The sequence below is a fragment of the Marmota flaviventris genome, chromosome 20 (assembly GCF_047511675.1).
Source record: "Marmota flaviventris isolate mMarFla1 chromosome 20, mMarFla1.hap1, whole genome shotgun sequence".
NCBI lineage: Eukaryota > Metazoa > Chordata > Mammalia > Rodentia > Sciuridae > Marmota > Marmota flaviventris.
Genome location: NC_092517.1, coordinates 10,726,256 through 10,870,434, shown reverse-complemented (window position 1 = coordinate 10,870,434; position 144,179 = coordinate 10,726,256). Strand labels below are relative to the sequence as shown.

The 144,179-nt window shown below is 39.4% G+C and overlaps 1 non-coding gene across 1 annotated transcript; it reads left to right on the top strand.

Annotated features, from left to right (window-relative positions):
• Positions 1-12,805: 12,805 nt before the first annotated feature.
• LOC114089992 (U6 spliceosomal RNA) lies at positions 12,806-12,912 on the top strand. The gene has a single exon (XR_003582289.2). It is a non-coding gene; the product is annotated as a U6 spliceosomal RNA (small nuclear RNA).
• Positions 12,913-144,179: the final 131,267 nt, after the last annotated feature.

Below are 144,179 nucleotides of genomic sequence, written 5' to 3'. Positions count from 1 at the left end.
CAAAACTTAGGCACAAAGAACTTAAGTAACTTCTTAAAGTCATGGAGCTAGCATGTAACAGACCCAGGATTCACACCCACTGTGTGAAGTTCATGGCTTTAAATGCTGAACTATGTTGCATTACAAAAGGCACAAGAAATGGCAGCATGGGACTTAAAATCAAACTACAGTACTCTAACTTTCTGCCACCCCACAGAGCACTGAGAAGATAGAGCCCATGCAGTCCAAAAGGGGATAAAGGATTATTCTAGTTCCCTTTCTCTGGTTCGTGCATTTTGGACACATCTCCAACTTCTTCTGGTCTTAGGCTTCTGCACATTCTTCTTATTTCACTTAGGGCTCAGGGTCCTCACAAGAACCATTGAGTCTGCTGCATAGACTACAGTTTCTTCATGTTAACCAATACCTTTCCTCAGAGGACCCCACAATCAAGCAGGAGCACCATCTGAGGACCAATTCTGTCTATGACAATGCAAATATGGTCTTATTATTCCATTTTTGGAATAAGACCATGAAACACTGCAATCCCCTAATGTGGTTCCCTACCTTAGATTGACTGACTGCCTGACCTATTTATTTTTCTTCCTTCTCCTTGACTTCCATATTCAATCACTAATCCCTGATTCTCATTTGCATCCCAAGTGACCCTATTCCAGTGGCTCTACACCAACCCAGGTCTCCAACTCATTCCTGTACCGTTAGAAGGACTGCCCTATCAGCCACTCTCCCTCCAATCTCTACATTTCTTCATCATCACAGTTTCATCCATTTACTCACAAAAAGTCTCCCTACTACCCTTAGCAGTGGATGATTAACTTCTCTGGCATCATCAAAGGCCTCCCCAAACTTGGGTCCAACCTAACTTGCCAGCTACATTTCTCACTACTCACTCCATGCACTCATAAACAAAATAACTCAAGAGTCAGCAAACACCACTTCCCAGCACTCTCCTCCAGTGCCTGGACTGTTCATACCACCATCATCACATAACCAGAGCACTGAAAACAGGGGCTGTGTTTTATAGTACTTTATAATGACAAAAACCATGTCTCACACAATTAGATATACATCAATTTCCGTCCCAGGAGTTTGGGGTCAGATGCAAGGACGTCTCCATTATTCAGACAAATGTTGCCCTCAAAAATTGTATGGCTACAACATCTTACAGAGAAGATGGAGTCTTTCAATTCAAATAGAACATTATATCCACCCTGGTAGGCATTTTCCAATAATCCTACAGAGAAAGGCCATTTATAAGAACTCTGGCTGTCTCTGCCCCTGAATTTGTCAGTCACCAAGAAAGCAGCATCCCTGGGCAGAGAGAGGGATTGTAGTTAGATCCATGCTAACTAACATGTGGACTATGGTTTTCTACAAAATGACTTTCAACACCCTTTACAGATAATACATGAATGTCAACTTCCCCCTCCCCAAACAGTGGCCTTCATAGGCACAGAATATTCTTCTCGAACTCGACAAGTTTCTAGAAGTAGACTAAAATAGTTCTGGAAACCATGTCTCTGTATACCAATATAGTAATGTTATAAATTAGATGAGTGCCTGGTAATTACAGTAAAGTTATCTGCAAGTTTCTAAGGCAGTAATCAAATATAGATTCAGTTCAGATTAAGCAATAGTTCTATTCTTTTTTGCCAACCAAGATTAATAAGGAATAGAAATATTAACCTGGCAGCCCAGACTCCAACTGAAGTCACTAGGTCTGGAAGAAGAAAACAAAGATGGGGTTCTGTGTTTTCCAGGTTTCAAATATGGTGAAGGCTGTGGTTTTGCATACTGACATCTAACCATAGAGGCTTGCAGCAGCTAACAAGTACTTGTAAAAGATAAACCACAGTTGCAGAAGCAGGTAACAAAGTAACAGCGACAGAACAATCCCCCTTTAGGTTTAGTGCAGTAAAAGTACCTAAGCTGTATGAACTCAGAGTCCCTAGGCTATTGACAAGCTTGCACCCATATAGGGAATGTAGAAAGCTCCCTCCAATAAAATTGCACCAACTTTGTTGTCTTGATGCACCCAAAACTTGCTGACATATAAAAGTAAAAGCCCTACCATGCTCAGGGCTCAGACTTTGGGAATTATCCCTCTGAGCCATGGTGCCACTAATAAAATATTGCTTCCAGAGCTCAGTGTCCTGACCCTCATTGCCCACTATACAAATACTTAGTCTATTGAGTCCACAAAGATGTATCTGAGCTTATGCTGACTTGAATATTCAATTGAGGTGATATTTTACTGGAGTCATCATTGATACTTTGCCTCCCCCAACCCAAGACACACAGATTTTGCTGAGAAAACTGAGAATGCTCAATGTTTGCTATCAAACCCATGGATATAAAAAATATTTTGAAAATAAGTGTCTGCCATAGAAATCCTTGCTATTTGTGGATTCACAGTCTCGTGTGACACCATAGGTTTTCTGAAATAGAATAGGAAGTAGATGAAAAGGCGTTGGAAATATTAATGCATGAAGTGCTGTGCATTCTCTGAGATTTCTCAACCTTGGTTTTGGAATAAAAGCAGTTGACATCTCCAATTTTATTCTGGGCTTCAACACTCCTCATCTCTCTGCTCCTAACAGCATCGTGCATGACTATGAAAATATGTGAAGGACTCACCTTTCAGGTAAATAAGGTTTCCAGGGAAACTGCCTACCTCCCATCCCAGTATGCCTACCTGTATGTAGTAGGCATGCATGCCTCTTTTGCCCATGACAAAATAAAGCTGAAAAACCACCCTGAACATTTTTATAGTTGCCAAGTCTATACAGAAGATGGGGGGGTCTTAAAAATCCATACAGAACATTATATGTATCCTGCTAGGCTTTTACCCAGAATCCTACACAGCAGCTAGCATCTGCAAAGTGGGAGAGAGGGGAAAGAAACATGAACGTCACAGACTAGCTAATTCTAAGAGCCCACCATCCTCTGGGACATGGAAGTCGCCTGGCCTGTTCCCTACCTGGTATTTTAACTCATCTATGCAACCAGATGGAGTCAGAAGCAATCCTTTGAGAGCAATGAGCAGGACAGGAAGTTCTCTTCTCTTTGCTCCCTGTGGATAATAATCTTAATATGGAATAAATGTTTCTTTGGTGCTGTTTTATGAAAGGGCTGCAAATAGATTAGAGACACCCAAAGATAATTATTACTTTCCAAACATCCGGACTCACTTCCATCATTCAGATCGATTTTCAGGATGATGGAAATCTGTTCCAGTAAGTTTCCACCACACATGCCTGCTTTTCCTGTTTGATATGGGAGAGCTCTGGAACAATTAAGCAACAACAAAAATTACAGCAAGAGCACTTAAGCTTGAACCCCAGATTTGATACTGACTTAACTCTGGATAGAAGACAATCATTCTCACTTGCTCTCACTCCGCTTAACTGTAAAATGAGGACATCTATAGTAGTTTCAGATGGTAGGTGCATATGAGACCATGTGAACATTTATATGTGATCTCTTCAGATATGAGCATTCTTTTTTTTAATAGGGCCTATCAATTTTTGTATTTGTAAAGTAGGAGATAAGCCCATTGGAATGGGTATTCAAGGAAAAGTTGGAGGTTCACATTGAGTCCATAGTAGTGAAGCCCATGAAAAATTTTAGAAACTTTTAATAAGTCATTTATGCATTACAAGGTCAAACGAATGAGAGACAGAACCAGTATCTTGACAAATAATTTATATCATTCTCTTTAATGATATTTACAACTTTCATTATTCCTATTTCACAGATTAAGAAAATAAAGACTCTAGAAGTTAAATACCTACACCTTAAGTAATGCAACTAATAAATAGAAGAATAAGGGTTTGAACTCAGGTCTATTTCATGTTAAGGCTATCTATTGTTTGTATTCTTTCCTAAAAGAAAGAAATACTAAATGGGTTTAAAACAATAACAATAAGATTATGGCATCAGCCAGACTGACAGGTAAGAAAACGGATCCATTGGAAATCTATAATGGCAAATGACAGAAAGCAGAAACTTCATGGGCTGAGTGGAAAGAGAAATTATCAGCTTCTATAACTGAAAATCCACAGTGAGATCTACTTCAGGTACCACGAGACATGCAGGATCCAGTGATGCTCCTAGGACCATTTATCCTTCTCCTCCTCATTTTCCTTTGAGGTAGCTCCATTGTTAAGCAGAATTTTCTCTTGCAGTAGGAAGATGGCTTACCCAACTACATTCCCTACATTTCCTCACCTTAAAAGACAAAGAGAAACTGACCGTGGTGGTATAAGCCTGTAATCTCAGTGGCTCAGGAGGTCTGAGGCAGGAGGATCGCAAGTTCAAAGCCAGCCTCAGCGACTTAGTGAGGCCCCAAACAACTCAGTGAGACCCTGTCTCTAAATAAAATATTAAAAAAGGGCTGGGGATGTTGCTCAGTGGTTAAGCACCCTGGGTTCAATCCCTAGTACAAAAACACAAAGAGAAGAGCCAGCTTATCACCCTGAACTCCTAGCAAAGTTTCCAATAGGCGATTGCTGTAAAAGAAATACCAAAGACCAGATGGCTTACACAAGAAAGATTTATTTCTCACAGTTCTTGGAGCCTGAAAAATCAAGACTGAGATGCTGGCATATTCCAAGTCTGGTGAGAGCACCAATTGGCCTCTTCTTGCTGTGTCCTCACATGGAATAGAGGGAGTGTCATGGATTCTATGTCTCCTACTTTCGTATTCATGTTGGTGTAGGAGATTGAACACAAGGCATTTTGCATGCTAAGCATGCCCTCTGCCATTGAGCTACACCCCCACAACCATTCTCCTCCTCTTTTTAAGGACACCAATTCCATTAGAGTTCTTCCATCATGATCTAATTACCTCAACTTCCAAATTTGGAAGTCAGGATTTTATCATATGAATCTGGGATGGAGGGGGGGGGGGGGAACCAACGTTGAGTCCATAGTAGTGAAGCCCATGAAAAATTTTAGAAACTTTTAATAAGTCATTTATGCATTACAAATAAGCAAACCACGCTGGTTATGTTATAGTGGAGAGGCACAAAATTATAAGACATTTATTTAAAAGAACTGAGCAGCCAGGAGTGGTGGCACTTGCAGGTAATCCCAGTGGCTCAGAAGGCTGAGACAGGAGGATCCCAAGTTCAAAGCCATCCTCAGTAACTTAGCAAGGCCCTAAGCAACTCATTGAGCTCTTGTTTCCAAATAAAATGACAAAAAGGGGTGGGGATGTGGTTCAGTGGTTAAGTGCCCCTGAGTTCAATCCATGCTACCAAAAGTAACATAAAAGAACTGAACAAATGACTTACATGTTCAAATTGTTCTTTCTTGAGCCATGAAAACACCTGGAACTCATCAACAAACAACAGCCAATATTTTTAGAGTCACATCTCTAGTCCACATTAGTTTTATCACTAGGACTAGTAATCAAAACCAAAAGAGAAAAAGGCTTAGTTCATCCTCTTTAGCTCATTCCAGAAGGGAGAAAATGCAAACTGGAGCTGAGGTATGAAATCCCAGACATTTTCACATTCTGAGGGAAAGGACCTTGCTTAGAATGAATCAGCACTAAGAGTCTCTCCTGGCTTTCTATACTTGTCAATTTCTGGAATTTAATTTTGTTCCTTTCTTTCTTTCTTTTTTTTTTTAATCCTTACTATCTCCTCCCTTCAACTCTTCTTCATATAAAAGTCTACCAATTCTATTTTGAGAACTTTAGGGTTTGGTCGAGAAATAAGACAGAACTGTGTCAGGTACAGTGGCCCACACCTGTAATCCCAGCTACTAGGGAAGCTGAGGCAGGAGGATCCAAGTTCAAGGCCGCCCTGGTCAACCTAGCAAGACTTTGTCTCAAAATGAAAAATAAGAAGGGTTAGGGATGGAGCTCAGTCATAGAGCACCCCTGGGTTCAATCCGTAATATCAAAACACAAACAAACAAACAAAACTCTGATAACTACTTGGAGGCAGAAAACAAAACTTTTACAGTGACTGTTTCTTACCACCCAGAATCCCCCTCTAAAGCTAATGCCATTCCCTGGGGATGATCTTCAAGATTACAGGAGAACACCACCTAAGATGAAGCCTATAACCCTCATCCCAGGAGCCAGAGCAGGAGCCAGCTCACCAACTGCACCATCTGAGCTTCCTGCCTTCCCTCCCTGACAGAGAAATATGCCCTGCTGCAAAGTGCTCCATTAGTAGCAGTGTCTCCATTTAAACAGCCCTGGCCTACCTTGGGGACAAGAGTGATTTGCTGGGATTCTGTGTCTGTATAGTGTTAGTACCCCAGACGGTAGAAATGCTTTAAATGCTGTAGTATTTGTTGTAACTAAGTGTGTGTGTGTGTGTACTTCCAAGCAGACACTCAGCTCAAGATAAAAATCTCAGATGAGTGGTCCACAGTACTGCCTCAAGAGAAAGAAGCTCAATCATTTTGAAAGCCCCACACCTCTTTGAGAAGTTTTTGAAAGCTAAGGCCCCTTCTGAGAAAAAAATCAAATGCATAAAACATTTTTAGATAATTTCTAAAAATGATCTTAATTGTATTATTTGTGTTTCCTGGTTAGCAAATCCAGATGGCTTGGACTTCAGATGAAACACTGTTCTAGCCTGGAACCTAGCGCCCCCTGTAGCTGAGGAGGACTGATGACAGCCTGGTAGGGGGAGAAAATGTGTATCTCCAATGAGGATGATTCACTCCCCAGGGGACAATGGGCCATGTCTGGAGACAAGTTTTGCCATCAGAGCTACTAGCATTTAATGGAAGAGGCCAGGGATACTGCTAATCATCCTGTAAAACACAAGACATAATTAACTGTCCTAACATATCAATGGTACAGAGGTGGAGAAACTCAGTCAAAAACAAATGGAATAAATAGAAAAACAGATGAGTATCAATTGCTTTAGAAAAGCCACGCTAGGACTTGATCTTGGCTATGGTAAGAATTACTGAAGGGGAGCGTGTACTCCTGGTCTGGGTGAGATTTTGGAAATCTTTCCCTTGTTATGATTGTTCCTAAGGGAGGCTCAGCAGCTCAGCAGCTCAGCATTCACCACTGGTCCCAACATCAAAATCTCTACCAATCCACTAGTCCTGCCAAAGATCCATCTACTTGTAGCCAAATTTGCATTTTAATAAAATCCACTTGCTAGCTAGAGAGGGAAAGAGAAAAGAAACTGGGCCAGTGCGGCGGCGGGCAGGAGGTGGGTACTCATGAAAATCAAAGGGAGATGCATAGAGTAGAGAAAAGAGATCAAGGGGAGCAAGGAGAGGAAGAAAAGGGGAAATACTAGGGAATGATACTGGACTGTTACTGTGTGTGCATGTACAAATACATAACAACAAATCCCACCACTGCTGGATTGGCACTGATGGAAAAAAAAATCCCACTTGCTACAAGTCTTAAGAAGAGTTGTTCATTTCTAGATACTATAGTTCACCATTTCTGGGAGATTTTATGTAAATTATTATACTTTTATGTCTTAGTTTCTATGTTTCCATCATCTGGATTATAATCCTTACTGCATTAGCAACGGGAGCCTGGGAAAACTGATGGGGAGCATGGACACTTCTATCTGAAATCCCAGCTCTTCCAATGACTAGCTGTGTGGCCTCTGGCACAATGTTCAGCCTCTCTGGGCCTCAGGCTCTTCATCTTGAAGAAGATAAAAAGTAGCTATAAATATTAGTGCTTAATTTGTGGTGGTATTAGGTTTAAAGAAATATTATATTGTCAGACACTTAGATTATGATGGGAAATGTCAACTATCTTTATGTCTATGGTCATTATTATCCTCTCAGGTACACAGGGAGGATTACATGAGACTTGCAAGACATTGCATAATATAAAATTAGATTTGTTTATTAGCTATTTGCCATGCAAAGGGTAAGGTAACCACTTTTAAATACATGGGAGCGTTTTTAATCTAAATTTGAATCAAACATATGCTTGCTAATTATCCTCTTTTATGTTTGCAGAAAGCTAGCTCATATGTCAATATTATTTTAGAAGTAAAGCTCCTTCTGTTCACTCTAAACTTGGGGGGAGAGGGAAATTAAAGGACTCCATTAAAATGCCAAAGTAGCAAAATAGCATAATGGTATTTGTTCAGAAAGGTTTGAAGGAATAAAAGTGATTCCCAACCTTGTCTTTACTGATTTGGTATTTTACTCTTGAAATAGTCTCCTGTTTTCTTGCTGCCCACAGCAGAACATTCGCAAACTTGGGTCCAGCATTCTATCACCTGTCCACTTGCTGGACAACTATGTCAACCACTAGCCCCTCCCCCGTTCAAAACTGAGTTTCTTGTCCAGCTCTAAATGAATCACTTACCTCCCCTCAGCTATTACATTCAATCTAAATGTACCCATATCCCTACCTTGCCGAAGTGATCAACCTTCCTGTCTGCTGTCACTTGGATCTGGGATGCCTCCAAAGGGCCCTGTGTTGAAGAACTGGTCCCAGCTTGACACCATTGGAAATGGCAGAACCTTCAAGAGGTGGGGCCTGGTGGGAGGTCTGAGGTCACTGGGAGTGCTCCCTTGAAGGGGACTGAGGAACCCTGTTGTCTTCTTCCCCTTGTCCCAGCCATGAGGTTTATGTCTTTGTTCCACCCCATGCTGCCGCCATGATACATGATCCCCAACCAGAACTGAAAGCAATACATGCACCAAATCATGAACCAAAACTTCTAAAATTTTGAACCAAAATAAGCCTTTTCTCTAAGTATTTGCTTATCTCCGGAATTTGCTACAGCGATAGAAAGCTGACTGACGTGTTGTCAACTGCCACTAATGTCATGAAGATTCTCGGAGTATTCCACCTTCCCCTTCCAAATGGAACACCATCCTTCCTCCTCCGAGTTTCTACAATCTTTGATTTACACCTTGCAGGTGTTTCTACACCACTGACTCTGACAACGCTGGGCAGGGTATCAGAGACAGATATTTCCATCCGAGCTGGGGAAAATGATTCCTGTAATTCCTCCACTGTTCTATGGTACAGAACTTGGAAGAATAAGAAATCAATTCTGAATTGGTAATCTGAGACTGGGGAGTCAAAGCAATTCTCTCTGGTTTAATCAATGGCTGAATTACCTTGTTCATTTCAGAAATGAAGCACACAAGTCCTGTCCTCTTGAAATCACAAAGAGTCCAAGGAAAATTGTGCTGGCAGCTTCGGACTCATGGAATCAAAGTCCCAGCAGGCTTAGAATACCATCAAGTCCCCTCAATTATTTACACTAAATGTCATGATTTGCAGACCTGGGATCTTTTTACCTTCGAGCAAGGTAAATGTCAGCACCAAGACAGTATCCCTTCACCGTTTATTTCTACTTTTTGCTAGACCTTCTCGAGTCGGCATCATTAACCATTCTGTCCTTCATTTCTCCCATTACTCAGCTTAAATATGAGTTGCTCTGAAAGATCATTGGTAATTCTCATGAAATATAGTCCTGCTACTTTTCCTTTTCTCTAAAAGGAGCATGATAATTGCAAACTGCAACAAACGGAGCTGAAAATAACTCCCCAGGCAGTTGTGCATTAGGAATTAGATTAAAATGAGCCCAATTTATTTTTAAATGACCTGGTAATTTGTAGAAAAGATTTAAGCTACTTAAATTTTCATCAGTGGAAATCTAGGAGGTTCATGAAAATCAACCAATGGTCACTGTGGTGGGAGAATAGACCCTTTTCCCAGAAACCAGAGAGGTGTGCTGAGGGATTCCTGATTATACACTGACATTTGAACAGCAACAAGGGAGTAGAAAGACCTGAGTTAACATGAATTTAATCAGCTTTTAAAAGTCTAAAATATAGCCAGTTCAATGGCAGCTCACAGCTATGAGTGACAAAAATCTGTACTTGGAATTAGTTTTCTGATTACAGTTTGAAATCAAAAGTCCTAGGAACATTTTAAGGAACTCCTCGGCTTGCCTTTGTAGCATTGAAGGATTCAGTCTTCAGTCCAGGGAAGGAGTGACAGCAAACTGTTCCTGCACTTGCTAAAACCTGGAGACAGGGTTGGGAGATGGACTCTGCAGAGTCAAACACATTCCCACAGCTCAGTACTGCGGACTGCAGGAGCACAGTTAGAGGCAATTCCCACAGGATGCCTTCCTAAAACAAACATTTCTGCTATTCCCTATCTCCCAAAGTTTAAACAACAATTTACATTGGTAATGCTACATAAGCACTGAAAGTAACTGGCAGAATCTGATGACTTCTGGTACAAATGTTACTAAAAATTATTAATTGAAATTAACTTGCTTCTCCTTGGAAGAGACCATTAGAATTATGTGTGTGTGTGTATGTGTTCCTTCAAATGAGCCATCTATTAGCATCATTCTTGATATATATGACTACTAATCTTTCTCCTCATATTTAACATCAGCCATTTCTGAGTCTTAATCACTGTTACAGGTAGATCAATAAAGAGATTTCCATATACATATATAAATTATATAAATTCATGTGTGTGTGTGTGTGTGTATATATATATATATATATATATATATATATATATATATATACACACACACACACACACACATATTTGCAATAGACATACGCATATTCCATAAGCCGAATCAAAAGAGGACTGAATCCAGGGGTGCCTAACCACTGAGCAACATCCCCAGCCCTATTTTTTTTTTTTTTAGAGCAGGATCTTGATAAGTTACTAGAACCTCTTTAAGTTGATGAGGCTGGCTTTGAACTTGTGCTCCTCACGCTTTAGCCTCCCAAACTGGTGGGATTACAGCCATGCACCACTGTGTCCAGCAACATTCAAGTCTTTGAAGCAAGAACTTCAGGGAGAAAAAGGTTAATATAAATAATTATTTCAAAAGAAAGGGGGGAACCTCTCTCATGGTTTCATTGATCCTGAAATTAAAGGATAAAATATGTAAATATATATCTCCTCAAATATTTCCTGGTACCAAAAACAGGCCCTGCTTAACCAAGGCATATAAAAATTTTAAAACACTGGCAAAGTGCTGTGCCAGATGTTACTCTGTTTTCTACTCCACACACTCTTTCCTCAACCCTGCTCTCTGTCCATGAAAGGCTCTATATATCAGTGGAATCCAAGGCTCTGGCTTCCCATTGTGTTTGGCCAGGGGAAGCCTCAGCAGTAAAACAAAGGGAAGGAGAAGTTCCCACACCACTGGGTTCACTCTCTGTGAGGCCACCCTGGATGTACCCATCCCTCAACAGATCCCCAGACCTTCTAGGGCTGCCTGATTATGTGACTACAAACTAAGCCCAAAAATATAAAAAAGGGAACTAATAAAGATCAGAATAGAAATAAATGAAACAGAGACTGTAAAAAACACAGAAAAGATAATGAAAGTTAGAATTCATTTTTTTAAAAATTGACAAATCTTTAGCCAAATTAATAAAAAAAGGAAGAACTAAGTAAAAATCAGCCATGAAAGAGGAGAGACTACAACTGATACCACAGAAATGCAAAGGATCTAAAGAAACTACTATGAACAAGTATATACCCCACATTTTGATAACCCCTTAAAAAAATGGACAAATCCCCAGAAACATAAAACCTACCAAAACTGAAAATACAAAATCTCTACAGCTGAATGGTGAGTAAGGGAACTGAACTGTAATCAGAATGTCCCAACAAAGAAAAGACCAAGTCCAGGGCCAGATGGCTGCATGGGTGAGTGCCACTAAGCAGTTCAAGAATTAACACCTGTCCTCACACTCCTCCATAAAGTTGAAGAGAAGGGAGCTCTTCTAAATTTATTTTATGAGGTCAGCACTGTTCTATACCAAAACAAAAAATATGTCCTTCAGAAAAAGAAAACTATAGGCCAATGTCCCTGATAAACACTAGCAAACTAAATTCAACAGCACATTGAAGGAATCACGCCTCGTAATCAACTTGGACTGATCCCTGGCATTCATGTGAACCTATATGACTCAGAAAATGAGACAGAACACATTAACAGAATGAAGGACAAAATCATATATTCACCTCCACATATGAAAGTGAAATATCTGACAAATCAGCACCCTTTCAACAAAGAGGTATAGGAGGAATGTGCCTCAACATCGGGCATTGTATGATAAGCCCACAGCTAACATCACAGCCAATAAGGAAAGCTAAACAATTTTTCTCCGATGTCAAGTTTAAATCAAAAATTCCCATTCTCAATTTGTATTCTATATAGTAATGGAAGTCCTAGCCAGAAAAAGTAGACAAGAAAAAGAAATGAAAGGCCTTTGAATTAGAAAGGAAAAGTTAAGACTGTTTGTTTGCAGATAACAGGATCTTATTTAGAAAACCCCTTAAAGATTCCATAAAAATACTGGTGGAGCTAATAAACAAATTCAGCCAAGTTACAAATAATTAAATCTACACATAATCATTTATTATGTATACTGACAACAATATAGGAAATAAATTAAGAAAACCATCCCATTTACAATAGTATTAAAAAATAATGACACTTAGAAATTCAGCCAAGGAGGCAGAAGATGAAAATTAAGACACATTGATGACGGAAATTGAAGGCACAAACAAATAAATGGAAAGGTAGCCTATATTCATTGATTGCAAGAATTTATACTGTTAAAACATCAACATCACTAACAATAATGTTTAATGAACTCTTTGTAAAAATTCCAATAACATTTTTTCTCATAAATAGAAAAAAATACTAAAATTTGCATGGAAACGTGAAAAACTCCAAATATCAAAAAAAAAAAAAAAAACTGGAAAAAGGAAAAAAACTGAAGGCATCACCCTGCCTGATTTCAAAGGTAATATGAAGTACAATATAAAACTACAGTAGCGCTCGCTTCAGTAGCACATATACTAAAATCGAAATGGTGCAGAGAAGATTAGCATGGCCCCTGGGCAAGGATGACACTCAAATTCCTGAAGCATTCCATATTTTTATAAACTTAACGAAAGAGGTGAAAGACCTCTACAACAAAAACTACAGAATGCTAAAGAAAGAAGTTAAAGAAGACCTTAGAAGATGGAAAGATCTACCTTGCTCTTGGATAGGCAGAATTAGTATTGTCAAAATGACCATACTACCAAAAAGCACTATACAGATTCAATCTGATCCAAAAATCAAAATCCCAATGACATTCCTCATAGAAATAGAAAAAACAATCATGAAATTCATCTGGAAAAATAAGAGACCCAGAATAGCCAAAGCAATCCTTAACAAAAAGAATGAAGTTTATGGCATTACTATTCCAGACCTTATACTACAGAGCAATGGTAACAAAAACAGCATGGTATTGGCACCAAAATAGACCTGTAGACCAATGGTACAGAATAGAGGACACAGAAAACAACCCACATAATTATAGTTATCTCATATTAGACAAAGGCACCAAAAACATATATTGGAGAAAAGATAGCCTCTTCAACAAATAGTGCTGGGAAAACTGGAAATGCACATGTAACAAAATGAAATTAAACCTCTATCTCTCACCATGCACAAAACTTAACTCAAAGAGGGATCAAGGAGCCAGGAACAAAACCAGAGACCTTGCACCTAACAGAAGAAAAAGTAGGTCCCAATCTCCATCATGTTGGAATTGGCCCCAAGTTCCTTAAAAAGACTCCTATAGCACAAGAATTAAAACCAAGAATCAAGATATGGGATGTGTTCAAACTAAAAAGCTTCTTCTCAGCAAAAGAAACAATCAGTGAGGTGAATAGAGAACCTACAGAATGGGAGCAAATCTTTACCACAAGCACATCAGAAAAAGCACTAATTTCTAGGAATATATAAAGCACTCAAAAACCTTAACATGAAAAAAAACAAATAACACAATCAATAAATGGGTCAAGGACTTGAACAGATACTTCTCAGAAAATGATATACAGTCAATCAACAAATATATGAAAAAATGTTCAACATCTCTAGCAATCAGAGAAATGCAAATCACAACTACTCTAAGATTTCATCTCACTCAGGTGAGAATGACAGCTATCAAGAATACAAACAACAGTAAGTGTTGGCAAGGATGTGGGGGGAAAAGGCACACTCATACATTGCTGGTGGGACTGCAAATTGGTACAGTCAACATGGAAAGCAGTATGGAGAATCCTTAGAAATCTGGGAATGAAACCACCATTTGACCCAGGTATCCCACTCAGCGGTTTATACCCAGGATTTAAAAACAGCATACTATAGTGATGCAGCCACATTAATGTTTATAGCAGCACAATTCACAATAGCTAAATTGTGGAACCAACCCAGATGCCCTTCAGTAGATCAATGGTTAAGGAAACTATGGTATATATACACAATGGAATATTACTCAGCATTAAAAGAGAATAAAATCATGCCATTTGCAGATAAATGGAAGAAGTTGGAAAGTATAATGCTAAGTGAAGTAAGCTAATCCCCAAAAGCCAAAAGCCAAATCTTTTCTTTGATAATATGAGGATTCTGACTCATAATGGCCATGGGTGGGGAGCATGGGAGGAATGGAGGAACTTTAGATAGGACAAAGGGACGGGGTGGGGGAGAGAGGGTACAAGGGGGTAGAAAGACCATGGAATGAGTTAGTCATCATTACCCTAAGTACATGTAAGAAGACATGAATGGTGTGAAAATACTTTGTTTACAACCAGTGATTTGAAAAATTGTGCTCTTATGTGTAATATGAAATGAATTGCATTCTGCCATCATATATAACAAATTAGAATAAATAAATAATTTTTAAAAACTACAGTAAACAAAACAATATGGTACCGGCATAAAAATAGAAACACAGACAAATGCAAAAATAGTAGAGATCCCAGGAATAAAACCCACACATACAGGTAGCCAATTTTCACAAAGACACTATGGGTAAAAGACAGTCTCTTTAATCAGTAGATTTGGAAAAAGCATATTTCCAAATGTAAAGGGAAAAAGAAATTGAATCCTTATCTTGCATCAAACACAAAAATCAAATCTAAATAGAATAAGAAATTAAAAGTCAGACTTGAATGCTGGTAGCAGGCCCGCCCTGGCCCCTGGGGACTCAACCCCCAGTTCTTTGTTCTGCATGTCAATGTGGCCAGCTCACAAGGCCGTGACGGGGGCTTGCGGTTTCCTGTTTATCTGCCTGGAGCATATGTGTCTCTCGGGAACATCTTGACCTGTTCGAGCCTCCTGATAGGGGACGGTGACTTGACGGTAACCCAAGGACGCAGTTATTACTCTTCCCTCCTCACTTTTGAGTGATTTCCCCGCAGCTGTTAAAAAGATATATAAGGGGAACAAATTTGGCAATAAAGCGCACGCACGCTTCCTCCTGGATGAAGAACCTTGGTGTCCTGTGTATTTTTAACCCCGCCGTCCCTCGCCGGACTCGGCTCCATTAGCCGGACGCGGCACTTGGAAACCATAAAATCCCTAGGAAAAAATATAGTGGGGGTGTATTAGTCAACTTTTTTGCTGCTATAACTAAAGGACCTGAACAGCACAATTGTAAAGGACAGAAGGTTTATTTGAGGGCTCACAGTTTCAGAGGTCTTAGTCCATAGAAGGCCAGCTCCATTTCTCGGGCTCAAGATAAGGCTGGAGAGGGGGCATAGGGAAGCAGCTCACATGGTGATCAAGAAGCAGAAAGACTCCACTCTCCAGATACAACATACACAGCCCATAGCCACCCTCCCACCCCAATTTCCAGCTCCTCCAGCCACACCCACCACTTTAGTTACTTTAGTTACTTTAGTTACTGCTTCCTGATGACCATGTCCTGAGCTGCTTTCCTCCACCATACTCTTCCGCCATGATATTCTGCCTCACCTTGGGCCCAGAGCAAAGGAGTCACTCAACTACCAACTGAGACCTCTGAAACCATGAGCCCCAAAATAAACTTTTCCTCTTCTACCTTGTTCTTTTCAGGTATTTTGGTCACAGCAGTGAAAAATCTGACTAGAACACCCATAGGAATTCAAATCCATATCCTGACATGATGCATATACTCCCACATTCAGTGCAGTGTCATTCACAGTAGTGAAGATAATGAAAATGTAGAATGCATATGTGTGTGTATGCACACACCTATACACACACGTACATTCAACACACAGATACATAATGAAATTTTATTCAAACCAGAAAAGAAGAAAATCATTCCATTTCAACAACATGCATGAACCTGGAGAACATCATGGAAAGTGAAATAAGCCAGAGACAAAAAGACAAAAATGGCATGAGCTCATTTAAGTAGGGAGTCTAAGCAATGGATTTTGGGAAGTGTAGAGTAGGAGACAGTGACCAGGCACCAAGGGGGTAGGGATTGGAGAGAGGTCAGTAAAAGGACACCAAATTTCAGGTATATTGGAGGAATGTGTTCTAAAGATCTATTGTATAAATGGTGACGACAGTTAATAATAATGAATTCAATACTTGAAAACTACTGAGTAGATTTTAAATGTTCACACACATACGATGGTGGAATGAGATGGGCATCATTCCCATAAATACATGTATGAAGACACGAATGGTGTGGATACACTCTGTCTACTACCAGGGGTATGAAACAATGTGCTCTATATGTGTAATATGAATTGTAATGCATTCTGCTGTCATAGATAATAAATTAGAATAAAAATTAAATTTAAAAAAAGTTTGTTTTGGGTAATACATATATTAATTACTTTGGTTTACATTCTGTAATGTATAGATATTTCAAACCATCATGTTATATGTTAGTGTGTGTGTGTATGTGTGTGTGTAAAACTTTTATTTCTCTAAATAAAGAAGATATAAGAGCATGAGAAATTGCTGGGGGAAAAAAATCTACCAAATTAGACTGTGTCCATGCACAAATATATCACAGTGAATCGTTCTTTTATCCATGATTATAATGCAGTAATTAATAGCAATAACTGAAGAGGGTCAGTAGAAAAAAGCAAGCAGATCAGGGGAGGGAGGAGGAGAGGGAAAGGGAAGGTACTGAAGAATAAGTTTGATCAAATTATTTTATGTGCATACACAGATATGGCATAATGAATCCCACTATTGTGCATAATCATGATGCACCAATTACAAAGACAGAACTCAGACACAAAAAGACAAATTAGCCTGATTATAGTAATCGCTTCACAATGTATATGTATATTAAAGCATCATGCTGTATACAAATTTTACTTGTTAATTATACCAAAGTAAATCTGGGGATGGGATGAACTCTATAGACGGGCCAAGGTTTCCCAAAGCTTATCCACTGGTCAGTCCCTCTATGAGTTTACAATGAATGGCCAAGTGCTAATGGTTTTCTATTTATATCATTAAATAATGTTTTCCTCAAAATGCCTCATTTGTATTTAAACAGTACAGTTATTTGTAGAAGATTAAAGTCTATTATGGCCTGAGATGAAAAAAACCTTATAATTTACTATATACTTCAACAAGCTAAAAGAAAGGATTTTAGAAGATTTTATCTGAAGAAATGATAAATGTTTGAAGAGACAGGTAAATTTAAACATGACACAATGCATAAGTATATCAAACATCACATGGTACCCCATAATATGTATAGTTTTCATATGTTTATGTATCAGTTAAAAATATATTCAACAACCAAACTTGGTGGCATATGCTTTTAATCCCAGTGACTCTGGAGGCTGAGGCAGAAAGATCTCAAGTTAGGGGCCAACCTCAACAACTTAGAGCGGCCCTAAGCAGCTTGGCAAGACTCTATCTCAAAAAATAAAAGGGCTGGGGATGTAGCTCAGTGGTTAAGTGCTGGGAGCCATTAGCCAAGTAGGTATGACAATTTCCTTGCCAGCGTACCCCATGTTGCTGACATGTTGCAGCGACATTGAATGTAGGTGACCTTGCTCAAGGACCAAGGCAGATTAGGGTGTTCCCGGTTTTAAGATAATCCTGTTTAGGGTGTTCCCAGTTTAGGTTCCAGGTTTAAGGTTTAAGATTATTCCTGCTGGGAATAGGGCGTATCCTGCTGCCTGAGTTCCCCTTGAGTTCTCACGGGATTCAGACAGTATATTTTGGAGATAGAAGCCCAGTGGAGGTGGATTTGGGCAGAGAACGTGGATTTGGGCAGAGAACGTGGATTTCCCCAGAACGTGATTGTAGACGGCTGGTGTGAGTTCGGGAATAAAGAGTTGCTGTTTGAATCTACAAGCTGTGTGGTGGCTCGTGATTGTGTGCCCAGCCAGACTGCGGCATTTGTGCCAGCCAGACTGTGGCATTTGGCGGCCCGTGCGGGGAACTTCTGAAGCTTGGAGGTAAGTGAAATTGCTCGCCCCTGAGGAAGAGCGAAAGAATGGGTGACCAACTCAAAAAACAATGTGTTATTGTTTTGATTTATCTTGTTTTTGTTTCAAGCTGCCTATCCCTAGAAATTTCTCAGGCAAACTGGAAAAAATGGTTGACTAAAGGTTTGAAGTTTGTCGGCCCTGAGGAAGACAAAATTGATACAATGATTTTTTATTCCGTTTTTGTTTCATTCAGTTTCGGCTTTGTTTTGTGCTATCTTATTGGGTTGCGTTATCTTTATAGTAGATTAGAAATTAGTAAAAAACAAACCGAAAAGATGTTAAGTAAATTGTTAGAGGTTCAGACCATGGAGAAAGACATTTTAGATCAAGCAAAAGAGAAGGTCTCTCGAGCTAGTCAGACAGAGGAAGAAAATTTAAAGGAAAAGGGGTTGTTAGGAAAAAGGCCACAACAGGAGGCTGTTACTAACTCCGTTTTATCACAAGAGGGCGTAATTCAACCAACAGCCCCACCGATGGAGACAGCTGAGTGGCCCTCAAACCCCGTAGTTGATAAATGGGATCCTGAGACAGGACCTCAAAGATTAGCATGCCCTGTACTTGAACAGGCAGGAAGGCAGCGAATTCACCGTGCATTAGATTTTAAAACAGTGAAGCAGTTAAAGGAGGCTGTAACAACCTATGGTCCCCAAGCTCCCTTCACGGTAAGCATGGTTGAGTCCATTACTAACTTGGACATGACGCCAGCAGATTGGGCTAGCATGTGTAAATCTGTACTAAATGGAGGACAATATTTGTTATGGAAGGTTGCCAATGAGGAATTTTGCACGGAGACAGCTAGGCGAAATGCAGCAGCCGGTTACCCTCAAAGAAATCTAGATATGTTGTTAGGAAAAGGACCTTATGAGGGTCAACGGCAACAAATTGAATATGATCCTGCTATATATGCACAAATTGCTGCAGACGCAGTTAGAGCATGGAAGACTTTACAAGGACATGGAGATTTACAAGGTCAGCTATCCAAGGTAATACAGAGAGCTAATGAACCTTATGCTGACTTTGTAGATAGGCTAATTCAAACGGCTGCCAAAATTTTTGGGGATACAGAACAAGCAATGCCATTAATAAAACAACTGGCTTATGACCAAGCAAATCGTTGCTGCAGAGAAGTTATTAGACCATGGAGACATGAAGATTTAAACACATATATTAAATTATGTAGAGATATTAATGAACAAGGGCAAGTCTTGGCAGCTGCAGTACAACAGGCTTTAGATGCCAGGCCAAAAACATGCTATGATTGTGAACAAACAGGACATTTTAAAAGGAATTGCCCCATAGGAGGAGGGTTTAACAAAAGTAGGTATCAAAGGAATAGAATACCGGGTATTTGCCCACGATGCCGTAGAGGGAGACATTGGGCTAATGAATGCCATTCTCAAACCACCATAGAAGGTACTCCCTTATCAAAAAACGGACAAAGACCAGGTATTTATCCAAGATATCGTGGAGAAAGGCATCAGGCTCCATTGCCAAAAAACGGACAGGGGGGCCCAATGCTCCGGGGCCCACAACCACAAATATACGGGGCAGTGGAGGATCCCAGCAACACCATCAGGGTAGTGCCCAGGACACATTGTCCATTAAATCCCTCATCAGACAAACCCGAGGGAGCGCAGGGTTGGACATCTGCACCTCTGCCAGAGCAGTATTAACTCCAGAGATGGGAGTTCAAATCATTCCCACAGGAGTAAAAGGACCTCTTCCCCAAGGAACAGTAGGCTTATTACTGGGACGTAGTTCATCTACATTAAAAGGACTTATGATAAGTCCTGGGGTAATTGATCCCGATTATGTAGGTGAAATAAAAATTATAGCTAGTTCTCCAAGAGGTATATCAGTAATTTCACCTGGAGATAGAATAGCACAGTTGTTAATAATACCCAGCCTACATAATAAATTTCCTAGTCATAGTGTAGAAAGAGGTTCCAGGGGATTAGGCTCCACAGGTGTAGATTGGGCTATGTTGTCTTTAAATTTAGATTCTCGCCCAATGCTAAAACTAAATATTCAAGGTCATGAGTTTAATGGGCTACTGGACACAGGAGCTGACCTTAGCATCATATCTCGTCAAGAATGGCCAAAACATTGGCCATTACAACAAGCCACTCAAACGCTTCGAGGCCTAGGAGTGGCGACTAATCCCCATAGAAGTTCTATGATATTAGATTGGAAGGATCCTGAAGGATGTGAAGGAACTATACAGCCATATGTACTGGATCATCTTCCTATAAATTTATGGGGACGAGATGTCCTAGATCAATTAGGTTTGACGTTAACAAATAACATCAATCCTAATGCGCCCACTACTAGGGCTAGACAAGGCTTTAGGAAAGAAAAAAGATTAGGAAAACAAGGGCAAGGTATAGCAGCACCAGTACAAATAGATCAAGGAACAGACAGACATGGGTTGGATTTTCAGAAAGGGCCACTGAGACAATCAAAATTACTTGGAAATCAGAAAGACCAGTGTGGGTTCCTCAGTGGCCCCTGACTAAAGAAAAGACACAAGTAGCCCATGATCTGGTCAAACAACAATTAGCGGAAGGACATATACAACCTTCCATATCTCCCCATAATACTCCCATTTTTGTCATCAAAAAGAAGTCTGGTAAATGGAGATTATTGCAAGATTTAAGAGCCATTAATAATGAGATGGTTATTATGGGACCTGCTCAATTAGGGATTCCTCAATTGTCTGCTTTGCCAAAAACCTGGCATGTTTTAGCTATAGATATTAAATATTGTTTTTTTTTCAATTCCAATTCATCCCGAGGATAGTCCACGTTTTGCATTTACTATCCCTGCATTAAATCATGAAGGTCCTGATCAGAGATATGAATGGAAAGTACTCCCTCAAGGGATGGCTAACAGTCCAACTATGTGTCAAATATATGTTAACAAAGCAATCCAGCCACTTAGAAATCAAAATCCTGAACTACAAATATTTCACTATATGGATGATGTATTATTGGCACATAAAGACATTTTTACCACAAGTTAATCTTGGAGTCAATCCTAGAGGACTGATACCTAACCATATTTGGCAGATGGATGTCACACACTTGCCAGAATTTGGAAAATTAAAATATTTACACGTTACAGTTGATACTTCTTCTGGATTTTTGATGGGCTCCCTTCATGCCGGAGAAAAAACTAAAGATGTTATAGCTCATTGCTTACAAAATTTTGCCACTGTGGGCGTTCCTAAACAGTTAAAAACCGATAATGGTCCTGGCTATACCTCTACCTCTTTTAAACAATTTTGCTCATCATTTGGTATTACTCATATAACAGGAATCCCATACAATCCACAGGGACAAGGCATAGTTGAAAGAGCTCATCAAACTATTAAAACATACTTATTAAAGCAAAAAGAGGGAATTGGAAAGGGGTATATATCCCCCAAAGATAAACTTAAAATAACGCTTTTTACTCTAAACTTTTTAAATTTGGATTCATCAGGACTTAGTGCTGCGGAAAGGCATATGTATCCAAAAAATGTACGTAAGCCTAAAGTACTTTGGAAAGATATTCTAACAGGACAATGAAAAGGTCCTGACCCAGTGATTGTCTGGAGTCGGGGGTCTGTTTGTGTTTTTCCACAGGGAGAACAGCAGCCCATTTGGATTCCAGAGAGATTAACTAAAACAGTCTCTACAGATCGAAAAGAAGATGATTTGACTCAAATCCATAACAGCTGATATCCAGAACTCCAGCTTGGCCATTCTTACATCTGTGACAGTGATTAACCAGCTATTTTTTCAATAGCTATTTTATTATTGCATTTTTCCACGTCATAAGGTTCTATTTTTATTTTTTGAGCTCATACAAACCTAGGTTAATGTTTTTCTGATCAGTTTTATTTTTTGACGGTGGAGTTTTTAAACATTGCAATGGAGATTTCACCTAGGTAAAGCTACAAGGCCTTTACTATTTTCTTATGTGTTGTACGTTTGTGTACACTCTTGTGTTTTGTGTTGTATGTCTGTATGTGCGTATGTCCATATTTCTTATATGAGGAGCGCTCATGAAAAAATGGATCCGAATTATTATTATTATTTTTATTCACGTGATTTAAATGGTTTAATTTAAATTAGGTAAACAGCTGTTAAGGATTGTTTTTAAAGGTGGTTAACAGATCTGTTTGTTTACTAGTTTAAATTAGGTAAACAGCTGTTAAGGATTGTTTTTAAAGTAGGTTAACAGATCTGTTTGTTTACTTTCACCTTTCCTTTTCATTATATTTAATAATTCTTTTCAGGATAATGTCTCTTTAGCATCATTGCCAGAATTCCTATCTCCATCCCAGTGCCAGTGAAGAACTCAACAAGTAATGCTCAATCAAAGAGTCAACTTACTTTGGGAGGAAACGGATTTTGGGAGGAAATGGACATATTGATAGATTCCTCTGCTTTGAACTGCTTGCAGAACTTGCCTGGACTATGTAACTATCGTTTGGTGCAGCGAATTGTGGTAATGCTGGCATATCTTTGCTGATGGTGTCACTAGTGATGCAATTTTTATTTCCTTGCCAGCGCACCCCATGTTAATTGTGGTAGTGCTGACATATCTTTGCTGATGGTGTCACCAGTGATGCAATTTTTTCCCAAGGAGCCGTCAATTGGCTTGGTGTGGTGGCATTTCTGTATCCTCCTCCCTTCTGCTAGTGATGGTCTAAAATTTGGGGGCCAATGGCTTATGCTGGACCGGTAGTCAGTGACGGGTATGATTCAATTGCAGTGGTATCAACCTAAGACAGGAGGCTGACGCCTAAAGGTCAGTTTTCCGATGACGGGTAAGAACCATATGTTGAATTGGACAACCTACCAGGCACGGTCCTTAAGCCACATTGCTTGTTGTTTAATTAATCAGAAGGGGGGAGATGCTGGGAGCCATTAGCCAAGTAGGTATGACAATTTCCTTGCCAGCGTACCCCATGTTGCTGACATGTTGCAGCGACATTGAATGTAGGTGACCTTGCTCAAGGACCAAGGCAGATTAGGGTGTTCCCGGTTTTAAGATAATCCTGTTTAGGGCGTTCCCAGTTTAGGTTCCAGGTTTAAGGTTTAAGATTATTCCTGCTGGGAATAGGGCGTATCCTGCTGCCTGAGTTCCCCTTGAGTTCTCACGGGATTCAGACAGTATATTTTGGAGATAGAAGCCCAGTGGAGGTGGATTTGGGCAGAGAACGTGGATTTGGGCAGAGAACGTGGATTTCCCCAGAACGTGATTGTAGACGGCTGGTGTGAGTTCGGGAATAAAGAGTTGCTGTTTGAATCTACAAGCTGTGTGGTGGCTCGTGATTGTGTGCCCAGCCAGACTGCGGCATTTGTGCCAGCCAGACTGTGGCAGTTAAGTGCCCCTGGGTTCAATCCCTGCTACCAAAAAATAAAAATAAAAACAATAATAAAAAACAACTTAGGAAAAAAAACTATAAAGTTTTGGAAGCAGAGAAAAAATAGAGTGGTACAAAATCTTATAATAATATTCTTTTTAAATATTTTTGGTTGTAGATGGACAATATGACTTTATTTGTTTATTTTTTACATGGTGCTGAGGATTGAACCCAGTGCCTCACACATGCTAGGCAAGGGTTCTACCACTGAGTCACAACCCCAGCCCTATAATAATATTCTTTCAAAAGGAGAACTCCATCCATGATAAGGAAAGGGTCTCTCAACTTTCAGTTTGATGATCACAAAGACTCAAGAGGAGGGAAGCAAATTGGTGCAAAGCTGGAATTCTGAAACCAGGTCAGGAGGAACTCCAGACAAAATAAAATCCTCAAGACCTCCAAAACTCAAATGCAAAAGAACGCTAGAAATTCTTGGAATCACCACAAGCCCCTTCCACCCTTAAAGCTCTGCCCTTTTGATTTCTGTACAACTTTGGGAAAGTTCTTCCACCTCTCTGCCTATGAGCGCCTCATCTGTAGAAATGGCCCCAGGGGATGAAGATGGCCCAAAGAAACACCTTCTTGAAAAGATCTGATACACACTAAGTGAGGCATAAAATGTCATTTGTTACCCTCTTACATAGCAGTTAGGCTTTGGTCAAAGGATAATGCAGTTTTGGATTTCGGATAGACATACACCAACTTTGAAGTTTCTCGCTCGACCTGCGTATGACACCAGTACCACAGGCTGCCAGTGAATCAATTAGGGCTCTTGTTCACAAATAGCAGGAAAGAACCCAAGTTAACTAAAATCACGGAAGTATTATAGGGGCCTCAGGACAAAAGTGGAAGCTAGGCACTGTGGTGCACACTTTCAATCGCAGTGGCTCAGGAGACCAAGGCAGGAGGATCGCATGTTCAAAGCCAGCCTCAGCAACTTAGCAAGGTCCTTAGCAATTTAGCGAAACCCAGTTTCTACATAAAATATTAAAAATGGGTTGGGGATGTAGCTCAGTGATTAAGGCCCTCTCGGTTCAAGCCCCAGTACCAAAAAAAAAAAAAAAAAAAAAAAAAGCAGAACACCACCTGGAAAGTATTCCAACATCCCATAATTTTTCAAGTCACTTCTTATATGCACCTGCTTCCATTTTTTACTTCCTCACTCTTTCTCATAAAACAAACTTCCCCTGCTTCTCCAATCCCTGGAATGCATTCTATAGGCCCACAGGAGACACTGGGTCTCCCCCTTTGTTTTGAGTCTAGATTCCCAGGGAAGAACTCTGGTTGGCTTGGCTTGGATGTCAGGCTGACAGGTTGATTCAATCATGTCCAATTGAATGGGACTGACACCCAAGGGCCACCACACAGGCCTGCTTCTTCTTTTTTTTTTTTTTTTTTTTTTTTATATATATAAATTTTTTTTTTTTTTTTATTGTTGGCTGTTCAAAACATTACATAGTTCTTGATATATCATAGCAGAAAGAAGGTGCAGAGTGTTGTCAAGAACTAGGAAGATTGAAAAAGACTCGTTCAACACGGATGCTGTTTTGCATAGAATTCCTGTTGCTTTTACTACTGTCCTGTTACTAGCATTGTTTTATAAGTGAGAACTAGCCCAGAGAAATCCACTATCAAACCAAAAAGCAGGGCTGGCGTTGTAGCTCAGTGGTAGAGCACTTGCCTAGCACATGTGAGACACTGGGTTTGATTCTTAGCACCACATAAAAATAAATAAATAAAATGAAAGTATTGTGTCCCTCTACAACAAAAAAAAATTTTAAGAAAAAAGTATTATGCCTTTGAAGGAGTGCTTTCTCTCAACAAATTTTCTCAAAGGATATAGATTATCATAAGAAAAAGAAACATAAAGGCATTTCTCAAACATTTCCTTCTTGATATACAAACAAAACTTGATAAATACCCAACCATAAAGAATAATTAAGCAGGGCTGGGGTTATAGCTCAGTGGTGAAATGCTTGCCTCACATGTAGGAGACATTGGGTTTGATCCTCAGCACCACATAAAAATATATAAATAAAGATATTGCATCCATCTACAACTAAGAATATTTCTTTAAAAAAAAAGAATAATTAAGCAAATTATGGTATGTCAATCTGCAAGGGAATATTATACAGCCATTTAAAATGACCAAATGGAGACAAGAAAAAATAAAAAATAATTGTGTCTCGCTTTTTTCACTTAACAATTAGCAGTAATCAACCATAAGAACCATCTCAAATACTTTCAAAAACAAAGTACCTTTAAAAAAAGTACCTTATAAATTTCAAAATTAAATTCTAAAATATGAATTCATAAATACTCAAGTGATTTAAGATGAAAAAATAGGCATTTTTGTTAAGAAAATGAATTAAGGGTGGGTTTTTTTCCTTTTTTCTTTCAAAATCTGCTTTATTAATAATAGTGAAAATACTAATAACAACACTGTTCCTTTATAAGACATAGCCTTTATATTAGGTACTATATTGTATGTGTTTACATAACTTATTTATTTTAGTCCTCAGAGCAATTGTGTAAAGTTGGTAGTAAAATTGCAACTCGTAGGTAAGAATTTTGGAGTTTTTATTTTTTTGATACCAAGGATTGAACCCAGAGGTGCTCTACCACTCAACCACATCCTCAACCCTTTTTGTTTTTTGAGACAGGGACTCACTAAGTTGCTGAAGGCCTTGCTAAGTTGCTTAAGCTAGCCTCAAACTTGTGATCCTCCTGCCTCAGCCTCCCAAGCCACTGGGTTTACAGGCATGTGTTAGCACACCCAGCTCAGAATTTAAGGTTTTGATAAGTCAAGGAAACTGCCCATAATGGTGTAGGTTTTAAGCCACACAGTCATTTTGTCATGATCAAACCGTAGGAACTGGACAATTCCCTAACTCGTCCCTGTTTTCAAAAATATGCTCTAACATTGCATAGGTATAGGTGCATGCATGTTTAGATATCTGTATATGTTTGAAAAGATAAGTCAAAATTTCAAATTAAAATAAATAATATATCCAATTTTCACTGACAGCCAGTTGAAACTTTCAAATAATCAGAACAAAGCATTTCAGAGGGGATGGGAGGGGGGGTTCAAAGTGTCAAGCATCCAAATTAGCTTAGTTAACAACATTAATAAACTCCCAAGCACTCAATGTTTATATTCTGTAACTTCCATTCCCTCAATAGTTCTTTAAAAAATAAATCTCCTTTCAGAAACTAATCTTCACCAACTAATTAAGTTGATTCTGGGAGAACTCTTGGTATAATTTATATTTGCTGAGATATTCATGTATCCTTTCCTATCATGATTTTCCCCTCAGGCAAAACAAAGCAAGTACAACACATTTTAAAGTCATTTCACAGATCAAATCACTCAGAGATATGATATAATTAGTCTTATGACAGTACCCATTTAATTAAATTAGGGAGGAACAATTAATTAAATGACAAAAAGATGAAAACACCAAAAATTAATACACCACTGACATTAATATGTCAAGATGAGAATGTCGTTATGGATACTAATATTTAAATTGACAGGATTTTCACGAAGAGAAAAAAAGTTGCTGTTGCAAGCATTCTGGCTGTGGCAGCATCAAGGAACCTTCTAAAGTCCCAGCACAGAACTGAGCATTCCCCATAGTTTCCATGAAACAATTTACAAGGCAAATTTAAGGAGAAAAAGATCTGTAATCTTAACCACAAAAGACTTTCTCAGTACCTCGTTTCTACGAAATTCCTTCCATATTGTGTGTGTGTGTGTGTGTGTGTGTGTGTGTGTGTGTGTGTGTGTGTTCTGGAGACCCCACACTCACTTCTAACATAGATTCCATGTTCTTGGTAACCGCTTTATTTTTTTTTTTTTTTTAATTTTTTATTGTTGGCTGTTCAAAACATTACATAGTTCTTGATATATCATATTTCACAATTTGATTCAAGTGGGTTATGAGCTCCCATTTTTACCCCATATACAGATTGCAGAATCACATCAGTTACACATCCATTGATTTACATATTGCCATACTAGTGTCTGTTGTATTCTGCTGCCTTTCCTATCCTCTACTATCACCCCTCCCCTCCCCTCCCCTCCCCTCTTCTCTCTCTGCCCCCTCTACTGACATTCGTTTGTCCCCCTTGTATTATTTTTCCCCTTCCCCTCACTTCCTCTTGTATGTACTTTTGTATAACTCTGAGGGTCTCCTTCCGTTTCCATGCATTTTCCCTTCTCTCTCCCTTTCCCTCCCACCTCTCATCCCTGTTTAATGTTAATCTTCTTCTCATGCTCTTCGACCCTACTCTGTTCTTAGTTACTCTCCTTATATCAAAGAAGACATTTGGCATTTGTTTTTTAGGGATTGGCTAGCTTCACTTAGCATAATCTGCTCTAATGCCATCCATTTCCCTGTAAATTCTATGATTTTGTCATTTTTTAATGCAGAGTAATACTCCATTGTGTATAAATGCCACATTTTTTTTATCCATTCATCCATTGAAGGGCATCTAGGTTGGTTCCACAGCCTAGCTATTGTGAATTGTGCTGCTATGAACATCGATGTAGCAGTGTCCTTGTAGCATGCTCTTTTTAGGTCTTTAGGGAATAGACCGAGAAGGGGAATAGCTGGGTCAAATGGTGGCTCCATTCCCAGCTTTCCAAGAAATCTCCATACTGCTTTCCAAATTGGCTGCACCAATTTGCAGTCCCACCAGCAATGTACAAGTGTACCCTTTTCCCCACATCCTCGCCAGCACTTGTTGTTGTTTGACTTCATAATGGCTGCCAATCTAACTGGAGTGAGATGGTATCTTAGGGTGGTTTTGATTTGCATTTCTCTGACTGCTAGAGATGGTGAGCATTTTTTCATGTACTTGTTGATTGATTGTATGTCCTCCTCTGAGAAGTGTCTGTTCAGGTCCTTGGCCCATTTGTTGATTGGGTTGTTTGTTCTCTTATTGTCTAATTTTTTGAGTTCTTTGTATACTCTGGATATTAGGGCTCTATCTGAAGTGTGAGGAGTAAAGATTTGTTCCCAGGATGTAGGCTCTCTATTTACCTCTCTTATTGTATCTTTTGCTGAGAAAAAACTTTTTAGTTTGAGTAAGTCCCATTTGTTGATTCTAGTTATTAACTTTTGTGCTATGGGTGTCCTATTGAGGAATTTGGAGCCCGACCCCACAGTATGTAGATCGTAGCCAACTTTTTCTTCTATCAGACGGCGTGTCTCTGATTTGATATCAAGCTCCTTGATCCATTTTGAATTAACTTTTGTGCATGGCGAGAGAAAGGGATTCAGTTTCATTTTGTTGCATATGGATTTCCAGTTTTCCCAGCACCATTTGTTGAAGATGCTATCCTTCCTCCATTGCATGCTTTTAGACCCTTTATCAAATATAAGATAGTTGTAGTTTTGTGGATTGGTTTCTGTGTCCTCTATTCTGTACCATTGGTCCACCCGCCTGTTTTGGTACCAGTACCATGCTGTTTTTGTTACTATTGCTCTGTAATATAGTTTGAAGTCTGGTATCGCTATACCGCCTGATTCACATTTCCTGCTTAGCATTGTTTTTGCTATTCTGGGTCTTTTATTTTTCCATATGAATTTCATGATTGCTTTATCTATTTCTACAAGAAATGCCGTTGGGATTTTGATTGGCATTGCATTAAACCTGTAGAGAACTTTTGGTAATATCGCCATTTTGATGATGTTAGTTCTGCCTATCCATGAACAGGGTATATTTTTCCATCTTCTAAGATCTTCTTCTATTTCTCTCTTTAGGGTTCTGTAGTTTTCATTGTATAAGTCTTTCACCTCTTTTGTTAGGTTGATTCCCAAGTATTTTATTTTTTTTGAAGATATTGTGAATGGAGTGGTTGTCCTCATTTCCATTTCAGAGGATTTGTCGCTGATATACAGGAATGCCTTTGATTTATGCGTGTTGATTTTATATCCTGCCACTTTGCTGAATTCATTTATTAGCTCTAATAGTTTCTTTGTAGACCCTTTTGGGTCTGCTAGGTATAGAATCATGTCATCTGCAAATAGTGATAATTTAAGTTCTTCTTTTCCTATTTTGATGCCTTTAATTTCTTTCGTCTGTCTAATTGCTCTGGCCAGTGTTTCGAGAACTATGTTGAACAGAAGTGGTGAGAGAGGGCATCCCTGTCTTGTTCCAGATTTTAGAGGGAATGCCTTCAGTTTTTCTCCATTCAGAATGATGCTAGCCTGAGGCTTAGCATAGATTGCTTTTACAATATTGAGGTATGTTCCTGTTATCCCTAGTTTTTCTAGAGTTTTGAACATAAAGGGATGCTGTACTTTGTCGAATGCTTTTTCCGCATCTATCGAGATGATCATATGGTTCTTATTTTTAAGTCTATTGATGTGGTGAATAACATTTATTGATTTCCGTATATTGAACCAGCCTTGCATCCCAGGGATGAATCCTACTTGATCATGGTGCACAATTTTTTTGATATGTTTTTGTATCCGATTCGCCAGAATTTTATTGAGGATTTTTGCATCTAGGTTCATTAGAGATATTGGTCTGTAGTTTTCTTTCTTTGAAGTGTCTTTGTCTGGTTTAGGTATCAGGGTGATGTTGGCCTCGTAGAATGAATTTGGAAGTTCTCCCTCTTTTTCTATTTCCCGAAGTAGCTTGAAAAGTATTGGTATTAGTTCCTCTTTAAAGGTTTTGTAAAACTCTGCTGTATACCCATCCGGTCCTGGGCTTTTCTTAGTTGGTAGTCTTTTGATGGTTTCTTCTATTTCCTCAATTGATATTGGTCTGTTTAGGTTGTCTATATCCTCCTGACTCAATCTGGGCAGATCATATGACTTAAGAAATTTATCTATGCCTTCACTATCTTCTAATTTATTGGAGTATAAGGATTCAAAATAATATTTGATTATCTTCTGTATTTCTGAAGTGTCTGTTGTGATATTGCCTCTTTCATCCCGTATGTTAGTGATTTGAGTTCTCTCTCTTCTTCTCTTCGCTAGCATGGCTAAGGGTCTGTCGATTTTGTTTATTTTTTCAAAGAACCAACTTTTAGTTTTGTCAATTTTTTCAATTGTTTCTTTTGTTTCGATTTCATTAATTTCAGCTCTGATTTTAATTATTTCTTGCCTTCTACTTCTTTTGCTGTTGTTTTGCTCTTCTTTTTCTAGGATTTTGAGATGAAGTATGAGATCATTTATTTGTTGGTTTTTTCTTTTTTTAAGGAATGAACTCCAAGCAATGAATTTTCCTCTTAGAACTGCTTTCAATGTGTCCCATAGATTCCGATATGTTGTGTCTGTGTTTTCATTAATCTCTAAGAATTTTTTAATTTCCTCCTTGATGTCTTCTATAACCCATTGATCATTCAGTAACCTATTGTTCATTCTCCAAGTGATGTATTCTTTTTCCTTCCTTCTTTTATCGTTGATTTTCAGTTCCATTCCATTATGATCAGATAGGATGCATGGTATTATCTCTACTCCTTTGTATTGTCTAAGAGTTTCCCTGTGACATAATATATGATCTATTTTTGAGAAGGATCCATGTGCTGCTGAGAAAAAAGTGTAACTGCTTGATGTTGGGTGGTATATTCTATATATGTCAATTAAGTCTAGGTTATTAATTGTGTTATTGAGTTCTATAGCTTCCTTATTCAACTTTTGTTTGGAAGATCTATCCAGTGGTGATAGAGGTGTGTTGAAGTCTCCCATGATTATTGTATGGTGGTCTATTAGACTCTTGAACTTGAGAAGAGTTTGTTTGATGAACATAGCTGCACCATTGTTTGGGGCATATATATTTATGATTGTTATGTCTTGTTGGTGTATGGTTCCCTTGAGCAGTATGTAGTGTCCCTCTTTATCCCTTTTGATTAACTTTGGCTTAAAATCTATTTTATTTGATATGAGTATGGATACTCCTGCTTGTTTCCGAAGTCCATATGAGTGATATGATTTTTCCCAACCTTTCACCTTCAGCCTATGTATGTCTTTTCCTATCAAATGCGTCTCCTGTAGGCAGCATATTGTTGGGTCTTGTTTTGTGATCCATTCTACTAGCCTGTGTCTCTTGATTGGTGAGTTTAAGCCATTAACATTTAGGGTTATTATTGAGATATGGGTTGTTCTTCCAGCCATATTTGTTTATTTATGTTACTAAACATGGTTTGTTTTCCACTTTGATTATTTTCCCCCCTTTAGTGTCCTACCTCCCACTGTTGGTTTTCATTGTTATTTTCCATTTCCTCTTCCTGTAATGTTTTGCCAAGGATGTTTTGAAGAGATGGTTTTCTAGCTGCAAATTCTTTTAACTTTTGTTTATCGTGGAAGGTTTTAATTTCATCTTCCATCCTGAAGCTTAATTTCGCTGGAAACACAATTCTTGGTTGGAACCCATTTTCTTTCAGTGTTTGAAATATGTTATTCCAGGATCTTCTAGCTTTCAGAGTCTGTGTTGAAAGATCAGCTGTTATCCTGATTGGCTTACCCCTAAATGTGATCTGCTTCCTTTCTCTTGTAGCTTTTAAAATTCTCTCCTTATTCTGTATGTTGGGCATCTTCATTATAATGTGTCTAGGTGTGGGTCTCTTATGATTTTGCACATTCGGCGTCCTGTAGGCTTCTAGGATTTGGGGTTCTGTCTCATTCTTCAAGTCTGGGAAGTTTTCTTGAATTATTTCATTGAATAGATTGCTCATTCCTTTGGTTTGAAACTCTGTTCCTTCCTGTATCCCAATGACTCTTAAATTTGGTCTCTTGATGTTATCCCATATTTCTTGGATGTTCTGCTCATGGTTTCTTAACAGTCTTGCTGAGCTGTCTATGTTCTTTTCAAGTTGAAATACTTTATCTTCATTGTCTGATGTTCTGTCTTCTAAGTGTTCTACTCTGCTGGTAGTATTCTCAATTGAGTTTTTAAGTTGGCTTATTGCTTCCTGCATTTCTAGGATTTCTGTTTGTTTGTTTTTTATAACCTCTATTTCCCTGTATAGTTGATCTTTTGCTTCTTGGATTTGTTTATGTAATTCATTGTTGAAGTGATCTTTCATTGTCTGATTTTGCTGTCTGATGTCTTCCTTGAGACTCCAGATCATCTGAAGCATGTATATCCTGAATTCTTTATCTGACATTCCATCAGCTGCAGCTATTACCTCTTCTAACGTTGAGTTGACCTGCAATGCTTGTGGTCCTTTCTTTCCTTGTCTCTTCATACTGTTCGCTTTCCTTTCTTCTTGGTGAAACTGTTGTGCTATTGAATTTTCCCCCTATATGTTTATATTGGTCTTGTATAGTTGCAAAGTCTCCCTCCCAGGCGCGGGCGGCGACTCTGCCCCTCCTCCAATTGGGGCAATGTGCCTACCACGCCGGCAGGCCGCTGGGCCTGCTCTGCCAGTCGGAAGCAGGTCTGCCGACCTTGCAGGCGCAGGCGGCGGCTCTGTCCCTCTGCGGGCCGCTAGGCTTGTTCTGTTGGTGGTCGCAGTTCTGCCTACTTGGCAGGCGCAGGCAGCGGCACTGCCCCTCTGCAGGCCTCTGGGGCTGTACTACCAGTGGGTCGCAGGTCCGCCTACTTTGCAGGCATGGGGGGGGGGCGGCTCTACCCTTCCTCAGGCCACTGGGCCTGTTCTGTCTCTCGGTTGCAGGTCTGACCTGTTCTGATGGTGGTCTCAGTTCCGACTACCTTGCAGGCGCGGGGGGGAGGGGGCGGCTCTGCCTCTCAGCAGGCGGCTGCTCCTCTTCTGCCGGTGGGTCGCAGGCCCGCCTACCTTGCAGGAGTGATTGGAAGCTCTGTCCCGCCGCGGGCCACTGGGCCTTTTCTGTCGGTGGTCACAGTTCCCCTACCTGGCAGGCGCGTGGGGTGGGGGGCAGCTCTGCCCCTCAGCAGGCCGCTAGGCCTGCTCTGTGTTTGGTCCCAGTTCCCTCTACTATGCCGGCGCAGCTGTTAAAATGTGTTTAACTGAGGAGAGCAATTTCTAGTCTTGTTGCCATGGTTTCCAAGTGAGTTGTTACTGCCAAGATCATGCCACCTTGGCCCCTCTGGCCCATCTGCTTCTCACGTTTTGGGGATCTCACTGAGCATCTCCATTTTTGAAAACAGGGAAAAGTCAACTTTTCAAAAATCAGACAGCCAGGGGTAAGGGAGGTTCCCATTCAACCCGCGGGGCGGGCGGGGCCTCCTTGGTTACCGCTTTAGAACTACGAAACCTCGGCTTCTCACGTTGGGTGAATTCATGTCTGTTCTTTTTTTTTTTTTATTGGTTGTTCAAAACATTACAAAGCTCTTGACATATCACATTTCATGCATTAGATTCAAGTGGGTTATGAACTCCCATTTTTACCCCAAATACAGATTGCAGAATCACATCGGTTACACATCCACATTTTTACATAATGCCATATTAGTAACTGTTGTATTCTGCTACCTTTCCTATCCTCTACTATCCCCCCTCCCCTCCCCTCCCATCTTCTCTCTCTACCCCATCTACTGTGATTCATTTCTCTCCTTGTTATTTTTCCCATTCCCCTCATAACCTCTTATATGTAATTTTGTATAACAATGAGGGTCTCCTTCCATTTCCATGCAATTTCCCTTTTTTCTACCTTTCCCTCCCACCTCATGTCTCTGTTTAATGTTAATCTTTTCCTCCTGCTCTTCCTCCCTGCTCTGTTCTTAGTTGCTCTCATTATATCAAAGAAGACATTTGGCATTTGTTTTTTAGGGATTGGCTAGCTTCACTTAGCATAATCTGCTCTAGTGCCATCCATTTCCCTGCAAATTCCATGATTTTGTCATTTTTTAGTGCTGCGTAATACTCCATTGTGTATAAACGCCACATTTTTTTTTATCCATTCATCTATTGAAGGGCATCTGGATTGGTTCCACAGTCTAGCAATTGTGAATTGTGCTGCTATGAACATCAATGTGGCAGTATCCCTGTAGTACGCTCTTTTAAGGTCTTCAGGGAATAGTCCGAGAAGGGCAATAGCTGGGTCAAATGGTGGTTCCATTCCCAGCTTCCCCAGGAATCTCCATACTGCTTTCCAGATTGGCCGCACCAATTTGCAGTCCCACCAGCAATGTACAAGTGTACCCTTTTCCCCACATCCTCGCCAGCACTTGTTGTTGTTTGACTTCATAATGGCTGCCAATCTTACTGGAGTGAGATGGTATCTTAGGGTGGTTTTGATTTGCATTTCTCTGACTGCTAGAGATGGTGAGCATTTTTTCATGTACTTGTTGATTGATTGTATGTCCTCCTCTGAGAAGTGTCTGTTCAGGTCCTTGGCCCATTTGTTGATTGGGTTATTTGTTATCTTATTGTCTAATTTTTTGAGTTCTTTGTATACTCTGGATATTAGGGCTCTATCTGAAGTGTGAGGAGTAAAGATTTGTTCCTAGGATGTAGGCTCCCTATTTACCTCTCTTATTGTTTCTCTTGCTGAGAAAAAAATTTTTAGTTTAAGTAAGTCCCATTTGTTGATTCTTGTTATTAACTCTTGTGTTATGGGTGTCCTATTGAGGAATTTGGAGCCCGACCCCACAATATGTAGATCGGAGCCAACTTTTTCTTCTATCAGATGCAGAGTCTTGTCAGGGCTTTTGGTCACAGTAGCAGAAAAGCTGACCGAAACAGGTAGCGATGACAAGAGTTGTAGGAGGACACTCTATAGACTTTAAGATCTTTTTCCAATGAATCATGGGATTAGGAGGTGGGAACTGATTACAGAGACTAAAGAAAACAGTCTTAGTCCAACAGACACAAGCACTTCCTGACCAGTCAAAAAGTAATCCAAGTTAAAAAGTAAAATATAGGCAAACATATACCAGACAAATCCAAAGAAAAAAAGAAAGGTGGGCGGGGGAAGCCAATACCTGGTTTTACTATTGAAACATAATCCAGGGGCTGGGGCTGGGGCTGGGGCTGGGGCTGGGGCTGGGGCTCAGTGGTAAAGCGCTCGCCTAGCATGTGTAGGGCCCTGGATTCGATCCTCAGCAACACATAAAAATTTAAAAAAATTAAAATTTAAGTATTGTGTCCAACTACAACTAAAAAATAAACATTAAAAAAAGAAATATAATTCAAAGGTATGAACAATCATAAAAATATGACTAAGTTATAATGTAAAAAGGAACAATTTATAATAGAATTTATACCAATTAGGAATATCTATGAACTACAAAGCATAGTAGCACCGTTCATAAAAGAAAGGTGATATACTATAAGAACCAACAGACAAAACACACACTGTATGTGGAATTTAATGAAGTCCTGTTGGTGACACATCAGGTGTTCAGAGAAGAAGAACAATTAATAAACCAGAAATATTTCCTAAATGTCTAATGCTAAATCCTGGAAACTACAAATATGCCTTCATTTCAAATTCTAATGTGATAAATATTAAAACTCACTGTGCTTCCCAGAGGCTTGGGAGGCTGAGGCAGGGGAATCAGGATTTCAAAGAGAGCCTCAGCAACTTAGCAAGTCCCTAAGCAAGTCAGCAAGACCCTGCCTCTAAATAAAAAATAAAAATGGGCTGAGGATGTGGCTCAGTGGCTAAGCACCTCTGGGTTCAACCCCAAGTACAAAAAAAAAACTACAGACTGTTTAGTAGACCACAGAGGACATCATATCAAATTTTGAAAGGCAGAAATAAAACAAACAATATTTCCTCACAACATAGTAAAATTAAAAATTAATAGCATAAAAAATGAAATAAATTGCCCTTTAAAAGCTCTTTGTAAAAGAAGAAATGCAAGCTAACTGTGCAGAGTTTCATTTTAAAGGTAAAAGAACACACTTAAGCAGTTCAGAGGAAAATTCAGACTTAAATGTTTTTAGGATTAAAAAACAGCAAATAAAAATAATATGCTAATAACTGCCTCAAAAAAACTTTCAAAAATATGCAGAAAAACAGAAAGAAAAGTATAAAAAGCAGAATTAATGAGATAAACATCCCCCCAAATTCAAAAAGGTCAATCTTTGAAGACACAGTAAAATAAAGCACTAGTTAGCCTAATAGGACTAGATAAAATTTCATGAAACATGCAAAATAAGTAATAATAAAGGGGATATTGCCTCATAAACAGAATTTTTAAATCATAAAAAGATGATTTTTCCCTAAATCTTCAGAAATATAAACAAGAATCAGTAAGTGGGACAGCATCAAATTTAAAAGCTTTTTCCGCACGGCAAAAGCTGTAAGGAGAAAAAAGTGAAGAGAGACCCTACAGAATGGAAGAAAATTTTTGCCAGCTACTCCTCCAACAGGGAATGAATATCCAGAATATATAAAGGATTCAAAACACTTAACATCAAATAATAATTCAATAAATAAGAGAGCAAAAGAACAAAACATATATTTCTCAAAAGAAGAAACATAAATAGACAACACAAATATTAAAAAATGTTCAACATCCCTAGCAATCAGGGAAATGCAGATCCAAACCCCATTGAGTTTTCATCTCCAGTTAGAATGGTAATCATCAAGAACACAAACAGAAATAAATGCTGGCGAGAATGTGGGGGGAAAGTACACTCATACATTATTGGTGTGACTGCGAATTACTACAACCACCCTGGAAAGCAGATTCCTCAAAAGGCTAGGAATGGAACCACCATATGACCCAGCCATCCCACTCCTTGGTATTTATTCAAAAGAGCTAAAATAAGCATCCTATAGGAATGCAGCCACATCAGTGTCTACAGCAGCACAATTCACAATAGCTGAGCTATGGAACCAGTCCAGATGCCATCAATAGATGAATGGATCAAGAAAATGTGTATATTTACAAAAAGAAGTTTTACTCTTTGTGAAGGAAACGACATTTGCTAGTAAATGGTTGGAACAGGAGAACATCATGCTGCATAAAATAAACCAGATTTAGAAAATTGAAGGTCAAATATTTTCTCTCATATGCATAAACTGAGCAAAATAAGATGGGGAGGTGTCCCATGAAAAGAGCAGAGAGATCAGTGGAGTGGAGGAAGAAGGAAGAGGGATGGGAGAGGGGAGGACTGCCAAAGGAACTTGGCCACATTATGCTGTGTACATACCAAATATCCCACAGTGAAGTCCACATTTATGTACATCTATAAAGCTCCAATTTAAAAATCAATAAATAAATACAAGAAAGACCAGTAGAGTAAAGGGAAGTAAACGGAAGACAGGAGAGGGAAGGAGGAAGTACTGGGGACTGTAGAGGAGCGAATTACCTTCCATGCACATATGATTATACAAAAATGAGCCCCAGTATCACATATAACTGTAATATGATAATAAAACCATTTTTAAAAAGCTGATTTTCTTCAATTTTATCCAAGTAAGGTTGAAAAATAGCTGAAACTGAAAATTTTCTAGCAAAACAAGTTACCAAAATTAAAAGATGTTAAAAATATAGAGATCAATTACCCTGACCAAATAAATTCTGTTTAAATAAACATGTAAAGGTGTCCAATTGCTATATCTGCTTCTTCCCCCCGCCCAAACAAAAATATGAATTTGTGGGAGAATTTAATAAATCCTTAAAATGAGTGTATCTAAATACATTCAAAGAGTAGAAGAAGGTAGGAAAAAAAGAAACTCTTCCAAATTATTTCCATGAAGTAACTATTGGTTTTATGTATCTACACATACATACTACATACTAAACTCACATTATCACCAAAATAAAAATATTCATAAGCTATTTGGAAAAAGAACCCAGCAACACACTAAAATAATACTTGCTTAAAAAAACACTTAATGAAAAGACATTTAACAATATGAAAAACAATAAAAATATAAAAAACAATAGATAAAATACATATAAATTTTTTGAGGGGTGGGGAAGTAACCAGGAATTGAACTCAGGGGTGCTCAACCACTGAGGCACATCCTCAGCCCTCTTTTGTATTCTATTTAGAGACTCAATGAGTTGCTTAGAGATTCGCTATTGCTGACCCTGGCTTTGAACTTGGGATCCTCCTGCCTCAGCCTCCTGAGCTGCTGGGATTACAGGCATGTGCCTGCCCCCAACTGCATGAATTCTAAATATGATAAAATGTATCTCAGGCCCTTAAGCCAGTATCATGCTTAACAGTGAAGTAGTGCAAATCTTCGAAGGTAATTTCAACACAGAACCACTGTACCCACCATCACCACCCTCACCTGACATTCTACCAGTCAATTAAATCAGATGAGAAAAAAATCAGAATAACGGAAGTGATCACTATTTTCAGAAAATATGATTGTGTACCTGGAAGATTCAACCTAACACAAGCAAAATCAAATTCAGTGAGTTAACGGGATATGAAATTTAGAAACCAATTACCTTCATATATAAAGACAACTATTTTTATAATGGAAAAAAATTCCATTCACAATAGCAAAAAAAAAAAAAAAAACCTCAAGAAGAACTATATCAGAGTTACCAGAAGAGAAGTTTTTAATGCTTTACAACATTGATGTGACATCAAACAAGCATTCTCAAATATTCTAGTGGAAGCAGATGGTGATATACAGTTAGGGAGAGAAATCTCCACCCCAATCCAAACTGCAAGTGCACATACCTTTTGAGCCACCAATTTCATTTCTATAAATTTACACCAACGATACACCTGCACATGTATGAAATTCCCTCATTGCATCGTGTTTTCAATGACTGAAGATTAAGAACAACCTGCCCAACAGTAAGAGAATGGTTAATTTAAAACACTTATACAAGGTACTGTTATGCAGCTGTGCAGTGTAAAGTTTCATATATTAACAGGAAAGATCTACAAAATTTAATTTAGATTAAAAGGCAAGATGCAGAAATGTGAATCTCAACATCATGTACATCCACAAGACTGGGATCTTAATTAGAATAATATATAATCTTATGTTTGTATAAACGTGTCAAAATTGACTCTACTGTCATGTATAAGTAAAAAGAATAAATAAAAGAAGAAGAAAAAAAAGATGCAGAAATGTGTGTAGAGTACTCTATCTTTTGTAAGAAAAGGAAACAAGAATATATTTTAACCTAGGGCTTCACACATTCTAGGCAAGTTCTCTGTCACTGAGCTATACTGACAAAAAGTTCATTGAAAAACTTAAGAACACATAAGAAATGAAGGTCAGCGCTGACGTATAGGTGCATCAAGCCTTTGAGAGACAAGGCTAAAGGAGAGTCTTTGTACTGTAAGTGTACAGATGTTATGGTTTAAATGTGAGGTGTCCCCTAAAAGCTCATGTGTGGAACAATGCAAGAAGGTTTAGAGGTGAAACAGTTGGGTTATGAGAGTCTTAATCCAATTGTTGCATTGATGTTCTGATAAGGATTAACTGGGTGGTAATTGCAAGCAGTTGGGGTGTGGCTGGAGGAGGCATGTAATTGGGGTGTACCTTTGAGGTTTATATTATGTGACCTGAGCTTAGGCTCCCTCTCTGCTTCTTGATGTGATGTCCTGAGCGGTTTTTTTCGACCACACCCTTCTGCCATCATGTTCTGCCTCTCCTGGAGCCCAAGGAATGGAGCCGGCTCTCTATGGACTGAGACCCCTGAAACTGTGAGCCCCCAAATAAACATTTTCTCCTCTAATTGCTCTTGTCAGGTCCTTTGGTCACAGTAGCCAAAAAGCTGACTAAACCAACAGATTCCTTTTTAATCAGGTCAATACTCCAAGCTAAATTTAAAAACAAAAATTCTCGTTAGTGACATTGCTTGCTATGGTCTGGGCTGGGGATATAGCTCAGTGGCAGAACGTTTGCCTAGCATTTGTGAGGCCCTGGGTTTGCTCTTCACTACAGGAATAAAAATTGCTGTGATTTGAATGTCCCCTCTAAAGCTCATGTTGAAACTTAACTGCCACTATGATGGTGCTGGGAAGTGAGACCTTTAGGAGATGACCAGGTCACAAGGCCTCCATTCTCATGAATGGGTTTATTACTACTAGCACAGGAGTGGGTTGGGTATTGCAGGAGTGACTTTGTTATAAAAGCAGCCCTCTCTCTCCTGAGCATTTTCTTTTTTAATTTTTAATTTATGTATGACAATGGAATACATTACAATTCTTATTACACATATAGAGCACAAGTTTTCATATCTCTGGTTGTATACACAGTATATTCACATTAATTCCTATTTTCATACCTATACTTTGGATAATAATGTCCATCACATTCCACCATCATTAATAACCCCATGCTCCCTCTCTTTCCCTCCCACCCCTCAGCCCTATCTAGAGTTCATCTATTCCTCCCATGCTCCCCCTCCCTATCCCACTATAAATCAGCCTCCTTATTTCAAAGAAAACATTCAGCATTTGGTTATTTGGGATTAGCTAACTTCACTTGGAATTATCTTCTCTAACTCCAACCATTTACCTGCAAATGCTATAATTTTATTCTTTTATTGATCAGTAATATTCCATTGTGTATATATGCCACATTTTTTTTCTATCCATTCATCTACTGATCTAGGTTGGTTCCACAGTTTAGCTATTGTGAATTGTGCTGCTATAAACATTGATGTGGCTGTGTCCCTATAGTATGCTATAGTATGTAAGTCCTTTGGGTATAGACCGAGGAGAGGGATAGCTGGGTCACATGATGGTTCCATTCCCAATTTTCCAAGAAATCTGAGCATTTTCTTATACCTGCTCTTCTCTCTCTCTCTCTCTCTCTCTCTCTCTCTCTCTCTCTCTCTCTCTCTCGTCCTATTTCCATCTCATACCCTCTGCCATGTTACAGTGCATTAAGGTGACAGCTATAATAAGCTTTGAGTGTGTTCCCCAAAGGTTCCTACGCTGGAAACTCGGTCCTCAGTTTGGTGGTGCTGAAGTGGTGGAATCTTTTTTTTTGGTACCATTGATTGAACTTACAGGCACTCAACCACTGAGCCACCTCCCCAGCCCTATTTTGTATTTTATTAAGAGACAGGGTCTTAGCACCTCGCTTTTGCTGAGGCTGGCTTTGAACTTGTGATTCTCTTGCCTCAGCCTCCCGAGCCTCTGGAATTACAAGAGGGCACCACGACACCCAGCTTTTGAGGTAGTGGAATCTTTAAGAAGGAAGGTGACTAGGTGAGTGGGGTATCACACTCAAAAAAGGTTAATACTGGTCTTATGGAGTAAATTAGTTCTCTCAAGAGTGAGTTGTTTAAAGTGGGACAACCCTATGCACTGGGCCCCTTCTGCCTGCACAGTATTTCTCTAGCATGTTGGGACATGGACAGAGGACCCTCACAGGGCCAAATAAACCTCTTTGTTTTATAAAGTACATAGCCTCAGGTATTTTGTTATAACAACCAAAAATAGATTAAGACAAAGGCCCTCACTGGAGGCAGCCCTTCGATCTTGGGCTTTGTAGCCTCTAGAACTGTGAGAAACAAATTTATTTTCTTTATAAATTACCCAGTCTCTGATTTTTCTGTTATAGCAGCAGAAAATGCACTGCAACATAAATCACACAACCATTATAGTGGTGAAATAAGCTGGGTGGTGCTACAGTACCTAGCCCTAAATTTCAGAAGAGTCATATAACGAGTTTATTCTTCCCTCATAGTCCAGGTCCATCATGGGCAACTGGCCACAGGCTCAGATTGACATAGTTCTTCATCAGTTTCCATGGAGAAGAAAAAGTGCCCTGCAGGGTTTCATGCTTCCCATTAAATCTTCCACTACAGAAATGATACATGTCACTTCGGCTCACAACTCATTAACTAGAACTAGTCACATGGCCCACACAAAGCACAAAGAGGGCTATCAGGAAAGCAGGACCACATTCTGGTGAGCTTCAGTAATAGCTTTCCTAACTATTTTGAAGAATAATTTTACAACGTGCTTTTAAGATACCATTTAAATACCCAAAGTGTCAATGTTAAAAGTCCACCACACTCTGATTCAATAACCATCCTTTGGAAAATATATAAGTGTCTATGGAAATATCCCTTAATGATCATAAATAAACAGGGAAGAATGTTTCATCCCTGAATATAAAACAAACCACACTGAGTGCATGGGTTCTTGGTACATTCTGAGGCGGTACTTGCACCCAACCACCACCACCCCTTAAAAAGCAAGTTGCAAATTGCTGTCAACCTGAAAGCAAGCAAGCCCAGACACAAATATGATGCTTTCCTTTCAATGATGGGAGCACTGATCAGCACTCTTATGCATTCCAATCATAAGATTCAATTTTGAAAGCCCCCTAAAATGAAGTCATATAAGATGTATAGATGAATGGTTCTCCCTCAGGCCCTGGGGTAAGAGCCTTATGGTAATTTTAACACAGGTTCATTTCAATTCCAGAGCAACAAATGTTCTCATTTAGTCAGTTGTTCGCTAACAATGGAAAGCAGATCATTAGAGCAAATGAAAAGATACTTTAGACAAAAAAGTGTGATTTAAATGTAATTAAATGAAATATATATATATATATATATATATATATATATATATATATATATATTCATATTCTTTTAACATAAAGGTCACTTAGCTAATTCAAAGCAAAGTAGTACTTATCATGATAAGTTGTTGTTGTTGTTGTTGTTGTTTTTGTACCGGGGATTGATCCCAGAGGCATTTTATCACTGAACTGTATCCCCAGCACTTTTTAATTTTTTTATTTTGAGACAGGGTATCAGTAAGTTGCTGAGCCTGGCCTTGAACTTACAATCCTCCTGCCTCAGACTCCAAAGTCACTGGTATTATAGGTGTGTACCACTACACCTGATTTACAATGAGTTTTTAGTAGCTTGGATTCAGGCAGGCCTGGGTTTGAATCCTAGTTTTACTTTTAATACCTAAGAGGGCTTAGACAAACAATGTCTCTATATTGCTGTGGTTTTGCCTAAAAAAATAGAGTAGTACTTACACATGTGTCACAAGGTGTTATAAAAATTATATGAGAAAATAGTTGTATAAGGTTTATTGATGGAACCCATGATTAGTGTTCAATAAATGCCAAAGCTTTCCAAGAAATATAACCAATAGAGGGCACAATTTATGTATATATCTCTATATATATGCATACGTCTCTATGTATAGGTACATACACACGTGCATTCATGTATACCTGTCTATCTAGAGAGACATCAGACACCAGTGATTAATTTTAAGGAATTGACATCTTCAATTTTGACAGCTAACAAATCTAAAACCTGCAGGGTAGAGCAGCACAGTGGAGACCAGGGAAGAGGTATGAAATTGATGCTGCAGTTTAAACCTAAAGGCAAGTCTGCTGAAAGAATTCCCTCTTCTTGCAGGGAAGTCCACCTTTTTTAAAAAAGCTTTCAACTGACTGGATACAACTCATATTATGGAGGGAAGTCGGCTTTACTGATTTCTAATTGACTAATTTAAATGATGCTGCAGTTCAAAAAATATCTTCACCTCCAGGCATGTTTGGCTATACCTCTAGGTACCATAGCCCAACCCAAAAACAGTCTGCAAGGTTAGATACCACTGGTTGTATCTGGGTGAAATTTACTAAGTTCTTGTATATACATTTACATTTCACTTACAAAACTTAAGAAAACTCACATGATCTAGATCAGTGAGTACCAATGCTTTTCATTTAAAGGACAAAGACGAGAACAGCGGCAAAGGATACCACAAAGCACAGGTGGCAGCCACTACACTCATTTGCCATTCGCGTGCAACTAGTTCATGAAGGAAAGGATACGCAAGCAGGCCAGGAGGATGGGAAGGTTTCACAGCAAAGAGTTCAAGTGAGCAGGAAGATCACTCCAAGCAGAAGGGCTTGCGTCAGCCTTCACAGAACAATGAATAGTGCAGCTGGGAGGCTGGAGAGGCAAGGTCGGGGAGGAACTGGAGAGGCAAGGCGGGGGCGCGGAGCTATGTTCACTCCCTTAGTTCATCCGCCAGCATTCCTGGTCGTGAAGAGAAGGAAAAAGTGGAAAAGTCAGGACTGTGGTGTGTGTGGACATGTTTGGGTGAAGGAGGGAACAGTAAGGCTGGACTTTTAAAAAATATATAAAATGAAATTTTTCTTGGTGAATAAGCTGATGATGTTTAAAACGATAGTGATGGTTAGCTAGATGATTGACAGACACATAGATAGCATAATAAGCTCCGACTATGTATCAGATCCTGTGCTGAGTGCTTTATATCCTTTTTCTCACTTAACTCTCACACAATTGTAAAAGCTTGTGTTTTTGTCTTTGTTTTCTTTGCACAGGGATGGAACAAAGTTCACAAGAAATTGAACAATAAACCTAATACTTCACAGCAGGGAAAAGCCAAAGCAAGAATCCAAATCTAGCTTGATCTATGCTGGTTCCATTGTTCTTCACTCAACACTGAAGCAAGGAATGAATGGAATACACAAAGATTCCCAGGATCTGTTATAATGGCTCAGGAACCCACAGCCCTTGCTTGTTTGGACCTAACTCTTGTGACTTATATCTACTCCAACCAACCAGGATGGCAAGATACCTCTGTTTTGTCTCTGTATCCCTAAACATGCTGTTGGTCTACATCTATTTACAACTAGTCAGTATTTACTACACAAATATTGACTGACTTCTTCCAATGAGCCAGCCCCATGCTAGACACTACACTTAAAAATAGGAATAATAGAACCCACAAGGATGCAAAAATCACGTAATTGTTTTGGCCAGATTATAGGTTCATGGACATTATTTATCCTATTGCTTCTGTGCATGTTTGCAATGTTCCACAATAAAAAAAAAATAAAATAAAATAAAAAAGTTGAAAAAGAGAGGGAGAATAGAGAGAAAGGATTCCACTGGAAGTTTTTCATCAAGATTCCCATGAGTTGCCTATTGCTAAACTACCCTCATTTTCCTTAGAAACGGTCTCCTTGAACAAGAGAAAATACTTGACAGTGAGCTCATCAGAGAAATAGTAGAAACCGTGAAAGGAAGACTAAGGAACACCCCATACCTGCCGTTTTCCTCCCACCGCTATAGCCGCTGTCTCTCAGGCACTTCCCTTCCCAGGCCTCCTTTGCCTTTTCCCATCCTATCGATTCCTACCAATGTTAGAGTTGCGTTGATCACATTCTTCCCCTTCTTCTCTTCTCCCCTGACTCATTCTTTCCTAAAGATTCTCACCCTTTATCTAGACATCAGTCCTATTCACATGCTCAACCTTCCCAAAGGATAGGACCAGACCAGATCTCTCTCCTGAGCCTCAGTTAGAAATCCACATGCCATGGGGTATAGGTTCTTGCATTTTCCATCATCACCTCCAAGCCAAAATATCACACTACACTCTCTATCTTCCTCCTTATTCAACTTTCTACCTATACAGGTTCTCCTTGCTTTGTTACCTAGCCCCAAAAGGAGAAATATCATGTATGCAAAAGAGTCCACCAACTTAGAGGGCAGCTAGCCCTCTAAGACTCTATTAAATATATTTAGTCATTTCCTCTGTTTAATAAACAATGGAAAGATGAATGGATGGGCTTCAAGACATGTCCTCAAGTGATTCATCCTACAGAACAAAACAAAATATAGAAAGTAATATGAGACTACAAACATTTCATTACATCTCAAACCAACAGAAAATATTATTCTATTAATTGTTGACCAAATAAACACAAATTTAGGTTATCCCTGTGAGAATGTTCCTACTGGCATAGTGCAAAAAAAAGGCATTAAAAATTATGTCTCATATGAACATTTATTCAAAGACTGCTGAATTTTGTACTCAAGGTTAAAAAAAAGTATTTTGAGAGGCTACTTCATTGGCATTGCAAGTTTCATTAGTGAATTCACTCATCTCAGATGCAATCCAGATAGATTGTATTTGAACCTTGAAGGACAAACTAAATTACCATGAACAAAGATATATTCTTCTCTTCAGATGTATTTTAGTATATTTCCTATTAAACTTATGGAGAGGACTGTATTCAGACATCAACTTTTCATGATGGTTGACTTTAAATAAATGAGATTCTAATGTATGGATGAGGCAGACTTATCCTCAATAGACTAGGTGGACATCTTTGAAGATCAAGTATTCCTGATAGAGCCTTGTTCCAGCTCAATTTAAGAAAGATGCTATTTCCAGGCACAGCTTCTCCAAAATAGCTTCAGGTAGAAGCTGTTCAAAGATACTTGTACAGGTATTCTCAAATCAGATGGAAGATTACAGGGGATGATCTCCAAATAATCTCCCGAATTTCAAAATATGCTTTAAAAATGGAAGTGAATCTTAAAATAGGAGGAATGTCATAACTCAAAATATTGTCAATAAAGTAGAACATGTGGGCTGGGATTGTAGCTCAGTGGTAGAGCGCTTGCCTAGCACATGTGAGGCACTGAGTTCAATCCTTAGCACCACATATAAATAAATTAAATAAAGGCATTGTGTCTATTTACAACTAAAAATATATTTTTTTAAAAAATAGAATATATCTATGCCCACCATTGCTTCCAAGTCTCAAGGGGTCACAAAGCTACCTTAAGAAGACAATGTGGCTAAAGGAACCAGAGGCAATTGGTACTGAGAAGTCAGCTAACTTCTGTGCTCCTCTGTCATTTGAGTCCCCCTCCAGCACCCACGGTCTCTATGACAACACTACAGACCTCTCTTTCTTCAACCTCATGGTGGTCTAGAAAGCTCATTAAAATTTAATAGACTAGTCTGGCCTTCCTTCAAGCTCTGTCTCCTCCTGTGTAAAAACTGTCAGGAATAAGCTAAATAAAGATGCTGGTCTAATTATATCATGGATTTAGACACTCATATGTAATGGGGAAGAAGAAATAACCTAAGAGTGGTCTAGTCTAATACGTGTATCTATACTTACCAAACTGAGAGTTCTAGCCTCTATGTACACTTGAAATTTAACCATCACCATGTGATCTGAAAGGATCTATGGTCCATAACTTTTAGAATCTGGTAACTGCTTTGAGGGCATGAAATAAAAAGGGAGAAAAGGGCTGGGGCTGTAGCTCAGTGGTAGAGCACCTGCCTACCACATGTAAAGCACTGGGTTTGATCCTCAGCACCACATAAAAAATAAATAGATAAAATAAAATTATTGTGCCCATCTACAACTAAAAACATTTTTTAAGAAAAGAGAGAAAAACAGATCCTACTTAGAATCAAGTCATAAACAAGATACAAATATCTTCAATATCCCTGTCTTCTCTCTCTACCACTATCATCCTCAACAGGCTGTCCTGAGTCACCCTGTCACTTATATTCTATGGTCCAGATTTTTCCAACCCTCAGCTTCTCAAAACTTCTCTGTCCTGTCTGATTTGATGAGCTGAAAAAAAATAGTAAACCTATAATCAACCCCTGATTTCCCTCAAATAATTGGATCCACCCAGCAGGTTACTCATGGTGACAGGCCTTTAATATTTTTTTAAATATCAAAATCATGTAGACTACATATGATTATATATTATATATATAAAATCATAATATATATATATATATATATATATATATATATATATATATATATATATATATATATGACTTCTCAGTCTCTGGTGACAGCCCCTTTGAGTGCATTGAAGCAGGACAGAGAAATGGGAAGGGAACTGGCCATGTGCAAAAGGGACCAAGCCTATGGGTGGCCTCACTTTATAACCACATGTTCTCCTTTCCAATGGTCATTCTCTGATATTACACAAAATACCTGAGGCTAGGTACTTTATAAAGAAAAGAGGACACAGGGCACAGTGTCACATGCCTGTGATCCCAGCAACTTAGGGAGCAGATGCAGGAAGATTAAAAGTTCAAGGCCAGCCTCGGCAATTTAGTGAGACTCTCAGCATCTTAGCAAGATTTAAAAAATAAAACCAGACTGGGATGTATTTCAGTGGGTGGCCTCACTCTGTCACCACATGTTCTCCATGACCATATTACCATGTGTTAAGCCCCACCTCTTAAAGGTTTCACCATCTTCCCATCACTACATTGAGAACAAGTTTCAGCATATGATCCTTTTGGCGAGACCCTCAACCTTAATCCAAGCTATAGCACAGACCAGTGTCAGCTATAACCAAAATTCCTGGTCATCAGCCTTCAGGGCCAAGGGGAGCACCCCCAGTCTCATTTCCAATCAAAGGATCTCTAAGAATTTTAAATTTGTGTGCTTTGTGTGAACTATTGGTTTGGATTTTTGTCAGTATCCCCAGCATGTATGAGCCATGCAAACGTCATCTGCTCCCCAGAGCAGCTTCACCCTGTGCCACTAAGTTTCTGAATCCCTGTCCCACTTCTAGTTCTTCTTGAAGGCCTGCAAACATATTCAAGTCTCCTCCCTTCCAACTATATCTATACACATCTGCAAAAGAATCTATTCAAATGTCAGACACCTAGGGACACATTTACAGACAAGATTGTATCTATATTGAGTCCTCTCTGAGGGCACAGGGCATTTCATTCATGGCTGTTACAGAAGCTCTAGCTATTTTTATGATGTGTCTCTAATATCTGACTCCCCAGTGACAGGTGGGCACCCTGAGAACAAGGACCACCTGCTATGCTCAGCATTACCTGTGTGCCCAACCCAGAGCACCATCTCATAAACATTTGTGAAATAAATGAATAATCTGACCAAAAAGAAGATCTATAAAATAATCATAATACCATTATCCTGAAAAGTGTGAGTTATTGAATAACAAGCAAAGAAATTCTGGTAGGAGAACAGGCAAAGAGAAAAGAAACATGAAATGCTCTACACATTTTTATAAATGAAAGGAAAACCTTGACAACCCATAGGCCTTAGAACCTGGAAGACAAATCCATTCATACACTTTATCTTTCTGGAGGCTGTAGGTATTTGCATGAAAATGAAATCAAAATTAAAAAAGAAAAAAAAAGCAGCAGCTCTGTCTAGGCCATTAAATAAGAAGCTGAAACATAATAAGAAGGTTTCAGAAATTATCAGAGGCCAAACAGGGAGCTGTTTTCAAACAAAAGAATCAGACTCCAGACAATCTGAGAAAAATTCATGCAAGTTTTAACTTTCACAAAAGAATTACTGCATGCATAGCTCATAGAATTCTGTAGTCCGCAAGGTACTCAGTGATCAAGAGAGCTCAGTGACTTTGACAGGAATTTAGACCTGGAGCAGTGTTTTTTCAGTCTCAGCCTGCAGCCTGCTTCAGAATTACCTGGCACTGTGGTTCCAAAAGAGATTCAGTCTTATCTACAAAGTTTCTGATTCAGAAGGTCCTGGTGGAAATTTGCATCTCTAACAAGTTCCTAAGTGACCCTGCTTGTTGCCCAACTTTAAGAAGCATTAACTAAAACTATGGAATACAAAGTAGGAATTCTCTCAGGCAGGAAAAGTAGGCAGCTGACCTTCCCCTTCACCTTTTCTCTCATTCTATAGCATAAACCTCCACAATCCAATATATTCTGAGTCCTGTTGCCTAGTTGACACCCTGAGAGGGGTGCTAGGGGGTACAGTCTATATTTAAAACTGTTTTCTGTAGCCACATTACCTCTGGGAAGGAGGTGTCTCTGTCCACAGGAGGTCAACACAGAATAACTCAAAAGAAAACAAACTTAGACACCAGGTATCTTTCTCAAAAAAAAAAAAAAAAGTAAAGCACAATTATTAAGAGTAGGAAAACTCCTAAGCTTATAATCATGTTGTATTAAATCTTACATAATAACACAGCCAAAAGCTCTAGGTATTCTGAGGCATTATCCTAAAAATATGTCTGATACACAATATTAACTTTAGTGTTTCATCCCCAATAGAGATCTAATCAATTTTAGGCCCAAGTTCTTACAATGTATTTTAAAGGTCAGAACAAAAAAAGATTCACCCTTACTTAATAAAATTCATCTTATTTACTTAAAATAACAAAAAAGAGCTGCTACTTATGGAATGCTTTCAATATGCTCATGGATGGTGACATACTCATACACCTTGAGTTCTCATGTACTTACTTCAGATCTTCAGGTATACAGAATCCTTAATGTTGAATTCATACTCTGTCTATGCAAATGTGCCTACTTATCAAAATGTATTTGTGAGTCCAAAATCAATCCTCATGGTGGTTTTGTAGTCATTCCCAGACACTCACAGAAGAACAAAGACCTGGTGTCTAAGTTATGTGAGCTGCAACATAGGTAGGCCTTTGCAGCCAAAGTTGAACAAAGCAGCTCAAAAGTGTCTTTGGGATCTCTGCTGTGATTTTACTGCTTAAAACAGCCCACCATACTGCCAAAGTGTTGGCCCAAGAATGAGGAAGACGGGCTGGGCCTTACGGAAAAAGTAACGTGTGTTAGGTAAGCTTCATTCAGGTATGAAGTAGTGTGCTGTAAACCAGGAGTCCAATGTTGGTGAATCGACAATAGATATGGGGAGGTGTTTTTTAAAGCAAAAAACACAAAACAAGATTATGTACTGATTGATTGAAGGTTATAGAGGCGCACAGGAACCTAATTTTCTAGTTTCCCTAAGAGGGAACATATGCCTTAGAACTGGCTTTTATTTCCCTCAGAGTAATAGCTCCGTGTTTGTTCATTTAGTCTCCACAGTGACTTTATAGAACATATCAACCATAAGTTATGAAAATCAATTATATTTTCAGATAACACTGAAAGTATAATTTTTTAATTTCTATTTTTCAAATAAGGAGACTATCACATAAAGAGGTCAGAATACATGGAAAGTAAGTGACAGAGACTGTATTCTTGTCTCCTAAGACTACGTTCAACTATGCTATTCTGCTATATGGTAGCACGGAGGAATTATGTATCATACTGACATGAACTCTTGGTTCAAATCCAGATGCAGCACTAGTTGGATGCTGGCCATTTACCTCCCCATACCTGAGTTTCTTTGTCCATTCATAAAAATATTCATAATGCATAAATAAATTAATATCTATAATATACTTACAACAAACCCTAAGTTACTTTCAAAAGTAATGGTCTGTAGGATGAAAACCAGACCTTACAGTTAGACTTGAAGAAACCAACCACGTAGGTAAGGAAACACATACCCAGCTAACAAGTCAGACTCTGTGGATTTACATTCTGCAGACCTCGCGCCCCCACACACTTGGGTCCAGAGTGGAAAAGTTATAGTTCTTTGCCATAGCAATGCATCATCTCTCGTGCTGTGGCATGGCAGGAAGCATTCCGTGCATGGATTAACAAGCTCATTCTCTCCATAATAACCAGGCTTGAAATAATTCCATTTGTCAATTCTTCTAAATCTATGGCTTTGAAATACCACTAAGAAAATACCAGTTTCCTAGTCCCTTCCTGGGTACAGAAGAAGGTTTTATTTTCATCTTCAAAAAAAAAAAAAAAAAAAAACCTTCTAAGATAGTGATTGCCATGTTATGTATTTAATTCTAGATAATATGAAGAGGTATTCATTTAAAAGCAGAGGTTTAGATTTTTTTTTCTCTCCTGCTTTCTGAAATATAGTAATATTGCCTTCAGTTTTATGGGTTATTTAACAGAGTTAATGAAATGACACATTTAAACCACTTAGCACTATGCCTATCCATGACTAGACCAAGATATAGGGGCATCCAGCATAGGCTAATTAATTAGCATCCCTTCAAATAATATTCTGTAAGCTCTGTTTAGTATTTATTTAGAAGAGATGCTAAATGCTGCATCCAAAGCAGACAGCCTTTCTGGCTATCCCATCCTCTTCAAACTGCATCCTCTGACTCACCCTAAAGCCAGGCTTATTAACATGGACACTTTAGGAGGCTGAGGCAGGAAGATCTCAAGTTCAAAGCCAGCTTCAGTAAAAGTGAAGTGCTAAGCAACTCAGTGAGACCCTGTCTCTCAACAAAATGCAAAATAGGACTGGGGATGTGACTCAGTGGTTGAATGCCCCTGAGTTCAATCCCTGGTACCGTCCACTTGCCCCACCCCCCAAAAAAATATGGACACTGTTGACATTTGGGATTAGATAATTACTTGTTGAAGGAGGAAGCAGGAGTGTCTAGTCCATTATAGAATTCATAGCAAAACCCATGGTCTCTACCCACTAGAGGCCAGTACTATGCCACACTAGTTAAGATATTCAGAAATGTCTCCAGACATTGCCAACAGATCCCCAGGAGGCAAAAATCATACTCCAGTCAAAAGGAGCAGCAAAGGTATTTAACTGACCAGGAACAACAGGACCACACTGGAGTCCACTGCCTGTAGTTATACTGAGTGATCTGCATTCAAGCTCACACCTTGTACAATACTGCCAATATCAGCCCTATAAAGGAGCAAGTTGAAAATTCCCCTCATACTATCATTTCCCATAATGGCAAGTGATGTTTTTGATAGACTATGTATATGCATTCAACCCATGAGATACAGCCAGTGTGACATTCACTGAGGAGGAGAAGCTCATGAGCATCATTCTCTCCATCTCTTCTCACGAGGCTGTTTCCACATCCCTCATGAGCTAGTACCTGGGCACAGTCCATCTGGCTCACTCCTAAAGCTACTATGCCCAGCACACAGGACATTTGCTCTATAACAGGTCTTATTTTTATTATTAATATAGCTATAACTATGTACTTTTAACCTGGCATTTTCAATTCTCAGAATTTGGGAAGTGTTTTCTTAAAGCCAAATCCATCCACAAAAAGACAAGCAAATATCATTTTCATCATCTCTTTAACATAAGAGCTCTGTTGATACCCTAGCAGTCTCTTGGAAAATTGATGACAATGATTTCTAGGAAAGTAAGTACATTTTTTTTCCTGTTCTGTGAAGTCATAAATACGGGCTGTATCTTGACTCAAACTATATCTTAGGTGATGATTCTTCTCACACTGTTCACAAGCTGAACCTAAGTATGTTGGATGGGGACACATAGCTGGCACCTTTTAGCCCCTGAAAGAGCTTTGGGGCATCATTGCATATGTAGCTTGGTGCTTCAGAAAACTGAAAGCATCCACACCTTCCCCATAAATAACAGCAAGCAAGCACCATATGGCTTAACAGTTGCAGGAGAGTTGCACGTCACATCTTTGGATCCTGCATTACACATGCTGATTCACGAAGGTGGGAAGCTGCCTCTGCTTCGAAATTTTACCTGCAAGTGTCAGCAACATAGCACAAGTTGGGGGTGATACCATAAATCAAGCATACCAAAAAGTATCCCCCCAAAATAGTTGGATACGTGGCTATGCCAAACCTATAAGCAGCATTGCTTCCAGTTTCAAATAAAACCCAAAAGAAAGTAATGCAAATACCCTTATCTAGTCAAATGTTCATTTACCTCTGGGATAAAAATGAGCCCTCTCAGAAGGGAGGTAACAGCTGTGCATGTTCCTTTCTAGAATGAAATCAACTTTGTTTCATTATATTTAGCTAAAGTCTTAAATAAAATCACCTTTGCTGGAGAAAAAGAAATAAACTCAAGTGATTAAGGTTCAGACACATAAAAAGAGACAGTCGGCACAGTGGAAAGAAAAGATCTGTTTTAATAACAGCTAGCCTTTATGTTGACAGCATCTGTTGTGAGTCAGGTGTATTCTGAGAGCTGTTTATATATTAATACACTTAATCATCGCCACAGTCCAGGTGATATAAGGCCCCTATTATTAACCCCATCACACAGGTAAGAAAATAGAGGCTTGGAAAGCTCAAGGAACTTGTAGGTGAAGTGGCAGAACTGGAATTTGAATTGGAGAGTGTGTTCCAAAGTTCACAAACCAAACTGTTCACAAACTGATACACAGCTTTGGACTCAGGGTTTCTGGATCAGACCTAATCTCAGACTACAGACAGTCAAGAATTATTCACAGCAAACCCGTCAACAGCAAAGTAACAGGCTGTGAAGCTGGAAGAAGAGTTGACTTTTTGAAAATTCAGGCTCCTTGTGGAACACACCTATAATCCCAGCAGTTCAGGAGAGTAAGGCAGGAGGATTGCAAGTTCAAAGCCATCCTCAGCAAATTAGTGAGGCCCCAGGCAACTTAGCAAGACCCTGTCTCTAAATAAAATGTAAAAAGGGCCAGGTTTGTGGTTCACTGGTTACATGCCCCTGGGTTCAATCCCCAGTAAACCCCCCCAAAAAAAGGATAAATGGCCATCCTTATTATATCAAGGAACTAGTCACATAAAACTTCTCCACAGATATAACATGTTATTAAGTACTATATCACAGCACAATTAATGTAAATACTTTAAAAGACTTAAGGTGTCTAGTTTTTCTGAATATCAAAACACATACTTCAAGGAATATTTTGTGACCTGTAAAAAAAAAAGTGAGCCATCTATTCCAAATGAAGAAAACTGAGTACAAATTTATATATATCTTGATACATGTAAATACATATGTAACAATGCAAAATGTTATGCAGAAATGTTATGAACTCTTTACATAAATTGATTCTTACATAAATACACACATATCCATCTCACCCCACTTAGAAGGGCTATTCTAAAAAATAATAATGACAAATGCTCTTGAGGATGAAGATTAAAAAGAACCCTTATACACTGCTGATGAGAATATAAATTAGCACAAACATTATGGAAAGATATTGAGGTTCCTAAGAAGACTCAAAATAGAACCACCATATGATCCAGCTATCTCCCTTCTCATTACATAGCTACAGGAAATAAAGTCAGTGTATGGAAGAGATACCTGCATCCCTATGTTTATAATGGCACTATTCACAATGATCAAGACATGGAATCAGGTCATGTTGCCATTAATAGATGAATAGATAAAGAAAACATGACAAATATACACAGTGGAATATTATTCTGCCATAAAGAATTTGCAGGAAAATTGATGAAAGTAGAGAATTTCGTGTTAAGCAAAATGAGACAAGCCCAATAATAGAGCATCATATTACTTTTCATATGTAGAAACCAAAGGGAAAAAAATGATGATCTAAAAGTAAAAGAGGGATGACTAGGGAGTGGAAAAGGGGGCCAGAGCAGGTTACGGCCAGGGGATCGGGAGAGGGTAAAGGACACAGAATGGACACACAATGCACAGTATATTGCATGTCAGAAAATATGACAGTGAATCCCATTAATCTGCACAATTAATATGTGTTAATCATAATAGAAAATACATAGACAAACATCCAGATGCATTTGTGCACAAATACATATGTGTCTATATGTGCTTAACTATATACCTACTATGCATACATACCTTTTTAAAAGATTTAAAGGGCAGAAAGGAAAATATTAGCAGTGGTTATGGTGCCACAGTACCTGTTTTCCAAATTTGTACACGGAGCAGATATTGCATTATAATTAAAAACATAAACAGAAAGTGTTGATTTTTTAAAGTATACTTTATGCAGGTAATATAAAGTCTCCTAATCTGAGAAATCATTTATTCTGAAATCAGAAAATCCAGGTACTACTGAAAAGCCACACATACACCCATTCTAACACAAGTGATGGGAACACATCTCACTTTTGTTATCATGATGCTTGTTTTCTCCGGCTTCTCAAGGCGTGATCAGACAAAAAAAAAAAAAAGTAACTTCCAGGCCGGTGTGCAAGGAAAGTGATCATTTAACACAACTGGCCATATACCCTAAAGGACTCTGTCCTGGGATTGCCTGTGTCTGAACTGTCCTGGCTCTTGAAGGAACTTGTCCTGGTTACAGAAACTGTTCCTGGATTATCATCAGAAAACAGGTTGCTCCTCACTGCCTTGCAGAAGTAGGTCTGAAATCCCAGTGCTCTCTTCTCTCTTCATTTTTCTCTGGCTTCAAATAACCTCTGAATTTGATGAAAACCAGGATGTGCATTTTTGGCATCCTGTCTCTCCCCTCCTGACATCAGCTTCATTTTCCTAGAGTGCCACGTGACTCATTAAGACATCCTTCCTCAGGCCTTCAATTCCTCCTTTACCTGCCAGATCCCATCTCCACCAGACTCCTGGCCCCCTCCTGCCTTTTTCCAGGCTCATCTCTGCTGCACCCACATCAGTACCCTGTGTGGATTTCTCACTCCTTTCCAATTACAGTTACAGTTCCCAGTCGCTGGTGGTCTCTCAACATGAAATGCCTTTCCTCCTCCACATTCAAATCCCGCCATGTCTTCAAAGCCCTGTTCCATGGTGGCCTCCTCACTGAAACATCTGATGCACCCAAAGAGGACTTTCTTCCCCTGCTGAAGCTTCAACATGTCATGCTGGCTCTTTTCTTAAAACACCCATTTCTCTCCCTTCTCCAGTAGAAAATAACCAGACACCAGAACATGCATGTTTTTAGGACTCAGTGCCTGGCATTTAGTCAGTTTTTGTTGAACCGAACTGAACGTGGACCAGAAGAGCATTTATAAAGCACATTCACATACAAAGTACTTGTACACACATTATTTCACGTAATACTCACAATCCTACATGACAGACACATTATCATTGCCATCTTGGAGAGGAAGACACCCAGGTCATCTTGCTGGGGTGACCTTAGCATTTGCCAACAGTAATTCACTCAAATAGATCTGCAAACATTTCTCTCCACAATATTTCCTGTTTACACTCCCTGGTGGTCCACCCACTTCAATTAACCTGCTTCTTGGAGAGGATGGCCCTGGCTGGCTGAGGCAACAGCTTCCCCTCACTAATGAGTCCCTAGAAGGAAGGCTGCAGAATACTCTCTCTGCCTGCTGGAGCCAAGTTGGCAGAGAAGCCATGCATCCCTAAAGCTCACACCTATTAGTGTGGCTGTGAAGTTCGCCTGGCCTGGTCTGTCTTGTAATTTACACTGCCTCCCCTCCTGCTTTCAAGTTCCTCCACACCATCCTTGGGGATCCCAGATGGAGTCTGTCAGGGAGACAGACTGCAGAGAGCAGGGCCAGTTCAGAGCTCCAAGGAAGAAGGTCTGCTCTGAGAAGACATGCCTGAAGCATGTCTTAGAAGCATGCCCTATCATGATCTGGAAAACTTCCAAACTGCAGTGGTTCCTTTGAGATGAAGATGTACAGCAGTCATTCATTCAACAAGCATTTATTTATCCTTGCTAGGTATGACAAAGATCACCCTGAACCCTGAGATTGCAATAAAAAAGCAGGCACAATACCCTGACCTCTTAGAATGGTCTAATGTTTCCAAAAAGCCCCCTCCCTAACATGTAACCATGTCCCTAGGATCTTAGTCCATCAGGAGGCTATAACAGGATACCATAGGCTGGGTAGCTTATAAAAAAAATGGGAGTTTATCTCTCACAGTTATAGAGGATGGAAGTTCAAAAGCAAGTGCTGGCAGATTCAGCATTGGGGGTAAGGGGCTTCTTCCTGGTTCAGAAAGTGGTGTGTGTGCGTGTGTGTGTGTGTGTTTTCACATGGTGGAAGGGGAAAACAAGCTCACTTGGGTAGATTTTATCTTAGTGTATACACACACACACACACACACACGCACATACACACACACAAGATTGGTTCCAGGAACCTCTGTGGATACCCAAACCCACAATGTTCAAGACCTTTATATAAAATGCTATAGGCTTTGCACAGAATCTACAATGTAAATTCTGTGTAAATAGTTATACCCTATGGATCAAAAGATAACAATTAGAAAAAAGTCTGTACCTGTTCAGTACAGATGAAATTCATTGTTAATATTTCTTATCCATGGTCGGTTGAATACATGGATGCAAAACCCAGGGAAACAGAGGACTGATATTGTGTGTGTGTGTTTGGGGGGGGGGGGGGTAACACACAATCCTTGCTCCTTAGCAGTAAGTCCAGATGCCAGAAAGTTCCAGAGGTTTACAGTCATAATGAAAAATACTAAAAGGAACAGCTCTTAAAGCTGAAGACTTCCATCACAAGAATTGATACACATTCCAAAAGGTCTGTTACCCATCATGACGCCTGCACTTTATTTCAACGGGGACTCTTAGGGTGAAAGGCCAGTTTCATTTCACCTCTTCATCCCAGTCTCTAAACCTCCAGGGAGAAAAGAGCTGGTAATGGAAGAGTCGCTCATACATGGCTTGTCACCCTCTAATGTGCTGACGCCACATGCCATTTCACATATGCGGCTTCACATCTGGTAATATCAGAACCCAGTTACGCTCACACTGAGCTAAAAGTAAAGCCGGGCCCGCAGGATAAGTCTATATGAGGTCAATAACTCACCTTGGACCTCAGAAGTCTCTCGCTAAAATCAGCTATCTGTAGAGGAAATGGGACTAGTTACCAGAGCGCCTGTGACCCGCCTTAGGCCTGTGCTGATCCGTGACACCAAATGCTCTTCTCACCAGTGCTGCAGTCCCAAACCGAGATTGATTTACGCCAAGGACTATTAATTCACTTGCAAATCATCTGGATTCACAGCTAGGTTATTTACCTAGCATAAATCTTGCCCAATATAAATCTGTCATTACAAATTCCAGCCAGTCTACTTACAGTCCTAGCCAATCTTTTTTCATTTTCTAAATTAGGAACTGATGAAGCAGGACAATAAATATATTCCCAAATGTCCCCAGAGAACAAAGTTGCTGTTACCGTTTCTCTGTTATACTTTCACTCCTTCGACTGATCTTTGGATAATGGGTAACTTAATCTTGTTTTAAGTAGACATGCTCCTGTGATAATTTTATTATTAAAAATAATTAAGTATATTAGAGCCTCTTTTAAACCACACTTGGTTATACTAACAAATACTCTGTTCAAATATACTTCTATAAAAACACCTGTGTACTGAATCCATAAATAATAGTAAGAAAACAGGGACTTGGGGACTTTCCAGCTGTCACTCACATTATAATGAGAAAGTAAGAAAATAGCAAACGATTTATCTTAACTCGGATTAATTAACCACACTGTATTAAGCACAAGTCCCTAGGTAAAGGAAGGAAACAAAGCAGGCAATTAGGATTCTTTCAACTTTAAAAATAAATAAGTATGTAAATAAAACTTTTCACATGTTTGTCAATTTGTCTTGTCATATACTCAAATCCTTAACGAAAATGCAGTGAATAAGTGAATGCATACATATGTATTTGTGTGTGTCTATATATCTTATAATTTTGAAAAGTGCTACCTTATTAAAAAAAAAAAACACATTCCTAGTCACAAAACCAGAACCGCTCTTTTTTTTCCTTTCTTTTTTTAAAAAATATTTTTTAGTTGTTGATGGATCTTTTATTTTATTTACTTATTTACATGCAGTGCTGAGAATTGAACCCAGTGCCTCACACATGCTAGGCAAGTGCTCTACCACTGAGCCCCAGCCCCAGCCCTTCCTTTCTTTCTTTTTATTGGTTCTTTAAGGTTATACATAACATTAGGATTCATTCTGACACAATTATAAAAGCATTGGATATAATGTGTTCTAATTCAGTCCCCACTACCTCCTCTTTCCTGCTCCTCCTCCCTTCCCTCTACTTTACTGATCCTTTTGCTATTTACTTACAGATACTTTTCTAAATTAGTGTCTGTGGATGTACATGATGGTGAGATTCGCCGTGGTATATTCATATATGTACACAGGAATGCTAGCTCATATTCATTCCAATGTCTTTCCCTATCCCATCCCTTCTCTCTCCCCTTTATCCCCTTGGCCTACTCTGCTGCTTTTCTTTTTTAATTTTTTTAATCCTTTATTTTGGATTAGCTTCTGCATAGCAGAGAAAACATTCCATCTTAGACTTTGGGGGACTGGCTTATTTTACTTAGCATGAGTCTCCAGTTACTGGCAAATGCTAAAATATCATTCTTCTTTATGGCTGAGTAACCCTTACAATGGGATACTGAACATGAGAAATGGGGAAAAAATAAGGTAACAAGACGACACCAGAAGAATACAATAACTACCAACAAATCCCAAAGAAACCAGGGTGGATGAAACACCTGATGAAGAATTTTAAAGTATGATAATAAAAAAGCTTAATGAGATTCAAGACATTACAGACAGACGGATGAACAAAATTAACAAAACAATGCAGGTTATAAATGAGAAGTTCAGCAAAAAGAAATCCTGAAGAACAACCAGAAAAAAAAAATTGGAAATAAAGAACTCAGTAAGTCAGATTTAAAAAAAAAAAATACAACTGAAAGCTTCAACAACAGACTGGACAAAGCAGAAGAAAGAGTATCCGAGGTTTAAGACAGGTTTTTTGAAGTATATCCATCAGGATAAAAAGGAAAGAAAATAAGAATAAAGACAATCTCTGAAATCTTTGGGACATCATTAATTGAGCAAATATTTACACTCTGGGAATACCTGAAGGAGAAGAAAGGGGGAAGGTTTAGAAAAGCTATTCAATAAAATAACAGAAAACTTTCCTTGTTTGGAGAAAGATATGGACACCCAGGCACAGGAAGTTCATAGGACTCCAAAGACACATGACCAGAAAAGATGCTCACCCAATATATTATAGTCGGATTCTCAAACAAGACCAAAAGAGAATCTTTTTTTCTATTTTTTAAAACTTTTTAAAAATATGTTCTTTTAGGATACACATGACAGTAGAGTATTTTTTGACATATTATACATACATGGAGTATAATTTATTCTAATCAGAATCCCATTCTTGTGGTTGAACATGAATGCACTGGTTGTGTATTTATATATGAACATAGGATAGTTATGTCCAATTTATTCTTCTATATTTTGTATTCCCAGCCCTTCACCCTTTGCTTCATTCCCTTTGTTTAATCCCATGAATTTCTATTCTTCCCTCCTCAGCACTATTGTGTGTTAGCATCCACATATCAGAGAACATTTCACCTTTGGTTTTATGTTTGTTGTTGTTGTTGTTTTGTTTTGTTTTATTTTTGTGGTGCTGGGGATTGAACCCAGGGCCTTGGGCATGTGAGGCAAGCACTCTACCAATTGAGCTATATCTCTAGCCCCTGGCCTTTGTATTTTTGTGATTAGCTTATTTCTCTTTGTATGATAGTTTCTAGTTCCATCCCTTTACTGGCAGATGCCATCATTTCATTCTTCTTTAAGGCTGAGTAATATTCCATTGTGTATTTATACCACAGTTTCTTTATCCATTCATCTGTTGAAGGGAACCTAGGTTGGTTCCATAGCGTAGCTATTGTGAATTGAGCTGCTATGAACATTAATGTGGCCATGTCACTGTAGTGTGCTGATTTTTAAATCCTTTGGGTAAATACCAAGAAGTGGGATAATTAGTCAAATGGTGGTTCCATTCCAAGTTTTCTGAGAAATCTACTCCTTTACTGTTTTCCAGAGGGGTTGCACCATTTGCAGTCCCACCAGCAATTTATGAGTGTACCTTTCCCCCAACATCCTCACCAACATTTATTGTTACTTATTTTCTTGATAATTGCCATTCTGACTTGCGTGAGATGGTATCTCAGTGTAGTTTTAATTTGCATTTCTCTAATTGCTAGAGATGTTGAACATTTTTTCATATATCTATTGGTTGATTATATTTCTTCTGTGAAGTGTCTGTTCAGTTCCTTTGCCCATTTATTGATGGGGTGATTTGGGTTTTTCATGTTTGGGGTTTTTTGTTTGAGTTCTTTATATATCCTGGAGATTGATGCTCTATCTGAGGTGCAAGTGGCAAAGACTTAAAACCACAAGACACATTGCAAATTTCATTTCAGGAAATTCCCATTAGACTAACAGATTTCTCTGTTCAAAGAATTAAAAAAAAAAAAAAGATAGATAGAAGATGCATAGCAGGGTGGAGTCAATGACTGAATTTACTTGTGGCATGACCCCTCTGCCTGCTGCATGGAGAACAGACGGTAGGTACAAGAGTGGCAGGGGGAAAATCAGTTTGAAAACCACTGCAATTGTGCAGCTGAACAAGGATGGTGGCAAGAACTAAGGTGGCAGCCAGGGTGCTGGGGAGAAGCACCCAGATGTCAGATACAGAAGGTGGCAGAACGCAGGAGTTCACGGACATGCTGATGGAGGGGTTCATTCCACTTAGTTGTACCCACTGCCCTCCCAGAACTCTTTGTGCAATGGACAGAGTAGTGATCCTATCACTGAGGACACATTCCCTGGGGTTGATGGCGCATCCCTGTGTGACTCTTAGATCTTCAGAGAACTTTCTATGTAACTTTAAGACAGAACTTTCTGCTCTCAGTGGTTCCAGCTCCTGATCATAAGACAAAGCTGCTGAACCAGGGAACGGATAGGAATGCCAACAACACAGGCTCACACACCAGTAGCCTTCATCTATTCTCTGTCATTTCTTCTTTTATGTTCTGAAGCCACAGCTGTCAGTAACAGTGATGACAGCTAAGGTTTACTGGGCATGTCTGTGTGCCAGGTGCTGTACTAGGAAGTTCTCATGCATTGTCTTAATGAAGTCTCATATGAAGGAAGTCGGATTGTACCCATTTAACAGATGAGACAAACAAAGCAGAGAAAGATGAAATAAAATGCCCCCCAGGACAGTAAGAGGAGCAGCTGGGATATAAACTTAGACAATGTGACCCCAGGACCTAAGCTTATTGTTACCCTCATAGACTGCCTCCTAATAAGGAAAAAGTCTATTATCCCTTCCTCTTGTACCCAAATATGCCCCAAATCCTTTCTCTGTACTTTCACGTTCCCCTAGCCTAAGCCTTCCCCTCTACAATGCAGGTATCTAAACTTGGTTGAAATCAAGCTCTCCATCCTCCTCACCTCCATGGGAGGCTCCTTGGTTTGGCATTTCCTCTTAAAGTGGGTCCCTCTGCATGGACAAGGTCCTCCACATGTGTCCCCATAGTCAGCGTTCTCTTATTCTTTTTCATCATACAAACATCATTTCTTACTTTTTTATTTTTGGTACAAGCATAAGTTTAATTCTTACTTTAATACTGCTCCAGTGTTTGTTTCCAGTTATGTATAAAACAAAAGATAAGGAATACCCAGCAAGACAGTACAGGGTTGAGGATCAGCAGAGGAGCACTGGAACCAGGAATTTGTGTTCCAGTCTCAGCTCTGCCATTGATGGGCAACGTGAGTGTCCTTGCTCCCTCTGAGCAAGGAGATAAATAATACCTGCTCCCTGGGTTATTGTAAGGATGAAATGAGACAACCCAAGGACAGGACTTGACATCACTCTGACAAGCTTAAAAACATTTAAATGTAAGCAATTATTTTTGTTGAGGTAGGACCTTAAATTGATGGCAGGGGATGAGACAGAGATTTCCAAGTCTCTGCCCTCTACATGATAGGATCACAAAAATACATGCTTATATATGATCATCTAATTCCAATGATCACACCACAAACTACACAGTGGATGAACACACAGGCTCTGATACCACAGCCTCATAACTTGCTGGCAATGAAACCTTGGACAACTTACTAGATCTCCCTGAAATTCATTTCCTCCATGATATGTGGAGATGTCAGAAGCCCCAGCTCATTAAATGGTATGAGGACATAGAATCGTGTATAACAAATGCTTGTCACATTGCCCAGTACATCATGAGGGCTTTGTGGTAAGAGCCATAAATGCTACCTTCAATCAGCCTGTAGTTATTAAGCACCTATTCTGTGTCAGACGTGGTTCTAGGAGCCCAGCCACAGCAGTGAATAAAGACCCACCTGTTTCGGATTACACTCTGGTGTAAGAATTCTGACAATTGACAAACAAATAAGTATATTAGGTAGTGATAAGTTCATAAAGAAAAAATATCAGGTTAAAGGGATAGATAGCATGGGGTACTGACAGAGGGTCATCAGGGAAGAGATCTCTGATTACTAGAGAGGACCCCCAAGCAAGAGTGTTATCCACAGTTCTACCCTGAAGTCAAGAGTAGAGAAATAGATGACTCTATCCCCACACATTGATTTAGACTAAATCTTCTTCTTATACAATAGGCTCATTTTGTGCAGCTTGTTAACAGTCAGAGGATAAATTTACATTTGTTAACATTCTAATGAATAAAACATTGCTGAGAAGAGCAAACAGGATGTGATCCACTGGAAGTTACACATGGAGCATCTGAAATGGAAGGCTCCAACCCTGAGCTGCCGCTGATGACAGCGAAGTTCACCCATGTCCTCAGGAACTCAGGAACAGAGAGATTTTTCCATTAGTGAATAACATGGCTTTGATCTGCTTTCCACTTCTGAAGTAACCATGCTTTTTGTCAAATCAGCCAAGGTAAATTGAAAGGAAAAATGAACTCCACTGGAACATCCCAAATTAGAAAATTTTTTTTGGATTGAGGTCTTTGAGGCCTGTGGCAATGGAAAGTTGGGAAAGTGAAGCTAATCTCAATTTTTTCTTTCTTAAACTCTATACTCAGGCTATGAATCTTGTGACATACCTGTGACATTGGCATTCAAATCAATCCAGCAGGAATTTATCCTTCCACTACAAGGTGAATGTTCTTTATCCAAAATGCTTGGGACTAAAAATGTTTCAGATTTAGGATTTTTTTCAGCTTCGGAACATATGAATATACATAAGGAGATACTTAGGAATGGGACTTGAGCCTAAACAAGAAACTAACTTATGTTTCACATACACTTTATACACATATCCTCAAGATAATGTTGAAAAGTATTTTTAGTGCACTTGTGTCTTGACTGCAACCCATCACAGGGGGTCAGATATGGAATTTTCCATTTGTAACATCAGGTCAGGATGCAAGAGTTTCCTATTTTTGAGCATTTCAGGTTAAGGGTATGCAACCTGTATATATTGAATGCAACCCCTCACAGGAGGACAGGTGTGGAATTTTCCATTTGTGATATCATGTAGGCACTCAAAAAAGTTTCATATTTTTGAGCATTTCAGGTTAAGGGTATGCAACCTGTATATATTGAATGCAACCCCTCACAGGAGGTCAAGTGTGGAATTTTCCATTTGTGATATCATGTAGGCACTCAAAAAAGTTTCATATTTTTGAGCATTTCAGGTTAAGGGTATGCAACCTGTATATATTGAATGCAACCCCTCACAGGAGGACAGGTGTGGAATTTTCCATTTGTGACATCATGTAGGCACTCAAAAAAGTTTCATATTTTTGAGCACTTCAGGTTAAGGATATGCAACCTGTACATGTAGCAATATGAAGACAGAATATGACCTGTATCATAAACAAAGTAGAGAAAGCAGCTACATAAACAAATACTTATAATCAAGAAGGATGAGTGAATCACGCAATTATGTTCAAGGGATAGGAAGAAAGGAAATGAGAGGAAGACAGAAGAATGCTACCTAGAAGTGAAAACTGAACAAACTTTGAAAACTTCAAGTGGGAAAAGTGACTGAGAAAATCATGCCAGATCCAGGGAACCCCTCAGACAAAAACCTGGTAGTCAGACGCAGTGGTGCACGCCCTGTAATCCCATGGCTCCTGAGGCAGGAGGATTTCGAGTTCAAAACCAACCCCAGCAATTTACCGAGGCCCTAAGCAACTCAGTGAGATCCTGTCTCTAAGTAAAAAAAAAAAAAAAGGGGGGGGGGGGAGCTGGGGATGTTGCTCAGTGGTTAAGCACTCCTGGATTCATTTACTAATACAAAAAAAAAAAAAAAAACCCTGCTATTCTAAAACAGCACAGCATATTTAAGGGAGCTATAAAGAGAGTTCCAGATTTCAGGGGCAGAAAGTTGAAACTGACCAGTGTCAGAAGCAGCAGCTCAGAGGCAGGCAGGGGTCCTATGTTGAAAAACCTGGTTATCCTGCTTTCTCATTATCATACATTTGAAGAGAACATTAACTGGCTGTACATTTTTAAAATAGTCATTCAAAAATTCCACTAGTTAATTTCGCTCCTTCTAGTCATTCAGATATTCACTTCCAATTTTAATAACTTGTTATTTGTGGCCTGTGATCTGTCCTTATCCTATCCCCTCTAGAGTCATACCTTAATGTGTGCAATTGAATTTATGGCTGGTGAAGGGTAACAGATTAATAGCATCATAAATTAATCTATTCATCCATATACTAAGGGTAGAAAACCTAAAAAGAGGCAGTTCAATCTAACACCACTTATTATTATGCCTTAAAACTCAAGTCTAGGGAAATGAGATAAAAATTTATAACCCAAGACCAAAGAGCAGAGGCCACTCAATGGCTACAAACCTTGGTTTCCAGTACCTTCTCAGAATGATACTTTCAGGAAGGAATTTCTATATTTTTAAAAATAGTGTTACTTTTATATTGGTCTGTAGCATTGCTTCATGATTTCATTGATATATGAGGAAGTCGTTAAAATCTGATATATTCTGGACAATAGATAATAAATAATAAGGTGATAATGGTAATAATAATAAATAAATTATTAGTGGACAAGCAAGTTGCTGAGAAATTGTTTTCTTTTTTGGAAAGAAAAGGAACTGGTGGGGTCTTTAATAATTTTTGTCAGCCATAACTTAGATCAGGTTCATCAAATACATCATCAAACGCCAGGACCTTCCACCTGTGTCGCAGAACAAACTCACTGGCTTGCTTTCCTGCACATTTCTCAGCCATTTGCCTCACATTGTTTTTTGGAAGATGCCAACCACAGTAAGGAATTCCTGCTTTTTCCTAACCAAACCAGATTCTCACCCTTCAAATCCAGTTTCCACTGTGTCGCCAGAGCTGTCTTTCTAAAACTTGAGGCTAACCATATCATGTACCCTTTTTATTTTTTTATTTTTTTGGTATTAGGGATTGAACTCATGGGCACTTAACCACTGAGCTACATCCCCAGCCCTTTTTTCCAATTTATTTAGAGACAGGGTCTCCTTGAGTTGCTTAGGGCCTCACTAAATTACTGAGGCTGGCTTTGAACTCACAATCCTCCTGCCTCGGCCTTCGGAACCACTGGAATTATAGGAATGTGCCACCGTACCTGGCACATGTACCGTCTTAACAGCTTCCATTGGTTCCTCTGTACCTAGAAGGATAAATACAAAAGTATTAGCCTCGCGTAACAGGTCTTTTACCATTTGGATTATGTCACCTCCTTTCCTGGCCTCACCCCAGGTCCCCTCTTGGTTACAAATTCTTATTTAGCCACCTAAACCATGCTACAGACTTTCATTCTTCAAACAATACTTGACTCTGCACATGCTGTGCCACGACCCCCATGTTCATATGTTAAGTGATTTTTTTTTCATTCTGCAAAGTGAAGGTCAGGTGTTTACCCACTGGTGAGCCCTTCCTTCAGCGGATATCCACCAGCACCCACTGCCTCTCATTCAGAGCATAGCCCTTCTTCATCTCAGCACATGGGGCTAGGAGAGGCTACTGGAAAGGTCACACACCCTGGGCCTATCCAATGAGGATGGTACAGTCCCGGATACAGAGATTGGCTCAAAGATGGACAGGTGGCAGCTGCTAGATACAAAAATCCCTGGGGTCCCCTAAACCACTAAGAAAGATGCACACACTTGTACACGTGCATGAACACACACACACACACATCTGATAAAAAGTTGTCCCCAGCTGCTGTAAACTGTTTTCTGCCAGCACATGGGAAGAGTGTAGCAAGCTTTAACCTAGGAAACAGTCGAGACAGAGACAATGAGAGGCATATTTCTAATGCATAGTATTTAGTCCCTGGATTTTTTTTCCTTAAGTTGGCACTAAAGTTTTTGTTACTGGCAAGAAAAAAAAGGACCCAATTTTGATATATTTCCCTAGGGTCTCCTAGGGAGAATTAATCACTGAATCCTTTGTGGTTCCATAGATCTCTGTTCAAAATCCCTGTAATAGCAATTATCAGGTCCTGTTTAATTTATGTGTTTACATAGTCGTGTCTGCCACTGCGATGTGAGTAATGGCAGGATCTTACTCATCTGAACCATATCCTTGCCTGACAGAGTGAGCAGAGACTCTGTGGAACTAGGGGCCAATGAACCCCACCCCACATGTCCAATGTCCCTGCCATCTCAACAGAAGTCTGCAGCACTCGAGAGCCAATGGAACACTTTTCTCACCCTCTTCAATATTTCTCTAATAATTTACAGTAAGCCAAAGGTGGTGATATTTCCATACTGACTTGTGAGTCTCTCAGATCATGAACTACATATTACAGTAGAGCTAAGCATTGCACCAAAATCTTTCTGAGGCAAGTGTGCTAAGAAACTTAGTGTTATATTTTTATTTTACAGGTAGGGACAGCATATAAATCTAGCATTTTAAAATATGAACAATAAAACTCAATCCAACCTTATGGCCACAGATATACCTAAAATCTGGAAAGATAAATACCAAAATGTTTAAGGAATTATCTCAAAGTAAAAGAATACCACATTTTTTCCTTCTTTATTCTTTCTATACTTTAAACTTTTTATTTGTAACAAGTATTAATTTATATTGCAATATGTAAATAAAAGTTCTTTCCATTTTAAAAATAAAAGGACAAAGCTGGGCAGGGTGGTACATGTCTGTATCCCAGCAGCTCAGAAGGCTGAGGCAGGAAGATTGCAAGTTCAAGGCCAGGCTCAGCAACTTAATGAGGCCCTAAGCAACTTAATGAGAACCTAACTCAAAATAATAAAATAAAGGACAAGTCCCATACTGTATCTCCTTCAGCTTAAGATAGGGGAGGATGGAGGAAACAGGTCTGCAATCATAAAAAAAAAAACATGACAGAGGACTGGACCTTGACACTGCAGCCTCCTATGCCAGCCCTTCCTGACATTTTGGGAACAATCACTGCTACTTTCTCTGTTCACTTGGCTCTGCAGCTGCAAACCTTTTTCTCTCCTTTAGGAAAGCATTCCATCTAGTGACCTGAGTAGCAATGCCACTCACGGAATCTGCCATCTCAGAATATTCATAACCTACAGTTTAGAAAAATTAAATGTACATCATGATACAGCCATATGGCAGTCAAAATGAATCATATTTGCAATTAAAATTTCATGCAATCGTTCATGGCCTGCGTCTTGATGTTTTGGCTAAAAATAAATAACAACACAAAAAAAAGTCAAATCTCTCCCTCAGTTAACATTCCATTACAGGTATCACCAGCTTTTAAAGTAACTAAGAAACTGAATATAAAGTGGCAAACCCGGAAGAGTGTGTGAATAAAACATATCAAGTCCCCACACTGCAAGGAAATGCTGCAGTGGGATAGGAACAGCTGTCAACATGGCCATCCCTGACTTTCTCTCCATGGGAGCAGGCCTTAATGTCCTAGATCCATGCACGTGCCAACTCATCCCCACCCAGGTCCCCACACCTGCCAACCCCAGACCCAACTTACAAGAAGTTTTCCAAAATCTCTTTCCCCTAAGTTCAGCTCTCATTTATTGAGCCCCACCCAGCGGTCATATTCTTGTAAGTGTTCAACAACCAATTGTGATTCAGATAGAGGCTGATTTGTAGCAATTGCCAGTTTCTTGATTAAATTCTTCCACTGATTTCGAGCTATCAGAATGATGTCACTGAACGTGGAGTTGGGAAGAGGTAGTAGACAGTAGTGATACATACAATGTAGATATAAATATCTTCGAGAACATGGATATTATAAAAAGAAAAATAATTAAGAAGTAGGGAGTTTTAAGAGTCTGTCATTTGTCTTTAATATAGTTTATAGTTTTGTGTAATTTGATTCTTAATAATTTTTTTCAATGACCTACTCACAAAATTACTTTAAATTTAACATTCTGCCCAAGTCCTCCTGAACCACACTGATGTCAGGCCTTGGGATAAGAACTAGGGTTACATGAATAAAAGGTATATACAAAAAATCTGCACATATTTAATGTATATATCTTGATGAGTTTGAATATATACATATATCCATGATATGCATATATTAACAGAATGAAGACACTTCACTTCTAAAGCTTTCCTTATGGGGTAAGAGTGTACTTGTGTGTATGCACGCACATGTGCATATATGTGTGTGTTTTGTGGTTTATTTTAGATAAGAACACTTAACATTAAATCTATTATTTCAATATATATTAAAGTTAACAATTCCATACTGTTAACTATGGGTACTAATTTGCACAACAGATCTCTACAGGTTTTTTTTATCTTACATAAGAGAGACTTTATACTCACTGAATAACAAGTCGTCAATCCCCATCTTTCTCTCTCCCAAGGCCTGGGCAACCACCATCCTATTCTTTAATTCTATGAGGTTGATCATTTCAGGTGTCTCACACAAGTGGAATGGTATAGTAGATGTTCTTCAATGACTGGCTCATTTCACTTAGTGTAATGTCTTCTACGTGTACCAATGCTGTCACAAAAGGCAGGAATTCCTTCTTCTTCTTCTTTTTTTCTTTTGTGTGTGTGTGTGTGTGGTGCTGGGAGGAATTCCTTATTTTTAAAGGCTTAATAATATTTCACTGTATGATATATCACATTTTCTTTTTTTTTATGTTGGAGGATTTTTAATGATAATCACAATGGGAAAAATAACTGAGATTGACTACATAATTCAAATGAGGAAATTGCACAATTGCAGATAGGATATGGCAAAAATTTTAATGGGCTTTAATTCTTCAAAGGCTTCCTATTTCAGGACAAAGGGCACACCCCTTACCTGTAGTCGTCAGCCTATCACCTACTTGCTTCTCCTGTCCTCATATTACTTGTCACTTGTAACTCTACTGCTTTCACCATGCTGTTTCGGGCCAATTTTCATGTTCAACAGGGATAGATTATGAATGAATGCTTATCACTATTATATATTCATATCTATATTGAGTTATTTTAGCAACATAGTCTGGGATAAATGTATATATGTTTTTCTATCTACCTATCTATCTGTCATGAATCTATCCATTACTTATCTAATTTATCTGTAATGTCTCCATTTACAGTTGGGGAACTGAAATGAGAAATAGAAAGTAACATTTAGTGAGTAGTCAAAATTAAAGCTTAAACTGCTTTCGGTTCAAACCTTACTTTCCTTCTTCCCTATAAAGGCAAATGCACAAAAATATAAATAGTAAGTAAAAATATAAACTTTCTTTTTTTTAAATTTTTTATTGTTGGTTATTCAAAACATTACATGTTTCTTGATATATCATATTTCACACTTTGATTCAAGTGGGTTATGAACTCCCATTTTTACCCCATATACAGATTGCAGAATCACATCAGTTACACATCCATTGATTTACATATTGCCATACTAGTGTCTGTTGTGTTCTGCTGCCTTTCCTGTCCTCTACTATCCCCCCTCCCCTCCCCTCCCCTCCCCTCTTCTCCCCTACCCCCTCTACTGTCACTCATTTCTCCCCCTTGTATTATTTTTCCCTTTCCCCTCACTTCCTCTTGTATGTACTTTTGTATAACCCTGAGGGTCTCCTTCCATTACCATGCAATTTCCCTTCTCTCTCCCTTTCCCTCCCACCTCTCATCCCTGTTTAATGTTAATCTTCTTCTCCTGCTCTTCGTCCCTACTCTGTTCTTAGTTACTCTCCTTATATCAAAGAAGACATTTGGCATTTGTTTTTTAGGGATTGGCTAGCTTCACTTAGCATAATCTGCTCTAATGCCATCCATTTCCCTGCAAATTCTATGATTTTGTCATTTTTTAATGCAGAGTAATACTCCATTGTGTATAAATGCCACATTTTTTTATATCACATTTTCTTTATCCCTTTGTCTATTGATGACCATTGGGATGTTTCCATACTTTGGCTGCTGTTTATAACACTACTTTGAACACAAGGGTGCTGATATAGCATCAAAATCCTGATTCCAATTCTTTTGGATATATACCCAGAAGTGGAATTGCTGGATCAGATGGTAGTTCTATTTTGGAACTCCAAATACATGGTTCTTAAATAGATTATTATGTAAAATCCAACAAGCATTCCAGTATTTATGTGCTGCTTTAACATTCAATTGGAGACAGAGAAAGTTTCTTGGAATAAACAATATTTTTAACAAATAAATAAAATACTGTATTCACTTTTGAACAGCTCAAAAAAGCCACACCCAACAAGGGTAAGTAAAAGACAATCTGCAGTATACTTTTGTTTCCCCAAATTCATACACTGAAATCCCAACCACCAAGGTAATAGTATTAGGTGGTGGGTCTTTGGGAAGTAATGTGATTGTGTGTGTAGAGTCTGTGAATGGGATTAGTGACCTCATAAAGAGACCCTGAGAGCTAGCTGGGCCATTCCACTACGTTGAGGATAAAGCTAAAGGAAAGACAATCTATGAACCAGAAAGCAGGTCCCCACCAGACACCAAATCTGCTAGTGTATTGATCTTGGCCTTCCAATCTCCAGAACTTTGAGAAAAAACATTGAAGTTTTTAAGCTGCCTAGAATGTGGTACACTGTGATGGAGGCTCAACTGGACTGAGACTCAGTCCATACATCTACTCTTGTACCTGGAACACCAACATACTTACCAGGGGCTGCCATGTACTCTATGATATGCCTCCTAGATCTCACTTCAGTAATGAAGGAATTATTCCCCTACATGCTGGAATGTTACCAAAAGACAGTACTCCACTGAAAAGGGCCTCCACTGAAGAGAACCACCATGTCTATGGGTGCATTCCACACTCAACCAGACACATACCCAACAGATAGCCAGTGAGAGGCTACGAAGTTCCTGGACTCTGGCCTCAAGTCAAGATAACTCCCCATAAGATCAGCTTGGAATTTGTTGAAAATGAATCCTTTTACTCAATTCTACTTTCTTTTCCTCCCTTCTACCTTACTTGATCCCAAGAGCACTGCCTAGTCAACATCCTCCATGTTTATCTCTGTCTCCAGGTTTCTTTCTAGGGCTTCTAACATGCAACAAGGGCCAATATAAAAAGACTCAATGTCTTCAATAAACATTTAATAAGTATTTATTCACTAATATGTGTTGACCTCTGACCATGGGATAGGTTCTATGGACAGTAAAGCTTTAAAAGTAAAGAATATAAGAGACATGAAGCTTAGTGGAGAAATTAATATATAGCAAATATTTATACAAATTAATATATAGAATGTACAATTACAAAAAGAATCTCTCTGAAGGAAAAAATACTGCTCTAAAAGAACCTTATAAAAGGATGGACTGTGCTGCATTCTGTACTAGGGGAAAGAGCATAAAGAACTGTGAAGGGTTCCATATTTTCCCTATTGAAAGTTAAGTTCTCCCACCCCAGACTTAGAGATGCTGCTAGAAGACATTGGCTCCTCAGTCACAGATGAAGAAGTTTATTACTCATAGCAATGGCATAAGACAGAGGATCAGCACATTTGCACTTCCCCAGGTCCCAATTCCAACAGTGAAGAGGGTCAGGTGGCATCTGCACATGCAGAGACTTGCATGATAGGAAAGGAATGCTGGGCTTAGGGAACTACAACTGCTTACACTGGGCAATAAGGAGGCCCGATTTTGCTCTGCTATCTCCATTTTCAAAAAGTTTCTCACTATACTAACATCCTGAAAAAACAGTCTGGAGGAATAATTCGCCAGATAAAGACATACAGAAACAAGACGGAACTAAGGAGAGTTGTCTCCGGACAAGCCAGACAAGTTCACAAACCTACTTCTACCTCTTGGTCCTTTGTCGGGTAACTTTGCTGTAACCTCTTCATTTCCTTAATCAAACCTTATTGGAGGAACATTTATGATGGAAATTTGCCTTCCCTAAAATGGGGCCTTAGAGGTTCCTGGAAGCACCTGGTATTTCTTTTTGGTGTGTGTTTTAGTCAGATTTTCCTCTGCTGTGACCAAAAGAGCTGACAAGAACAGTTAGAGGAGGAAAAGTTTATCTGGGGGCTCATGGTTTCAGAGGTCTCAGTTCATAGGTGACTGGCTCCACTGCTCTGGGCCCAAGGTGAGGCAGAACATCATGGTGGCAGAATGTGGTAGAGGAAAGTGGCTCAGGCCATGGCTACCAGGAAGCAGAGAGAGAACTCCACTCACCAGGGAGAAAATATAAACCCCAAAGGCACACACTCAATGACCAACCTCCTCCAGTCCCATCCTACCTGCCTACAGTTACCACCAGTTAATCCCCCTCAGCAGATTAATCCACTGATTAAAGTTCTCATGACCCAATCATTTTATCTCTGAACTTTCTTGCACTCTCACACATGAGCTTTTGGAGGACACTTCATATCTAAATCACAATAGTGCAGTATTGTTTTATAGGCTCTTTAGAGTCAGATATAACATATCGAGAGCTCCTTCTTTTCCATGTTTTTATTAGTGCACTGTGGTGGTATTTGTTGTCACATACCCACACATGCACACAATATAACAATATAATTTGGCCAATATCATTCCTCTGTGCTCCCCCACTCCTCCGGTCCTCTCACCTCTTGATCCCTTTTCTCTTCTCTCCCTTTGATTTTCATGAAATCCCTGTCCCCTCAAACATCTTTCTTTTCCTTCTTCCTCTCTAGTTTTCCATATGAGAGGAAAAAAATATGACCCTTGGCCTTCTAACTCCTTAAAAATAGAAAGAAGGAGTTCTAACCATTGGTTAATTTCATTTACCATGGTTAGAACTTCTTCTTTCTATTTTTAAGGAGTTAGATCACTGAGATTTTTTTATGTGCAAATTCTGGGTGTGAGTTGATGCATGGCCCTGCACTGTTGCCCCTGGGCATTCAGAAGCTAGAATCCTTTAACTACAGTGAAAATTTTTATAATCTAAGTTTTGGTGTTCTAGCTGTAGATTTCAAGGACCCCCACACACACACAAAAAAAAAAATAAATCTAGACTGAAAGATAAATCCTTGCAGGGTATGAACTGGGAGGAGACAGAGGAAGGTATTATCATGTGGACTCGGTGCCATGTTAATATCACTTTTGGAATATATTTATCCTTTAAATTAGGCTTTGAGCATTGCAGAGAATATTTCCATTAGGAGACTAAACACCGAGAGGACAAAAAAAGCTTTACAAATCTCTGACACAGACTGGTCTTGTTTTCTGTAGATTACTGTAAATCCCCATGGCTCCAAATGAAGCCAGAAGTCTAAGATTTGTATTCAGAGTGAATGTTTCCAAGTTGTTCTAGCATCTTCTACAACCTATGATAACACACAGTCCCAGTAATCTCTGTCAAGATCTTTTTTTTTTTTTTTTTCAACTAGCTTTGTCTCAGATACATCCTGTGGCATTATGTACCATGGAACATGCAGAAGGCTGAAGAACAGGGGTTCCCAAACTGTGACCCCTCCACTCCACAAGCCTCCATTTCACCTAGGACAGAGTGAGGGCTACACTCAGATATTCAGAATGAGTAACTCTGGGGTGGGGGTCCAGCAATCTGCCCTATAACAGATCCTGAGTATACTAAAGGAGAGAGCCACAGCCACACTGGCATATGGTAATCTGAGGGTAGAGATGAACAGAGCTGTTTAATAAATACAACCTGTCAGCTTTCGTATGAACCTTTCTTCCAACAGCCATAAAAGAAAATGGCTGGTGCCTTTATTTTATTTTGCAATAAACCCAACCTCCTGAATTATCTTTCTTATCAAAACAAGGCAGATTCTGTTCTGGTGTGATATACAGTGTCAACCACCATATTCAAGGAAAATCAATATGTAAATCAATATGTTCAACTCCAAGTCTCGTCTGTCAAAGTCTTTCATATAAACTAGCTTAATTAGGAGCTCAATGAAATGCAAGAATAGGCCTAGCTCAATATCCCATGCCAAAGCTTTATCAATAATAGATAATTTTCCAGAAGATGGCTCGAGGGATAAATATGAAAGCTGCTTCTCCTCAGAAAACAGAAAGCTGAACTCAGAGACACTCGGTAACTAAACCTACCATATGTCCTCAAGTAGGAACCAAAAGTGGACAAAAATTTTATTTCTACTTACAAAAGCATCTCATCAAAGAGACAGAGAGAAAGAGATCCCATAGACATAGAGAGCCGGATATTGTTTACCAGAGGCTGGGGAGTTCAGGGGAGAGAGAAATAGAGGTGGAATAAAGGATACAAATTTGGGAGAAACAAGTTCTCATGCTGTAAGGCATCGTAGAGTGGCGATCATCAATGATAATTTACTGTATTTTTCAAAATAGCTAAAAGACAGCTAGAGCAAAAGGGGAGGGGCAAGAGGGGAGTCAGATATCATAAAGTCAGAAGGAAGATCAGTGGTGTTGGGTGTGTAGGAGACTCCCTGCTGAAGTTAAGTTTCAGTTTCCAGAGAACATCACAGACTCCTTACCCCTCCCACTCCTCTCCTAAGGGCACCAAGCCAAAGAGCATCAAATTCAAAGGTTTTCTAGACCAGTCCCCACAGGACACAGTGTCTGCTCGATGTTCCTGAGTTACCCTGCCAATTAGCACCCGCCATGTCGCCTACACAACCGTTCTTAAGCCCAAGCTTGCAAGCTCACGCTCTCTGCTCTTCTTCTTCTTTCTCTTCTCTCTCTACTCTCTTTCTCTTTCTCTCTACCCACCTCCTTTCCTCTCTCTGCTCTCTGCCTCTCCTTTTCTTCCCTTCGGGCAGCCCCTCAATAAATCTCTTGGTTGAATCTCTGTCTCGGGTGAGTCACTCACCTTTCAAGTGGAGTATTAGGAAATTGAGGGGAGAGAGGAGGGATGAATGGGAGGGAAGAGGAGAAAATGCAGAACGGATTTGACAAGATGACACCATGTGCACATATAGAGATACACCACAATGAATCCCACCTTTATGTATATCTACAAGGCACCAATTAAAAATAAATACATAAATAAATAGAAGATAGATCAGTAGTGTAGAGGATGGGAAACAGGGCCAGAGAGGAAGAGAAGGCACCAGAGACTGATATAGAGTAAATTAAATTCCATGCATGTGTGATTATGTCAGAATGAATCCAATTACTATGTGTAACTATAATGCACAAGTAAAAGCATTAAAAAAGCAAGCTCTTAAAGGGACATGTTTCTCTCTTCCTCTCTGTGGGCTCCTCCCTAATCTCTCCCCCTCTCTAATCTCAGGGAAAAAGGATAACCTTTCTTCCTCAGCCTAAGCAGAGTTATCTGTCCTGGAGCACACACCCAATACAGGAACAAAGCAATCCAGATTTTGGGGATGGCACCTGAAGATCTTAGAAATGACTGTCTCCCAAATTAAAAAATGAATTATGGAGCTGGGGTTGTGGCTCGGCGGTAGAGCGCTCACCTAGCATGTGGGAGGCACTGGGTTTGGTCCTCAGCACCACATAAAAAATAAATTAAAAAAATAAAGATATTGTGTACAACTACAACTAAAAAAAATTTTAAAAAATGAATTACAACTCCAACAGAGAACTTTTGGAATGTAGCCTTTAAATCTTCTCTTTAAAAGCTCCCCGTTCTCCTTGATGGGCAGAATCCCAGCCTCTGGGACAAGAGTCCCCTGTGCTTCTCCTTTGCTAGCAAAGCAATAAAACTTTTAGCTTTTTCTCAAAAAATGAACAAACAAACAAAACACAAGCTCTTCCCTAACTCAAAAAAATAAAATAAATAAAGTTAATATTATTTGAGGCTATGTTGATGGCAAAACTGTAATTGAAAAAAAGCCACTTGTATATTTTCAATGTGAATAAATGAAGTATTAGCTTTCTATATTTTGTTTTGTTGTCCATAAGATTTTTTAAATAAAATTTTTAATAAAATTAAGCCCCCCCTCCGAAAAAGAGAGAGGACTTTGTTCCCAACAGAAAGACATGATAAACATGTGACTTGATGGATACGCTAATTATCCTACTTTGTCACTACACAACTTATAGAGGTATGAAAACATCATGTTATATTTCATAAATATGTAGTAATTATACATCAATTAAAATCTTAATTTTAAAAGCTAAACTTTAAGAGCTGACCCTTCTTAAGATTATGTCATTAAAAGAAAATGATTGCAGCAGTTCTCAACATGGGCTATATACTTAAACGCTGCAGGGAACTGTTCAAAGATCCCATGATCAGGCTGAGCAAGTTATGTGGTTCTTAAATTTCAGCATGCATTGGGAATCAGTGAGAAAGTTTGTTAAAGCACAGAGAATCACACCTTGAAAACCACTGCTCCTTGCTGGGCATAGTGGTTGCACACCTATAATCCCAGCTGTGTGGAAGGCTGAGGCAGGAGGATGGCAAGTTCAAAGCCAGCCTCAGGAACTTATTGAGGCCCTAAGCAACTCAGTGAGACCTTGTCTCTAAATAAAATATTAAAAAGGATTGTGATGTGGCTCAGTGGTTGAATGTCCCTGAGTTTAAAGCACTGGAGAAAGAAAGAAAGGTGGGGGGAGGGAGGGAAGGAGAAAGAAGAGAGGGAAAGAGGGAGGGAGGGAGGAAAAAGGAAGAAGGGGAAGAATGGGATGGATGGCGGGCAGGAGGGAGGGAAAGAAGAAAGAAAAAAGGTAGGAAGGAGAAAAAAGAGAGAGGGAGAGTGCCGCGTCCGGCTAACGGAGCCGAGTCCGGCGAGGGACGGCGGGGTTAAAAATACACAGGACACCAAGGTTCTTCATCCAGGAGGGAGCGTGTGCACGCGCGCGCACTTTATTGCCAAATTTGTTCCCCTTATATATCTTTTTAACAGCTGCGGGAAATTACTCAAAAGTGAGGAGGGGAGAGTAATAACTGCGTCCTTGGGTTACCGTCACGTCACCGTCCCCTATCAGGAGGCTCGAACAGGTCAAGATGTTCCCGAGACACATATGTGCGAGGCAGATAAACAGGGAACCGCAAGCCTGCGTCATGGCCTTGTGAGCTGGCCACATTGACATGCATAACAAAGAACTGGGGGTTGAGTCCCCAGGGGCCAGGGCGGGCCTACTATCAGCAGGAGAGAAGGAGGGAGGGAGGAAGAAAACCACTGCCCCAGAATTAGAATCTATAAAGCTGGAGCCCCACCAACAGTTTTTTTTTTTTACATTTCACAGGTGATTCCACCATGAAGCCAAGGTAAGAATCACTAGTCCATGGGCCAGTTCAACCTGGCCCAGGTCCAAGGAGATTCCTCCAAATGTAAAGTGTGAGAACACAGAAAAGGGAAATACACAGAAACATCTAGGAAATCTGGCTGGGCATATTAATCTGGTGGTACACACCTATAATCTCAGCCCTTGAGCGGTTGATGCAGGAGAATCACTTGAGCTCAGGAGCTGGAGACTTCCCTGGCAACACAGTGAGACTCATTTAAAAAAAATTGAGGGCTGGGGGTGTGGCTCAAGCGGTAGCACGCCATGCCTGGCATGCGTGCGGCCCGGGTTCAATCCTCAGCACCACATACAAACAAAGATGTTGTGTCTGCCGAAAACTAAAAAATAAATATTAAAATTCTCTCTCTCTCTTTAAAAAAAAACACTTTAAAAAAATTGAGGACATTGGTTTGTAAGCATAAAGTGAGAAGAAGTTCTCAAAAATGTCCTCACTTCACTAACCCAAAATAAAAATGCAGGCTTCAAAAATGTTTCCAACTCCTGGAGAACAGGTAAAGTAGGAACTAATGTTGACAGGGTGCACAAAATATTATCCTCCTGTGAGATGCGCCAGAGAAGACCACTGCAGAAGATCTTACATGCATGTGGAGAGGGCCACTGTTTTCACACTAGCCAAGGTCGCCAGGTGGGTTTTGAAACAGGATTGTGGGACAGGGTAAAATCTGTGTTTGTCTGAATGTGTGTTTATCTGTGTTGGAAGAGGCAGGAAGAAGGCTGCCGGGTGAAGATTGCAGGAAAGATAAGAAAGGACAGTACAATTCTACAATCTGTAGAATGGGAACCATCCAAGGCCCAGAGTCTTTAAGTAACTTGCTCCAAGTCACAGAACCTTGCAGGAGACATGATTTGCAGCCAGCAGCCTGTTGCAACTGTGCCTACTCCTAAATGCCATCAGCCACCTCTGCATGCCTCTCTATCTTCCACAAGGACATCTTTAGAAAGAAGCTACTACCTTGAAAAATCATTAAACATATGTCTCATTACTATCAAGGAATTACAGAGAAAGATCTTGAATGACATACTATTGTGTTAAATACATACTCTGAATATTCAAAGCATGCAGTATTTTAAGAAATGTCATTTTTCTTATTCGATCACATGATGACAGCCACAGAAGATGACAGTGAAGTACAAGTGATCCTTTTTCATAACTAAATTCTATGGAAAATAAACTATGACAACAAACACACACAAAAATGGCATATGCAAAAATCTCAACAAACCATGAGTTCTCTCATCCTGGAATATAACAGTTTAATAAAAGTTTCTTATGTGAATAGATCAAATTACCTAATTATTAAAAATAATGATAACGCTCACTGCTGGGAAAGAGAGGTTGTAGCAACTGCTGGCCCTGGGAGAGTGTGTGTGTTGGCGTGCAGTTTGACTCTCTATGTGAGGAGCTTAACAACCTCCTTCCTCTCCCTTATTCAATAGTCACATTTCTAGGCTGCTCTCCCAAGAAAATGCAAGATACTATTAAATTTTCACTTACAAAGATGTACCCTGCATTATTCATAAGAGTAAAAGATTTAAAACAACCTCAGTGTCCAAAAGCAGTAGAATAGAGAAATAAATTATGGTATCCACACAATGGAACTTTTAATGGCAGGGGAGAAGACTCATGTCATAAACAAAAGGAGCTGGAAATAAAACTTTATATATACCAAGATACCAAATATACAAGCACAGACATGTAGGTACAGAACAGAGACCAGCAGAAAATATACTCTTACGTTTGTGGCACCTTCTATGCCAGTAGTGATGTGGATTTTTGTGTTTATGCATATCGATAATTTTTCAACCTTTCTACTACAATTTAAACAAGTCATCCCTGCCCGGCATGGTGGCCCACACCTGTAATCCCAGCAGCTTGGGAGGCTGAGGCAAGAGGAATCCAAGTTCAAAGTTAGCCTCAGTAACTTAAGGAGGCCCTAAAAAACAAGATCTTGTCTCTAAATAAAATATTTAAAAAGGGCTAGGGATATGACTCAGTGGTTAAGCATCCCTGGGTTCAATCCTAGGTACCCCCCCCCAAAAAAAACGTCATCCTTTTACTATTTTTAAAAGAAGAAAAAAATGAGACTTATAATTTTATCTTGACTCACTTGTAATAAATTATATCAACCAAAACAAAAGGCTAATTCATAAAATTTGCTCTTTCTTTTTCATGGAAAAAAAATTCTATTTAAAGTTTATTAATTCTGAGCTCACAGAAATATGCACTTGACCCAATAGCAAAACACTTCCAATTTTAGCACACCAATTGATATGGTAAGCAGTTTTCAAACTTGCACTTCTCTACAATAGATTTTCTTTTTCACATGAAGGCTTAAATAGAATAGCAATACATAAAATGGACACATAATTGAGCCATTCAAAGTTGGGGGCAGCACTCAGAGTATCAAAGCCACCAGGCTCCTCCTCTCTCTACTAGGATATTTGAGGTGACCAGAAGCCACCAAGAAACTCTGCAACTGAAAACAGTTTCTACAATTTATCAAAGCTCAAAGCAGGGTTTTTGCTAGCCCAGTGCTGAAGAATAATGGTGAGCTGCTCTGGGTGACAGGTTTTGAGCTGGTACTTAAGAGCTACATGGTGTCCTGCTGGGTTTGTGATCATAGCTTCTCCAAATCTGTCCATTCTCACCTTAAAGGTTCATGGCGCCTAAGGAATGGATCAGTACACTGGCAAAGATATTAAGGTTTAATCCGTAAAAGATTCTTTGGACTTCTAAAAAAATATTGGTATTTCATACTATCACTGTGGCCATACAGACTCATGGGAATGCAAACTAGGCTACCTGGATTTTCATTGCACAGGTGGCTGGTTTGAAGCTCATTTTGAATAAGACTCAACTTGAGCACTGTTTTTATCCCCCACTCCAGGGTAATGGTATCTAAACTGTGTCCCCTAGAGTCCCACTGTTTCTGGGGGTGCAGGGGTGCCTGGGAACAACTGCAGGGGAACTGGGAAGGGTGGGATGTAAAACTGCCTCTCTACTTCTCCTCTATTCAGTGATGGCAATTCTACTTTCACCATCTTCCATGGTAGCATTTCACAGAGTATTTGATTTGCATAAAGAACACCATGAATACAATTTTCTATTTGAAAACAATTACCTTAAGAGATAACCATCTCTGTGTATTACTGCTCACCAGGACTAACCTGTGGAGGGAAGAGAAGGTACTCCTATGACCCAGAAATTACCTGTGCTAACATTTTCTATAATAGTCAAGCTTATTTCCTTTGTAGTCTTTCAAAAATATAGAGAATTATCTATTATTTTTTGGACTTTATACTCTATAAACTAGTTTTTATTGTTTTTCAGTTAATATATTTTGGATATATGTTCATGCCGTTAAACATAAATCTTGACCATATTCAATCTAGAGAACTTCATTGGATGGCCTTATCATAAAGATGTCTACTCTAAAACCAATTTTCTAAACCACTGAGCACACAGGCAAAGTATTTTGCTGGGTCAGGAAGAGAAAGTCCTTCTCAATACCTAAAATCATGGTGTAAAGTTACTTACCAGATCTCACTTCACATAAAGCTACCACTAACTATGGGCCCGGTAAATACAAAGCCTTCTTCAGTCATCATCATGAACAGTTACTTCTGATCAACAATCAGTGCCACAGCAATTCAATATCCCCAGGTAAATGGTGGGACTATTCATTGTTTCCTAAGGGACAGCTCATATCAGCTACTCATGTCAAATCCCACACATCAGAATACAGAATTAGCTGTTGAGTAGAGACAACTCTAAATGCACCCACACAGTGTGACCGCCCACTTGACTCCTTGGGGGGTCCTCAAATCTCTTACCTCCTTACCATTTTTAAATGCTGGTGCGTCTACCTATAGAAGTATCTTGACAAAGTATTAGGTATTAGAAGGAGACAATATCTGCCAAAAAAAAAAAAAAAAAAAACTACTTCCAGCACCGGCATGTTTTCTGAGCAATAGTTTTCAAAATTCCATTCAGAATCACAATGATTCAAGCCTACTCAAATAACCACCGAAGAGCCCTCAATTGGAACCTCATAAGTACAATATTCTTGGGGTGATCTCTTGGATATAATACTCAAGCACCTCTGGAAGTATTGCCTTAAATGATAATGCTTGTGTATTTTAAGTGAAATGGTATCATAACACAAAGGCAAGAAGGACTGGGCTGCCCGATTACTTCCAGCCACCACTAGGTACTGAAAACTCATTCATCAAACAAAACATGACATTGCCTGGCTCAAAGCCTCCCAATGGCACTCCAATGGCATGCAGAAAGAACAGCGGTGACAAGATCAAGAAGATGAGGATGAATTTTGGTGTAAGAAACAGAAAGAAAAGCTGGAATAGCTGGTATAGAGAAAAGGAAAGGATGGACAGGCAGAAGTGAGAATGGGGAACTTTACAGGAGTCAGAATCACACAGACTTACAAAACGTAGTGAGGGTATTGGTTTTATTGTAAGTGAGCTAGTAAACCACTGTGTTAAAACCATTGGGACTCCTGAAAATGGACTAGATATATTTTGCATCGAGAGATGGGCATGAGCTTTTGGGGACCAGAGGTAGAATGTTATGCTTAATATGAGCTATCCCCTAAACGCTCCTGTGTGAGACAATGCAAGAAGGTTCAGAGGTGAAATGATTAGATGATAAGAGTTGTAACCCAATCAGTGGATTAATCAGTGGATTAATTAGGTGGTAACACTAGGCAGGTGGGGGGTAGCTGGAGGAGATCAGCCACTGGGGGCATGTCTTTGAGATTTATATTTTGTCCCTGTTGAGTAGAGCGTGGGCTCGCTCTCTCTCTCTCTCTCTCTCTCTCTCTCTCTCTCTCTCTCTCTCTCTCTCTCTCTTTCCTTGTTAGCATGTTCCAAGTGGCTTTCCTCTGCCATCCTCTTCTACCATGATGTTCTGCCTCACCTTGAAGCACAAAGCTATGGATTCAATGTAAGGATTGAGACCTCTAAAACCATGAGCCCCAGATAAACTTTTCCTCCTCTAATTGTTCTTGTCAGGTCTTTTTGGTCACAGCAATAAAAAGCAACCTGATTAAAACACACTGGGTGGTTTTATTCAAGGAATGAACAAAATCTGATATGCATTTTTAAATTACAGCTTGAGCTTCCCTATAGACAATAGCTTGTAGGAATGTGCCAGACATTTAACCACATTTAAGATTGATTCCTGAGCTCCCAGTGGCTAGGGAGGCTGAGGCAGGAGGATCACTAGTTCAAAGATAGCTTCAGCAACTTAGAAAGGCCCTAAGCAACTCAGCAAGACCCTGTCTCTAAATAAAATATAAAAAAGGGCTGGGGATGTGGTAGCTGAGTGGTTAAGTGCCCCTGAGTTCAGTCCCTGGCACACACACAAAAAATCTTTCTTTGTGGGACTCCCCAGCCCCTCTCTTTTCTGTGAAGCTGTTTTATAAATATGCAACATTGGTTACCAAATGGAATGAGATCCAAAATAGGGCTGCATTAGTACAAAATCCATCATTGTTTTTAGAGCATCCAAGAATAAATGATCCAGACTCCACCCATTCATGCATCTGAAAACTCTGTACAGTATACTTATTATAAGCCAGCTACCATTACTATTAAGGGAATTACACCTACTTGTACATATAGATCTTATTACCTTAATAAGTAAGAAGCTCTTACTAAAGCAATGGTCTTATTTTGTAGATTTTATTAAGGTAATAACACAGGTTAATGCTGATAATAACAATGTTGGTTTCGACTAATAGCTCGAGATTGTTATTTCTTTATATGCTCACCCTGATCAGCAAGGTTTTCTCTTCATGCTGGCCTCACTCCTGCAAGCCTCAGAAAGGGAATTAAACCAAATGCACTAGATGGGAAACTGGGCTGACTCTGAACATAAAAGATTCATTTTCAACTGGACAATAACAGCTTGGCAACTAATGATGGAAGATTTTTAAAGAAAGAGAACAACTCTAACTTCCATGTAGCCTCTTGGTATTAATTTTGGAACTTCTGAGTTGGGGAAGGAGGGTGGTTCAATGGCTCTGCACAATGGTCCCATTCTCTCATCCTCTCATTACTTCTTCCATCCAGATATTGTATCTTCGAGGATAGAAAAATTTGCTTAAAAAATGTACCTAAGGGGCTGGGGTTGTGGCTCAGTGGTAGAGCGCTTGCTTAGCACCTGCGAGGCACTGGTTCAATCCTTAGCACCATGTAAAAATAAATAAGTAAAGGTATTCTATCCATCTACAACTAAAAAAATCTTGTTTATTGATTATTTATTAATAAACAAAAAAATTTGTTTATTAAAAAAGGCATGCACTTAAATTCCTGTGTCAAAATGTGCATATTATTTTTTTAAGCATGATGGTCATATCTACTGTGCACTTCTGTTTCTGTTTCTACGGAATTTGATTCAGTTCTATCTATAAAACACACCCCTAAGAGATTCTCTGCATAAAAATTAAGAAATCCAGAGAAGACTGGAGTAGCAGGAAGGCACCTCAATTAATACCCTTTCACATGAAAATCACAATCAAGTACAGCAATAAAGGCTTAAGGACATCTGTGCCAGTCTCAATCATCTGTATTTTTGTGTCACAGGAGATCTAATAAACAAAAGATAAGCATTTGTCAATGGCTTTCCTGGATATAATTTAATTCCTGTTCTTGCCACTTCTGACTCCTAGTTGTGAGGCATCAGCCTCTATGATGCCCTGCACTAAATAAAAGGTTTTCAGAGTCCACCTTTCAGGTAACCACTGACACTACTTAAAACTCAATGCTGCTCTCAGCTCAAAGGCAGGTCTACCAGCCATCCAGACAGCTGATCATGGAGACAGCCAAGCTGCACTGGAATGCCACTGTGTTTGACACTTCTTCTCACAAGGAACTCATTATTTATTACAAACATGTTGTGCAGACACAGTAGAGAATGACAGGCAAGGTTCCTGATCTCCAGAAACTGACATTCCAGAGGGGGTAATTAAAATAGAGAGTCCAAGAATGAAATATGAAAAAAAAAGAATGAACATGGGCATTTCATAAACTGCTGTACAAAAAAGTGAAATAATGTATAGATACCCAAAGGGTGGAAGGCTAGAGTGCTGGACCAGCATGTGAAAGGACCTATACATCCCTAGTACTATACACACACACAGACACACACACACACACACACACACACACCACACACAATACTTTAGTGGTGGGACAAAGGGATTATGAATACTACTTCAGAAAAAAGTAAGTTCAGCCAGCTTTCCAGATTCCAGATCCACCAGTTCCTCACCTACAGATCCAATCAACTGTGAATTAAAATTATTTGGGGGAAAAAACTATATCTGCAACAAATATGTACAGACATTTTTTTCTTGCGATATAAGTATACCATATGATATAATATACTACTCATACTAAACAACATAATATACTATAATAGCTACATAGTACTTATATTGTATCCATTATTATAAATAATTGAGAGATGATTTAAAGTATAAAGGGGATTATGTAACTGTGAAGGCTGGTCTTGAACTTGTGATCTTCCTGCCTCAGCCTCCCAAGTATCACAGCTTAGCAAGGCCCTATGCAATTTAGCAAGACCCTGTCTCTAAATAAAATATAAAAGGGTCTGGGGATGTGGCTCAGTGTTTAAATGCCCCTGGTTTCAATCCCTGGTACAAAAAAAAGTGACAATAAAATGATCATGAACACAAGGACACCTGTGTTCACAGGGCCCTACAGTAGCATTACATGCAATAGTTAAGCAGAAATTCACAGGAACAACAGTCAGGGAATGGTACTGGGAACAAAAATACATCCATTCTGTAGACATCTAAATTGACTTTTATGAAAACAATGAAGAAAAAGTGAGAAATGCTCATAATATGCTAGATGAAAAAGTGGGACACACTTTCAGATATTTTTGAAATTACGTAAAAATGTAAATTTTAAAAATCATGCAAATATATACACACATTTCTCTCAGTCAATTAGGCTATCAAAATTTCCATCCTATTAAGTCATTGTAGTTGTTAAGGTAGGCAGATTGTGTGTGTGTGTGTGTTTTACCCTTCTCAAATTTCTGGATGCTTGGGTCAATAACACTTTTTATGATGAAAAATAATTTTTCTAGAAAAAAGTTGCATTTTAAAAAGTTATAAAGTGCTAAGGGGAAAAATCACCTACATACCTAATCCCAATGCCTTTCTATATCTGCTCCAGGTTTATAGCCCAAGCAGAAAAAGTTATAGATACAATTGAAGTTTCCCTTATAAAGGTAATGTTTAAAATCAAGCATGCAGGCAAAGAAAAATCTCACATACCATTCTTAAGACAACACAGTCTTGTGAAGTGAATGCAGTTGCTCTCAGATTTATGAAACAGAGGGGAAGTTTCCCACTGCAATTGAAATCATCTCTTGACAAGGAAAACTATTCACTCCTGGAATAAAAAGCATTCACTCTACCACAAGAAACATCATAGACTATTCCATTTTCAACAATTTAAACTGTGTTGCAGGCCCACAAAATGATGGGCTGTGTGTATATTCTCAGAAGAAGCAGCAGTAACTAATAAAAAGATTTAGAATTAGGCTGAAAAGACACCGTGGCTCATAAACCCAAGTGTTAACCAGTAGTCTTGCAAACTAAAACATATGGTTGTGGTCAGGGGAAATTTTCTTTGCACTTTGGTTAAAAAAAAAAAAACATGGCAAATGAGTGTCATTTTCAAAGTATCCTCTTCTCTAAATTTGCCCCCCAAAAATGGCATTGGCAAGGTAAATCAGTCTCACCTAGTAAAACAATAAGATATATCTATTTAGGCTGAAGGGGAACTGGATTTATTAGCTATTATTAGCTATTATAGCTATTAGCTTTCAATCATAAAATGAAAAGGTCCCGTGAGCCCCTTTCTTGGATTCCCAAATCTAAGAACTATGGTTTTGATAAATTTGCATTCAAGTAAAACAATGCATTGTTTTTACTTATTTTTCCAAACATTATTCAAGCAACTGTTTTGTGATTATGTACATTTTAAAGCCACTTCCATAAAATCAATGAATCCTATCCCAGGGATGCAAGGTAGGTTCAACATAAGAAAATCAACAAATGTATTTCATCACATCAATAGACTTAAAGATAAGAATCATATGATCATCTCAATAGATGCAGAAAAAGCATTTGACAAAACATAGCACCCCTTCATGTTCAAAACACTAGAAAAACTAGGGATAACAGGAACATATCTCAACATCATAAAGGCTATCTATGCTAAGCCCCAGGCCAACATCATTCTAAATGGAGAAAAATTGAAGGCATTCCCTCTAAAAACTGGAACAAGACAGGGATGCCCTCTTTCACCACTTCTATTCAACATAGTTCTTGAAACATTGGCCAGAGCAATTAGACAGATGGAAGAAATTAAAGGGATACACATAGGAAAAGAAAAACTCAAATTGGCACTATTTGCTGATATGATTCTATACCTAGAAGACTCTAAAAGTTCCACCAGAAAACTTCTAAAACTAGTAAATGAATTCAGCAAAGTAGCAGGGTGTAAAATCAATATCCATAAATCAAACATATTTCTCTATATTAGTGACAAATCCTCAGAAATGGAAACAAGGAAAACTACCCTCATTTACAATAGCCTCAAAAAATAAAAAATAAAATACTTGAGAATCAATGAATGAGTTGAAAGATCTATATAATGAAAACTATAGAACCCTAAAGAAAGAAATCAAAGAAGAGCTTAGAAGATGGAAAAATCTACCTTGCTCTTGGTTAGGCAGAATTAATATTATCAAAATGACCATACTTCCAAAAGCACTATACAGATTTAATGCAATTCTGATCAAAATTCCAATGACATTTCTCTTAGAAATAGAAAAATCAATCATGAAATTCATCTGGAAAAATAAGAGATCCAGAATAGCTAAAGAAATCCTTAGCAGGAAGAGTGAAGCAGGTGGCACCACTATGTCAGAACTTGAACTATACCACAGAGCAATAGTAACAAAAACAGCATGGTATTGGCATCAAAACAGAGTGGAAGACCAAAGTAAGAATAGAGGACACAGAGACTAACCCACAAAATTACAATTATCTTATATTAGATAAAGGTGCCAAAAACATGCACTGGAGAAAAGATAGCCTCTTCAACAAATAGTGCTGGGAAAACTGGAAATCCATATGCAACAAAATGAAATCAAACCCCTATCTCTCACCATGCACAAAACTCAATTCAAAATGGATCAAGGACTTAGGAATAAAACCAGAGACCCTGTGTCTAATAGAAAAAAAAGTAGCCCCTAATCTCCATCATGTGGGATCAGGCCCCAACTTCCTTAATAAGACCCGTGGGGGACAACAATTAAAATCAAGAATTAATAAATAGGATGGACTCAAACTAAAATGTTTCTTCTCAGCAAAAGAAACAATCTGTGAGGTGAATAGAGAGCCTACATCTTGAGAGCAAATCTATACCCCTCACACATCAGATAAATCACTAATCTCTAGGGTATATAAAGAACTCAAAAAGCTAAGCACCAAAAAAAAAAAATCAATAAATGGGCCAATGACCTGAAGAGAAACTTCTCAGAAGATGTTATATAATGAATTAACAAATATATATATATACAATGTTCATCATCACTAGCAATTAGAGAAATGCAAATCAAAACCACTCTAAGGGTCTTAGGACTAGGGCTCTGCTGAACTGGCTGTGGTGTAATAGCCATTGGGGCCTAAAACCAGTGGGGATCTCTAGGAATAGAAGGCACCTGTTGAGCAAGATAACAGGGAGGTTGTGGGAAAGCTATTTCTGTTGAGAACTGAGCGAGGCTGGTAAGCCAGAGGGGCTCTATGAATGCCATTGAAAGCAGAAGGAGCCTGGACTAGGAAGAAGCGATGCTTCATACATCAAACTCAGAAGAAATCTTAAAATATATCCAAAGGAAGAGATGAACAGAAGCCTCTCCAGGAGACAGTGCCCAGGGTTTGCTGCCACCAGGTGCCAGCACTGTACCATAATCTTCGAGTCCTGTTTTGCCTAGAGCTTGTTCTCCATAAGATGTTAAGATGGTGGTTCTTAACCACAATGCAGTACAAGGATTCATGAAGCATTTCCACAAAAAGAAGGATTCTATTCCAACTGCACAAGGCAATGAATAAAGAAACCAATTTCCTGGCTCAGAAAAAAAACTCTCCTACCTTCTGATACTGCAGAACCCTGACTGATCTGCCCTTCAAATTCACTGTGTCCTCATCCATACCTCCAACCTTTGGATCTGCTCCACCAGCAGCAGTCTTTTAAATATTGAGGTAAAAGCCAACCGAGCCTTCATAGGCAGTGGCCACAGGATTGAAACGGGGATTGGGAGAGACAGTCAGGACCCACCCGTTGCATTGGTCACCCAGCAAAGGGAACGAACGGTCACCATTTGCATGGGATACCACCTTGGCAGAGAACTGACGTCACGGGCGGAGGAGATAACTTCATTGAAACCAGCGCGACAGTGACTTCTTCCCTTCCCTTCTAATATCTTTCCTCCCAAGCATCAAATAAATTTATAAGAGTAAACAGTAACTCAGCAGTCAAACAGAACAAGAAGTAACATGAGCAGCATAAAAAAGCAAGGAAGAAAAGGAGTACAAACAATGAAGGACAGCCTAAATATTCAGGAGGACCTAGAGTCAGCAGAAAAATGGTCATATAAAGAACTCAAGGAATACCTTAGACAGATGGAATGGAACCTTAAAGAGGATACAAGACAGCAAATCCAAACAGTGAAAGAACACATTGAAAATGAATTACATAAACAGATAAAAGAAGAAGTTAAGCATCTTTATCAGGAGATAGAGATTATAAAAAAATCAAACAATAACTCTAGGAATGAAGGAAACGATAAACCAAATTAAAAACTCAATTGAGAGTATCACTAACAGAGTGGAGCAAGTAGAAGCCAGAACGTCAGATAATGTAGACAAAATATATCATCCTGAAAAGAGCCTAGCCAACTCAGGAAGGCTGGTAAAAAATCACGAGAAAAACATCCAAGAGATATGGGATAACATAAAAAAACCAAACCTACGAGTCATCAGGATAGAGGAAGGTACAGAGATTCAAACCAAGGGAATGAGTAACCTGCTGAATGAAATAATTACAGAAAACTTTCCAGAAATAAAAAAGGAAACGGATATACAAATTGTAGATGCATACAGGACACCGAGCACACAAAATCACAGTAGACCAACGCCAAGACACATTGTTATGAAGATATCCAATATACAGAACAAAGAGAAAATATTAAAAGCTACAAGAGAAAGGAGGCAGATTACATTCAGGGGTAAACCAATAAGGTTAACAACGGATTTTTCATCACAGACGCTGAAAGCGAGAAGATCCTGGAACAACGTATTTCAAACACTGAAAGACAATGGATGCCAACCAAGAATTCTGTATCCAGCAAAATTAAGCTTCAGGTACGACAACGAAATAAAAATCTTTCATGATAAACAAAAGCTAAAAGAATTTGCAGCCAGAAAACCAGCATTGCAAAGCATCTTGAGCAAAACACTACACGAGGAAGAAATGAAAAACAATAACCAAAACCATCAGTGGGAAATGCCTCTGTAAAGACAGAGGGCGGGGGGAAAGCTAATCATGGAGAAACAAACTAAATTTAAAAAAAAAGAAGATAAATAATCAAACATGGCTGGAAGTACAAACCATATATCAATAGTAACTCTAAACGTTAATGGCTTAAACTCTCCAATAAAGCGACATAGGCTGGTAACATGGATTAAAAAAACAAATCCAACAATATGCTGCCTCTAGGAGACACATCTGATTGGAAAAGACATACACAGGCTGAAGGTGAAAGGTTAGGAAAAAATATACCACGCACACGGTCCTCGTAAGCAAGCAGGGGTGGCCATCCTCATATCGAATAAAATCGACTTCAAGACTAAGTTAATCAAAAGGGATAAGGAAGGACATTATATACTGTTAAAAGGAACCATTCACCAACAAGACATAACAATTATCAATATTTATGCACCAAATAATGGTGCTGCGACGTTCATAAAACAAATTCTCCTCAAGTTCAAGAATCAAATAGACCACAACACAATAATTATGGGTGACCTCAACACACCTCTCTCACCATTGGACAGATCCTCCAAACAAAAGTTGAATAAAGAAACTATAGAACTCAATATCACAATCAATAACCTAGACTTAACTGACATATATAGAATATATCAACCATCATCAAGTGGATATACTTTTTTCTCAGCAGCACATGGATCCTTCTCAAAAATAGACCATATATTATGCCATAGGGCAACCCTCAGTAAATATAAAGGGGTGGAGATAATATCATGCATTTTATCTGATCATAATGGAATGAAACTGGAAATCAATGATAAAAGAAGGAAGGAAAAATCCTACATCACATGGAAAATGAACAATATGTTACTGAATGATCAATGGGTTACAGAAGACATAAAGGAGGAAATCAAAAAATTCTTAGAGATAAATGAAAATACAGACACAACATATCGGAATCTATGGGACACAATGAAAGCAGTTTTAAGAGGGAAATTCATCGCCTGGAGGTCATTCCTCAAAAAAAGGAAAAACCAACAAATAAATGAGCTCACACTTCATCTCAAAGCCCTAGAAAAGGAAGAGCAAAACAACAGCAAATGTAGCAGAAGGCAAGAAATAATTAAAATCAGAGCGGAAATCAACAAAATTGAAACAAAAGAAACTATTGAAAAAATTAACAAAACTAAAAGTTGGTTCTTTGAAAAAAATAAATAAGATCGACAGACCATTAGCCATGCTAACGAAGAGAAGAAGAGAGAACTCAAATTACTAACATACAGGATGAAAAAGGCAATATCACAACAGATGCACAGAAATACAGAAGACAATTAGAAATTATTTTGAATCCTTATACTCCAATAAATTAGAAGATAGTGAAGGCATCGATAAATTTCTTAAGTCATATGATCTGCCCAGATTGAGTCAGGAGGATATAGACAACCTAAACAGGCCAATATCAATTGAGGAAATAGAAGAAACCATCAAAAGACTACCAAATAAGAAAAGCCCAGGACCGGATGGGTATACAGCAGAGTTTTACAAAACCTTTAAAGAGGAACTAATATCAATACTTTTCAAGCTACTTCAGGAAATAGAAAAAGAGGGAGAACTTCCAAATTCATTCTATGAGGCCAACATCACCCTGATTCCTAAACCAGACAAAGACACTTCCAAGAAAGAAAACTACAGACCAATATCTCTAATGAATCTAGATGCAAAAATCCTCAATGAAATTCTGGCGAATCGGATACAAAAACATATCAAAAAAATTGTGCACCATGATCAAGTAGGATTCATCCCTGGGATGCAAGGCTGGTTCAATATACGGAAATCAATAAATGTTATTCACCACATCAATAGACTTAAAGATAAGAACCATATGATCATCTCGATAGACGCAGAAAAAGCATTTGACAAAGTACAGCATCCCTTTATGTTCAAAACATTAGAAAAACTAGGGATAACAGGAACTTACCTCGACATTGTAAAAGCTATCTATGCTAAGCCTCAGGCTAGCATCATTCTCAATGGAGAAAAATTGAAGGCATTCCCTCTAAAATCTGGAACAAGACAGGGATGCCCTCTATCACCACTTCTATTCAATATAGTTCTCGAAACACTGGCCAGAGCAATTAGACAGACAAAAGAAATTAAAGGCATAAAAATAGGAAAAGAAGAACTTAAATTATCACTATTTGCGGAAGACATGATTCTATACCTAGAAGACCCAAAAGGGTCTACAAAGAAACCATTAGAACTAATAAATGAATTCAGCAAAGTGGCAGGATATAAAATCAACACTCATAAATCAAAGGCATTTCTGTATATCAGCGACAAAACTTATGAAACGGAAATGAGGAAAAACACTCCTTTCACAATATCCTCAAAAAAAATAAAATACTTGGGAATCAACCTTACAAAAGAGGTGAAAGACTTATACAATGAAAACTACAGAACCCTAAAAAGAGAAGTAGAAGAAGATCTTAGAAGATGGAAAAATATACCCTGTTCATGGAAAGGCAGAACTAACATCATCAAAATGGCGATATTACCAAAAGTTCTCTACAGGTTTAATGCAATGCCAATCAAAATCCCAACGGCATTTCTTGTAGAAATAGATAAAGCAATCATGAAATTCATATGGAAAAATAAAAGACCCAGAATAGCAAAAACAATGCTAAGCAGGACGTGTGAATCAGGCGGTATAGCGATACCAGACTTCAAACTATACTACAGAGCAATAGTAACAAAAACAGCATGGTACTGGTACCAAAACAGGCGGGTGGACCAATGGTACAGAATAGAGGACACAGAAACCAATCCACAAAACTACAACTATCTTATATTTGATAAAGGAGCTAAAAGCATGCAATGGAGGGAGGATAGCATCTTCAACAAATGGTGCTGGGAAAACTGGAAATCCATATGCAACAAAATGAAACTGAATCCCCTCCTCTCGCCATGCACAAAAGTTAACTCAAAGTGGATCAAGGAGCTAGATATCAAATCAGAGACTCTGCGTCTGATAGAAGAAAAAGTTGGCTCCGATCTACATATTGTAGGGTCGGGCTCCAAATTCCTTAATAGGACACCCATAGCACAAAAGTTGATAACAAAAATCAACAAATGGGACTTACTTAAACTGAAAAGTTTTCTCTCAGCAAGAGAAACAATAAAAGAGGTAAATAGGGAGCCTACATCATGGGAACAAATTTTTACTCCTCACACTTCAGATAGAGCCCTAATATCCAGAGTATACAAAGAACTCAAAAAATTAAACAATAAGAAAACAAATAACCCAATCAACAAATGGGCCAAAGACCTGAACAGACACTTCTCAGAGGAGGACATACAATCAATCAACAAGTACATGAAAAAATGCTCACCATCTCTAGCAGTCAGAGAAATGCAAATCAAAACCACCCTAAGATACCATCTCACTCCAGTAAGATTGGCAGCCACTATGAAGTCAAACAACAACAAGTGCTGGAGAGGATGTGGGGAAAAGGGTACTCTTGTACATTGCTGGTGGGACTGCAAACTGGTGCGGCCAATCTGGAAAGCAGTATGGAGATTCCTGGGAAAGCTGGGAATGGAACCACCATTTGACCCAGCTATTGCCCTTCTTGGACTTTTCCCCGAAGACCTTAAAAGAGCATACTACAGGGATACTGCTACATCGATGTTCATAGCAGCACAATTCACAATTGCTAGACTGTGGAACCAACCCAGATGCCCTTCAATAGATGAATGGATTAAAAAAATGTGGCATTTATACACCATGGAGTATTACGCAGCACTAAAAAATGACAAAATCATAGAATTTGCAGGGAAATGGATGGCACTAGAGCAGATTATGCTTAGTGAAGCTAGCCAATCCCTAAAAAACAAATACCAAATGTCTTCATTGATATAATGAGAGCAACTAAGAACAGAGCAGGGAGGAAGAGCAGGAAGAAAAGATTAACATTAAACAGATAGATGAGGTGGGATGGAAAGGGAGAGAAAAGGGAAATTGCATGGTAATGGAGGGAGACCCTCATTGTTATACAAAATTACATATAAGAGGTTTTGAGGGGAATGGGAAAATAAACAAGGAGAGATATGAATTACAGTGGATGGGGTAGAGAGAGAAGATGGGAGGGGAGGGAGGGGGGATGGTAGAGGATAGGAAAGGTAGCAGAATACAACAGTTACTAATAGGGCATTATGTAAAAATGTGGATGTGTAACCGATGTGATTCTGCAATCTGTATTTGGGGTAAAATTGGGAGTTCATAACCAACTTGAATCTAATGTATGAAATATGATATGTCAAGAGCTTTATAATGTTTTTAACAACCAATAAAAAAAATTTAAAAAAAAAATAAAAAATAAAAAAAAAATGTGGCATTTATACACCATGGAGTATTACGCATCACTAAAAAATGACAAAATCATGGAATTTGCAGGGAAATGGATGGCACTAGAGCAGATTATGCTTAGTGAAGCTAGCCAATCCCTAAAAAACAAATGCCAAATGTCTTCTTTGATATAATGAGAGCAACTAAGAACAGAGCAGGGAGGAAGAGCAGGAAGAAAAGATTAACATTAAACAGATACATGAGGTGGGAGGGAAAGGGAGAGAAAAGGGAAAATGCATGGTAATGGAGGGAGACCCTCATTGTTATACAAAATTACATATAAGAGGTTGTGAGGGGAATGGGAAAATAAACAAGGAGAGAAATGAATTACAGTAGAGGGGGTAGAGAGAGAAGATGGGAGGGGAGGGGAAGGGGGGATAGTAGAGGATAGGAAAGGTAGCAGAATACAACAGTTACTAATATGGCATTATGTAAAAATGTGGATGTGTAACCAATGTGATTCTGCAATCTGTATTTGGGGTAAAATTGGGAGTTCATAACCAACTTGAATCTAATGTATGAAATATGATATGTCAAGAGCTTTGTAATGTTTTGAACAACCAATAAAAAAATATAAAAAAAAAAACCACTCTAAGATTTCATCTATTCCAGTCAGAATGGCAGCTATTATGAAGACAAACAACAATAAGTGTTGGTGAAGATGTGGGGAAAAAGGTACACTCATACATTTTTGGTGGGACTGCAAATTGGTACAGTCAATATGGAAAGCAGTATGGAGATTTCTTGGAAAATTTGGAATGGAACCACCATCTGACCCAGCTATCCCTCTCCTTGGTCTATACCCAAAGGACTTAAAAACATTATACTACAGGGACATAGCCACATCAATGTTTAGAGCAGCACAATTAACAATACCTAAGCTGTGGAACCAACCTAGATGCCCTTCAATAGATGAATGGATAGAAAAAATGTGGCATAACTACACAATGGGATTTTACTCAGCAATAATAGAAAATAAAATCATGGCATTTGCAGGTAAATGGATGAAGTTATAGAAGATAATGCCAAGTGAAGTTATCCAATCCCAAATAACCAAATACTGAATGTTTTCTTTGATAGAAGGAGGCTGATTCATAGTGGGATAGGGAGATGGAGCATGGGAGGAATAGAGGAACTCTAGATAGGGCGGAGGGGTTGGGGGGTAAGGGAGGGGGCATGGGGTTATTAATGATGGTGGAATGTGATGGACATTATAAACCAAAGTACAGGTATGAAGACAGGAATTGGTGTGAATATACTTTGTATACAACAAGAGAGATGAAAAATTGGTGCTCTATATGTGTAATAAGAATTGTAATGCATTTCTCTGTCATATATAAATATAAAAAGGAATCAATGAATCTAAATATAAATGTTGCAAAAACAGATTAAAGAGAATTACTCTACAAACTTCTTTTAGCATCCCAGGATGACCAGGATTCAATGACTTAGGTCAATCTCTATTAGACTAGTGACTGGCAGCTCATGAAGGACTTCAGTCTCAGGTCAGTTTATGTGAAAATTAGAGATAATCTCGCCTACTTTACTTGCCTATTGGGAGGTCCAAGTGAAATACAGTGTACAAAATTTCTTCGTAATTATAAAGTGTTATGAGAATATAACCAATTTTCACTATTTCTAAAGATGATGATGACAATCAGGAAGAGGGAGAAGGCTCCTAGCTCTTTTCCCAAACCCATACAACTTATTGAGGCCTTACATATCAACAATGATTTTTGCAAAATAAATGATTTTACAAAAATTATTTCATAAACAATGATTTTATAAAAATTAAATTTTTAAAATTTTTTGTAGTTGTAGTTGAACACAACACCTTTATTTTATTTATTTATTTTTATGTGGTGCTGAAGATCAAACCCAGTGCCTCACATGTGCTAAGTGAGCACTCTACCACTGAGCCACAACCCCAGCCCCTAAAAATAAATTTTATCTCCTAGAAAGTAAAGGTCTTACCATCTCTTTGATATCATGGTATGATCAAATACCATGAATTCAAATATTTATGCTTGTGAGTCTTGACTTGGTAGTATTTATCCTAAGTTTCTTATCATCCAACTTTCTGTAAGCCAGAAATTATAGATGAAGACTTTCTAAACTCTATTCTCAATATCTAAACTCTATCCTCAATAGAGTTCCCTTCACACTCTTCAGAAAAGGAAAAGAAAAAGATACCAGATCAAGGGTTTTTATATTCAGAGACAAACTTTGTGGAAGTTGAACCAAGAAATGACGTCTTTAAAATTGAATGTTTTTCCTCCAACCTGATGCAGGATTTAAAATTGCAGAAGATACATATTCAAACGAATTCTTTTTCAAAGCAGTCACCTTCTGTCGTTTCTCACTTTGTCTAACATGACCACCTCTGCTCAGTGTAATTTGGAGTTTTTCTTTCTGGATCAGAGAGTCATTTGAAAACCTATGCAATGTTAGGCTCTTTGCTTTTTCATCAAGCCAAATCCTTCATCACATTCATTTGGTCAGGAATGACATGTGTCTATTATCAATAACCTAACTCAGCTACAAAGGTCAATAGTTTGCCACTCTTTTCAGTGTGCAAAAGAATGTGCTGCAGGCTCTAGATATATTACCTTAAGAGAAGTTGGAAAAATTTCTTGCTCCATAGCAGAATCTTTGGAAAAAGTCATTACCTGCTGACAACAATGAAGGGCTGCTCACAACTGGATACATAAGCTCTAAATGTGTTTATTAAATATTGATCGCAGCATCTATTCCAAAATCATGTTTTTGCAAATAACTTGCAGAAGAATGCTCACACTGTAATGAAACAGGAAAAGAAAAACAGAAGAAACACATACACATATTTGGGTGTTTTGGTTTTGGGGTTTTTTGGGTTTTGTTTTTGTTTTTGTTTTTGTTTTAGAGAACCATTATTAACTGGGGGCAATGTTTTAGATGCTGGGGACCCTGTAGTGAACAAGTTTTTAATAATGGACAAATTTTGTTTAAAAATGGAGAGGTTGATAAAATAGCTCACATAGGACACAACATTCCTGGGTCTGATATGTTCATTTTACAATACTATAAGGAAAGTATTAACACACCAATTTTATCAGTTTTACACCATGGAGGCACAGGTTCAGAGCCATCCAGAACCCAGGTCTTCTCCCTCTTACATAACAATGTTTCACACTATTGCACCCACACAGCAAGCCGACTGTAGTCCCCTTATCCACTCCCCACAAGTTTAAAATAATCCATCAGACTTTTCTACCTGAGCAAAACCAGGACCCATGTGATAACAGCAAGATCCAAACATACTCCTGAAAGTTACATTAGTGTTGTAACTAATGTAACATCCTCCAGGCCTTTCTTCAATAAACAAAATGGTAACGAGCCATCCCAGTAAACTCTGGTACCTACTCACGATATTATCTTGTCTATTTAATTCTTTATACTGTGCTTCCATTTTGCCCTCCACATTTCCTAGAGCAAAATCCCAAAACCCCAAGATTCACTTGTGTCTCATTTACTAATATTCTAAGTTACTAACAAGGATCATATTTTCTCTCTTCAAATAAATCTGGAAGTCTTAAAACGATAGCATGTTGGGAAAAGGAGGCAGTCCAGGAGTAAAAGATAAAGATCTGATGGCATTTTGTGTTGGCTAAGACCTAATGGCATGTTGTGTGATGTTAGCTGCCAGAGCAGACAAACCCTAAAACCTCAGTGACCAAACAGAATAGAAATTCAGTTTCTACTCAGGGCAAGCCTAAAGCTGGGGGGTCTCAGGGGCTTCATCATGACCTTTTATGCATCAAGGCTGGTTCCCTCCACTTTTTTGTGGATCCACCCTCCACTAACCCTTTGTCTTCTCCATTCAAAGGTCGAATGAAGACAGCCAATAGAGAAGGCAAGTCTGTTTCACATGCCACTTCCACTCACAGTCTCAGAACCAAACTTAGAGTAGGCCAGATGCAAAGGATGCTGGGAAATGTGGTCCTGGCTGGGAACCTAAGTACTAGCTGGAAGAGGGCCATGAGTCTTTGGAAGTCAGGTGATATGTTCTACAATATCTATAGAGATGGGATGGAAAATCATAGTGGAAAGGTCAAAAACAATCCCACATAGGAGACAGAAGTAAAGAAGAGAAATCCAAATAAAGCCTGAGTAGAAATCAAAATTAAGACACACCACTCATGTGAGAAATGTCAGTCCTGTGAGGAAGGCAGAATGGCCGGGCCTCTTGGAAAGTAACGTCAAAGAAAGGTGAGAAAAAAAATATATTTAGAATTTAAATTGTTTGAAAAGAGGGAAGCAACTGAGATCATAACAGTTTCCATCGATAATACGCCAAAGGAAAACAGTTCCATCTAAAATGAGGTCCTGTTTTCAAAAACTGTATGTCATGTTCCAAGCTGAGAAGTGGCACACATTTAATTGCTGTTTTGTCAAAAGCACTAATTCCCTTGATTGCCGCTGTGAAAACAAAACTACTGAAGAAAATCTCTTTTAAAATCCCTCAAAGAAAAATTAATATTCATACACAGCTGTCCACTGGAAACTGCACAAGGTTGAAGTCAATTATTAGTATGGCCAGAAAAGTTCCAGCAAGTGGCCCCATGTTGAGAAATTCTCACATAAACCCTTCTCTTTTAAATAAACTCACTGGGCATGAATGTAAGATGGGGTAACTTGGAAAACCAAGTTCTTGCATGTGAGGATGCCATTCTGGAGACACCAAGCATCTAGACCTGAGTTTTCTCCAGTTAAACAAGGAGAATTTCAATATTTTAAACCCTTATACTTCCCACAGATAAGGTTCTGTGAGCCACAAATCTGGCTTTTGCAGGTGGAAAGCAACTCTGCTATCACCTGGTTTGGTCCATTGCCCATTTCTCAGATAAATAAATGGAGGCTTTGAGATGTTACTATGACTTGGACAAATGACAAAAATTGTTAGTGGTAAAAACACATCTGGAACTTGGTTGAATAGAGACCACCCATTAAACAACTGCACACGTTAGCCTCGCCTTTAGACCTCTTGAGCTTGCAAATGGTTCGTTAGTACAATAAGAAGACAGATTGATCTCCATTATTGACAGACCTATGAGAATTGTGACAAGATACTAGGCAATGGGCCAGAAAGGGGAAAAGAGGGCTAGGAGGCAGTTTCTGTCAGAGAAAGCACAGAACTTCCAGGAGCACAAAGGCCCACAGTTGTCAATGTCTGCTAACTTCTGATGCCCTACTAATTATTCTGTCTGGTCTCTTGACTTTGTCCCTACATTAAATGGACTCTTACTCTGCTCTAAACCTGGGATTCTTCCTGATACTATGGTTCAAAGAACTATCTCACTGGTTTTAATTTGTGGTGTCACTACATCCAAACTTCCACTCCATAAAGCTTTTCTGAGTTAGGAGCCAATTGACAATCTAAGAAAGTAAATGGTAGATCCTCTATATGTTTTGATTTTAAAAAAAAAAATAGGTATTTTTTTAGTTGTAGTTGGACATAATACCTTTATTTTACTTATTTATATATATGCTGAGGATTTACTTATATGCTGAGGATCAAACCCAGTGCTTCACACATGCTAGGCAAGTACTCTACCACTGAGCTACAACCCCAGCCCTATGTTTTGTTTTTGAGAGATGTCCAGAACACTGGAGGAGAAAGATATAGAAAAAAAATGCCATAATATCCTCACAGCCAGACCCTATGATTTTCCTACAAGCCCTCAAGTCGAAGTATAGGTCTTGACCAAGTTGCTCAACAGAAAAGCAGTATTCAACATCTGAAACTTCACAGGATATCCATTTACCTCCTGAGGATTTTAGATTTCAAGGGAGGAATTTGCATAGTGTGGTATAAAGCCATCTGCCTTAAGGGTGGCCTGCAGCCCAACAGCCCCAGCATCATCCTGGAGCTTGTGAAAAGTGCACAGTCTCCACACCTGCAGCAGACCCAGTGAACGGTGATATGCATTTTAACAACACCCCCAGGTAAGCTGTGTGTCCATCTAAAGTCAAAGAGGTGAATTACTGGAGGAGTTTGGAATATTATGAGTACAACCAACAGTGTCTAATAAGATTGAGGAAGACAACAATACAGGTCACTTAAGAGCCATGTTTTTTAAATAAACTTTATTTTAAAACAGTTTAATGTTACACAAAAAAAGTTACAGAGATAGTATAAAGCATTCTCCCATACCCTATGCTATTATTAACATCTAATATGGCCTGGAAATATAAAAGCATTTCTTTATCTTTTATTTAATTTTTAACTAGCTTTTTTTAAAGTCAGGTTTATTTAGGAATAACTTTCCTAAAGCAAAATGTTGCAGCTTTTTTCAATGCACATGGTGATGGTTCTGACAAATACATACAATCACGTGATTTCAAGCACAGTCAAAACATACAACAGTTCTATCACTCTGAAATGCTTCTTTGTGCCATTTTGCTATCTGTGCCTTTCCTGACCATAGTTCCAGGCAATGATGGCTCTCCTATAGTTTTTTCCTTCTCCAGAATGCAACACAAATGGAACTCTATGGCATGCAGCCTTTTGTGTCTAGCTTCTGTCACCTGCCACAACACTTTTGAGATCCATCTACGTTTACCACATGCAGCAGCAACCTGTATCTTTTTATTGCTGAGCAATATTCTATCATATGGGTGCAACATGATCTGTCTAGCCATTTGCCACGTAAAGAACATCTGGATTCTCTCCAGCATGGAACCATTATGAACCAAGCTGCTGTGAACATTCATGTGTGGGTGAACGTACATGTTTTCCTTGTATCTTGGGTAAACATCTAAGAGTAGAATTTCTGGGTCATATGGTAAAGTATATGCTTAACTTCATAAGGAACTGCTTAAACCTTTTCTGCAGTGACCGTTTGAGAGTTTCAGTTGATGATCTGGAATTTTTTTTTTTAATGACAAAGAAATCACCAGACAAACAAAGACACTGAGACGTGAAAGAGCATGATAGGTTCCAGGATGAAAACTATCTTAGTAGGTATAGAAGGTAGGCTGGCCCTCGAGGAGGGACTGGAGTAAATGTTGGAAAAGCACAATGGATGCACATCTCTGACCTGCCCTCGATCCCTCATTACTCAGAGGTTGAGAATGTCCAAAGTTTATGAGTCACAGCAATCAGTAGGCTGATTTCTTTTCATTTCCACTTTCTCCCTACCACTTATATTAAACATGAAAACACCAATTTTCTGAGAACAGAGAAAGAAGTCTAACCTCATGCCCATCCTAACATCTAGTGCCTAGCTAGAACAGATCTTTATGGAGCATGGGATGAATTTACTCACCATGGGCCCTTAAAGCGCTCTACCCTCAAAGGTCCAGCCAAGAGAATGCAGGAACAACACATCTCCACCCAGCTTTTGATGATCAAGGAAACATAAACCCAAAACCAATGCCTATTCTTACAAATCCACATTTCCTTTGTAAATATGGTTCAAAATAGGAGAAAACTCAAAATATTTTTCCTTCCTCTAAAAGCACTTCCCAGGGCTCCTTGGTCTTTGTATTATGAGCCCAATCTCTGGAATGTCAAAATGTCCTCTGTTTGCAAGGAAAATACCTGTCCCCGTGCTGCTTTATAAGCTGAACTCATGTAGCTAAGTGTTAGTTTCTATTTTTATGATTCTCTTTGGTTGAACTTCCTTTAGACTGGTTTGCTCAGCTTCTCATAATCTGGTAGGATATCACCTTCTCTTCCATCTTCTCTTTTATACATATGACCACCACATACAAATCATTGCCTCTTCCTCCAGAGTTTTCTGTTTTATCTTGCAAGCAAGGATGCCAGGGAGTCCTGTATCCTTGGCATTTGTCATGTAGCCACTTCTGCAACAGTTCCTCTGTGGATAGAACTGAATCTAAGAGAATGAGTTTGGGGAGCTTTTATTTGAAATCAGCTATCTTAATATATTGAGACAGGGAATAGACCTACCCTTTCCTGTTCCAACATTACCTCTCCCCATCTACCATTTACAGGAGTCTTCAAGTAATAAGAACCAATTTATTCCTTAAATTATCATGAAATAGCAAACCAAATCATGCTTTGATTGTACCCTATGAATTCCCTTCATGCCATCAAGTAGAAATACAGGCCTTGACCAACTCACTCAACAGAAAGGCAGCATTCAACATCTGGAACTACATGAAAACCCAATTGCCTCCCAAGAATTTCAGGTTCCAAGACAGGACACTGCATGGTGTGGTGTAAAATCACTTGCACATAGCGTGGTCTGCAGCTCCACAATACCAACATCATCTCAGAACTTGTAAGAAGTACAGAAACCTCACCCCAACTCCAGACCTAGTGAAAAGTGACCTATAAGTTAAAACATCCCTCTGTGATGTGGGTGTATATTCAGGCTTGAGATGGAGACTCAAAGCCCTCTGACATTGACAAATATCGTAATCACAGACTACAACTTCATCTCTCTGAGACTCATCCTCTCTACCTGTCAATTAATGATAAATATTTCTATTTCAAATGTGTCCTGGAAATTGAATAAGATGTCAAAATTGCAAGTGTCACCTACATGGTAACGGACATAAAGCAATAGTGATGATTCTCCCAGGCCTACACTGCTTAGAGGGGATGTTCACTGGTGTTATATAAGAAGTTTCACAACATTTTACAAGGTGGGAACTATTTTCAGTCCAGACTATAAGCAGGAAGTGACTCCACCCCAAAAAGAGTGTAATGTGAGAAGGAACACAAATGAGAAATGGAAGAACAAGGCAATAAGAAGAATGAGTGGAAAGCAAAAAGAAAAGTGAGAAAGAACAAGAAAGAAAAAGATAAGGGATGGAGGAAAAAATCAGATTCTGGCCTGCTGGTCCCCAAGAATGGACTTGCTCTCTTTTTATCCAATGAGTGCCCCCTTTTTTTTTTCTAGGTACTTAGAGGAGGATCTAGTGACACTTAAGATCATTCCTCTCTTCAAGTGTTTCTTCACACTCAGTTCTGTTTCTTATCAGTTCTGCTCAAGGATATTTCCTGCCTTGTTCATTTGCAAGAGTTTTTCAGAAAATGTCCAGGAGGATAACAGTCAATTTTCACAACTAACACTAGCTCCAAGTCCCGTGGATAAAAGTCTACAAGTATCCTGAGAGGAGTATCAGGGTCGCTGCTAGAAAATTCCAGAAGTATATGGGAGAAAGGTGTTAAGACAGAAATGCCAGTTGTTTTCTCTATTGCAGACAAGGTGTGTGAACACTGGAAAATGATATGACCTCTCTAACTCTTCTAGTCTCTGAAATGATTAGACTGGATGACATGCTGTCTTCAGCTGTTTCCTGGCTTTTGGACTGTATGTTTTCATTGCGATGCACATTCAGCAATTTCTTCATACTGTGTAGAGACCAGGACAATCTCTAGTCACCCTGATAAAAAGGACATCTGAAAAGAACATGGACATGCTAGAGAATGAGAATAGATGGAAGATGGGATGTGGCTGTGAAGAGACATGGGAAGATGGAACTGACCAGTGTGCATGAGGGCACTGTATTATCCCAACAGATGGGCATGCATATTATCAGCTAAGAGCCATTTCTACTGCACACAGAAGGATGACTGAGGGTTGGTGCCCCAGCTGTGCAGGCAGCTGTCTGCCACAAGGCTCTGCACCTAGCTAAATGGGAAATCTTTGCTGGGATTGATGAGCCATATTCAACCAGCAGGCAGAGCTCTGAAGCTCCATATCAATCATGTCACCTCTCACACATTTCTTTCCCCTGACTTAAACAAACGAATGCAAAGGAATCCAAATGTCACTGATTCCTTTCACCTCCAATTTGTACACCAACACATTACCTCCTGGTAATAATACTCCCCTTTCTACGAGATACACAATTTCCTTTTGGAATGTACAATGGCTAAAATGAGAAATTCTGGGGGGAAAAAAACAGCAAAAAAAAAAAAAAGCATTAATCCAAATGGCAGGGAATGATCTTACATTTTGAAGAAGAGAGGCAGAAGAGCAAACAGGAAATCTAAGTGTGATAGAATCTCAACACTACAAGGCCTGGTGGATGAATGTGCAGTCTTAGTCCCTATCATTTAACAAACAGGAAATGGTGGTCAGGGTCACACCATCTATTTGTGGAGGGAATGACATTTAAATCCAGGATGCTTATCCACTACGTCAGTCCCTTCTACTTCTACTACTTCCCTTGTTAAGATGCGAATGAACTTCTCTTTGAAGTCCACTCTGCCACTTACTAAAAAACATGACCTCAGGAGAGTCATCTTACCTCTCTGAGCCTCAGGTTTCCACCTGTGCAAATGGGAATAATAACAGCTATGTTTGGGAGATGTAAGTTAGTCCAGGGAACACTTCATGTCATTCCTGGCTTGGAAGAGGCCTTCAGCAAATGGGAGAGGAGCAAAGATACTGTTGCTGTAGGTTCCTGCCACATAGCTATTATTCATACCTTAGAATAGACCCTCCCAGTATTTCTACCCATAGTATATATTGATTGCTCCCAATTTAGTTTACAGGTTTTCTTGTATGTTGGTTTATTCATGTTGCTATACAATCTTCCTTGTTTTAATGGATTTATTGTATTTCCCTAAGTACATTTTACTCTGACTGAAAACGCCATTACCCCCTCGCTAGTTGGCTTCCCATTTTCTGCTTTTAGAAATTTTACTGTAACAAACTTCTTCATGCACTTAGTTTAGTCTACATGTCTACATTTTGAGTCAGTTGTTTCAGCTGAATTTTCCAAAGTAACCATGTGAGGGTTTGTGAATATTAAGAACTTTCTGAAATTATATTTCACTGTAAGAAATACTTAAGTCACCACAGACTCATATACAATGGGTTTATCAAATTCAAATTCAGAATATATATGCCAAAATAAATAAGATGCAAACCTTTTGGAGACAATGACAGAATATATTTAGATCAAACATATTTTTAGAGAAATATTTAAACACATGGGAAGAACAGGGCCTACACAAAATTTGAGAACTTAATGTTAAAGGCAAGAGTGACAAAGACAAATAAATGCAATAGGGCTTAGAGAAGGAACGGGGTCTGGGGATTGGATTTACAGGGAAAGGTCTAAAGTGAACACATAGGTCTAGTGTGGTTTAGCTACAAGTTAGGAAGGAAACTCAAACAGCCTCAAGCCTGAGAGTAGAAAGGCGACATTGGTTTCCATATTCTGCACTGTCAGTTTGCTTCACAAAAACTTTTTAAAAGATTCTGTGATACATGTCCCTCTACTCTTCCAGTCCCACTCTACTAATATTAGACATATTTGACATCACTGGGGGAGGAGGAGGAGAAGAATGACGAGAAGGAGGAGGAGGAGGAGGAGTCATCTTCTGAAATATGAATCATGCTCTTTGTATTGGGTCCCCTTCTTCCCCCGCCAAACCATCAGAACCCACGAAGCAGGCAAGAGAATGATGCAGAGTCATCGTTTAACTAAGGAATTGGACAATCTAATAAATACTGAATCACTGCTGCCTCCTCCTCTTTATAACTCTAATTCCTCTCTGATGTGGACAAGTTGATTCACCTCCTCCCAGCAGAGGAAGGAAACACTAATACACCTGCCTTATGGAAGGCATATTTTATGCAATGTGTAAACATCATGATCCACACACACACCATTCTGTTTCAACTTTGTATGCCATAGGCATATAATGCTTCATTACTCTAGTCAGTTATATCTGTGTAAACATGAGACTCAAGCCGGGCGTGGTGGTGCATAACTGTGATCCCAGCTACTCGGGAGGCTGAGGCAGGAGGATCAGAAGTTCAAGTTCAAGGACAGCCTCAGCAACTTAGTAAAAGCCTGTCTCAATTTAAAAATTTAAAAAGGTCCTGATTTTATTCTTTTGATTGCTAAGTAATATTCCATTGTGTATATTGCAACATTTGTTTATCTATTCATCTATTGAAGGGCTCTAGGTTGGTTCCACAGTTTAGCTATTGTGAATTGGATAGAGTTAGAGAAGATAATGCTAAGTGAAGTTATCCAATTCCAAAAAACCAAATGCCAAATGTTTTCTCTGATATAAAGAGGCTGATTCATAGTGGGGTAGGGAGGGGGAGCATGGTAGGAATAGACGGACTCTAGATAGGACAGAGAGGTGGGAGGGAAAGGGAGGGGGCATGGCGTTAGAAATGATGGTGGAATGTGATGGACATTATTATCCAAAGTACATGTATGAAGACATGAATTGGTGTTAATATACTTTGTATACAACCAAAGATATGAAAAATTTGTGCTCTATATGTGTAATATGAATTGTAATGCATTCCACTGTCATATATAAATTTTTAAAAATTAATTTAGGGCTGGGGATGTGGCTCAAGCGGTAGCGAGCTCGCCTGGTATGCGTGTTGCCCGGGTTCGATCCTCAGAACCACATACAAAGATGTTGTGTCAATGGAGTATTACTCTGCATTAAAAAATGACAAAATCATAGAATTTACAGGGAAATGGATGGCATTAGAGCAGATTATGCTAAGTGAAGCTAGCCAATCCCTAAAAAACAAATGCCAAATGTCTTCTTTGATATAAGGAGAGTAACTAAGATCAGAGTAGGGACGAAGAGCAGGAGAAGAAGATTAACATTTAACAGGGATGAGAGGTGGGAGGGAAAGGGAGAGAGAAGGGAAATTGCATGGTAATGGAAGGAGACCCTCAGGGTTATACAGTGGAGGGGGTAGAGAGAGAGGAGGGGAGGGGAGGGGAGAGGTGGGGAGGGGGGAGGGTGGAGGATGGGAAAGGCAGCGGAGCACAACAGACACTAGTATGGCAATATGTAAATCAATGGATGTGTAACTGATGTGATTCTGCAATCTGTGTATGCGGTGAAGGTGGGAGTTCATAACCCACTTGAATCAAAGTGTGGAATATGATATGTCAAGAAATTTGTAATGTTTTGAACAACCCACAATAAAAATTTTAAAAAAAAGATGTTGTGTCTGCCGAAAACTAAAAAATAAATATTAAAAAAAATTCTCTCTGTCTCTCTCTCTTTAAAAAAATTAATTAAAAAAAAAACTGAGTTGACATACCAAAACTTAGAATATGTACCTCTTGACTCCTTATTATCAAAAAATACTCAAAGATTTTCTCATTTTTATTTCCTAAACTTCATATCAATAAAAGAATAAAGATTCTCAAAATAAATAAATAAAAATAAAAAAAGTTTTGGGTATGTAGCTCAGTGGTAGAGTGTCCCTGAATTCAACCCCCTGTAGCAAAAAAAAAAAAAAAAAAGTGAGATTCAAGAGTGTCCTCTGACTTATCCAGTTTGGAGAAAGATCAGAAGTCAACAATCCACCACATTCCCTCACAAGAAAAAATAATCAAATAGTACGACTGGTAAGCAGCATAATGAAAAAGAGAGATAAGAAAGCCATTGTGGGGGTGAAAATTTTGAAATCCACAGATACAAATTAATTTGAAAAAGCCCTACTCAAATCTGTTTTACCATTTACGAAATGATTTTTTTTAAAGAAGAATGATTTAATACCTTAAGGCCATAATATTAACCTTTCTGTAATCCTAGCACTATTTTTCCAAACAAAGTCTGATTTAGAAACTCAATATTTAAAGCAATGCAGAGAAGTAGTGTGGAAGCTGTGAGATTTGGAGTCCTACCAGCACTGGGGTAGATGTGACTCCACAGAACCTGAGAAGGCAGGCATGGGGTTACCGTCCCAACCAACTCCAGAGAAAAGCTGTGGGGGGGCAGAGGAAGAAAGAATACAGAACACTCAAAATAAGGGGAAATTTAAAAGGAAAACCAGTGAGAAATGGTTTAAAAAAAAAAGAACTTCAATTTCTAAAAAAAAGTCAGTGTTCTTAATGCCAACTATCTCAATTGCTTACACATATTGTTGTGTTTGTTTGTTTGTTTGTTTGTTTTTTAAATCAAGAGGTCTCCAATTCAAATCCGAAAACCCAGATGGCCCCTGTTAGTGCTTCCCTTTATCCCTTGTTTTCCTAATTGCCAAATTATAGAATGGCTTTCCTGAGTTCATTCTTCTTCCCAGAAATGTCCTCCATCGCCCTCATCACTGTGCTTCACCAGAAATCTTGTTTCTCCAGATGTCTCTACTACTCCAACATATTTTTTCAGCACCACTTAGGTGTGACTGACAATAAAGCGTGTATGTTCAGACATATACATACACTGTAAAATGGTTCCCATGATAGCTAACTACACATCTCTCCCCTCACAGCGGTACCTTTGGGTGTGTGCACAGTGAGGCTCCTGCAGATGCACTTGGTTAGCAAATTTCAACAACATGATACATTACTATTGTCTTCACCATGCTGTACATTAGGTGTCCAGAATTTATTCATCTTATATCAGCAAGACTTTACCTTGTGGCCAACAGCTCACCATCCCCCTGACCCCCACCAATACCTGGTAGCCACCATTCTATTCTCCTTTGCTGTGGGCTCTATTTTTTCCAATATATAAATGAAATTATACAATATTTGTCTATGCCTTATCTAATTTACCTTCCAGAGTCGCCCATGTTGCCATAAATATCAGAATTGCTTTCTTTCTTAAGTCTGAATCAATCAATCCCCCACCTCTCCTACCTTTCTCTCTCTCTCTCTCTCTCTCTCTCTCTCTCTCTCTCTCTCACACACACACACACACACACACACACACACACCACAGTTTTCTTTGTCAATTAATTCATAAACACTTAGGTTGTTTCCATATCTTATTTTTGTGACTGTGCTGCAATAAACAGAGGAATGCAGATGTATCATTAAAATACTGATGCCAATTCCTTTGGACATATGCCCAATAATGGGATGGCTGGATCATATGGTAATACCATTTTTAAAAATTTAAGGATCATCCATATTGTTTTCCATAGGAGCTGCACTAATTTGCATTCCCCAAAACAACAGGGTTCCCTTTTTTGCATATCCTTACCAACACTTTTTTTCTTTTTTGGGGGGTACCTGGCTTTACCAACACTTTTTTTTCTTTTTCTAGTGCCAGAGAATGAATCGAAGGCAGTTAATCACTGGGCCACATCCCCAGGTCTTTTTAGGTTTCATTTTGAGACAGAATCTTGCTAAGTTGCTTAGGGCCTTGCTAAGTTGCTGAGGCTGTCTTTGACCTGGTGATCCTCCTACCTCAGCCTCCAGTGTCACTGGGATTGCAGGTGTGCACACCTGTGCTCATCATGTTTTGATTTTTAATGAAAGTGATCTTAACAGGTGTGAAGGGATATATCATTATGGTTTTGATTTGCATTTCCCTGATAATTAGTGATACTAGGCACATTTGGATACACCTGTGGGTCATTTGTATGTCTTCTTGAAAAAAAAAATCTATTCACATCCTTTGTCCATTCTTAAGTGGGTTATTGTTTTATTTTCTCTTTGCTACAGTTTTTGCCAGACTGTGACCTGTGACCTTTAAGTCATTTACATCCATTATCACATTTAATCCTCATAAACATCTAAGATATTTTGCATTACTATTGCCTTCTTACAGATGAGCCAAATGAGCTGTTCAACAATTTGAACAGTTGCTCAAATTCAGCAGCAAGTGATTATCAGACTGAAACTCAAGCAAACTAACTCCATAGTCTGAGCAGTTGGTCAGTAGGGCAATGAAGAAGGAAGAGGCAGATGAATAGAAGACAGGGCAAGACTGGGTGATTTTATACGCCCTTTCAACCCAAATATTCAAGGTCTAGCACAAGGCTGGGTGGAAATAGAAATGGCACAAAAGAAATGAACAAGGCTAGCTTTGACTCCCACCTCCAAACAGCAATAACCTTCCAAAACATCATTTTCACTCGCGCTGTGATCTCAATGGTTACTGTGAACTCAAACACAAAAACTGTATGTATTCTTGGATCTGTCAGGGAGCTCCTAACCTAAACTGAGTCACTCTGCCTTGAGTGGAATGCCAGTGCTAATCCTTTTCCTTCAGAGGAAGAGTTCTGAAACTATGATGCAAAGCGAGATTTACTTGCAAGAACGCCTTCTGAAGTCTTCCCAAACACTTGCAATCAACATAAACAGGCGCCTCCTCTCTTCTGATTGCAAAAAGAAAACAGAGAGACTGTGAAGTGTCAAAAGCAAACAGCAAAATCTCCCAGATACTTGAGAGCTGTTAAATAATTCTTAGGGCATCTTTAAAGTTTTAGGACATAGATCACATGTCCTTTTAGCATGGCGTGTTAGTGTAGAGCCTGCTGCAATCTTAAAGTACTAATGCTCTGGGGTATCTTCAGCAAGAATTCCTAAGGGTCTGGTTCTGGTTTTTGGTTTTTTGCTTGTTGACTTGGCATTTAAAAGAGAGGAAGCATAATCAAACCCACACACTGAGCCCCTATTATTAGCCACACTCTAGTCTTGGAGTTAGGGGTACTGCAGTCAATGAAGACAAGTCTCGTCTTTGCTTTTATGGAGCTTATAGTCTCAGGATAAATCAGCTATGAAAAGTCAACAGCGTGATGGGTACTTTAATGAGTACACTCAGGTCAAAAGGAGATTATATGACCAAAGATCCCACAGATTCTAAAAGGCCAGGGAAACCCTCCATTAACAGCCCAAAGTATACGTGAGCCCAAAGTAGGTATTTGCTGGGCACAGAACAGTCTCAGGCAAAGGCTGCAGCTTGGACAAAAGTTCTGGGAATGGAAAGATCATGGAGTACTCAGAACCCTAAGAGAAGGTCAGCAAGAATGGAGCACAGACAGAGGAAGCAAGATGAGAGCATACTGGGAATGGGGGTGGGTGGTCCATTATTTATTGACTGATCAGTAAGAATTTATTAAACTACTATAATAAGTAAATCCCTGTACTATCCCTTGTTATGGAGTTAGAGAATATGAAAGGAAATTGATTCAGTCCACCTTTGGGCTTTCTTCCTTAACTCCTGTCCAACCTACAAATGACCACCTGCCCACGAAGTACACGGTGGCCAGTCATTGAGCACTGTGTACTTTCCAAAAGGCACAGCTAGCCTGGAATAAACACATTGCGACTCTCTGGCACTTATGATTTCCATAAAAACAAACAAAAAAAAACCCTTGAAGTCCATCACCTTAACATATGGCATTATTACTATTTCCATATTGCCTCTTCTTAGCCACATAGTTGGGCTCCAGGAGAAAAACAATAAGGCCTTTTGTTTGCATTTCCTGTTATTTTCTTTCCTTTAAACCAGAGGTTCAAGCTGGGAAGGCATTTAATATGGGGAGAGGGGACAAATCCAGCAAGGTCAGGAAATTCCTCCAACATCAGATTAGTAAGTGCAAAACCAAGACTAGAAACATGACTTCTCTCAGACTCAGATTCTTCCTCTTTATAAAGGTGTGTCTAATTTTTAAAAATGGGAAAAAATAGGTATTTCTCAAGGTATGATACACAGAACAAATGCTTGGTTGAAATACTGATTCCAGCCAGGCACAGTGGTGCACACCTGTCACCTCAGCAGCTTGGGAGGCTGAGGCAGGAGGATCATGAGTTCAAAGCCAGCCTCAGCAACTTAGTGAGGCCCTAAGCAACTAAGTGAGACCCTGTCTCTAAATTTTAAAAATATTTATTTTTTAAAAAAGGGCTGGGGATGTGGCTCATTGTTTAAGTACCCCTGGATTCAATCCCCAGAACAAATAAATAAATATTCAAAATAAAAAAATTAAAAACGGATTCCAGGTCTTGCCCAGAGCTACTGTCTTACAAATCTCAGGAATTCTTAGTTCCTAGGGCATCCTTAAACTTTTAGGACACTGCTAATCATGAAAATCCTTCCCAAGAAGTTATTTCAAACAATTATCAGAACATACCAAAATAAATATCATTGATCAAAATCTATACTAGAATATTTGCAACAGCATTGTATATAATAACCAAAATCTAGGAACTACCCAAATGCCCATCAAGAGTTAAAAAGAGGGCTGGGGATGTGGCTCAAGCGGTAGCGCGCTCGCCTGGCATGCTGAGCCCCGGTTTGATCCTCAGCACCACATACAAATAAAGATGTTGTGTCCGCCAAAAACTAAAAAATAAATATTAAAAAAAATTCTCTCTCTCTCTCTCTCTCTCTCTCTTTAAAATAAAATAAAATATATATTTTAAAAAAGAGTTAAAAAGACAAACAGTCTTATATTCACACAGTGGAATACCACTAAGCCATGAAAATGAAGTTCTACAAGAACGTGTAAAATTGACAAATCCACAAACATAACACTACATAAAACAGATTATACATAAAATACTGCAGACCGTATGAGTACAGGTTGGTACAGTAAAAACACAAAATTTAATCCACACTGGTAGGAGTCAGGAGGGTGTTTACCTTGGTGGTGCTAGGCAAATGGGGTCAGGGGAGTGATTCTGAGTGACCTGATCATGTTCCAATTCTTGACGTATGGATATGTTCAGTTTTATTAAAATCCATTTAACAGTATAGTTATACTACATTAACTTTTCAGTATGTGTGTTATACCTGAATGAAAATAATTTTAACAAGATAACAAATATCATTTCTGAATTTTAAAACAGAAACTAGAAGTCAGATTCTACAGGAGATGCCCCCTTAGGAGCTGACCCCATATGCATTTGAGTGACCGCCCTTCCATGTGACAGCTGTCCATCACTTTGTATCCTGACTTGGCCGCCTTTATTATTTCCTGGTCAAGTCTTGCATGCATGAATCCACTGCTAAAATTTAATACACTTAATTATATTACTGGTTTTGCTGGTTATAAAAGCAATATCTGCTCATTTCCCCCTCCCAAAATAAATGAGAATATGCAACCAAGCATAAAAAAGAAACCCTTTACTACCAGCTCTTTCTGCTCTAAATAATCACTATATACAGTGTTAGCTTTATGTCCTTTTAAATCTTTCTGTCCAGTATATACTTTTTACACAATTCGAATGGTCTGATGATAATTTTCTGTCCTAAACTGTTCTGCTTAATATGATATTCTGAGCATTTTCTGTTTCATCACAAACACCTGGGATTATTTTTGGAGGATTCAATATGTATCAACTGTTCATTAAGAGTCCATTGAACTCCCATGGTTCATAGGCACCTGCATCTAGCATTGTTTTGGAGTTAAAGACTTAGAAAACTAAGCTCATGCTTTCAAGAGCTTTTAAGAAGATGGTGTGTGATCTTCATTAAACTATCCTTAATCTCTCCAAATCTGTTTCCTAATCTATAGAATGTGGGTGATGGGGCTGGGGTTGTGGCTCACGGTAGAGCCCTCACCTAGCATGTACAAGACCCTGGGTTCGATCCTCAGCACCACATAAAAACAAATAAATAAAATAAAGGTTTGTGTCCAACTACAACTAAAAAATAAATATTTTTTTTAAATGTGGGTGATAATATCATCTAACCAGGGGTGGTACAGGATTAACTGAGACAGTGCCTGTGAAATACCTAGCAATTTATAGGTAGGCAGTAAATGTGAATTCCTGTAAAGAAGAAAGGGATGTACATGAAAACCATGACCAATCCCAGGAAACAGAACTGGACACCCACCAGGGCAAGAGGGTTCTGGGAAGGGGTTCTGACCTGATCATGTTCCAATTCTTGACATATGGATATGCTCAGTTTTATTATAATCCATTTAACAGCATAGTTATGCTACATAAACTTTTCAGTATGTGTGTTATACCTGAATGAAAATAATTTTTACAAGATAACAAATATCATTCCTGAGCTTTAAAACAGAAACTAGAAGTCAGATGCCCCCTTGGGAGCTGACCCCATATGCGTGTGTGTGACTGCCCCTACGTGTGCCAGATGTCCATCCCTTTCTATCCTGACTTGGCCGATACTTACTGTAGGCTGGAGCCTTGCTGCTGCAAGTGGGGCCCATCACCTGGGAACCTGTTAGGACTGCAGAACCTCAAGCCACGTCCAAACTCACTGAATCAGAATCCGCATTTTAACACTATGCCTGAATAACGATTAAGGTCAGAGAAGCACTTGGCTAGACAGATTCTTGGTGATGGCTAAAATTCAGATGCTCTGGGAAAAGATGAAAGTGATTGGGCATTTCATAGTCTAGGGGGAGAAGAGGGTTGGTAAGCCTTAGATACTTGGTAGTTTCCATGTCTGAAGCAAAGAGTTATTTGGAAGTACAGTGAAAGACTAAGTTGGACTTCTACACTGGGATCATAATATCCATGGTCTTTGATTCTACACAAGGAGGGTTTGTCCTTATCCTTCCTTTGATGTATGAATTATACATTTTCTCCTAAATTTCCAATAGAGCAACAATACTGTATCAATCACTATACTTAAAGTGTGAGCAGTCTAGCACCTGGAACAGAAGCCCCAGGGAGTTGGGTGTAAATATAGATTCCTGTCCCCACTCCCCAACCACTGATTCAGGTCATCTAAAGGTAGATCCTGAAATTGAGAGTTTGGGGACCAATGTGTCCTTATGATAGTCCCAATGTTTTAAACAGATTCAGAGTTAACTTAGGATTCCATTTCCTAATGTAAAATGTGCACTAGGAATCATCCTTATGCATTCCTTAAGAATGTGGGACCATAAACAATTTCCTGTGTTCCCAGTGCCAAGATTTGTGGGTAGGCAATCAACAAACATTTGTTGAATGAGTGAATAAACATATAAATGATCCGATGACTAAGAAAATGATTTCAGAATAACTCTTAAATGACATGTACACATGACAGCCACATTTTCATACCAAAGGAATGAGTAATAAACTGTACTCATTTTTGGATAGAATAAAACTCAAAAATTGCTTGTAATTAGCTTCTCTTGAAAAAAAAAAACTGGTATGAATTTGATCAATATCCAGCCAATTAAAACTTGTTCAGATTGAATCTTTCAGCTGGGCGCGGTGGAATACACCTTTAATCCCAGCAGCTCTGGAGACTGAGGCAGGAGGATCATGAGTTCAAAGCCAGCCTCAGCAATGGCAAGGTGCTAAGCAACTCAGTGAGACCCTTTCTCTAAATAAAATACAAAAAAAAGGGCTGGGGATGTAGTTCAGTGGTTAATTGCCTATGAGTTCCATCCCCAGTGACCAAAAAAAAAAAGATTGAACTTTCTACTCCTTTCTACTCTTGATGAGACAGTATTGGTACATATTGGTTCAAGGAAAAAGCATAGAATTATGGATGTTACCTGGAATTTTCTCTAATCATCATCTCACAAAATAAGTACAAAGCAAGTGAAAATTCAAAGGATTTGAAATGGGTTAGAAAAAGCATTGAAAAAGGGAGTGTTTCATTGTGTTGGCAATGATGAATTGCATAGAACAAGAGGGAATTCAAGTCACTCCACTGAAACAGAATGCTTTAAGTGTTGATAATAGACAACAGGCAGTGTCACCACCCCATTTAAGCAAATTGCAGCATGGGAACCTATAGCCAGGAAATCTCTTACAGTTTATGTAAGGATGTTTAACACTGAAAAGATAGAAAAAAATTCAACTTGAATTGCTTAGGCAAAATGAAAAGCAAAACCAAAATACTAGTCATATTACTGAAAACTGCAGCTATTTTTTTTTCTGGCTCTACGAAAAGCATGATTTAAGTCTCAGACAACGTTATCAAACACAGCATTTCCATGCTGCTATTCTGCTCTTCTTCATCTCAGCTTTACTCTCGGGCTCCATGGGGTAAAAGGATGGCTACCAACAGCTCCAGTCCACCATCTTCCGAGGTTCAAGTCAACCAGAAATAAGGAGCTTTGCCTCCTCGTAAATGCAGAGTTCATGTTAAACCAAGTTGTCCATATTAAACTAACCAATGAGGCTAGAGAAACATGAAGTCACCCTGGTGGGCCACGCCTGGGTTGTGTGCATACACTGAACCAATCCTTATGATTATGAAGACTGCTATGGTTCGGACGTGAGGTGTCCCCCAAAAGCTCCTGTGTGAGACAATGCAAGAAAGTTTAGAGGAGAAATGACTGTTATGAGAGTCTTAACCCAATCAGTGAATTAATCCCCTGATGGAATTAACTGATTGCTAACTGAAGGCAGGAAAGGTATGGCTGGAGGAGGTGAGCATTGGGTTGTACATTTGGGGTATATATTTTGTATCTAGCAAATGGAGTCTCTCTCTCTCTCTGCTATCTGATCATCATGTGAGCCACTTTCCTCTGCCACAATCTTCCACCATGATGTTCTGCCTCACCTCAAACTCTGAGGAATGGAGCCAGCTGGCTATGACTAAGACCTCTGAAACAGTGAGTCTCCAGCAAAAAAGCTGACTAAAGCAAAGAGTCTGCCCTCCAACAGGTCAGGCACACCTACTCCACCTCCATTCTTAAGACAGCCCTTTTTAAGAAACAAGGACTGGGAAGACATTTGGCATTTGTTTGTTGGGGGATTGGCTAACTTCACTTAGCATAATCTGCTCTAATGCCATCCATTTCCCTGCAAATGCCATGATCTTATTCTTTTTAGTGCTGAGTAATATTCCATTATGGGGGTGACTCAAAATGGGGTTGGGAGGGAGAGCATGGGAGGAAGATTACCTCTAGATAGGGAATAGGGGTGGGAGGGAAAGGGAGGGAGAAGGGGAATAGTATGGATGGTGGAAGGAGACCCTCATCATTATACAAAATACATGTATGAAGATGTGAATTTGGTGTCAACATACCTTATATACAAACAGAGATATGATAAATTGTGGTATAAAGGTGTATTAAGAATTGTAATGCAAAAACAATAATAATAAGAGAGCTCATGTATAATGGCATAAATTGGCGTGAACATATATATACAGAATTATGAAAAATTGTGCTGTAAATGGATAATTATGATTGTAATGCATTACACTATTGTCAGGTATGTAAGAAATAAAAAAATAAAAATAAAAATAAAGAAATAAGGACTGAGAGCATAAACAAAAAGAATCCCCTACAGGAAACCCTGGATTCTAGGGCCAGGGAAGGGCAGTGACCCTCAATGGAAGCCCAGGAGAAGCTCAGGACAAGTGCAACTCCTCAGCATGGAGGACATGGCCCTGTCCCTCTCATCACTCCCTCCTTCCCACTCTTCAGTCTGATGTCTCCTACCTCTAGGCCTGTGCACACATCTGCCACCATTCTGTTGTATGACCCTCTGCTAGGGTGACACTTACCCGTCACAGAAGCTTAGTCTGTGGCACTTTTGGCTACTTTCTCCCATAAAATCCAATATTCCTCCTTTAATAGCCTGGATCCCATTTATAGGAAATGTTCCTCCCTTGCCACAATTATAAGCTCAGTAAAGACAGGAATGATGCCTCCTTCCCCGACCCTCTTTTTTCCCTGTAGGCAAAGAAAGCTCTAGAGGGAAGTGTCAGGTGCTCAGAAAATACTTGTTGAATGAATGGTGGCTCAATGGATGGCTGTATGGATAAAAAAAAAAAAACTAGTACTATGAAAACATACATTCAAATATTTTTGCTTGACTATGTCTAAGATTTATATGTAAATATATAATGTGATAAACTGAAGTTCTACTCTGTACCAGGCATGGTTCAAGGCTCTGCAGATACATCAGTGAAAACAGATTTAAAAATAATACCATGAGGACAGACAATAGACTAAGTTGACTAAGGTTAGAATTTAATAAGTTCTACAGAAAAAAATTTGAACGAAAGAAGGAGATCAAGAACACTGCCCTGGTGGAATGCAGTTTTTATAGGAGGGTGGTTGCAGTATCATCGAGAAGGTAGCATTTGAGAAAAAAAAAAACTGAGGGAGGCAAAGGGGATGCCATGCAAATCTCTAGGGAAAAGATGCCCCCCAGCAGAGCAACAGACAGAGAAAGAGCCCTGAAAAGAAAGCACATGGGAATTAATACATATTTGCTGAAATGACCCAAATCACAACTATTTTGTTACTAAAAACAACAAAAACTACTTTTGTCTAATTGCCCAAGATCATTTTTCCTATTTCTAATTTTTAACACAGAAGTACCATAGATTTTTTTCCAGAATTTTTAGACATAAAAGACTAATTTTGAAACTCAAATGGTTTTCCCAATCAACTCAAAACTTTAAAAAATAGGAGAAATAAAAAACAAAAACATTTTCAGCCACAGTGTGCATTGACTTAAAAATGTTCATTTGCATTAACTTATTCATCTGAGAATTTAATGGGAAGGCCTTAATTACTCGGAGAGGCAAATGCCTATTAAAATGTATGAAAATCGTGCAATGGCTATTATGACTTTCCTTTTATTACTGCTTTAATAACTGCAAACTTCAACTGGTACCAACAATTATATTACTATTAATGCCTATTTCGTTCATTAGAAGTTGAGAAACATCTAAGAAGCTAGAAAGAATACTTTTTTTTTAATCCTTGGTAATGATAAGCTTTCTTATTTGGTTTCTTCCCATCTGGTTTGCTTCAGGAGAATGATAAAGAAAAGAGCCTAACAAATTTAATTATATGAGCCGTGTTTCTAAGACTGATAGATACTGTACTAACGAGGACACATTCAGGCTCATACCCCCAAATTTGCTTAAGAGCTGGTTTCAGAATAAGCCTCTTTCATCCTTTTTAACTTTCTAAAATGGTGCCAATGATTCTGAGCAAAAACATCTCTTACAAAGATGGAAATACTATGAGGAAGAGCAACAGCAGTAATAATAGCGCACTTTCATCGATGCTTACTATGTGCCAGGCACTATACCAAAATGCTGAAACATTATTTCACCTCAACCTCACAACCTTGCTGGTAAGTATGCACTATTGCTATTCCTGCTATACAGAACAAACTCCAGGAGTATGCTCCAGGTGGCGGGAGTCAGGTGGTACTATGTGATCTCACCCTTTTAGCCTTTACAGACTGGATCTGGGAAAATACCTGCTCCAAGCAGGACTGATCAGATTCGCCTCCTGGGAGAGATGAGTTCATTACTGCTTGCAATTGGCTGGAACCTCTTGTTACCTGGGGCAGAGGAGCAGAGAAAGAGTCTCTGCTAGGAAAGCAGGACAAAGCAGAGATGGGAGAGTGTGCAGAGAAGACAAAAAGAAGCCCTTTGATCACTGATACTTTGCCAATACCATTTCCAGGCTGTCTTGAGGCTGGACCACCTTCCTTGTGCTCAGGCTGTATATAGCTAACAATACGCACCCTGTTGTGGCTTAGGCTTTCTGGGGAAGAGCTCTACTGTTTCCACTTAAGTATATTCATTAGTGTTGACTCGAATTCATCTAAGAATTTAATGAGAGTATCTTAATCAGTTCTACTAACATGTCCCATTAATCACCAGGGCAAGTAGAAAGAGGTAAGGACCACATTGGTCAGCAGCAACCACCAAAATATGAACAAATATAAGAGGTCATGCCTATTTATTTGTTCGTAGTACTTATCACACCCAAATCATTAACTTAGCAATAACTCTAAATCACTCTTAAAAGATATTAGCATAGCAGCAATACTAAATATCATAAACCCTCAACAATCTTGCACTCAAGATTTTCTGCTGTTTTGACACCTTTTCCCAAACCTAACCAAAAAAGCTTTCATTAACTATCTCACACACACGTGCATGCACACGTACACACACACACATACACACACTCATGCACACATTTTTGAAGCCTCCCATGCACAACCACTCTCGATGAGTTTTAATCCCATCATATGCTGTCATTTTCCATCCAACTATAATAAAATAATTGTTTACAATTCATTTCTCATCTGTCTTCCCTGCTAGACTGTAAATTCTAGGTGAGCAGATTAAGTACATCTGGAGAAACTGCTGACATAGAATGGACTCTCAGGAAATTCTTAATCAATCCATTAATCCGCTCTCTCCTTATCCCCAGTTTTCAGAAGCTCAGAGAGGCTAAGGAGCTTGCCGCTGTTTGCATAGCTTAGTCCATGGCAAAGCAACGTGGAAACCTGGCAGACTAACTCTACAGTTCCTGCTCCTTCCATTATGTTTTCACTGTCCTTCCAGAAAGGTATAAATGTCTTTTTTTTTAATTACATGAAATTCTTCTTTTTAAGGGCTATAATATTTCAGCTGTCATTTAAGGATGCTGAATTTAACGCAATATTTTTAGCAGTAAAAGCAGCATTGTAAAATATTAACATTTTCTCACCTACAAAATAAAATTCCATGATGTTACAGCCTACAGTAATAGGGCTAGAATTAGCTGTGGTACAAGCCACATTTATGCTACAGATTTTCTTGAAGCATCATCTTAAATCCTCTTTTAATGCAGGAATAGTTAAATAGGTATTAAAATCAGTTACTAAATATGCCTCAAAGCAAGGCTACCAGGCAGAAATGAATAGGGGTATTTTACTTCAAATCCTGTTATGATACATACTCTCCCTCTCCTCTCAACCTCTGTTATTTTTGGTAGTATTTGGAACCTGGTGTGGCAAATAGAGAAACAAGCAGACATAACAAGGATTAGAGAAAATTATTGGTAGAAAGAAAAGAGATGCAGAACAGAACGTTTAAAATAAGCGAGACGTCCCAAAAAATCTTGTCTGAAAAATATGCCAGAGTTCAAAAATTGGCAAACAAAAGAATGGACACTAATGATTTGGGCTAGTACATTTTGTTTTAAAAATAAAAAATACAAGTTTACACATGGCTGATTTCACACTAGAATGCAGATTTCTTACTTTCCTTGAGAAATCCTGAGTCATCTTTAGATGGAATGCATGCTTTCCAATTTATCTCATTCCCTACTGCCTACTCCCTCTTCTTTCCAGATTTCATTCGTTTACAAATTTGGTTGTATCATGTCTAATTTGATGTTGGCACCCTCTTGTCTGGTATCACAGTTCTCTTCCCATATTCTCAACAATCCAGCCAGACTAGCTTCCTTTCTGCTCAATGAACTCATTGAGTTTCTTCCCATCATTGTTAGTCAATGTTTTAGGGTTATTTTTCCCCTCCAAAAAAAAACCAGAAACCAGTCTAGGTATTTCAAGCAGAAGGGTATTTAATACAGGGATTTCAATATTAAAGGGATTTAAAGCAAGCATTAGAAGAGTTAGGGAGCAAAGTTCAGAGAAACTCCTGGCAGACTTTGAGAAATCAGGAAGTGGGAGGATCATAAGAAACCAGCACACCTGATATCAGCTGTCTTCAATAAAAATGGGTGATTCTCAAGAGAACAGGCAGAACCTTCTGGGAAACTCCTCAGCTGTCCTCTGCTTACCCTGTGTCCTGTCCACGGCAACAAGCAGAGAGCAATGGCTTCTTCTCCTCATCTCGGCTCCAAATCCCACAGAGCATCTCTCCTTACTGAAATCCAGAGGAGAAGCCTGTTGGCCAGAAGGTCGGAGAAATGAAGTCTCCAGGATGTCAGTCTTAGTTCTTCAAGAGAACACCAAGATGGCCAAGGACAAGACTGAATATCAAAAAAGAATTTCCCTCTCGTCATCACTTCTGTACTCACTCTTGCTCCGGCCTGGAACATAATTACCACCTCTTCTCCAAACCCAGTTAACTTTCGATGAGGGGATTTCTGGAAAGGCTAGGTAAGGACTTGCCCCAGACCCACTCTTGGACGAAAGCAATGAGAAAACTGAGAGAATTAATAATCGACTTTTGCATATCTCCAGGCTTTAACCAAAGGCCTGCAACAAAGTGAGAAGGATTGATTCAAGCAAAATAGCAAATCTTGGTTTTTGAAGTATTCTCTCTCGGGTACCTGAAATTGTCTTATCCTTATTTCCTTCTCCACAGCTTTCCTGTCTCATATGCACAACTCTGAAAACTAGCAGCCTAGCACTAGAGAAAGTAGACAAGTTTTGAAGCTCCCCACAAAACCCCATTCACAAGCAATTGTCCCTCTGTAACCTCAAAGCTCCTTAAATTCTATGTAAAGCCTCACTCACAGGAGGCTTTCTTTGATCTGACTCAGAACCTGTCTAGTATATTCCCACTAGCACCCTTGTCTTAGGCTTCCACCTCCAAACTCTTGATAATATGCACTTTTCCTGTATAAGCCACCCAGCCTGTAGTATTATGTTATGGTGGCCCTGACTAATGCCATAGACACATGGATCTTACCCTCCTATAAGTAAAGAAAATCTGCAGATTTATTTCAGCAGGTACTGATAAGGATGCAATTTCTCCCTAGTTCAAATGAACTTTTGACTTCTTGGTTATATGGTATTCCTGGTATGCTCAGTCAATGAAGAAACAAAGAAAAGAGGGAGGGAGGGAGGGAAGAAAGCTAAATGAAACTTTGGGGTTGATTAGACATGTACCACTAACTTTTTAACTTTTTTGTGACATGATTTTAGACTGAGAGGTCATAGTTCCCATCTCTTCCTCACCCAACTTCTCCTCATGCTAACAATCTACATAAGCATAGTATTACTGTCCAATCTAAGATATTAATAGATTTGGATTGCCCCAAAATTTTTGTTTCTAAAATATGAGACAAAAAAGATCCCAGCCACACATTCCCACACTCTGGCTTCTGCAGAGAGTTCATAATAGAGATGCAGGTGCAACATTAGGAGTTTCTCTGCATTCCCAGGGAATGGGAGCTTCCAGAGAGATGAATGGAAAGAAGACTTAAAGAAAGAGACTACAGCCTAGTTGTTGGTTATCAGTAAAATTCCATAGTTTCAAGGCATCGAGAAACACAAGTGTCCCTCCCTATGACATGGATCCTGTTTTTTTTCAATAATTTAACCTTATTTTATTTATTTGTTTTTATGTGGTGCTGAGGATCAAACCCAGTGCCCCACACGTGCCAGGCAAGTGCTCTACCACTGAGCTACAACCCTAGACCACCGGCTCCTTTAAAATCAAACCCAGCTGAACTTTACCTCCCTGCCTCTGTGATAAAGCAGACATACCACTGTGCTCCATTTCATTTATGCACTCAACACTTACTTATCCAGAGATTAGAGAAATAGTTTAGACAGGTCTGGATCTCAGTCAGCTACTTTACAACCCAGCATGGTCAAGTTCTCCCTAACCTGAAGGAACGCAGGCTAATTAAGAACAGAACTACCTACAGTGATTTTTTTTAAAAGGGAGGTCTCCTATGTTCTGATATGGAAAGATCTGAAAGATTGTGGGGGAAAAAAACAAGGTTAAAACAGTGAATATAATATCACTGACAGGTTTAGACAAGGGGAGTTCATGTATTATTTGCTTGTAGATGTACAAATATCTCTGGAAAGACATAAAAGAATGCACTACCTGTGGGAAAGGTGCAAAAGAGGGAAAGGAAGTATAAGAATATATTTGTGCTATATTATGTTTAAACTTCTTCAACTTTAAACATCATGTGAATGTATTGCCCATTCAAAATAAATACAAAAATGTACATACACATATATGTTTACACAACTGGGGTTGGCTTAACCAACTAGGAACCCTGCTTCAGCTTAGTACCTCCCTTGATGGCCCAAGTAAAAAAAAAAAAAGTTCAGCTTCCAAATCCCAGGGAGATCTTCAGTCTGAATGTAAAATGAGAACAGAACACAACCATATGGATTAACACAATCCAAAATGAGCTAAAAATTTATCCAAGACTAAAAGAAAGTATGAAAGCAATTTAATAATTATAAGAGTCACAAAAAAAATAAAATGTTGAGCCTACTCATATAAGCCAAAAGCTGAGAATATTGCTAAGAAAATGATACTCAGAGCTGATGCCAGTGATTTTTTTTAAGTTGGAAGCTTTAAAACCATCTGATGTTTATGAACATGTAACTCACTGAACCTCATTTAGACGTGTAGCAAAACAGCATTATTAATCATAAAGCAGCTTGATAATAAATAGATGAAGGTTTCATAGCTCAGCTTTCACATGCTTTCCTGTTTCCATTCTGCAATAACTTGCTGCAGAAAATCTGCACTTTGTTTTGTTGTTATTGTTGTTGTTGCTGTTTTCCATTTCCAGTTAATCATATCAGAATAGATCTATCAAGTAGACATGCTTCTAAGATTTAGGCTTATTAATTGACCCAGCAAAGCAGTTTAGTGTTATAAAAAAACAAAAGTATATGTACTTGCTGGGTGTGGTGGTACACACCTGTTATTTCAAGGACTTGGGAGGCTGAGGAAGGAGGATCACAAGTTCAAAGCCAGACTTAGCAACTTAGCAAGGCCCTCAGCAACGTAGAGAGACCCTGTCTCAAAATTTAAAAATTAAATGGGCTCGGGATGTAGCTCAGCGGTTAAGCATCCTTGGGTCAATCCCAGGTACCTGGAATGTACAGGAATGTAAAATCTAGAAATTTTAATGTTTGCAGTATGCAGCAAGAAGTGCTGAGAGACCCATCATGGGCCAATTACAAGTTTTTTCTTTTTAGAAAAAAGAGAAAAATTGCATGGACAAGGCCCTTACATAAGTTTGTACTTAAACTTCTCGCCATCCCTTTTCTTTGTGAATTATTGTGCTTGGGGAAAACAGAGCACAGGAGAGAACACTGGGAAAGTTTTCTTAGAAAATCCTCATGGAGGCCTCTGTTCCTGAATCAGATATAGACCAGAGTACTTATTCCTTGATTCCCATGGGAAATGGGGTGTCATGCAGTCTTCTGAGATTCAGCCTCAAGAAAGATCTGTCAAATAGCAAGGAGACTGGTAGAAGAGAGGGAAAGGGTTGAGGGGGAAGTAGAGGGCCAGGAAAAGGGAGAAGCACTGAAATGAAACTGACCAAACTATCCTATGTATCTATATGAATATACCACAGTGAATTTCACCTTTATGTACATCTATAATATGCTAATTTAAAAAACTACAAATAAATAGAAGACAAGTAAAACAGACAAAAGGGAACAGCAGGAAAGAGGTGGGGGGAGGAGAAGTTCTGAGGACTGGAACAAACTAAATTCTACACCTGTTTAATTATGTCAAAATGAATCCCAATATTATGTGTAACTGTAAAATATTAATAAATTTTAAAAGCATAATAAATAAATAGAAGGAAGATGAGTTGAGTAGAAGAAGGGGAATAGGGGGAGGGATGAAAGAAAGAAGCAGCTCTGGGAACTACAACGAAGCAAATTATTCCATGCAGGTATGATTGTGTCAAAATGAACCATACTATAATATATAACTATAAGCCGGGCATAGTGGCACACACCTATAATCCCAGTGGCTCTGGAAGTTGAGGCAGGAGGATCATGAGTTCAAAGCCAGCCTCAGCAAAAAGCAAGGTGCTAAGCAACTCAATGAGACCCTATCTCTAAATAAAATGCAAAATAGGGCTGAGTAGTTGAGTGCCCCTGAGTTCAACCCCCAGTGCCCCCCCAAAATTATGTATATATAGTTTTTATATATATACAAATATAGCTATTTATAATACACTCAAAAAAAAGATTTTAAAAGGTCTCTGCATAGCTTAGGCCACCTTCAGAACTCAGAATCTCTCAAATGTTATGAGTGCTATGGGAATGGTTTGAGGAGAAGGACATACCTTATTTGATGCTATAACATCTTCCTAAAGATCTTAGTGGCTTCATAAGCTAGTGGGAAAGTACTTGCTACTCAAAAGAATTTTACAATAAATTCACAAGATTTTACCATGATACTGAATTGCTCTATCTTTAGCTATCTGGGTCTTGATATCCCAGGCATTATTAAAGCATGTATACTTTTCACCAAAGTATTCGTTGGTTGGTTGGTTAGCTGGTTTGCTTGTTTATTTACCCCAAAGTTTTTGTTTATAAAATATGGATTAAAAAGATCCCCACCACACATTATCTCCTAGGTCATATAACTCAGGGATGCACATTTTCCTAGGGTCTCCGCACACAAATCATTTTTGCCAGCTTAGTGTACATACATACACATACACACACACATACACACACACACACAAGCGCAAGCGCGCGCAAATCAGGGAAAGAGAAAAGGAAATCTTTTCCTTCTAATTTCCTTTGAGGTGTTGTAATTACATTTACATTGGACAAAGAAAGTCAAAGGTAAATCCCAAATTCACTGTGTATAAATCTGAACTACATGATCTCTAATAATGTTTAAGAGTATATTCAGCAATTCAATTTTATAACGTACAAGGTGCATTTATTTTAAACAGAACAGTGTGCTGCCTCCCTTGTGGGACACACACCACTAAATTTCTGAGATCCCTTCACTCCAGTGGTCCCCAGTTGGTCAGGGCTAACAGTTACCCATACCTACACAAATCTGAATCAGAGCATACAGTGGTATGCACCCATATTTCTACTTCCCATGAAATAAATCCAAAAACATTTTCTGTACAGCCCTGTTCAAAGTCTATTCACATAAAAGTTGGAATTCCTCGAAGACTTCCCATTTTACCAAAACCCTAACTCCAAATGCTAAAAGCAACCTGGACTTGACCTGGGAGTAAAAAACCTGCTGCCTCTGCCTCAGAATTCACCATCTCAGGAAAGAGAAGCAAACACTCTGTCATCCAAAATCAAGGGTCATCCTTGTACCTTTTTTCCTTCAACTCTCATACCTAATCCTTCAGCAAGCCTTCCACTCTTCCTCCAAAATGCCTCCCAGATCAACCCTTCTCTGCCTACCTCATCTATTATACCACCAAACTATCATCACCTTTTACCAGAATCACTGCAACAGCTTTCTTGCTGGTCTCGGGCTTCAATCCTTTTCCCTATACAATTTTACACAGGAGTCAAAGCAACCTATTAAAACCTGAATTAGCCAGCTGTTGTGGTCTTTTTTTAAATAAAGTTTTGTTGGAACACAGTCTCCCATTTAGTATCCTCTACAGCCATTTTCACACTACAGCACAATTGAGAGGTGAGCCTACAATATTCACTGCCCACACTTAATAGAGTGTACTAACCCCTTAAAAAGTTTAAACTTTTAAAATATGCATCAGATTAAGCCACCTCCTGTGTCCCGCCCCATCACATCTCCTGCCTGACTCTTCCCCCTGTGCGTGCTGCTGTGGCCACACTTGCCTCTGTTCCCAGTTTGGAATCTGTGTAGGACACACTGCTCCCTCTACCTGGGATGCTTCCCCTCAAAGCTTTACCACTCAGGATTGCGCTTTAATAGCCTGTGGCCCCTGACTGCCCAATCCACATGGTACTCTCCGGTCACGGCTTTGCTGAAATCCCACTGGGTACCACTACTGATGCATTTGTGCCTTATTACAGAAAGTGAACTCCATCAAGCCTATGAGCATGTCTGATCTTTTTACAACAGCATCCTCAGGGTCTATCAAAACATGCGTTTTAGTTTCTCCTAAATACATTAAATTAATGGGGATAAAAGACACTGGTTTGTCCACTATGGTTTCTTCTCTATATCAAGGGTGCCACATTTGAAAAATGAGGATTATCTATCTAAAACACCATTTTTGTTGTTGTTTTTTAAAAATATTTTTGGTTGTGGAAGGACACAGTACATTCATTTTATTTATTTATTTTTATGTGGTGCTGAGGATCGAACTCAGAGCCTCACATGTACTAGGCAAGTGTTCTACCACTGAGCCACAACCCCAGTCCCTAAGACCCTATTCTTAAGGTATCAGTGGAATTTCTTGAATGAGGTGGATTAACACAAGCACTGGTATACAAGGGTTTCATTGCCAGCTTCAACACTTACTAGCTATAATTCCATTTCCCATCTGCCAACCTGAAATAATGCTATTTATCTCAGGGGAGTACCAGAGAGGATTAAATTAGATAATTTAGGTAAACACACTGGCACACTATTTTACAAACTTCAATCACACCCCTTCCTAGACTAAACGGAATGCCCTTCACTTCTGAATTTTGTTCACACAAGTCCTCAATATTAGAGTTTGCTATGCTGCAAAAACAAACAGAAATACACACTGCCTCAAAAGCAAATTTCATTAAGACATTCTTTTTTTTATCTTGTAGCTGAACTATTTGCATTCATCCCTAGAATTTGCATTCTTTGTGGAAATCAAATACAAGTTCCTCTTTTTCAACCAGTCAAGATACCGTTACAACTAACATTTTCATTACTAGAAATCGTTTTTCTTTAATAGAAGGAAGTTTAACAGGTGCAGTAATGAAGCCAAAAGAGGATTTACTATTGCTTTGGATTGAAGCAAATGTCTTTTGATGATATCTACGTTCCTTTATGATACAAGCAAACCAGTTCCCATCTAGGGGTGCACATTGGTTTACCACATTCAGTTTCATTAGTTAGCATATAGGCACCACAAAGAGAGTTCAAATCTGTGAACTTTGCTCTGGTTCAGGTTGTTTTAACTCTAGATTACAGAAAGACCCATGTCTTTGGTTTATCCCACAGGGTTGCACAGAGCGGTCACTTAAGAAGAGCGCAGATAGTTCACTGGGAATAAAATCCTAGAAAACACCAGTTGGGGAGTGAAGAATAAGATGAGAACAAAAATAGCCAATAAAAGGCAAATTACTATTGTGGGTAAGTGGAGCTTAACATCCCCAGAAAATTCTGGGATTCAGGATACCTCCACGTTATCTATCACCACAGGAATAAAGGAACCAGGATATTTACAAACTGAGTCCTGTAAATCTCTGGATAATGGCTGTTCCCAGGGTGCGTTAATTCTTGGACAATGGGCAGAATGTGCTCTAACCAATAAAGCAGCCCACGGGAAAATAGCATCAAAAGCTGCCAGTGGAAGTCTGACCCACGTGTATGTCCAAAAGGCTCCAGGAGGAACACAGTGGGTATCAGCCCCACCAAACCTGGCTGGGTAAATGAAACCCTTATTCTAGCTGCAATTCCGAGGACCAAGTTCAGAAAGGGGATAAGAGACAGTGTTGGACAAATTGGTTCACTCATCAAATAGCAACTAACTACTTGCCTACTCCATGACAGAGAACATAATCCCAAACAAAATGTGTACATTTCCTGCTTTTCTTTTGCCCTTGTATTAGTCAGAGTTCTCCAGAGAAATAGAACTGGGGACAGGGGATAAAATAGATAGATAGATAGATAGATAGATAGATACTTATCATGAGGAACTGACTTGTGCAATTATTAAAGACAGGAATTCCTGCCATAAGCAAGTCAGAAACCCAGGAAATACAGTGTTATAACTTGGTCCAAGATTGAAGGCCTGAGAACTGGGGGAACTGATGGTATAAATACCAGCTTAAGGGAAGGAGAAGATGACAGGTATCAAATCAATGAAGCAGAAAAATGAAAGGACTGCATACCTCCTTCCCCCATTTATGTTCTCTTCAGGTCTTCAACAGATTGGATGATGCCTGCTTACACTGGGGTGAGCTTCTACCCTGCTGAGTCCATGCACTAAAATGCTAAACTCATCCAGAAACACCCTCATGGACACACCAGAAATAGTGTTTAATCTGGAAACTCCATGACCCAGTCCAACTGACATGTGAAGAAAACCATCAGACCACTGCAGCCCTTCTACACCCCTAACCTCAAGCTGGCCATGTTCCTTCACAGGCCCACGCGGGAGTCCCCCACAGGTTCTGAATGTCATTCTTCCCTGAAAGACTCTTAGACTCCACTTGGCACACAGCAACTTGTGTCCCTGAAAAACTGTGTATCTATTTCTACCAAAAGGTAGATCATAACTAGTTATTTCATGTCTATTTGTCCCTACCAGGCTCAGGGCTCCATAGGACCACTGAGACTAAGCACAGAGTAAATGTTCAATAGATGTTAAGTTGAACTGAACAAATCAAGAGCCCAAGTTGTAGAACAAATCAAATCAAAATGACAGCATTTTAAAGCTATGCTATGGAACCAACCTAGGTACCCTTCAACAGATGAATGGGTAAAGCAATTGTGAGATATATATATAATGGAATATTACTCAGCCACAAAGAAGAATTACATTATGACATTTACCAGTAAATGGATGCATCAGGAGATTATCATGCCAAGTGAAATAAGCCAATCCTCAAAAAACCAAAGATCAAATATTTTCTCTGATATGTGCATGCTAACCCACAATAAGGGGGGCAGGGAGGAATAGAAGTTCAGTGGATTAGAAAAAAAGGAATGAAGAGAAGGGAAGGGCCTAGGAAAAGGAAAGATAGTGGAATGAATTGGACGCAACTTTCCTACATGCATATATGAATACATTTCAGTGAATCTCACCATCATGTACATACAAAGGAATAGGGTCCTGATTAAAATAAGATATATTCCACCCTTCTATAATTATATCAAAATTGATTCTACTGTCATGTATATCTAAAAAGAACTAATAAAAAAATCAATTCAAAAATGATAGCATTTTAAACAATAAGGTTGAGCATATTCATAAGCACATAAAAATGTGCATTAGAAAGTGCTCATAAAATAGTGACTTAAATAAATCTTCACACAGAAAAAGTTGGTCAGATAACATATGAAAAGATTTTAACTGTGAATTTTGTCTGTGGGTTTATTAATATTTTCTAATTTGCTGCCAGGAGAGTATTTTAACTATGTAATTTAAAGGTTAAATACATCTTTAAGAACAATGAGAGCTTCATTGAAAAGCCAGAATCGGGCTAGTTCTAAATAGCAGATTTTCAGGCTAGACATGGAGGCCAGTGGGGGAGGATCCACATATGAAATAACTGAAATGGAGGCGGCTCCTTCCTCTCATAGGATCTTTTAGCCATCACTTCAGCCTACAAGGGCAGGAGCTTGTGACCTGATTCTTGGAGAGGGACCACCTGGGACCACATGGGGAATGGTAGGTGAGACTGGGTGGGTAGCAAGAGAACCAGAGCAGAACCACTGGGGGTGAGGGAGTAGAGATGAGAGTCTGGATCCCCACTGTTTCCTGGCCTTGCTCTCATCCTTCCCACAAGCTTCCCCGACTTTACAAACAGTTCTTGGTTATCTGCAGAGCATTAGATAAACAGAGTGGGAGTCAAAATAACCCAATGCTCGATGATCCATTTCTCTGTCCCTTAAAACACAGGAACATCAGATTTGAAATATCTGTATTGATCCTCACTTTCCAGCATCTCATTTTACAAGTGAGAATATCAAACATCAAAGAAGAGGAAGGTTTATAAATGGTGTTATGGTTTAGGTGTGAGGTATCCCCCAAAAGCTCATGTCAGTCAATGCAAGAACGTTTAGAGGTAAAATAATTGGGTTATGAGAGTTTTAACCTGATTAGTGCATTAATCCTCATATATGGATTGACCACGTGGTTGGTCACTATAGGCAGGGATGGTGTGGTTGCTGCAGGAGGTGGATCAGTGGGATTTATATTTTGTCCCTGGTGAGCAGAGTCCTCTCCCTCTCCCTCTCCCTCTCCCTCTCCCTCTCCCTCTCCCTCTCCCTCTCCCTCTCCCTCTCCCTCTCCCTCTCCCTCTCCCTCTCCCTCTCCCTCTCCCTCTCCCTCTCCCTCTCCCTCTCCCTCTCCCTCTCCCTCTCCCTCTCCCTCTCCCTCTCCCTCTCCCTCTCCCTCTCCCTCTCCCTCTCCCTCTCCCTCTCCCTCTCCCTCTCCCTCTCCCTCTCCCTCTCCCTCTCCCTCTCCCTCTCCCTCTCCCTCTCCCTCTCCCTCTCCCTCTCCCTCTCCCTCTCCCTCTCCCTCTCCCTCTCCCTCTCCCTCTCCCTCTCCCTCTCCCTCTCCCTCTCCCTCTCCCTCTCCCTCTCCCTCTCCCTCTCCCTCTCCCTCTCCCTCTCCCTCTCCCTCTCCCTCTCCCTCTCCCTCTCCCTCTCCCTCTCCCTCTCCCTCTCCCTCTCCCTCTCCCTCTCCCTCTCCCTCTCCCTCTCCCTCTCCCTCTCCCTCTCCCTCTCCCTCTCCCTCTCCCTCTCCCTCTCCCTCTCCCTCTCCCTCTCCCTCTCCCTCTCCCTCTCCCTCTCCCTCTCCCTCTCCCTCTCCCTCTCCCTCTCCCTCTCCCTCTCCCTCTCCCTCTCCCTCTCCCTCTCCCTCTCCCTCTCCCTCTCCCTCTCCCTCTCCCTCTCCCTCTCCCTCTCCCTCTCCCTCTCCCTCTCCCTCTCCCTCTCCCTCTCCCTCTCCCTCTCCCTCTCCCTCTCCTCTCCCTCTCTCCTTTCTGGTGCCATGTCCTGAGCTGCTTTGCTCCTCCATATCTTTCTGCCATGAAGTTCTGAATCATCTTGGGCCCAGAGCAATGGAGCCAGATGGCTATGAACTGAACCTCTGAAACCATGAGCCCCAAATAAACTTTTCTTCCTCAAAAATTGTTCTTTTCAGGTCTTCTGGTCATAGTAGAAAAAAAAAAAAAAGCTAAAGCAACAAAGGAACAAGGGGTAGTTATCTGCTTTCAGATAACTTTCAGTTAGAAAGCAGATTAGGGGGTCAGTGCTAGAAGCATTCTTTAATAAGAGCTCTGATGCCATAATCAAGCTATTATAGAAAAAGCTGTGGTTGATTAGTAATGTCTGCCACAGGCAAAGGACAGCACAGTGGTGGCCCACATGCCATCTTCTCCTTCAGCCCTTAGCAGCAGGAGGACAATCTGGCACACACATGGAAGGAAGATAACATGACACCAAAGACACATTTTCTAACTTTATAATACATATAGGAAAATGATATTTCAAACATAAATTGATTGGCTCTAAGGAATGTAAAGGTAAGTGCCTGAATACAGATTGTAATGCATGTCTGTCTGCCCCCAAAACCTATGCTTTTGACCACTATGCTATAGGGGTCACCCTTGATGGCTGTCACTTTTCCATTAGTCCCCAAAGAGCATCCTCCCCCCTCCCCATTTAGCTCCGACAGCTCTTATCCTAAAATAGCCTTGAGATTCATTCACTCTGATTTCAACAGCGAGGACAGTTTGCCTCAGACACAAAGACACGATGTCCCAAATCAATCTTCTTTTTCAGGTCCAAAGTTTACCATTTTCTGAACCTTTACCATTAAACCTCTTTGACATGTCATTTGGCTCCAGCCCTTCCTTTCAACCTGCTTAATTTATTCATATGTGGAAGAATGACTCACAAGTCACAGGAAGACAAACCCAGCTGTATGCCAGAGATAATTATTTCAGAGTAATTAAAATGAGCTACAGGCTGCCAAATTAAACACCAAAACATGACTCTGCACTTTCTGTCTTATCTGCCTTAGTCTGTTTTCTGTTGAAAGAAACTGTTTGCTCAGACAAGAGCTTCCCAGCCCTAATACATTAATCACCAATCTCCAGTAGCCTTGTTAAGGGATCATTTCAACATGGGAGTCATCCTACAGCTCAAGAGGAAAGCACTGGGGTGAAATCAGTGGGCCCCAAGGTGACCCCTTATGTGGCTTGTCATTGGTAATCTCCTCCCAAAATCTGTGCCAAACATCTAGAAGTAACCAGAGTATCACAGAACAATAGGAACAGTGAAGAAAAAAAAAAAAAAGGAAGGAGGTGGCAGAGATGAATGGAAGGGAGAAGCTTGGCCTTGGTGCCTTCCTTTGCTGAAGAGGGAACCGTTCACTTTTACTAGGGGGAGTCAGTCCACTGCGCTTGGGCTCTGCAGCCTGGCTTACCACCCTGGTAGAGCTAGCTCAACTTCCTCTCTACCCAGGGCTGGATCCCCGCCAGCAGAAAGGGAGATGGGGATTCCTGCACAAGTGATTTGACTGAAGAAGTGCTCTCAGCAGAAACCTGTCGGGATGATAGGGAGGTGGGGTAGGGCAGGGGAAGACAGAGGCAAAAATGTACTTTCAAGACAAGTCTCAACCTGATGATAGGAGAAGCTGAGAAGCAAAACTTGAGTCAAGGACTTGGACCACCTAGAATCCAGGGCTGTGAACTGGTATACCCTGCATGGGTCATCACTCAGGGCCACCCCTATGTTTGGCGGGGGGCAGGAGAGTCTCCTGATCTGTCACTGTTATGAGCTATGACCAATCTTCAGGAAAGAAGGGTTGGCCACAGCTGGGAGAGGGGTAGAGGACAAGAGGGGGTGCCCCACTAAGGCGAAGGGATCTGAATGGGGCCCTAACCACACCTGCTAAACTCTCTTAAATTATCTTAACGGTGTTTTGACAAAGAACATTAAGTCTACAATGGATCTCAAATCAGGGGTCCTGAACCTGGGTTTAGGACCCCCATAATAACCTGGCTTGATTTTAGGGATTATATGACCCCACTGAAATGTTTTGAAAAATGGACACATAGGAAATTGATAAGAAAAACAGGTTTTATGATTTTTGTACAGTATTTGACCCTCTTGGGTTCTGAAGGTCACCTCCAAATTTCCTCAGAGGAAAGACAGCTCTGTTGTGGCCTCTCCCATGAAGTCTCCCCTGACAACCCCTAGTAAAAGGGAATAGCCCCTCTTTAGCTGGTATGTACCTCAGAGGTATTTCCGAGGAAAAGGGAGGTAGACAAGATACCACTTCCCCTTTTCCACAGGGAGTGACTTTTTGAATAACTAGAAGATGGTGAGGACAATGGCTGAAGTTTAAACTTTGAGATATCAGTATCTCATTTAGTTTCTAAGACTACCTTTCCAAACAGCAATGGTTTCCTCCATTTTCTCACATGAGAAACACAAAACACTTGAGAAATTGATTAAAATGGCCAATTTCCACAAGCAGGTAGTAGAATCAAAATCTAGAGCTCAGAGTCCAACTCCAGAGATGCAAGGACACTGGATGAGCCATGTAAAATCTGTGGCTCAAGCACACAGTTCAGAGGAAAGCAGGAGAGAAGACACAAAGCAACAGAGGCTTTCTTTCTTTCTTTTTATTAGAGCATTATAATTATACTTAGTATCTGGATCCATTTTGACAAAATCATAGGTGCAAGGAATTTGATCTTAATTCCCATCTCCCACCTTCCCTGCTCCTCCTCCCTCCCCATCTGCCTTTCACTCCTTTATTTATTTTTGATTGGTACTTACTATATCTACATTAAAGGTGTTCCCCTTGGTATCTTTATATATGCATATGTCATGATTTTGCCAAATTCATTTCTTGTATCTTCCCTTTTCCTGCCTTCCTCCTCTGTCTCATTCTCCTCCTTCTACTCTACTGATTTTCTAACTTTATGATAATATCTTTACAATAACCTACCTCTTCCCTAACTGCCTTCTTTCCTTTATTTTCCTCTAACTTCCACGTGGGAGAGAAAACTTTTGACCCTTGACTTTCTGAGTCTGGCTTATTTCACTAAGCATGATGTTCTCCAATTCCATCCATTTACCAGCAAATGCCATAATGCCATTCTTCTTTATGGCTGAGTAAAACTCCATTGTACACATGCACCATGTTTTCTTTATCCATTCATCTATTGATGGGTATCTGGGCAGCACCCATAATTTGGCTATTGTGAATAGTCCTGCTAGAAACCTTGACGTGACTGTATTGTTATAATATGCTGATTTTAGTCCTTTTGGGTAAATACTGAGGAGTGGGATAGCTGGGTCATATGGTGATTCCACACCTAGTTTTTTGAGGAACCTCCATACTGCTTCCCAGAATGGTTTTACTAATTTGCAGTCCAAACAACAATGTATGAGTGTACCTTTTTCCTCACATCCTCCCAGCATTTCTCATTATTTATATTCTGATAACTACCATTATGACTGGAGTGAGATGAAATCTGCATTCCCTGGATTGCTAGAGATGCTAAACATTTTTTTTTACATATTTATTGTTCATTTGTGTTTCTTGGGGTTTGTTTTTTATTTTGTTTTTGTTTTGTGTTAATTTTTTTCAGTTCTTTATATATTCTGGACATTAATCCCTTGTCAGAGGAGCAGCTGGTAAAGATTTTTCTCCCATGCTGTAGGCTCTGTTTACTTGCAACAGAAGCTTTCTCAAGTTTTTATTTCCCCATTACCCATGGCACATCTACTCCACAGAACATAGTAAGTGCTCAAGAAAAATTGGTTGTGCAAGTGAATAAACTAAAGTATCTAGCTTGGCTCTTAGCACCTAGTAAGTGCTTAGTTAGTGGCAATACAGCTCTCATTAAAAGAATGCTATTTTTGTTCTCTTTTCCCTCAAGATACTCCAGTTTCTCAGAAAACAGGACTAGATACAAAATGACTGCATTGAACTAAACCTGGATATTAAAAAGGGGGAAATTGCAAAATTAAAATGAGATGGTAGTGGGGTAGTGAGGAAGGAAAGAAGAAATGAGAGATGAAAAAAGAGGTATGAGAGGAATGGAGAAACCAAATTTCTACTGCTGGAGGTACACCCAGCACAGCCTTCAGCCGGATGCTTCTAATGCACGTCTGCAATTTGATTTGAAAGAGCCCAATGTAGCTTGCATCTGTAATTGGATTTTCCTATGCATGCCCAGATCTGAAAGGGAAAATGCTCACCTGAATTGAAAAGGCATTGAATGAGAATGCATATTCATCTTACCCTTCCTCTCTAAGCCACCTGCCTCCCCCCATTGCCTGCCTTTTCCATAAATTTTCTTGTCCATAGCATTTTCTCTCACCCTCCTTTAATCTTCTAACACCACAGTGCCACCTACTGTCTCCGGATGCATATGGGTTAAGAACTCCTGGGCTGGGACCTGAGGGAGATTTTAACATCACTAGCATGCTAGAGGGGACCATTCATCATCCCTGTGACAGCCCTCGCTAAGGCGAAATTGCCACTCAGCATTTCAAATTGCAGGCTCTCTCCTCTCCCCTGCCGGATACCAGGCTCTTCCTCCACCCTAAAACATTTTCTCACAAGAATAAATGGGTAATTCAAGGAGAAGGAAAGTCTCCCAGGAAATTAGACACGGTTCCGGACCAGCCACAGATTTTCTTACACTTTGACTAGGATGATTTGTAGCTAAAAGGGGAAAAAAAAAAAACTCAATAGAGCTAATGACTCCTGGAAGTGACCCTGAAAGCTGATGTGTCTTAAGATCACACAGAAGAACTGTTAAAAGACTGCACCTAGCTTCCAGCCCTAAAATCATACCGATCGTTACAAAGCGCGTTATCTGAATGCTCGGGACTTTCTGAGAGGAAAGGGTACATGTCTTCAGTTTCCCTAACCAGGTTCAATCTCTTCTCAGGGAGCTGTCCAAGTACACCTCCAAAGCATCAGATTGGACCTCCACCCCAGCCACAGAAACAACAACTGTGCTTGTTATTTTCTCATCCCTCACAGCCCAGGCCTCCCTGCTACATTTCGATGCACAGTGCTAAGACTAAGAATCTGCTGTGTTTGCTTCCCTTGTTAACCTGCCTCCAGGTAGGCCATGCAGTGGGAGACACGAGAGGAACCGACTCATCAGCTCATCTCGGCCTTGCTCCAACAGTGACAGCTTCTATGTTTATTAGCATTCAGGGCATTCACCCCATGTGGTCCCCACTCTGCAAACCCCCAAGTGGGCTGAGTACTCACGTGATGAGTCCCAGAGTCTAGGCAAGAGCACTGCAGCAGCCCATACTGCCTCACCAAGTACCTGGACTTCTGTAACATTACTCTTCTGTAACATAACCTAGGGTGGTAGCTGCTTTCGACAGTTCCTCCTCCCATGCTGTTTCAGCTTCTACTCTTCATCTCTTTCCTGTTATAGTTTAAATATGAGGTCTCCCCACCCAAAGCTCATGTTTGAGACAATGCAAGAAAGTTTAGAGGTAAAATGATTGGCTTATGAGAACCTTAACCTAACCAATGCATTAATCCAGTTGAATGGATTAACTGGGTGGTAACTGTAGGCAGGTAGGGTGTGGATGAAGAAGGTGGGTGATTGCGGGCATGTCTTTGGGGTTTATATTTTGTGAGCTGAGCTTAGTCTCTCTCTACTTCCTCGTCCCAGGTCCTCAGCTACTTTCTTCCACCTCACTCTTCCACCATGATGTTCTGCCTCATCTTGGGCATAGAACAATGGAGTTGGCCATCTGTGGACAGACACTCTAAAACCAAGAACCCCAAATAAACTTTACCTCCTTAAAATTGTTCTTTTCAGGTCTTTTGGCCACAGCAGCAAAAAAGCTGACTAAAATATTGCCAGTACTGTATAATCAATTCCCTTGGTCTTATCCCCTCAACTCGGCATTTCAGAGGAGGTTTTGGCTTCCTGCCTTTATATGGTCAGTGTTGTACACTGCAAGTCAAGAATGTGAAAAAGCAAAAGAGTTTTCAAGAGACAAAGAACATTTTTATGAGTTCTACCACTTTTTTTCCAGTGGTATCCACAGCAATTAAGAGAAAGCAGTTGTGGGGTCAGATAAGGGTTTAAATCCTAGCTATGCTACTATTTGTAGAGACTGAGACAAGTTACATAAGCACTATGACCCAGGTGTTCCTTTTTTAAATATTTATTTTATAGTTGTAGTTGGACACCACACCTTTACTTCACTTATTTATTTTTATGTGGTGCTGAGGATCAAACCCAGGGTCTCGCACGTGCGAGGCAAGTGCTCTACCGCTGAGCCATAACCCTAGCTCCTGGCCTGGGTATTCTTATCTGTAACATGGGGATAATCATAATGCCTAACTTGTCCAAACATATAGGGATCAAATGATACACAAAGTATGAAGCCTGACACAATATCATTCAGTAATGGACATTCATTATTGGTTTGATAATTATCTGTATCATCATCATCATCATTTCCCAATTATGGCTTCAATCCCCCAAAGTTCTTAATGCCCAGGGGATGTTATTGAGGAACAGCTCAGTATTGGGAGAGTGGGCTCTTTAGGAAAGCAGGTCCAGTCTTCTCGTGTGTGTGTGTGTGTGTGTGTGTGTGTGTGTGCATGCACATGTTCATATTCTCTCTCTCTCTCTCATAGGCTCTCCTGCCCTACCACCTTCCATCATGCATCACACAGTAAAAAGGCACTTGAGATTTCAGACCCCTCAACCTTAAACTTCCCACCCTCTAGAATGATAAGAAATAAATTTCTGTACATTGTAAGTTATCCAGTCTCAGGTATTCTGTTATAGCAGCAGAAAATTCACCACAGAATCATTGAGAAGGAAAATTCTAGGAATTTTCTACACTGAATGCTCTGTAAATTCTTGAGGCCATAAAGGAGGGGTAAAATTCCAACCTAGACAAGTTTCCATCAATAAAGCTTAAATGGATGAGGCAACGACCTGATAAACTACAACATCTACATCCAGTCACTGCCCAATATACTAAATGCTGTATATGTTTGACTCGTTTAATTTGGACAACCAACTTGTGAGGTGGGTATTTATTGTCCATTAAATAGGTAAGGAAACCAAGGCTAAAGAATATGGGGGAAAAAGGAGGAGGAGGAAGAGAAAGAGGAGCAGTAGGAGGAACAGAAGGAGGAAGAAGAGCAGGAGGAGAAACAGGAAGAATGAGGAAGAGCAAGAGTGGGAGGAGAAGGAGAAGCAAGAGGAACAGGAGGAGGAAGAAAAGAAAGAGAAGCACGAAGAGGAGGAGGAGGAGCAAGAGGAGGAAGAGGAGGAGTAACAGAAGACGAAGGAAGGGGAGGAAGAGAAAGAAAAACAAAACCCACCCCCAATCACAGGAGTAAGCAGTCAGCTAATCCTGGGGCCCCTCCGGCTGAGCAGCTCTAGTGCACACATCTTAACCATTACGCTGCCGAGTAGAAGGATCAGTCATGCTGCAAAATATGAGAATGAAGAGACTGAACCAAGAGGGAATTATGTGGATGCACCATTCCAGAAACACAGATGGCAAACAGGAAAAATACATTTAGAACATTCCTTTCTTTGTGCATCTCAGGACAGAGGCAACATTTGAGGCCAGGCAGCACTGAAGCCTCAGCAAATATCAACTAGCTTAGATACAACCCCTTTCACCCCCTCAGGCGCTCTCAGACTCTTGAATTTTGAAGAATTCTAACATTAAGAAAGCCCACTGGGAAAGCTGGCTCCCATGAGGTTCTCCCCATCAGGCACTCAATAGCCAATTCCACAAAATCCACCAATAACTAACTCCAGTAATAAAAGCAGATGCTGGGTCTTATGCACAAAGAAAACCACAGCACAGTGCTATCTGTATGGAAGAGCACATTGCAAGGGGCCCACATCAATCCCTGGGCTCAGCACATTCATGTTAGAAATACCCTCTTAGTCTACACCTATAGAAAAGCATTGATCATTGCTCATAAAATAAAAACTTCCTGTATCATAATGGACTCTCTCCAGTGGGGTCAATCAGCAACTTTGTAATGAGAGTGGAAAGTTGGAGAGGCCTCTTCAGTGACAGAGCCGCTGGGGAAAGGTCCCCACAGGACACGGGCAGTGCCACAAATCCTGCTCCAGCAAATAAGAAACTGGAGGAAGGGCTCATGAGGCAGTCTAAAGGCTTTTTGGTCATCTGCCTGCATTTGCTGGCAGAGATGGTTTTACAAAATGCTTACCACAGAATCACAATGAAAGAAAACTCCCACACATGATTGCCTCAACCCATTTACCCATTCACCTATTTAGTAAAAAGGACTTCAAGGTCCTAGAGCATTTCAAGAGGGAGTGCAAGAGCAATTGTGACCCCCCAATTAAGAGCAATGAAAAGGACTTTTAGGGTTACTGACCCTAACTAATACACCATACATCCCTAACAAAGAAATGCCCAACCCTTAACTCTTCTCCTCAGGTACCTTTCTGAAAGTAGTGAGAGCAACACAAAGGGAACAGCAGGTGAATCTGGGAAACTCCTTCTGGAGCCTCCCTTGGGTTGTACTGGGTCACCATCAACAGTGACCACAGCTTGGCAATAAAAAAAAAATGAGCTCTTTAGGATGACAGAGAGATGGACACATTCAATTAAATAACTTGCCACTTTGAAAGCGCACTGAGGAGGTACGTGTCCCACTTAACCTGTCAGTCATTCCCTTACATTAATAATGGAACGTGCTTTGACTGTTCCTCTCTTGAGGATCGGAATGAATGCTGACATGATTGGGTAGCATTTCAGGGTCAGTGACATCTCAACAGCAGCTTACAAAAATTAAAAAAGAAAACTCCAATGGACTGCATGTTAGCGAGCTTTTCATCTCTTGTGACAGAAATACCTGACAAGAACAATTTAGAGGAGGAAAAGTTTATTTTGGCTCACAGTTTCACAGGTCTCAGTCCATGGTTGGCCAGCCTTATCTGTTCCAATGTCAGACAGAACATTATTGTGGAAGGCACAGTGTAAGAAAGATGCTCAGTTCCTGGCATCCAGGAAGCAGACAGAACACTGGAGGTGTGGGATAAAATATGAACCCCAAAGGCATGGCCCTAGTTCCTCCAGCCACACCACACCTACCCACAGTTACCACCCAGTAATCCATTCAAATTATTAATCCATCAAATGAGTTAATTCACTAATTAGGTTCCAGCCTCATAATCTAATCATTTCACCTCTGAACATTTCTGCATTAATACACATGAGCTATTAGGGGATGCCTAAAACAGATCAGCAAGAGTCTAGGAGTAAGAAATATTATTAACATGACATTTATCAGCCATCCAAGCACTACAATGTTTCCAAAAATGTGTGACAGACTTTTACACATAACCCTAAAAGTCCTGGAGAGGCCTCTTCAACGACAGAGCTACTAGGGAAAGGTTCCCACAGGACATTGGCAGTGCCACAAATCCTGCTCCAGCAAACAGAAAACTGGAAGAAGGGCTCATGAGGCTAGTCCACAGGCCTTTTGGTTGTCTGCCTGCATTTGCTGGCAGAGATGGTTTTACAAAATGCTCACCACAAAATCACTGTGAAAGAAAACTCCCATGCATGATTGCTTCAACCCACCTACCCATTCACCTGTCCTACAGGATTTCCAGAGGGGGTACAAGAGGTTTATAGGCTGCAAAGGTGGCATAAAAATGAGGGGTTTTTTTCACTTTCACTCATTTAAATATTTTGATGTTGACTGCTGTAATAAATGAGTTTGGCAGTGTGTACAGCTTGAACACAAGTGAAGTTCACATCTTGTTCTCTGAACCATCTGGGGAGGGCATTTCCAGTCTGTGGCCTGTGTTAATCCACCTGGTGGAT